This window comes from Mus caroli, unplaced genomic scaffold (assembly GCF_978045245.1).
Source record: "Mus caroli unplaced genomic scaffold, Mus_caroli_1 scaffold_2, whole genome shotgun sequence".
NCBI classification, from domain to species: domain Eukaryota; kingdom Metazoa; phylum Chordata; class Mammalia; order Rodentia; family Muridae; genus Mus; species Mus caroli.
The window spans coordinates 57639563-57761458 of NW_028227257.1; the positions used below are offsets into that span (position 1 = coordinate 57639563).

General features: G+C 42.6%; 2 protein-coding genes and 2 pseudogenes across 3 annotated transcripts; 2 read left to right on the forward strand and 2 right to left on the reverse strand.

Annotated features, from left to right (window-relative positions):
- Positions 1-39387: 39387 nt before the first annotated feature.
- On the reverse strand, positions 39388-56453 carry LOC110306992 (sodium/nucleoside cotransporter 2). The gene is made up of 14 exons (XM_085829320.1): positions 56308-56453; positions 55653-55749; positions 55458-55549; positions 51949-52043; positions 50980-51163; positions 49032-49173; positions 45400-45525; positions 45188-45318; positions 44607-44775; positions 44251-44448; positions 43603-43681; positions 42251-42349; positions 41954-42065; positions 39388-39507 (listed from the first exon to the last, which is right to left on the reverse strand). The coding sequence occupies exons 2-14, from the start codon at positions 55731-55733 to the stop codon at positions 39390-39392; spliced, it is 1626 nt and encodes a 541-aa protein (XP_085685446.1). The 5' UTR covers positions 55734-55749; positions 56308-56453; the 3' UTR covers positions 39388-39389.
- A 16461-nt stretch (positions 56454-72914) lies between these two features.
- On the forward strand, positions 72915-73677 carry LOC147005825 (BMP and activin membrane-bound inhibitor homolog pseudogene; annotated as a pseudogene).
- Positions 73678-85885: 12208 nt separating this feature from the next.
- On the reverse strand, positions 85886-104514 carry LOC147005826 (sodium/nucleoside cotransporter 2). 2 transcript variants are annotated; one of them, XM_085829322.1, is made up of 18 exons: positions 104228-104514; positions 103573-103666; positions 103378-103469; positions 99540-99634; positions 98571-98754; positions 96623-96764; positions 95545-95658; positions 95068-95145; positions 94610-94690; positions 94110-94190; positions 92001-92126; positions 91790-91920; positions 91208-91376; positions 90852-91049; positions 90210-90291; positions 88856-88954; positions 88559-88670; positions 85886-86437 (listed from the first exon to the last, which is right to left on the reverse strand). In XM_085829322.1, exons 2-18 carry the CDS (start codon positions 103651-103653, stop codon positions 86320-86322), a joined length of 1983 nt encoding a protein of 660 aa, XP_085685448.1. In that variant the 5' UTR covers positions 103654-103666; positions 104228-104514; the 3' UTR covers positions 85886-86319. The 2 variants fall into 2 exon arrangements, with proteins under 2 accessions (XP_085685448.1, XP_085685450.1); XM_085829324.1 differs by having other exon boundaries at positions 103573-103669.
- A 6989-nt stretch (positions 104515-111503) lies between these two features.
- Positions 111504-115105, forward strand: LOC147005827 (BMP and activin membrane-bound inhibitor homolog pseudogene; annotated as a pseudogene).
- Positions 115106-121896: the final 6791 nt, after the last annotated feature.

Sequence of the window (121896 nt, forward strand, 5' to 3'; positions counted from 1 at the left end):
TGGAAGGAGCCTAAACAAAAGAAGAATGGATTTCATATAGCAGAAGGTTGAGAGATAGGAAACTCAACTGCACTCTTTTTGGGGGGTGGGGCGTGGGTTTTGGGTTTTTTCGAGACAGGGTTTCTCTGTATAGCCCTGGCTGTCCTGGAACTCACTTTGTAGACCAGGCTGGCCTCGAACTCAGAAATCCACCTGCCTCTGCCTCCCAAGTGCTGGGATTAAAGGCGTGTACCATCACGCCCGGCTCAGGAAACTCAACTGCACTCTTTAAAGACTCAGGGTTTGTTGCTCTTTAATGCTAGCTTTTCACCTCTCCACTCAGTTTCGATCAGTGATGCCAGTTCTTGAATCTAAGTGCCATTTTTCTGTATAACTAATTGATAGAAACAGACGCTTCCCCCAGACTCTCACAATCACAATGCTCTTGGCAACTCTGCTGTCTATTCCTAGTGAGACAATGGAATTAGGTCGGTCTCAACTACCTTTGGCTCAGGGACCTGTAATTAGTTTCACTGGGCTACAGAGTGAAAGATGGATGAAAACATGCAGATTGGCTTAGAAGAAAGGAGAGGCAGGGTTTAAATTGTGCCACAATCCCCAGTAAGTACATCTGCAAAGTCTCTCTTCCCTATTCTTTTATTTGGATCCCCTCACCCTGACGTGATCCCTTCCTCTTATGTTTAAGTCTAACATCTTAATGTGTACTAGAATCACTTGGAGTATTTGCTTGAGGGCAGGGCTTTAAGCTTTGCAGCCAGAGGTTCTGTGTTCTTTTGTTTGAGGGCTCAGAGGATGTTTAAAGGCAGTATTTCGAGCATTAAGCACTGAGTATAACACATTGCACTCATGTGAGTTTCCTGGAAGAGTTTAAGAGGCTGACGGGAACATATGACATCAGTCGTATGGCCTGTATACAGGATGATAGCCCTACCAACACTTTCTACCATGGTAACATGAAGATATTCCACTGTAACTCCTTCTAGATGCATTCTGGGAATATCTTCTTCCTTTTTCCCTTGTAATCCAGTGATGAAATTTATGGCTATCCTCTTACTGTTTCTCTGTGTGTCTGTGTTCTGGACACGCTGAATCAACAAATACTCCAAAATTGAAGAGAAACATTGTCTAGACAATGAATCAAGGGGATGTCCGCTGTTTATATTTCGGCCTGTTTTCCTGAGAAGGACAGAATGGCAGTTTCCTGATGAGCCAGTAAGACAAGTAGAAGACTCCCTTCATCATTTACAGTGCTGTAGCTGGGCAAGTAGCTAAGGGGTAGAATGTGTTGAGCTCAGCAGCACAGGCCCTGGGTTGAACCACCACCACCATCATCATACAAATTAAAGACATTGAACATTTGTTTTTATTTATGTGCACGTGTTTGGATATATGTATGTTCTCTCTCTCTCTCTATCTCTCTCTCTCTCTCTCTCTCTCTCTCTGTGAGCATGTGTGAGCATGTGTGAGCATGTGTGAGCACATGTGCGCATGCACGTGCACACTCATGTATACACGAGGTCTTCAGATCTCCTGGAGCTAGAGTTATAGGTAGTTTTAAGTCACTCGTTGGAATCTGGGAACCAACTCACGTCCTCTGGAAGAGAAGGAGGCTCTCTTAACCCCAGAGCCATCTCTTCTGCCCCAAAGAAAATATATGGCATTACTAAAGCATAGACTGTAAAATTCATGTGTGTTTTAATATTTAAAAAAGAAGACCTCAAAGAATTTTTACTACCATCCTTGGCTTATCTGACTGAATTCTTATTCTCTCGGGAGTTCTCTCTGCTCTTAAGGGTTAATTTGGTGACTTAAAAATATCGGGAAATCCTAAGAAAAATAATCTTATTTTCTTAGAGTGTTCCAACATCAATCATTAAAAACTTCTGTAGCTCATACCAGATTGAAGAAATTTTTTTTCTTGGTTATTTAAAATTTAAGGCCAGCAAAATTACTCAGCAAGTAAAAGTGTTTGCCACGCAGTCTGGTGACTTGAGTTCTATTCCCAGATATGGTGGTAAGAGAGAATCTCTGAGAGTTGTCCTCTGACCTTCACACATGTGCTGTTTGTGGATACACACACACACACACACACACACACACACACACACACGGACACGGACACAGACACACACACGGACACAGACACACATATACACTGAAGAATGAGCCTTCACTTGTTTTTCTTTTGGGATGAGGTGTCTCTATGTAGCCCAGGCTGGCCTTATCTGACACCTCCTGCCTCAGTTTCTCAAGTGCTAGAATCATAATCGTGTGTCACTATACATATGGCATGCATGCACTATGTATACCTACAACCTTTTAACATGCTAAGTAAATTTTCTTACATAATTTTGTGAGCAGGCCTAACTTTCTACGATTTTTCCCCTCTTCCAGTGACCACAAATGCTAAAATCTCTTTCTGCCCATGTTACAAATAAAAGCTGTGTGGTTGGGTTTTGTGTGGGGGCCCAGGAGAAGGAAAAAATTGTGTCCCTGAGTCAAATCTGAGACACTGAGTCTGACATGTCATCCACACATCCTACCTTCAGGGACACAGAGACTGAGCTTCCTTAAGGACCTCAAACGCCCTTTCCCGTACCATCACCTCCACAACCAGAACCTTGTGCTTTTACCTCGCCTGGAATGGACCACATTAGACACAAAGTTACAACCGCTTTACAAGACATTCTAAAACCAGCTTCCCTCAGCAATTCCTTCTCTGTTTTTTCCTATTAGTCATGTCCATTCTAAATATACAGATATGTTATCACTTTCCCACTTAACAGGGAAAACAAAGGAAAGCTCTCTTGGCCTCACTTCCTCCTCTGGCAACTGTTTCCACTGTCTCTACAGAAAGGCGCCATCCCTCCTCCCTGCCTGCAGCTCTCACGTGCTCGCTCTTCCAAGCCACTTGGTCTCTAACCTCACCTCTCCACCTAACTGTTCTTGTTACTCTTTTGCCTTCCCAAGGCACATAACCTTTCATCTCAAATGACCATCAGCAGCAGTGCTATCTAAAGGGCTTGAAAGTGTGTTCTTTATATCCTGCCTTGTCTTGTCTACATGCATATATTCAACTGCCAAGATTTCCACTTGACTATCTGATGGGCCTGCTCCAAACTGGATTTCTGGTCTTTCCTGCCAACCCTGCTCCTCCCTGGCTCCTCCTGTTGAGCTGAGGCAATCCTATCCTCACAGAGAACAAGCAGCCATTAGCAGATTCATTACTGATTCTGCTCATTTCCTTGTCTCACCAAGTCCCCCGGGAATGTGCCTACTTAAACTATATCCAGAATCCAACTGCTTTCTAGCACTCAGAGACAGGTGGGTTTCTGTGAGCTTGATACCAGCCAGGGCTACACAATGAGACTCTATATCAGGAAACATAGCAACAACAAGCCAGAAATCACAAAATTTTAGTTCCTTCATAATTTCAATGGGGATGTGGGGGTCTGTTTTCTTCTAGTTGCTTGCTTTTCTGGTGTGTGTGTGTGTGTGTGTGTGAGAGAGAGAGAGAGAGAGAGAGAGAGACAGACAGACAGACAGAGAGGCAGACAGACAGACACACACACACACACACACACACACACACACACACACACACACACACAGACACAGAGAGAAACAGAGACATACAGAGAGTCAGAGACAGACAGATACAGACAGACACAAAGACACAAAGACACAGAGAGAGCAATGCTAGCTTCTTCAGTTGCTCTCTTCTCTGTTTTTTGGGACAAGGTCTCTAGCTGAGCACAGAGTTCACCAATTTAATGTAACTAATCTGCAATCCCTCCGGACTCTGCCTTCCCAGAGCGAGGACTATAGGCGAGAAGTGTCTTCTATTTTGCATAGGTCCTGGGGATCCCAACTTAGGTCCTCATGCTTTAGCGACTGAGCCATCTCTCCAGCCCTCCTCCCATTCCAAGAAGCTCGACTAAGGTCTTTTACATGTGGTTGGCATGAAAACAAAAGTTGCTGATTCTTGCAAACTTCTGTTCCACGCACCGAGGAGCCAAACGGATACTTTTCATTCCTCGTGGACTGAATCATCTCTGTGTGTTTGCATCACCAAGACTCAAAGAGGCATCTACTTGCCGCTTGACAAATGTTGGACTCACACGAGACTCCTGTGGGAAAGGACTTCATGGCAGTCTTAGAAAGGTCATAGGAAAGGCGACCAGCTGCTCTCCATGCTACCAGCCCGTTACAAGAAAAGCTACAGAAACTCCTAGCTTATCACTATTCCCATCCAGCATGCATTTTACCCTCACCACTGCTGTTAGTCATATATTTTTGTGGGATTTTTAATCTTAAACTCACCTAAATACTCCTCCTTCTTCTTGGTCCATGCTTCCACAGACACAGTAAACTGTATCCTAAAAGGAGGAAATGAACATTACTAAATAGGTAATTCTCAAGGCTTACCGTACTTCTGAGAGTGCCAACTGCAAACAATAAGACTTAGCACTTATAATTTTGGTATGTAAATGCTCATTATTTGGGGCCCCCTATTTGTATTCTAGCATTACTTTTTTTTCCTACAAAAGGTAAAGGAATGATAGGCTTCAGAAAATAAGAAGCAATAAACAATAGACACCTGATAGAGCTGGGGAAACCTATAATGCCTCAGAGAACATTTTACAAATAGATGCAAGTATAGGATTCATAGAAACCTGCTGTCAAAGAAACCAGGATAAACGTAAGGGTAGAATGGCAACGCTCTTCTTAGGATGATTGTATTAGTCATGGTTCTCCAGAGAAGCAGGCCTGAGATTCTTAAGGAATTGGCTCAGGAAGTTGCTGGATCTGGCAAGTCTAACATTTGTAGGGCAGCTTGGTGGGCTGAAAATTCAGGTTAGAAACTGTGGTTGCCAGCCTTGAATCCAAAACTGCCAGGGTGGGGCCACAGGCTGCCCAGGCTGGGTTTCCATGTTGCAGTCTGAGAATTCTTTCTCCTTCAGATATTGTCAGTCTTGACATGCTGGTCCTCAGCTGATTGGATAAAGTCTGTACACCAAATCCACTGATTTAAATGCTAGCCACACTTTAAAATGCCCTCTTGTTGGCTGTAACATCTGCACTGGTATTTGACCTATTGTGAGTGACAAACCTATCCAACTTTATGCATAAAATCACCCATCAAAAGGTAGCCAAGCGGTTCCTCAGAAAATTGGACATAGTACTACCAGAAGACCCAGCAATTCCTCTCCTGGGCATATACCCAGAAGATGTTCCAACTTGTAATAAGGACACATGCTCCACTATGTTCATAGCAGCCCTATTTATAATAGCAAGAAGCTGGAAAGAAGCCAGATGTCCCTCAACAGAGAAATGGATACAGAAAATGTGGTACATTTACACAATGGAGTACTACTCAGCTATTAAAAACAATGAATTCATGAAATTCTTAGGCAAATGCATGGATCTGGAGGATATCATCCTGAGTGAGGTAACCCAATCACAAAAGAACATACATGATATGCACTCACTGATAAGCAGATATTAGCCCAGAAACTTAGAATATCCAAGATACAATTTGCAAAACTCATGAAACTCAAGAAGAGTTCGCTCCTTCTTAGAATGGGGAACAAAATACCCATGGAAGGAATTACAGAGGCAAAGTTCGGAGCTGAGATGGAAGGAAGGACCATCCAGAGACTGCTCCACCCGGGGATCCATACCATATACAACCACCAAACCCAGACACTATTGCATATGCCAGAAAGATTTTGCTGATAGGACCCTGATATAGCTCTGTCTTTGAGAGTATGCCAGTGCCTGGCAAATACAGAAGTGGATGCTCACAGTCATCTATTGGATGGAACACAGGGCCCCTAATGAAGGAGCTAGAGAAAGTACCCAAGGAGCTAAAGGGGTGGAACAACAATATGAACTAACCAGTACCCCCCCAGAGCTGTGTCTCTAGTTGCATATGTAGCAGAGGATGGCCTAGTTGGCCATCAATGGGAGGAGAGGCCCTTGGTATTGTGAAGATCATATGCCCCAATATAGGGGAATGCCAGGGCCATGAAGCAGGAGTGGGTGGGTTGGGGAGCAGGGGCAGGAGAGGGGCGGGGAGGGTATAGGGGGCTTTGGGGATAGCATTTGAAATGTAAATGAAGAAAATATCTAAAAAATAAAATAAAATGTTATTGATACTATCACACACACACACACACACACACACACACACACACACGTAGCCAAGGGATATTCTTCCTCTGTTATTCTCCCATTGAGGATGAAAGGCAACTCTGAGACTGCAGGACATATGCAGGGGCTCTGGAAAAGAGAAGCTAAAGTAAGTTATTTGAAAATAACAGACAGTAATCAAGTGGCTTTGATATCCAACACTGCTTCCTAAGATTCCACAACTATGAGTCCAGCCCTTAGAGTTCAAGAAAAAAAAGTAGTGACATAGATAGCAATATTTGATCTTTTTTATCTAATCAAATTGTCAATTACCATTGAAACCCATTTGTTACTTAGACCCATAAAGTAAAAGATAAAATTTGCAACAACAGCAAATTAAATAATAAGATTAAATTGCAAATCTTAGGTTAAAAAAAAGAATCACATAGGCTGAATTTGGAAAATTCATTTCTGAACTGAATATGTTGGCTCACATATCTGTAGTCCTAGTACTTGGAAGTCTGAGGCAGGAGGACTTCCATGAGTTCAAGGACAGCTTGGGTTATATAACAATATCCGAACTCAAATAATAATTATTTTTATTATTATAATTATTATACAATTATTACAGTTGTTTCATTCTAACTATGGTATAGATAAATATTAAGTATACAGAATAGTATTAGAACAGTCAGTGAGGAGTAATAACAAAATACTATGAAATATAATTTATTATAGCTAAGTGTATATTTTTAAAATATCTAGCTGAGTTCTTTGAGCTTAGGGAAAATTCTGGAAATTATGTATGCTTAGCTCCTTTAACAATGCTACATTTTTTAAAAAATACAAAGCATAGCAATCTTTGACCCAGTTAATCTGTCTTTGAGAATGGCATCTGGCAGCAGCTTAATTAATACCTAAGTGAATGCAAACTTTGCAAACCTAGGCTAAAAACCTCTAGTGGGATAGCAAAAGTCCAAACCAATTTTTCTACAACATTCCTTCGAAACATCTACCTGTCTCTCCATCCTCCCTGGCTCTCTTCTCACTGTCAGCCCCTGCAACTCCTAACACTGCCAATCAAGAGCCAAGTTGAGATCTTAAGAAGTATCCTGTGCTTCTACCTTCAGGAACAAAGTATTCTTAACTTGTCAGATGTATAGGGAATGACTTAATTCCTTTCTTTCTTTCTTTCTTTCTTTCTTTCTTTCTTTCTTTCTTTCTTTCTTTCTTTCTTTCTCTCTCTCTCTCTTTCTTTCTTCCTCTTTCTTTCTCTCTCTCTTTCTTCCTCTTTCTTTCTTTCTTTCTTTCTTTCTTTCTTTCTTTCTTTCTTTCTTTCTTTCTTTTTTTCACTTTGTTAAACCATGAAAGAACAAAATTATTGGCTTTCATTGAAATTTAACTTACTGGCTACCCATTTTCCCCATGAACTTTATGAGAGTGAAGGTGTTTACCTAGCTGTGATGCTGGGGATTGAACTCACAGCTTTGTGAATAGCAGCCAAGTGCTCTACCACTGAACCACATCCTCAGCAAATCTGTGTCCTTGACTTGCATGGATCCTCTGTGATCACTCGCAGAGTTTAAAGAATTAGTTTGTGTAGAGTAGCCATCTGGATTTTATTAGCATGTCTGCACCCATCTATGCTAAAACAGTTTCAGACTTGTGGACAAAGCTCATTAATGAGTGACGACAGTCTTAGGAATAAGGACCCAAGAAAGCTAGTTTCAACAATGCAGCCTCAGGTTCAAGGACATGGATTTGCTGAGAATGTAGTTCAGTGATAGAGCACTTGCCTGGTAGAAAGTGTTGCCTTCAGCTGTCACTGTGTCTTCCTGTCTGGGGTTTGGCTGCATCCGTGGGGAGGGCCTTTTACAGTCCTTTTCTTTCTTTACTCATCGTAGATTAACAAGGGTGCAACTCTGCCCCTCTGGACAGTGCAGATGGTATACAGCAGCACACTGATAGTCATTTCCTGGCCAACCTCCTATTTCGGAGAGAGATGTTTATTTTTACATTTGCACAGCTGCTGACACTTCACAAAAGTCAGAGATGTTTAATCCCCAGGACCTCGGCTGCTATAGGGACAGAGTTGAAGCCACACAGCGGCAGCTTTCTCAGGCTATAGGCCCCACTGTCATTAGCAATAAAAAATAATTAGCAATAAAAAATTGTTATTAGCAATAATAATAATAAGCAAAAAATAGGGCGCATTTCCTGAAAACTTAGGAATCTAACATGCTTTCTTAAAAATGTACAGTATATTAAAGGAAGAAGAGGAGGAGGAGGAGGAGGCAGAGGAGAAGGAGGGGGAGGAGGAGGAGGGGGAGGAGGAGGAGGAGGAGGAGGAGGAGGAGAAGAAGAAGAAGAAGAAGAAGAAGAAGAAGAAGAAGAAGAAGAAGAAGAAGAAGAAGAAGAAGAAGAAGAAGAAGAAGAAGAATAATTCTGGCATATTTTTCCATAGTTTCTGACAAGAAAGATTTTCCTAGGGAAATGAGAAAGGCTCATTTATCATAAAGATGAACATGGTAACATGCTGGGGCTAGGGAGCTGTGACAAGAAAGAGCATTTTTGCTATAAGGTGAGATATGAGTATAAAGTGGGATGTGGTGGCTTCCTGACTCTGACCCGGTTGCCTGATTTGGAGTTGAATTCACACTCCTGCTTCTGGGTAAAGCTATTTTGATAAGCTAAGATCTCAGAGTACTGCCATTCATTTAAAGGCAGCAGCCAACGATGGGGAGACATGCTGCCAAGGTCAGTGTGTCGCTGGCAGCAGAAAATGCAACTCAGCAGTGTCCACTGCCAACGCTGCAGCCTGAAGAGTCCCTTGGAGCCTCCCGGGGCCTCTGCTCAGGCCCTTGACTTCCACCACAGGAGAAGATTCTGGATGAGTCAGCGGATAGAAGTTAGTGAGCTTGTCCACTAAGCAGAAAGATCTGGCTCACTTCATGAGAGTCAAGCGTGGGGGTTAGGAGAGGAGGAGCGAGCATTGCCTGAGCAGTAACTACATAAGCGATTTGGGGGATCTTAATTAATCTGCAACTAAATTTCCATATTGGGGAAGTCACATTCTGCCATTCCACTTTTCCATATATTTGGAACTATATCCATGACGATGAGGCTTTAAATTGATTTTAGCTGGAGAAGGACAAGCTGTAGAGACAAAACATTGCCCAAAACTTTTAGTGACTTATTCATAGGTCACTAAGGGATTGTCTTTCAGGCATGGATCACTAACCACTTTTAACAATCTCATTTGTGACATGTTACCTAGAAAAGGCAGTATAATTCTTTTACAAGTGACCTGGTTAATTATGCTGATATTTTGGACAGGAGAAAGTAATCAAAACTGGAAGGGCAGGCTGGAGAGATGGCTCAGCAGATAAGAGCACTAGCTGCTCTTCCAGAAGTCCTGAGTTCAATTCCCAGCAACAACATAACGGCTGGCAACCATCTAAAATGGGATTTGATGTCCATTTCTGTCATGCAGGCATACATGCAAATAGAGCATTCATATACATAAATAAATAATCTTAAAAAGAAGGGAGGGACACTTCTTGTGATGCCTTTGTTTTCTAACACTCACTGTCTCAAATGTGACAGTTGGGTTTATTGTGTTAAAAGACCAGATCAGTACTACTGCTGTGCTACTCACAAATATATCTGGGGCGACTTCTGAAAACAAATGGTGAAGAAAATGATAAGGCTTGTTTTGTTTAAAAATTGTGTAAGGATGTGACTTCACTAGGTTTCTTGAAGCTCCCAGGATATCCCTATATCTAAGAGTGGGCATATTGTCCCTAATCTGATTGCTTCAAGCAAGCGTGAACTCTGACTTCAGATGGTGCGGAATATTGTCCTGAGTGACAACCATGCACAGAGATTCCTGTTCATTCTCGTCCTCCGAGTAGACCATGCATTAGCTGGTGAGATGAAGGAAGGGCTGTTTGTATCAGATAATAACTACTGCAAAAGAATCGGCATCTTTTGCCATGCCCTTCAGAATACACATTTGGATCTCAGGGAAACCTCAGGAGACTGGACAATGAGCAGGGTACAGATAAGGGAAACTGTTCTAGCCTGCAGCCACCCAAGAAAGGTCACTTTTGCTTCAATTAGGTTCTAAATACTCTAATTCAAATGGAACAATCTGGAATGTTTCAATGGATTTTAAAAAAATGTCAAATGATTTGGAGCAATCCTGACCCACTGAAAATTCTCTCAAAGAGAACCCTTTGCCCTCAAAAGCTAATATTCTCCATCTGCAATGAAGTTTTTAGAACCTTAACCTACCCGAAGTGTATGGACAGACAGGCAGTCCTGACACATCCCAGGATTTACCAGTGAAGGGAGCAGGGAGAATGGGGGTGTATGTTTGTAACTCAGCACTTAGGAAGCAGAAACAGGGGGATTGATGGAGATCTAGTCCAGCTTGACCCAAAACAAAACCCCGTTTCACTAAAAGGCACCCAGACATAGAGCATCCTTACCAAGCAGGAAATTTAGTATATGTGTCCACTACCCACGGACACTAGTTTCTTTTGAGAATAAACACTGACACTCAGTGTTCCAAAGATAATTAGACTGAAAGCGAAGAGTGAGGTGATCAGGAGACTTGAATTCTAGAATATGATGGAAATTCCCCTGGGGATCTCATGCTCACAAGGGACCAAAGTAAAGATGTAAGGCCAGAAGAGAAACTCTTGTACAAGCTCCGGTAGGTGGTACCCGGGAGGGGCAGGTTAGAGTTGGGGCAGAGCCATGTTAGACATCCCTGGAGGGGCAGGTTAGAGTTGGGGCAGAGCCATGTTAGACATCCCTGGAGGGGCAGGTTAGAGTTGGGGCAGAGCCATGTTAGACATCCACCTTGCTGCACGGGTATAAGAGGCTGTGGTTGGGCTATTGAATCAGTATCTGGTGTCCTTGCCTTTGCCCACATTTAACAAGAGATTCTCCCAGTGCACACAGCACCCCTCAAAGTCACCAGCCATCAAAACATGGATTCCGGACAGTGTAGGTCCAGACTGTGCGGGTGCTTGGTAGGAGGGTCAGCACTACTTTCTACAAGATAACTATCTTCACCATCAAATTTCTCAGTCCTCCGAACTCTGCTGGAGTAGACATACACACACACACGCACACACACACGCACAAACACACACGCACACGCACACACACACACACACATTTAAGAAGTTTCCTCCATGAGAAAAACTCATTCCTGCCACTAGTCAGTTCACTTCAAGCTTTTCTGATGATTGATCACCTGGATCGCCAAATTACAAACTCAGGCACCCTCCCCCACCAACTAAAGTACGTTAGTGCTCCTGCTTCTTGGGCTGTTTTATAAGCTTGGTAAGCAGGGTTCTTTAATTTGTGGGGACTGGAATCCTGATCCTAGCTATTCCTCCAAACTTGAAGTATGGAGCAATGTTCACTTATAAACTTTCAAAGTTGTGCTTGTCTTGTTGATTGCTGAATATTTCATATTAAAAATGTATTATATATCAACAACAGCTAGGTTTTTAACTTCTCAGAAAGTGAAACTCATAGGGTCTGAATTCATCTGTTTTGACTTTAGGAGGTTTTAGAGACCTCTTCCTCAAAGCACGAGAAAACTAAGGCTACAGAGACTTGTCAGCGAAACATTGCCAGGGCTGAGGTTAGCAGGCTCCCCGTGCTGGTGGGTGCTGCACAGAGGGCAGGTAAAACAGGGCAGGCAGGGTTAGCTTCGGGCGATAGATAGTTCACTGCCCTCTGCATCAGGATGTGGAGGTGACACTTGTGACCTCTGAGACCAGATCATATTGACTGTGCGACTTCTGCCTGAATGACACGCAACACTGACTCTCAGGAAGATCCACTGTGGGACTTGGACTTAGACATGTTTCTCTAAGAAAGGCCACACAGAGACTATCATTAGGTCTCTAGCTGTTCCAGAGCCTCATCTTCAAAATCATCTCAGTCAGGGCAGTGAGTGAAGAGGTAGAGGGAACCCAGGAGGCTTCAACCTACACAAAGAACAACAGGGAACTGAAGAATGCTGGAAGCAGGAGCGATAGTCTGCCCCAGGTACCAGCACTCTAACTGGTGATCCAATACCAAATGGCCAGCCTCGAAAACATACATGGAAGTAACATTATACAACTGAGCAAGTATAAGTGAGAGTTTTTAGAGGGAGGATAGGAAAGAGGAAAATTATGTAAGAATCTCAAAATATAAAATAAATAATTTAAAAGCACAGAGTATGAAGTTTTCAAATAATTAACAAAAACATTATTAAAATAGAAACAAATAAATCGAGACAGAAGAAATGCCACCAGGGCTACGGAGATGGCTCAGCAGTTAGGAGCACTTGCTGCTCCTGCAGAGGACTGAGGTTCAGTTCCCAGCACCCATATGGTGGCTCACAGCTATCTATAACTCCAGTTCCAGGGGATCCATTGATCCCTTCTTGCCTCTGAGGACACCAGACACTCACTTGGAGCACATACATACGTGTAGGCAAAACACTCCTACACATATATGAATATTTTTTTAAAAATTAAGGATGAATGTTTGTAGAATGCCTGCATGGGAGAAACTTTGTGTCCACCACAAGAACTACACTTTAAAATTCGATCTTTAAAACCCCACCCACCTACCTCTTCCTCATAGCTTCTAGAACCTTGACAACCTCTCTATTGTCTTAGAGAAACCCTGTGTTTTAATTGACCCCCTTTGAGGCACCCCTGCCACCTGGTGGCCAACGGTCTCACTACAGAAAACCAATGTTTCCTTCTGCCTGTCAGGTCTCAGTTTTCTGAAAATTTCTGCTTGTATTCTTCCTTGATCAATCAGGTGGTAAGTACTAAGAAATCTGGAATTCCTTGGTATTTTTCTCCCATCATTTTGTTCTTGCTGGATTTTTTTTTTTAATCAGAGATCCTGAGTTGATCTTTTTTTCCTTAATTGTTCTTCTTCCTACTCTCTCAAGTCTCTATTTTTTGAATGGCAGTGATTTTTGGCGCCATTAAAAAATTTACCAAAATAGTCTTCTGAATAACAAAGCCACATTTTCTAAACTTCCATGTCTTGGTAGTCTCTTGTCTTGGTAGTCTTTCAGAGGCAGGGGGAAGATGAGGTGTTTTGAAATCTAGTTTAAGAGAGATCTTGCCGGGCGTGGTGGTGCACGTCTTTAATCCCAGCACTCGGGAGGCAGAGGCAGGCGGGTTTCTGAGTTCGAGGCCAGCCTGGTCTACAAAGTGAGTGCCAGGACAGCCAGGGCTACACAGAGAAACCCTGTCTCGAAAAAGAGAGAGAGAGAGAGAGAGAGAGAGAGAGAGAGAGAGAGAGAGAGAGAGAGAGAGAGAGAGATCTTAATCAGGATTGGGGAGGGGTGATGGTTTAAGGGGGTGGTCACAGAGAGCAAGGGTCTGGAGACCAGCTGCTCCATCTTGTCGGTAAGTGAACGACCTGACTAACTGAACAGGTTGATGTTCAATCTAATGGAGTTGTTTTAGATTGAAATATTTAATTCCAGAATAAAGAATTGTTTCCACTGTCCCTCGGGAAAGTTCTCTGTTCTGGTATCTTAGTGGTGAAATGGGAAAAGAAAGCATTGCAACTATAAACTGTAACCTGTGGGTACAGGCGGTTCCAAAGCTGAGAGGTCTCCTTGCCTCTCTTCCTTCTGCTTTTGAAGGCATGGGGAGGATGTTGCAGTTAGTTGGTTGGTCTTGTTCATTTCTTTGGTTTCTTTTAGGGGGTGGCTATAGACTGAACCCAGAATACTGAACACAAAGCACACATTCTGCCTTTGACCTATGCCCAGAACTTGCTTTCTTTTTAATTTTTATTTTAATTTTATTTATTTTTAATTTCTGTTATGGACTCTTTGCATTTTTTACAGCGTCCTTTTAAATGTGTTCTCTCTCTCTCTCTCTCTCTCTCTCTCTCTCTCTCAAAGCTTCCTTTCTAGGGAGGGGAGGAGCCTGCTATGTCTTCTTTTACTATCAATGAGTGATCTTAAGGTCTTTAAGTGATATTTTCTTGCCATTTTTTATGCATTTCTTTTTTCTAGAGGTATTCTTTGAGTGTATGAGGCGATCTTTAACCATATGTTTAAGAGCAAAGACTATCATACCATATCAACTAAGGAAGACAAATAAGCTCTTATGGTCTGCTGTATAACACAGCACAATAAAAATGTATTGGCTCCTGGTAAATAAAAGCGATCGACGGTCTTATCCTCTGAGAATCATGTAAACCACAATAGTGAGCAACCTTCAGGCAAGATGTGGCATGGCTGTTATGGTAGTAACCAATCACTTTCTGATTGGGTTTGAGACCTGCTCCGCAGATAAGAACTCTGATTAGATAAATTGGTGAAGATACCGTGGCTGATGAAGGAGGTCATAGACCCTAAGGGGAACCTATGACCATTGTTTTGCTCAGTGCTCAGTTATGCTGTCAAAGAGCCTTCTAAATACTCACATGTATACATATATATTAGTGTCTCACCCAGTCTTCATCAGCGACTTTTTACAGCAGGTGGCAGTTAATGCAGAAATAGCTGGCTAAAGTGCCTACAATAAGTGACGATGGTGTTCTTAGCTCTAAATGAAAAAACATGACAGAGCCATTACACGCCTGACTCATTGTGGCTGTGGTTATCTGCGAAAGATCAGAGCCCTCAACATTTCATCAAGGATGGAGGAGGGGCCACAAAGCCTGTCCCATCCCCTATATGCTGATTAGTGGTTCACAGTTCTGGGGGGAGAGGTGTCAACATTCTGTGGTGTCACCATTGTTAAGTTGCCTTGTTAAGTTCTAGTAAGTAACCTCCTGCCCATACTCAGGCAATAATAAACTAACCGAACTTACTGGGTCACACACAGAAAGACACAAAAGCAAGATGGAGACTTTCTCAGAAGAAAGGGTCCAGTGAAAAAGAGAGGCTGGCAAACAGACAGACAGACAGACAGATAGACAGACAGATGAGAGAAAGGATAGCGGGTGGTAATAACTAAAATTCATCATGTTTACATATGAAACTGTCTCACCATAAAAGGTTTTGAACTTTGTGTGGACATTTCACCTTGAGTGGTCTTAACACAATAAAATAAAACTGTGGGAAAAACTCTGAGACCCACAGCAGGGATGGTGCGGGATAGAAGGGAGGTTGAGGCAGCCTGGGTCTGATGAGATCCTTAAACTTGGAAGCTTCTCCAGTTCGGGCTAATGAGTTTTCCAGTGGGGAATGTCTGAAGAGGTGAGTCTGGCTGCCTGCGGGGCAGTGGGTGTAGGGGAAAGAGGAAGTGGGAGATAACCCGAGTGCTGCCATGTGGGAAACTATGGACTCAGCCCTCGGGGGTGGACAAGGGGGCAGCCCTAGGTACCAGGTTCTCAGTCTCCAGCATCCCATGCTGGATATTGCGGAAGAGCCAAGAACAAATTGGGTACCTGGGGGCGGCTCGGTCAGCTCCTGGGCGGAAAGGAGGAGAGGACATGGGGAGAGGGCATCACTGGATGGTTCTCACACTGGCAAGAGTCCTTGGTCCAGTTCCTGGCTGGAGCACAGGAAGGCCTTCCAGGGGAAGGTTAGATGGGGCTCCTTAGGGAAAAGCCTATCCCATCATTCAAGCATGGCGGGCCTTGATGAGCAGAGAGTCTATGGTTTTAGAGCTTTATTGTAGAAAGGCAGGGGGAAGGAGAAAAGGTAGAAAAAGAGAGGCTGGCCATGGCTAAACACTGGTCCTGGCTGCCTTGAGGATGAGGAGATTCTCATGCAGACCAAGTGATGCTATGTAACCTTGCCCTTCCCCCAAGTTATCACTTATTGGTGAATAAAGATGCCTACAGTCTATAACTGGACAGAAGACAGGCAGGGTTTGGTTCCTGGGCTTGGAGTCCAATGCAGGAGACCACAAGAGAGCGGAGAGAAGATGGAGTAGGTGAGTCATGAAAACATGGCCATGAGGGCTACCCAATTGAAGTTAATAATTGGAACATGGCAAGTTAAATAACTTGGGGTTATTGATAGGAGAGTAGATACTAATAGCTTAGAGGGTAGATATCTGCCCTCTAGTGTTAGCTCTAGTGCTTTAAAGGCTTATCATAAATAAAAAAGGTTTTGTGTCTTTTATCTGGGAACTAATGGGTAGAAACTCTCAATTAATATTAAATATTTACCACAACAAGTTGGAGAAAGGAGAGAAGACATCTATGTTTCATATTGACTTTCACAGAATTCTCACTGTGAATACAGCAACCCTGCCCACCACTGTGACTTGTATTTTTGTCTCAGACACTTTTATCCATTCAGAGGTTTCTAGTGCCCCATCACTTGAGCTTCCCTCACTGATGGTTTACTGGTTACCACTCTGTTGGGAACTAAAAAGGGGGCCCTGGGGAAGTGGGGGAAGGGAGAAAGACCCACGCCCCTCCAGAGTTCCACCTATTCTCTGGTCAGTCAGGCATGGGAGGACTGCCATACGCCTTCCACTCATCCCTGGGTGGGCATCCTCTATCCCACTTTTTTTTGGGGGGTGGCAAGGGGCAGCCCTACCTGGGATTCCTGGAGCTACCTTGCTAAAGTCCCAGAGTTATAGGAAAGAGGTATGAGGGAAGAGGTTCCCAACACCTGCGAGAGTGAGCACAGTGGATCTTGATGAGCAGAGACTCTCTATGGTTTTAGAGCTTTATTATTGAAATGCAGGGGGAAAAGGAGAAGGGAGAGGGGGGGCTAGAGAGGAAGAGAGAGAGGAGGGGAGAGAGGAGAGGAGAAGACAAAGAGAGAGAAAAGAGGAGAGAGGAGTGAGAGAAGTGAGAGGTAAGAAAACAAAGGGGTGAGAGACAAGTAAGAGAGCAATATGGGGCTAAGCAGCCCTTTTTATGTTCTTCACTGTTGCTAGGTAACTGGGGAGGAGTTTAGCCTGAAGGTCAGAAGCTTGGGTCATTGCCTACATGACTTCTAGCCATACTTCTCTTGTGTGGGGGGTGGGGGGGTGGGGGGAGGCGGTAACTTGGGCAGGGGCCAGAGTTCCAGGAGCATAAGGGAACGCCTACCATGTCATATAGGTGAATTATCACTATTTCCGGGGTTCAGACCTCAGCTCAACTGGAGACCAGCCTGTCTGTGCAGAGCCCAATGCCCCACACCACTCCACTAAGTCAGATTCCGCTCTTGCATCTGCTCCATGGCTTTCAGAAGGTGGTCGCTGTTTTCATTTTGCCCAGTGTCTTTGTCCTTGTGTGTTTGTACAGTTTGACATAATTGTCATTTTAGAGGGTGTGGGACAGGCAGCAGAAACAAATAGATGTTCATTCAATCACATCTAACTAGGATACTTGCAACGTCTAGTTCTGTTATTTAAAATGCACTTTAAGCAAGGAAAGAGGATGAATAACTGACTATGATATTGAGGTGTTACATCCTGGGAAGTTTATGGGAAGAAAAGGAAGAGTCCGTCTATGAGACGCTTCACTGAAGAGATAAACTCTTAACAAGTAAGCTTGACGCTTCTGTCCCTCCCTCCCTCTCCTCCCTTCAGTACTGGCACACTAGGTGGTGCTGCCTACCAAGAAGTCTCAGCTGCATTCCACTGAGCCTCTCCTGTGAGTTCTTTCACAACCCAGTGAGCTGCTTCCCAGAACTCCAGCCTGCAATTTCCCACTTGATAGCCCTGCAGGCAGGGCAACTGGACAGACTTCATCAGTCAATGGTGTAGGCCAGTCCTCTATTCTGCTAGAAAACCTAGCTATCAGTAAGAGAGATGGATGCACGTCCAAATTGGTTACTTCTTTCGAAATCCTTTCTCAGCCCAAGGGACAGTAGCTGCCCTGTTCCTCTGCTGTTCCTATATTTTGTTACCCCTAATGGTTCTCTTCATTTTACCATAGTATAATTCTTTTTCAAACCATTTAAGAATTTTTTATTATAAAACCTTCCAAGCAAATGCAAAAGGGGGGAGTCCAGGTGCCCCGCTCCCAGTTTCCCTCTGTGCATTAGGTTTACCCTGTCTCCTGTCTTTCATGTCATATGGCTAGAGAATTTTAAATCAAACTCAGATATCACATCACACCTGTCATCTCTAAATAATTCAGTGTGCATCTCAAAAAGAAATATGTGAATAAGCAGAGTGTGATGGCACTCACCTGTACTCCAAGCACTTGGGAAGCCAATGCCGAAGGATCACTAGATCAACGTCAACTTTCACAATGGGACCTCATCTCAAAACAAGAAAAAGAGAACTATGCAAATAGGTTTTTTGCATAATCACAATGCCATATCTTGTCCTTAATGTTATTCAATATCCAAAATGCTAATTTCTTCTATTACCTAAGAAAAAAACTGTAATTGTCCTGTAGAGTCAAAATTAATAACAAAAAGTTACTCATTTAACTTAGTTACATCTCTTGAGATTCTTTTAAGTCTTGGAAGTTTTGTGCATCTCTCAGTCTAGTGCAGTATTCCCCCCCCCCATTTTACTTTTGTTTGAATTGATTTATTGAGAGAGTGAGAGTCCAGCACCAAGACCCTCTTCTGGTACTAGAGATGTTACTTATTCATCTGTTTTATCTTATACATGCAATATTTGCACTAGAGGTAAAAATAATTTTTAAAAAGTATTTTATGTGTATGAATGTTTTGCCTGCATGTATGTCTGTGCACCACAGCATGTCTGTGCTTACCGATCCCCTAGGACTGGAGGTACAGAGAAGATTGTCTCCCCTCAGCCCTCCTTCATGCAATATGTGGGTGCTGGGAGTCATACCTGAGTCCTCTGGAAAGGTAACAAGTGTTCTTAACATTAAACCAACTCTCCAGACCGTTCTGATTATGATTCTCAAAGATCTCCCTGGGTAGGGAGATGTCTCAGTGGATAGTGTTTGGTGCTCAAACATGAGGACCTAAGTTCAGATCCCTAGGACCCATGTAAAAGATGGGTATGACTATGAGCATAAACAATCTAGTTTTTTCACTAGCCAGCCAGAATCCAGGGGAAAATGGAAACACTAGGTTCAGTGAGAGGTCCTTTCTAGAGGAAATGAGGCAGAGAGATCGAGCGGGACACCTGAGCTCCTTTTGCCTCTGCACATATCTAGGCATGCACAATTGTACATCCATGCACACACATATGCATAAACACACACACAAATTCCTTCTAGGTAGTGCTGTACTTTCTATGCACCAATAATGGCACACATAATGTTAATTGTTTTAGTTCTTGTGGCTCTAAGATTGATCTTTGAAGCGAGATATGGTGGTACATACATATAAAGGAAGATCTTGTGCTTCAGGCCAGCATGAGCTACACAGGAAACCTTGTTTCAAACAATCCAAAGCCAATTTATTTTTAACTAATTTCAGGCTTAAGGAAATGTTAAAGAAACAACTTATCATTCCCTCATAGCTTTGTCTAATGCTAGCATCTTATATAAGTATCACCATCAAGAACAAGAGGTCAACTGCAGTATAATGCTATTATCTAGAGCACAAAACTTATTTGAATATTAGAATATTTCCACTTCTTTTTGTTTTCTGTTCTAGGAGTCTATACATTAAATTTAGTTTCATTTCTGCTTCATCAAGAATATTTTTTTTAGTGGTAGGACAAAAAACCAGACAGAAGCAACTTAAGGGAAGAGCCATTCATTTTTTACTATGCTTAATTCCCAAAGAATATTTTGTATGTTTTGAAACAATTTAGTATTCAACATTAGATATAGGATCCTCAGTTATGGATAGTATTCAATATTCATTAATGATATTTTTAGGGTATGAAAGGATATGAATATAAAAGTTGAACAAATTTTTATGCATTATTTGGTTCTCAAAATTATATTATTAATATGTTTGATATATAAAATGCATTTAAATAATAAAAATTTATGAAAGGGAAAAAAAGAATATATTTTTAATGGTAGGACAAAATTACCAGACAGAAGCGACTTAGGGGTAGGGCCACTCGTTTTAACCAGTCTCAGGATGAGAAAAGTACAGCAGCAATCACAGCAGTGAGGACAGCCCTGTCCACTGCAGCAGGAGAAAAGGCAACTTGCTCATAGCATAGTGATTGGCCAGCGAGCTCAGGCTGAAACTGGAGCCAGATCTGACCCTCTCCTGGGCCATCTAGACCCCATGTCCAGAAGGTTCCACAACCTTCTGAAATAGCACTACCAGCTAGAAACAAGTGTTTATTTAAAATAAGCCCACAGGAGACCATAGGATCCTAACCCTGGCCTCCACAAGCTCATTGCCATCTCATGGTGCAAATGCATTCAAATCCAATTCCAAAGTCTTTAAGGTCTTAAAGCTCTAACACTGTCTAGAAGCCCAAAGTCTCTTCTGAGATGCAAAGCAATCTCTTAACATTGGGTACCTGTAAAGTCGGAAACCAAATTACATAATTCCAACATAAAATGGCACAGAATAAACATTCCCATTCCCAAAGGAAGGAGTAGAGAAATAACAGATAACCCCCGATCAGAGCCTGAAACCTAATGTGGGAAACTCCAAACCCTGCATTGTCCACCATCCAGGACTCTGGTGACCTCATCTGGAGTCCAGTGGGTGTGGGTAGCCTTTGAACCTTGGTAAAGGCCTCCATAAAGTCTGTACCAACTCTTGTATCTCGCATGCCTAAAAACCCAGTACCACATGAACAGTAACATCAAGTTTTGCAGCTAGCACAGATCTACCCTGGCCTCTCTCACCACAACCATAGTGACCTGTGTAGTTGGTAGCCAAACCTAGGGACAAACTTTCCTCAGAAGCTGTTTTGAATTAGGAAACCCTTGCACGAATACTCTTTGTTTAAGCATTCTTTTTCACGTGAATCTCCATTTTCATACCCTAAAGGCCTCAGCAGGCCTTTCCTAGTGTCTCAATGCAGAGAGCAAGGCTTCTCCTTAACCCTGCTTATTCCTTTTACTACTGTGGCTCCTTTGTCGTGAGAACTTTGCTCACAACTTTAACTGGGCTCGAATATCTTTCTTGGCTAAATTTCTCTTTTTACATCTTTCTGTTCTTTCTCACCATAAACTTGGCTAAAAGACAAGAGTGAAAAAGCCATCAGACTCAGACAGGAGTGTAGATAAATCAGTGAAAACTGTTCAGGGAGTTAAAGTCAGGAAATGCCAGCCAATGGGGTCTCCAGGGAGAGAGTGAGGATTGAAAAGAAAAAGACAATTAGACAACATTATAACAGCCAGTTCTGAGGCTGAAGAGGGTTTATCCTTTTCCAGTCTGCTTTTATATCATTCTAGATACATACAAAGAATATGGCCAGTCCTAAGGTATAAACAAAGTAGTCAAGAAACAAAGCATAAACTGAGTAGTTAAGGAACAAAGCATAAACAAAGGTCCCATAATTACTGTATTCAGGGTCTTAACAAGACCCATCAAGATACAAAGAACACCACATTTATCTGTATCCATTCCTCTGTTGAGGGACACCTGGGTTGTTTCCAGCTTCTAGATATTATAAATAAGGCTCCTATGAACATAGTGGAACATGTATCCTTATTACATGCTGGAGCATCTTCTAGGTATATGCCCAATAGTGGTATAGCTGGGTCCTCCAGTAGTACTATGTCCAATTTAGTGAGGAACTGCTAGACTGATTTCCAGAGGGGTGGTACCAGCTTGCAATCCCACCAGGAATGGAGGAGTGTTCCTCTTTCTCTACATCCTTGCCAACATCTGCTGGCACCTGAGTTTTTGATCTTAGCCATTCTGATTGGTGTGAGGTGGAATCTCAGGGTTGTTTTGATTTGCATTTCCCTGATGACTAAGGATATTGAGCATTTCTTTAGGTGCTTCTCAATCATTTGAGTTTCCTCTGTTTTCTTTTGTGTTTCCATGATCTGTTCATTGAGGAGAGTGGTGTGTTGAAAACTCCCACTATTATTGTGTGGGGTTCAATGTTTTCAACTTTAGTAAAGTTTCTTTTATCAATGTGGGTGCCCTTGAACTTGGAGCATAGATGTGAAAAATTGAGAGTTCTTCTTGGTAGATTTTTCCTTTGATGAGTATGAAGTGTCCTTCCTTATCCTTTTCGATAACTTTGATTGAATGTCAATATTAGAATAGCTACTCCAGCCGGGCGTGGTGGCTCATGCCTTTAATCCCAGCACTCGGGAGGCAGAGGCAGGCAGATTTCTGAGTTCAAGGCCAGCCTGGTCTACAGAGTGAGTTCCAGGACAGCCAGGGCTACACAGAGAAACCCTGTCTCGAAAAACCAAAAAAAAAAAAAAAAAAAAGAATAGCTACTCCAGCTTGTTTCTTGGGACCATTTGCTTAGAACATTGTTTTCCAGCCCTTTACTCTGAGGTAGTATCTGTCTTTGACACTCAGGTGCGTTTCCTGTATGCAGCAAAATGCTGGGTCCTGTTTACATATCCAGTCTCTTAGTCTATGTCTTTTTATTGGGGAATTGAGTCCACTGATGTTAATAGATATTAAGGAATAGTGGTTGTTGCTTCGTTATTTTTTATGTTATTTTTATGTTTGTGTGGTTATCTTCTTTTGGGTTTGTTGAAAGAAGATTACTTTCTTGCGTTTTCTAGGGTATAGTTTCCCTCCTTGGGTTGGGGTTTTCCATTTATTATCCTTTGTAGGACTGGGATTATCAAAGATAATGTGTAAATTTGGTTTTGTTATGTAATATCTTGGATTCTCCATCTATGGTAATTGAGAGTTTTGTTGGGTATTGTAGTCTGGGCTGGCATTTGTGTTCTCTTAGGGTCTGTATGAGATTTGCCCAGGATCTTCTAGTTTTCATAATCTCTTGTGAGAAGTCTGGTATAATTCTCATAGGTCTGCCTTTATATGTTATTTGACCTTTTCCCCTTACTACTTTTAATATTCTTTGTTTAGTGTGTTTGGTGTTTTTACTATTATGTGATGGGAGGAATTTTTTTTCTGGTCCAATCTATTTGGAGTTCTGTAGGCTTTTTGTATGTTCATCAGCATCTCTTTTTTTTGTTTGTTTGTTTTGTTTTTTTGTTTTGTTTTGTTTTGTTTTTTCGAAACAGGGTTTCTCTGTATAGCCCTGGCTGTCCTGGAACTCACTTTGTAGACCAGGCTGGCTTTGAACTCAGAAATCCACCTGCCTCTGCCTCCCAAGTGCTGGGATTAAAGGCGTGCGCCACCACCGCCCAGCGGCATCTCTTTCTTTAGGTTAGGGACGTTTTCTTCTATAATTTTGTTGAAGATATTTGCTGGCCCTGTAAGTTGGAAATCTTCACTCTCTTCTATACCTATTATCCTTAGGTTTGGTCTTCTCATTTTGTCCTGCATTTCCTGGATGTTTGGGGTTAGGAGCCTTTTGCATTTTGCATTTTCTTTGACTGTTGTGTCAGTGTTTTCTGTGGTATCTTCTGCACCTGAGATTCTCTTGAAAGACCCACAACGTGAGGACTCCCACACATTCTAACCCAGGAGAGGCAACACCCCAAATCACTCATGAGAAAGGGTCTTGATGCAAACAGCAAGAGGATTTTTATTTCAAGAGCTCTCGGGCCCACAGTCATGCAGCCTGTGCACCCCACAGGGATAGAGGACCATGGCGCCCCGAGTAGCTGGGAGAGGGGGTATTTAAGGGAAGAAACCACAAAGAAAGGGGAAGCTGATTAAGTACCATAAGAATGGGGATGATGAGTTTCAGCTCACCTTTGATGTAAGGGTTACAGGCTATCTTTGGCAAACATTCCACAAGGGATGGGGAAGCTGAGTAAACATAAGAATGGGGTAATGAGTTATAGCTCATCTCTGGCGGAGGGGTTACAGGCTATCTTTGGCAAACATTCCTGGTCCCTTACACAATAAGTCAGGTGCCTGGGTGGGTCACCCAGTGGTTATCGGTTTCTCAGGCTGCCAGGTAAGAGAACAAAATGCTTTATGCTAACTTTGTTTCTAGGGGTCTGGGAGACATATTGAGTTGGGGTCTTACACTCTTCTATCTCCTGTATTCCATTGGTGATGTTTACATCTATGACACCTGATCTCCTTCCTAGATTTTCTATCTCCAGGGTTGTCTCCCTTTCTGATTTATTTATTGTTTCTATTTCCATTTTTAGATCCTGGATGATTTTGTTTAATTTGGGTTTTTGGTGGTTAGCTTCTTGAGTTCTTTATATATTTTGGATATTATCCCTCTATCGAATGTGGAGTTAGTAAAGATTTTTTTCCCAATCTGTAGGTTGCTCATTTGTCTTATTGACTATGTCCTTTGCCTTACAGAAGCTTTCCAGTTTCATGAGGTCCCATTTATCAATTCTTGATCTTAGAACATGAGCCATTGAAATTCTGTTTAGGAAATCTCCCTCTGTGCCAATGAGTTCAAGGCTCTTTCCCACTTTCTCTTCTATTAGATCCAGTTATCTAGTTTTATGTTGAGGTCCTGATCTACTTAGACTTGAGCTTTGTGCAAAGTGACAAATATGAATCTATTTTCATTTTTCTACATACAGATAGCCAGTTAGTCCAGCACCATTTATTATTTCTTATTTTTTAATTAGGTATTTTCTTCATTTACATTTCAAATGCTATATCAAAAGTCCCCCAGACCCCCCCAATCCCCTACCCACCCACTCCCACTTCTTGGCCCTGGCGTTCCCCTGTACTGAGGCATATAAAGTTTGCAAGACCAAGGGGCCTCTCTTCCCAATGATGGTCGACTAGGCCATCTTTTGATACATATGCAGCTAGAGACACGAGCTCCATGGGGTACTGGGTAGTTCATATTGTTGGTCCACCTATCAGGTTGCAGACCCCTTTATCTCCTTGGGTACTTTCTCTAGCTCCTCCATTGGGGGCCCTGTGTTCCATCCAACAGCTGACTGTGAGCATCCACTTCTGTGTTTGCCAGGCCTCAGCATAGCCTCACAAGAGAAGCTATATCAGGGTCCTTTCAGCAAAATCTTGCTGGTGTATGCAATGGTGTCAGCGTTTGGAGGCTGATTATGGGATGGATCCCCGGATATGGCAGTCTCTAGATGGTCCATCCTTTCATCTCAGCTCCAAACTTTGTCTCTTTAACTCCTTCCATGGGTGTTTTGTTCCCAATTCTAAGAAGGGGCAAAGTGTCCACACTTTGGTCTTTGTTCTTCTTGAGTTTCATGTGTTTTGCAAATTGTATCTTGTATCCTGGGTATTCTAAGTTTCTGGGCTAATATCCACTTATCAGTGAGCACATATCATGTGAGTTCTTTTGCCAGCACCATTTATTGAAGATGCTTTCCTTTTTCCATTGTATATTTTTGGCTTCTTTGTCAAAGATCAAGTGTCCGTAAGTATGTGGTTTTATTTCTGGATCTTCAATTCTATTCCACTGATCAATGTGTCTGTCTCTGTACCAATACCATGCAGTTTTTATCACTATTGCTCTGTAGTAAAGCTTTAGGTCAGGGATAGTGATTCTTCCAGCCATTCTTTTATTGTTAAGAATTGGGGGTTTTTGTTGTTGTTGTTTTGTTTTGTTTTTTGGTTGGTTGGTTGGTTGGTTTGGTTTTTTTGTTGTTGTTGGTTTTTTGGTTTTTGGTTGGTTTTTTGGTTTTTGGTTTTTGGTTTTTGTTTTTGTTTTTGTTTTTGTTTGCTTTTCCAGATGAATTTTATGAATTTGAGAATTGCTCTTTACATGTCTTTGAAGAATTGTGTTGGGGGTTTTGATGGAGATTGCACTGAATCTATAGATTGCCTTTGGTAGGGCGACCATTTTTACTATGTTAATTCTGCCGATCCATGAGCATGGGAGATCTCTCCATTTTCTGAGATCTTCGATTTCTTTCTTGAGAGACTTGAAGTTATTGTTATACAGGTCTTTCCTTGTTTGTTTAGAGTTACCCCAAGATATTTTATATTATTTGTGACTATTGTGCAGAGAGTTGTTTCCCTAATTTCTTTCTCAGCCTGTTTATCACTTGTATAAAGGAAGCTACTGACTTATTTGAGTTAATTTTATATCCAGCCAGTTTGCTGAAGTGTTTGTCAGCTGGAGAAATTTCTGGTAGAATTTTTGGGGTCACTTATGTAAACTATCATATCATCTGCAAATAGTGATACCTTTATTTCTTCTTTGCCAATTTGTATCTCCTTGATTTCTTTTGGTTGTCTTATTTTTCTAGCCAACACTTTGAGTAATATATTGAATAGATATGGGGAGAGTAGGCATCCTTGATTTGTTCCTCATTTCAGTGGGATTACTCAAGTATGTCTCCATTTAATTTGATATGGGCTGTTGGTTTGCAGTAAATTGCTTTTATTATGTTTAGGCTTTATTATTATGAATTCCTGATATTGCCAATACTTTTAACATGAAGGGGTGTTGTATTTTGTCAAATGCTTTTTCAGCATCTAAGGAGATTATCATGTGATTTTTTTCTTTGAGTTTGTTTATATGGTGGATTACGTTAATGGATTTTCGTATATTAAACCAACCTTGCATTCCTGGGATGAAGCCTACTTGATCGTAGTGAATGATGGTTTGTGTTCTTGGATTCGGTTTGCAAGAACTTTACTGAGTATATTCATAAGCAGGATTGGTCTGGTTCTTTTTTTATTTTTTGGCTGGGTCCTTGTGTGCTTTAGGTATCAGAGTAATTGTGGCTTCATAGAACGAGTTAGGTGGTGTTCCTCTCTATCTATTTTAAGAAATAGTTTGAAGAAAATTGGAATAAGATTTTTTTTGAAGGTCTAATAGAATTCTACACTAAATCCATCTGGCCCTGGGCTTTTTTGGGTTGGGAGGTTTTTAATGATTTTATTTTATTTATTCTATTTCCTTGTGCAATATGGGCCTGTTTAGAGAATTTACCTGCTCTTGATTTAACTTTGGTATGTAGTATCTCTCTGGGAAACCATCCATTTCATCTAGATTTTCCAGTTTTGATGAGTGTAGGCTTTTATAGTAGGATCTGATGATATTTTGAATTTCCTCCGTTTCTGTTGTTATGTCTCCCTTTTCAATTTCTAATTTTGTTAATTATGGATACTGCCTCTTGGCCCTTTAGTTAGTTTGGCTAGGGCTTTATTTATCTTCTTGATTCTCACAAAGAACAAGCTTCTGGTTTTGTTGATTCTTTGTATTGTTTTCTTTGTTTCTATTTGGTTGATTTCGGCCCTGAGTTTGACAATTTCCTGCCTTCTGATCCTCTTGGGTGAGTTTGCTTCTTTTTGTTCTAGAGCTCTCTAGTATGCTGTTGTTAGTGTAAGATCTCTCTAGTTTCTTCACCAGGACACTAAGTTCTATGAACTTTGCTCTTAGAACTACTTTCATTGTGTCCCATAAGTTTGAGTATGATGTGTCAATATTTTCATTAAATTCCTTGAAGTCTTTAATTTCTTTCTTCTCTGACCAAGTTATCACTGAGTAAAGAGTTGTTCAGTTTCCACATGTATGTGGGCTTTCTGTAGTTTTTGCTGTTCTTGAAGACCAGTCTTAGGCCATAGTGATCTGATAGGATGCATGGTATTATTTCAATCTACTTGTATCACTTGAGGGTTGTTTGCGATCAATTATATGGTTGATTTTGGAGAAGGTAGCATGGGGTGCTGAGAAGAAAGTGCATTCTTTCGTTTTAGAGTGAAATGTCCTGTAGATATATGGTAAATCCATTTGGTTCATAACCTCTCTTAGTTTCAGTGTATCTCTGTTTAGTTTCTGTTTCAATGACCTGTCCATTGGTGAGAGTGGGGTGTTGAAATCTCCCAATATTATTGTATGGGGTTCAATGTGAGTTTTGAGTTTTAGTAAAGTTTCTTTTTTGAATGTGGGTGCTCTTGCATATGGGGCAGAGATGTTCAGAATTGAGACTTTCTCTTGGTGGATTTTCCCCTTGATGAATATGAACTGTCCTTCTTCATCACCCTTGATAATTTTTGGTTGAAAGTATATTTTATTGGATATTAGGATGGCAACTCCTGCTTGTTTTCTGGAACCATTTGTTTGGAAGACCCTTTTCCATCCTTTTACTCTGAGATAGTGTCTGTCTTTGTTATTTAAATGTGTTTCTTGTATACAGCAAAATGCTGGATCTTCTTTGCATATCCAGTCTGTTAGCTTATGTCTTTTTATAGTTGAGTTGAGTCCATCAATATTGAGAGATATTAAAGAGAGATTGCTGTTGGCTCCTGATATGTTTGTTTTTATAGGTGGCTTTATGTGCTTGTGGTTCTCTCCTTTTGGCTTTGTTGTAAGATTCTTAATATCTTGTCCTTTCTTTGGTGCAGGTACTTTCCTTGGATTGTTTTCCTTCTAGGATCCTCTGTAGGGCTGAATTGGTATATACATACTGTTTGAATTTAGTTTTATCCTGGAATATTTTGGTTTCTCCATCTATGTTGACTGAGAGTTTTTCTGGGTATAGTAGCCTAGGCTGGCATTTGTGTTCTCTTAGAGTCTGCATGATCTCTGACCACTCTCTTCTGGCTTTCATCGTCTCTCTTGAAAATCTGGTATAATTCTGATAGGTCTACCTTTGTATGTCACTTGATCCTTTTCCTTTGCAGCTTTTAATATTCTTCTCTTTCTGTGTGTTTAGTGTTTTGATTATTAAGTGACAAATTTATTTGGGGTCCCATTTATTTGGGTTTCTATAATCTTCTTGTATCTTTATGGCCATCTCTTTCTTTAGGTTGGGAAAGTTTTCTTCTATGATTTTGTTGAAGAGATGTTCAGGTCCTTTGAGCTAGGAATATTTGTTCTCCTCTATTCTGATTATTCTTAGATTTGGTCTTTTCATTGTGTCCTTAATTTCTTGGATGCTTTGAGTTAGGAGTTTTTATGTTTTGAATTTTCTTTGACAGTTGTGTCAATCTCTTCTACTATATCTTCTACACCTGAGACTCACTCTTCTATCTCTTGTATTCTGTTGGTGATACTTACATCTGTAATTCTTAACCTCTTTGCCAGGTTTTCCAGTTCCAGGTTTGTCTCCATTTGTGTTTTCTTTATTGTTTCTACTTCTACTTGTAGGTCTTGGATCACTTTATTCAATTCCTTCACCCATTTACCTGTGTTTCCTGTATTTCTTTCTGTGAGTTATTGATATCCTCCTTAAAGGACTCTATTATTTTCATGAGATAGGATTTTAGGTCAGCTTCCTGATTTTCATGTGTGTTGTACTCAGGGCTTGCTGCGGAGGGAGAACTGAATTCTGATGATGCCCATGTATATTGGCTTCTGTTGTGTTGCTTATGTTCTTGCACTTGCTTTTTACCATCTGGATATCCCTGGTGTTTGTTTATCTAGATGACTCTCTGGAGTCTGCCTCTTTTTTTTTTTTTTTTTTTTCAGGTTTCCTGGTAGGCCTGCAGCCTTGGCTGTAGCAGATGACCTGTGGGGCCTTCCAACTGGGGGCTCTTCACGGGAGCAAAGAAGGTGCTGATCTGTTTCGCTGGCTGCAGTAGATATCCTGGGATGCCTTCAGACTGTTGGATCTTCAGTGGAGCATTCAAGCTGTTGTCCAACTGCTCTGAGTGCAGCTGATCCTCAACTACTCTTAGTGCTGTGGGTCCTCAAGTGCTCTGAGTGTGTTGCGTCCTCTAGGATAGGTCAGGATATGGTGTCTTCACTGGAGTAGACCAGCTAAGTGTCTGCCCCAGCAGAAAGGACCGGGCTGAAGGGGTAGAAGGAACAGAAGGGGAGTGGTATTCGGGAGGGTAGGGTTTTGGTGGGTAATGGGTCCCGAGTCCACAGGGCTGCCAAGGCTACATAGTGAGACCCTGTCTAAAGAAAAAATAGATGATAGATAGATAGATAGATAGATAGATAGATAGATAGATAGATAGATAGATAATGTTAATTTCCTGGGTCCAGCCATCTTGGGAGCAAGTTCCACTATGCTGATAGCACCAAAACAGAGTTTATGTTCCCAGGCCCCAGAACCAGCTCCTATCCTGCTTCTTCAGATATTTCATATTTATCTGTTAATCAGTAAAGGATATAAAGAAGAAGATGCTGTTATCCTGTTATCTAAACTAAGGGACCCAGGTCATAACTGTCTTGCTTGTCTTGACTTAATTGATTACGTGCAGCTTGCCCACTTCTTTGTTCCATTATCATTCTAAATTCAAGACTAGAGTCCAGAAGGGGACTTGACTGCAAAAGCTGAATCCAGGACCCTGAAACCAGGTGACCCAGATAAGCCCAGAGACCATGTTAACTTCCATGCTTAACCCCTGATGTCAAAATATGATTGGTCAATACAACAGCCCACACTGCTCCTCCTCACTTTGTGATCCCATCCTATAAAAATGTTGTACAATATCCCTAGAGGGATGCAGCCTAGCTCTCCCACTGGCTGCCTCCCGGCACAAGCAAACAATAAAGCTTTCATTTTTAGGCTTCTGTCTCTGAAGTGAGTTTTCTCAGCTTCTACCCTGACTGAACCAAATAGAAATATAGATAGATAAATAGATAGATAGATAGATAGATAGATAGATAGATAGATAGATAGATAGATAGATAGATAGACAGACAGACGGACAAAGTCTCGGGGCCAAGTTGGCTACTCAGCTTCAATTCTGTACCCATCCCCATCTGCCATGCCTGACCCTGGAGAATTTCAACTATTTCTCTTAGAGACTGCCTCCTTCTCTATTTTAGAGAACCCTTATCTTCTCTGAGATCCAGTGTTTTTTAATTTGAGGTTTGGGCAGAAATGGCTGCCAAACCAAGGCCCCACAGGAAGAAGCAGAGCTGCTTATCGAGACACTGGGTTTCTGTTAATGAAATGCCTGAAACCACATCTGCCGTATCAGCTCTCATGGAGGGCTTTGCTCTCAGGTATTCAGAAAATACATGCTCTTTTGAAACACAATGGGCCTCCTAAAAGAACCCAGCCTTTTGAAATCTGTCAACCATTTGGAGTGCTTAATTGTTTAAACAATGACATAAAATTCACACTTCCTTACACAAGATGTTTGCACACATACTACATTTAAAGGGCGAGCTCCTCCCAGACACTATGTATCCTCAGAAGGAAAATTTTCTTGGTGTTCCTAACTTTGCAAAAGTAAATACTCAAGTTTTTTTTTTTTTTTTTTTTTTATGTTGACCAGTGATTATCTTTATTTGTTAAAGACTTTTAACATTTTATTTACATGTATGTGTGATTGCGTGTGTACATGTTTTGAGGTACCCAGGGAGGCCAGAAGATGGCATCCAGCCTTTTGAAGCTATAGCTGCAGCAGATATGAGCCCATCAGTGTGTGCTGAAGACTGAGCGCAGGTTCTCTGTACAAGCAAATGCTCTTAGCCACTGAACCACCATTCCAGTGCCCTGTAGAATTTATCTTTATATACTTCCTGTCCTCTAACTTTTAAATAATTTTATATAATCTTTTATGAAAGATAATTATATCTTTATGTGACTACCTAATTACCAGTCCTGTAGTATAGTCAGATTATTATTTGTTTTATAACAAGATATTGAGACTGGCAGAGTTTGGGGTTGAGATATGTCTGTCTGTCTGTTTTTCTGTTACTCAAGATAAATTAGTTTTATGGGTCATGATTTCTGAAACCAATGATCATGATTGATTTATTTATGTCCATATCCCACATCCCTTAAGCAATGTTACACAGCACTCACTGTTGAATCAAACACTTAATAAAGCTCTCTCTTCCTGTTTTTCAAGACAAAGACTATAGTTTCTCTTTTAAAAATATATAAATCTAGACTTTACTGATTCTGTGGGATATAGCTTACTAGGCATGCCATCTGTATATCTGTTACACCTTAGGCCTTCACAGGTGCCCTGGGCCATGTGAGTACATGCACAAACACACACACACACACACACACACACACACACACACACACACACACAAATGTATAAAGAAACTTTTAAAGAAGTATCGCAATCTACTGATCTTTGTAAAGCTTCCTTACAGGTCGAGACTGTTAGCCACTGCTCAGGCTCTGTTGTGCATTGCAGTGACAGTGTGTGCTCTCTTGGGTAGTTAAGTGTACAGAGAATATCTTGTGTATTGTATGGATACATCACCTATCAACTAAAAAACTATGGCCTATAGGAAAGTGTACAGAGAATATCTTGTGTATTGTATGGATACATCACCTATCAACTAAAAAACTATGGCCTATAGGAAAGGGCAGAATAGAAGGCAGGACATTTGGGAGGCAGAAAAATGTCTGGGATAGAGCCAGACATGGGAGATTTGCCTGGGAAGGTGTGAAGAGACAGATGCATGGTACCTGAGCACAGGTAACCAGCTACATGGCAGAAAGTAGATTAAAATAAATAGTATAATTTAAGTTATGCTCTAATCAGAGAAAAGCTTAGCTATATAAATATATTTGTAAATATATTTTGAATCAGAGTCTTATTTCCGGGAGCATGGTGCTGGGAGGAAGAACCAGGATTTAATTTCTGTAGTTAAATGTTATTCTGGGGCCTCTGTTATTCTAGAATTCTATCACCACCTTTGATATTAAGGATTCTGGTTTTATAGCAGCATTCTCCACTACTGGCACCAACTTACAAAAGCCCCGACATTAGGCCCTGACTCGGGGTGGTCTTTATTCTTTACTAAGAGGGAGTGTCTTAAGTCCTACTAAAGTGTACAATCACATGGCAGCTTTCCAAGTCTTACATGGAAAAGTTGTCTCAATATCATTTTTCTATCTAAAATTCTCACTTTTGAGTTCCTTTTAGTACAATATTTCTACTATTTCTACCTCCAGTTTCAAGGAACCATCACAGCAAACTCATGAAGCTTTGGCTTGATGTTCCCGGGTGTGTCCGTGTGAACATATTTACCAGAACACTGAATACAAGTTTATGTGTAGATGCCTGTCAAAGAATCCTATTCTACAAAATCTTGGTTAATACACCGTCCTTCTCCCTAGCCTTCACACTTTTGAGATCTATCCTTACCTGATCTCCATCCCTACACATTGCCCAGGTCCCTCAAGTCCCACAAAGTGTAGGCTAGTTCTTCCTACAGCAGAAACTACTTCCTTCTTGGCTGTGCTGAGCCCTGACATTGATAATCACACCCAAGGCAAAGATACTGCAGGCAAATCCTGCTGCGAGCAAGTTGTTTCACCATTAATCTACTTCATTCAGTCCCTGGGTGTTCTCCAGGCAAGGAAATCTCACTTTCTTTTCAACTGAGACTTTTAAAAACTGCTCCTGCTGGCCAAGAAGATTCTAGGACAATTTCTCAATCTTCAGATTCTGAGGCTGATGAATCTGAATATTTCTTGTCCAGGTTTTAAAGTCACACACATTTTTATCTCTGGAAGAGACTGAGAAGAGAGAAGTAGAACTTTAATTTTTTCAAACACCTATTTTTTTTAATGGCCCTTAAACACTTTAATCTCCCTTGTAGCCCATCACCCTACAGAGGTAGTGGAAAAGAAAGGATATGGGGGAAATGGACCTGATTAGAAATGGTTCTTTGGTGCAACTCCCATCTGTGTTAACTGGAAATTGGCAGTTCAGTTCACAGGTTAGCAGTGGCAGCTTGACCCAGTAAATACGGATACATCAGCAGTCCAGTTCAGTAGTGTTGGGATAGCAAACAGGAATCAGCAGTGGTGGCACGACAGAGCAGAAACAGCCAGGCCTCAGTCTCAGCACTAGTCAGTAGGAGGGACCTGAAGGGATGCCAGAAAAAGTTCCTGGCTGTGCCTCTCTCAGCAAAACAAAGGCATGAGACCCACGGGTGTTGCACAGCTAGCTGTGCCAGCAAACCTAGCTCAGCCTCCATCACTGTCTGTCCTCCAAATATCACCTGTCCTCCACCAGTCTTGCCTCAGCATGTATGTCTGTCTCAGCTGACATCACTCTGCCAATCAGCCCAAATCGAAGGAAATGGCAAGAAACCTTAGCACACCACTAGAAGTTTTTCCGGTGCATTTCTCTCTATGGAGTTCCGACAAATGGAGCTCAACACACAATGTAAGGCAGACCAACACATTTGTTTCATTAGCTAAGACTTCATCTGCTTGCTTTAGCATAACATCCTTTCTCCTGGGTCTATTTCAGCTAAATGTTCCTTCATGAATCTGCCTTAGTCTTTCACCTGTGTCCACTTCAGGAAAACCCTCCTTCACATGTTTGCCCCAGCAAAACACCATCCAACACAACTGACTCTCCAAAGAACCCTTCAAGTTTCCACTTTAGAGAAGCAATGAAGTCTTGCATTTGCTGTCTCATGCAGCTGACTGTTTCAGGTCTGAAACCCAAAATTTTCAACTGTCTAATGTGCTGTTGCAAGAGGGAAGTACCTCACTTATGAAAGCTCTCAGGCTTTGATAGAATTTTATTTTTGCAAGTGTTAATATGTTGTTCAAAAGCTTCCTGTCTCTCCTCTAGTCCTTATCATCATTATCACCATCATCCCTGGGCCAAGCAAGCCCGGCATTCCCTGTGGCCCCAAGCCTCATCTTCCCAATCTTCTACCTTCTATCTACTCTTCATCTCCAGGCTGCAACGATCTCCGTGTGCCCTATACCTTTACTACCGCTCCACCACAGAAACAGCTCCTTCAGATGCCTTCAGATAGCTGTGGGTTAGCTATTCAATGCCAAAATCCTACACTGAGGGTCTGTTCTTAAAGACCACTTCTGGCATCCACATGCTTTTAGACTAGGACCCCTCTCCCCACCCCACTCCTGGGTGGGGAGAAAGAGAGAGACAGAGAGACAGAGACAGAGACACTAATGCACAAAAGAATTCACTTTTTTTGTAAGAGTGCTTTTTGGATGGTATTGTGACTGGTGTGTACATCACATTACTGGCTGAAGCACCTCCCACCCTGCTTAAGCCTTAATTAAGCACCATGATGCCAAAATGCCAGTCAGACACACAGCCAGTGAGATCTGGCTGTAGGCCATGGTCAGCGTAGGCCAGCCACACAGCTAGTGGTCCAGGAAACCCACATGATGGTGATCCCTCTTGGTGATATAACTAGGCATCAGTGAGTGGCTCCTGATGACACCTTACATTGTTTATCTGTCCTTAAACCTTTTAAATATTTGACTTGTCTCTGAAAGCCACCAAATAACTTTATATTAGTTTTGTTTTATAAATGACAGCCCTGTAGCTAAAAGATAGTTTGCCCAATCATATATTTCATAAATTTGCTTCTGAAACCACTCTGAAAGAAACTCTCAAATATAAATTATAAGAATACTGATATTTTCTTTGGGGAATTTGCTACATTATCTTTTGAGTTTGCCTAGCCATGAGGAAATATCCTTCATGTGATGAATAATTCAAATCCAAGTCATGTTGCCATGGAAAGGGGATCAGTTATCTTTGCCTTGTTTTTATGAGGTACTCGGTTCCACGAACAGAATGTTTACCTCTCTTGAGGGAGTCACAGCTCTTGACAAGAGGAAATATGATTTCAGCAAAAATCCCAGGTCTCTATGCTCATTAAAAAATGCTTCCGTATTCTGTTTTGTTTTATTCTCCAATACGTGGGAAAGATTCGTAAAGTCATGGCTAATCTGACAATGACTGCCACAGATGCCAACCTTGAGACACGGACAAAAATTTTCTCTGAAAGAAATGTAACTTTTGTTTTTCTTGAAATTGATCAAAGACGTTTGTTCCAGTGAACATATAAGCTGTGGGGGAAAATGGTTCCCAGCAAATCTCCTGATGCTCCCTTTCCCGTTGCTAAATCACCGGCATGAGCATCTGCTTGTAGAGATTCAGAGTGACTGGAGCCATCTTGGCTAGAACTGCCATTCTCCCTGCCAGGCAACCCTCGCATACCCTCTATGATGCAAAGTTACAATGGGTGAGCATGTAATGCTAGCCATGATGCCAAGATATTTTTCTAATGTTATATTTATTATTTTGCATATGGTGTGTGTAAGAGAGAGTACACACGTGCCCGGGGTGAGTGCAGAGACCAGACAACAACTCTGTGGAGTCATTTCTCTCCTTCCAGATTTGCATAGGTAACAGAAATTGAACTCTGGCAATCAGGACTTTAAGGCAAGCACTGTTACACACTGAGCCATGTTGCTGGCCCCTAGACTGTTACTTGACTGACACATGAATCCTCTCTGAGAAAGGACAGGCACATTCTTGTTTGCTGTTGTCTACCTTTGTCTCACTTGAACCCTTGCTCCTGTCCCACTTTCAGTCGGTATGAATATCTTTTAATAGGTATCTCTGGGATAAATTGCACTGTGTGCAATCCTGGACATTGCTATTTCTTCTTGAAATGCTTCCTCAACTTCACCCTTGGTGGCCAACCTCTCATCCCCAGGACAGGTCATTCCAAGGAACTAGTATTCCCATTGGAGCCATTTGATGACCTGGTTACCCCTGTTCCTGGCTTACCATCATTATTTAAGAGAGTATATGGCTCTATCAATTCTGAACTTTAGACTTGTATCTTAACCAGAGCAAGGACTTCTAGTCTGTAACCCCCAGCAAACTCCAGCCCAAATGGACCCATCCTCTAATCCTGCCCTTCTGAGACTAGGTAGGAGAGGAGTTAGGCATATGTGGGGCAGGGTGCCAGGTACCCCTGGAGAAAATAAAATATGTCTATGGTAGAAGAAGTCAAAAAGTATTCACCTTCATTTGCCTCATCTATTAGAAACAAAATACCTTAAATCAAATGGCATTTAAACAATAGAAATGTATTCCTCACATTTCTGAAGGCTGAGAAATCCCAGATCAGAGCAGCAGAGGTTGGTGTTCCATATACAGGCCCATCACTCACCAACAGGCAGAAGGACAAGTGTTTTCTGATTCTTCCATCAGGGCATGGATCGACTTATGAGAGCTCCACCCTCATGACCTAACCACACTCTAAGTTCACACCTCTAATACTAACACCTCCTGGACAGGGTCTCAATACATGAATGGAGTGCATCTCTGTGCCACAGTAATGATGTGAGAGGAGATACCACATCTTCCACAGCAAGCCTTCTATAAAGCTGTAGTTATTTTCACTTGAGAGGTAGGGACGTTGGAGGGTCATTTACCAGGAAGGTATAGATTTTTTAAAGAAACTCAGTAGTTGTGTATAGTGACTGGATGATCATACTCATGAGTAGGTAGCACAAGACAGTGTACAGTGATGAGAAAGACAATCTTGAGTTGACAACATGGACTAATTGGTATAGGTGCTAGCACACATGTTTAAGACCTGAGGCCAATCTCCAGATTCCACAAGGTGGCAGGACAGACCTGATTTCTGACACAGCAAGCCTCTGATTGCAGATTCATGCCTGCATACTTGGACAAAAAGACAGAAAGACAGACAGACAACACACACACACACACGCAGTAAAATAAACTAATTAATTTTAAAGCTACTCTTCAGCTAGAGAAATGACTCAGTCGGTAAAGTACTTGCTGAACCCCGGGATTCCATCTCCAAAACCCACACAGAGAGTACAAAGGATTGGCTGTCCTGGTGTCCTCCATGCTCTCTAGCCAATTGATGATGACCCAATCATGCCAAGCAGTGTTGGAACACCCAGCCTCTGTGTGGTCCCTGGCTGCTCTGGGTAACTCCGTGGAAGCATTGCTGTCTATGCCACTGTCTATGCCACTGTCTCTGCCACCCCCTCCACTGGACAGCTCCTGGGTTCCTTAGCATGGCACCAGCACCAGACCATAAATCCAGCAGAGTCTCTTGCATTTTTATTTTGTTTTTCCTTCTGGTTTGTTGAGACAAGGTCTCTCTCTGTAGCCCAGGCTGTCCTGAAGCTCACCCTGTGGACCAATCTGACTTCAAGCTCACAGAGATTCAAGGCATATGTCACCCACACTTGGCCCCTTACTGAGGAGCTGAAGCCCAGAGCAGTGAAGTGCTGGAGTGACAGTTAAGTAGCCCTGGTGTGAGTGCTGTAGTGAGGGTGCTGGAATGACAGAGTTAAGTAGCCCTGGTGTGAGTGCCCCTTACCCATTTCTGTTGAGAGAAATCCTCCTGGGGTCTAACTCAGGCTATCTGGCCAGCTTTTTAGAGGGTAATTCTTATAGATGGTCCAAAACTATTCTAAAAGATTCTAGATAAACCTGAAGTGCAGGTAACTGGCACTGAATGAGAATACCAAATCAAAATCAAAGCCTGGTAAATTATGGATATTCCTTAGGATTTTATGTATTGGGGCTTACAAGAAGGTTCAGTGGTTAAGGGTGTGCTGTTCCCGCAGCAGACAGGAGTGCAGTCTCCAACATGCATGTTGGGTGTCTCAGGACCACCTATACTTCCAGGTCCAGGTGACCCCCACATCAAGGTTCCTCTGGCACCTGTACTCACACACATACACCCACAAACACACACACATACATGCAATTTTAAAATGCTTAATTTTTTAAAAATGCTTTATTGACGGGCAGTGGTGGTGCAGGCCTTTAATCCCAGCACTCAGGAGTCAGAGGCAGGCAGATTTCTGAGTTCAAGACCAGCCTGGTCTACAGAGTGAGTTCCAGGACAGCTAGGGCTACATAGAGAAACCTTGTCTCGAAAAAACAACAACAACAACAACAAAAAACAAAATAAAAACACTTTATTCCAGGAATCATTTTTATTTGTTTATGAAAGTAAAAGAAGCTCTTGTGTTTATAAGTCTTTGGCAATACAAAAAGAATGTTTGTCTTGCCGGGCGTGGTGGCGCACGCCTTTAATCCCAGCACTCGGGAGGCAGAGGCAGGCGGTTTTTCTGAGTTTGAGGCCAGCCTAGTCTACAAAGTAAGTTCCAGGTCAGCCAGGGCTATACAGAGAAACCCTGTCTCGAAAAACCAAAAAAAAAAAAAAAAAAAAAAAAAAAGAATGTTTGTCTTTAAATTCATACATGCCCCTCACCTCCACCCCTGCACGAGGACATGCCATGTTTGGGCCAGGCTTGCCTTGAATCTGGGGTAATCCCCTTAGCTGTGAGCCTACAGGTAAGAGACCACCATTCCCAAGTTAAAACTAAGCATCTACTTTGATTTCCCCACTCTCCCCACTCTGAGCCTGGCCCAGGGTTGAACCTGGATCTTAGCCCTCACCACACACATATTTTCCCCCTCAGCTACATTCCCACCATACTTTGGCTCAAGAGGGTCTATAATGAATTTCATGTCTGGTAACCGGAATGTCATGTCATGCCGCTGGAGAGGTAAGGGCTGATTTTTATACAGAGCTATAGTGAGCTCAGAAATTTCACTTTGTGGAGTTTAGTTGGGTTCTCGGAGAATAGGAAGTACATGAAAATGTATTTGGTAATATGAATCTGTTCTATGAGAACTGTCTTGCAGCGGCCCACCAGCCTCATGCACACACAGTGCTGGTATAGAAGTCACAGCAGTTAGCAAGATTCCTGAGGCTGGACACGTTGTCTTGCCAGGGGCCTGAGAAAGAAGGCATGTTGGTGCCGTTCAGCGAAGTACTGAAATGATAAAACCAGATACACACGGATCAGACACAAACAAAGCAGCATAATCGACAAGTTTTCCAAGTAACTGAGAACAAACCTACTGTGCGTAGATCTGTTGTCATAACCAGGACATGACATCCAACTGAACGAGCTTGGCTCCTCACGCTTTAAGAAATGCTAGAACAAAACTCTGACCATTGTCTGCCAAGTGCCCAGCTCCTAACCTCAGGTCAGTTACAAATGTTTGGCATTTCCAAACAGTTGAGAAAAAATTAGGCCTTATACATGATCCAGAATTTGATTTAATAAAAAAAAAAAAAGCTAATAACTAGGGTCACTTTCCTCTTGAGAAAGAAATACTGTTTATACTTCATTGCTACATATTAATTAGACAAAGTTATTTCTCTTTTTCTCAATTTTTTGATTTTCATTTTATTCAAACTGAAACAGAATTATGTCTCTTCTCTCCATCATTTTCCTCCCTCCAGCCCCTCCCATTTATCCTCCCTCAAATCCCTCCCATATTATCCTCTACTCTCAAGTTAATATCCAATTTTTTATAGACACATAGATAGACAGACAGAAAGAAAGAAAGACAGATCCAGGTGTTATTTTTCTCAGATTCTATGTCCATGTGCAGGTGTGGGTGTGTGCATGTGAGGGCAGGTGCCTGCAGAGGACTTAAGCATGGGACCTTCTGGAACTGGAGATGCAGGTGGTTGGAAGCCCCCAGTGTGCATGGGGAAATAGAACTCAGGCCATCCATGACAGCAGCCTGTTAGTCCCCTGCAAGAGCTGCATCTGAACAGCTACTTGAGCCAGACTCCAGCTGGCTTGTGGGTGGATTTATATGATATTTTCGGCCCCTGAAAACATTTCTTTGGGTTTCTAGATGCCAATGATTCTTAGAATATGTCTTTAGAAAATCCACTGAGAATATACACATTAGAACTCCACCAGACAACCAATCGCCACTTTATAAATTCTGCTTTAACAATAAATGAAATTTGCCATTCACTTACTTTTACTTTGTTTCTTAACCTGTTCTACAACTAACATCTGATTAAGAACAGGGACGCATCAAGGACATACACTTCACCTCCTAATCAGGCTCTAGCTCTGACCTCTCTCCAGAGCCTCAGACTCCAGTTGACTTGTGACTCACTTTATATGCTAGTCTCTCAGGTACCTCAAAATTAACATATCCAGAACTGGAAGAGGCCATGCCTTTAGCCTTCAGTCCTATTTCTTGTTCCTCCTTGTGATGGACACACAGACCCAAGTCAGAAAAGACCATTATTTCTCCTCTTCACCCTGGGCCTTTCTCCTATGCAGTTGAGGGTCAGTCCTATCAACTCTCCCTTGTGTGGTGCCTGTATCTGGTCAGAATCTCACTCTCTTGCTAAGACTGTTACAGCAATGTGTTTGCTCTCCTTGTTACCAAACACCCTTCTGGAAAGCACAGCTAACCATGCTACTGTCCAGAATCCTGCAGGTCAAATTGAATTCCTCGAGGTTTGACACAAGGCCTTTTTATAATGGTTCAGTCTTGCTTCCTAGAGCTCTCCCCACTCACCTGCAGGCCATTACCACCATGCACCTTTGATGTTGACATCAAATATTCTATTTCCTCATTCCTTTCTTCTATGTGTCCCAAAACTGATTCCTTGGGCTCAGTTATAGGTTCCTTTCATATTCTAGAATATAGTAAACAAAGTAACCTTCACACTATCTGAACTCAGGGTTATCTTTTCAATTTAAAATCTGTCTTCTCCTGGTCTGCTTTATTTCTATCTAGAAAAAAATCTGAGTTTTAGACAACTGTAAAATCATCACATGTCGACCACATACATTTCAGTCACAATAAACACAGGACCTTCTTAACCAAGAGACCAAACTTCTTTCCCTTCTGCTACACAACACCAATAAATGGAACCTGCCACACACAGTAGGACTAATAATGAAGATAAAACCTACTAAGAGAAAAGAGTCCAGACTGTCAACCACAAGCATCCATGTCTCATACACTCCACACAGCTTCCATGACCCTATACTCAAAAACTCCATCTCCCAACATCCAGAAGTTCCCTCTCTGTAAGAGGATATGCTAATCCTATAGGTTGAACAACAATATGAATTAACCAGTACCCCCCCCACCCCCAGCTCCTGTCTCTAGCTGCATATGAATCAGAACATGGCCTAGTCGGCCATCAGTGGAAAGAGAGGCCCATTGGTCATGCAAACTTTATATGCCTCAGTACAGGGGAACGCCAGGGCCAAGAAGTGGGAGTGGGTGGGTGTGGGAGTGGGTGGGTGTGGGAGTGGGTGGGTGTGGGAGTGGGTGGGGGACTTTTGGGATAGCATTGGAAATGTAAATGAAATAAATACCCAATTAAAAAAAGAGAGGAAAAAAAAGAGGATATGCTAGGAGGGAGCAGGAATCCTGGTGATTGCCTACCTCTGGAAAATCTCTCTGCAGCACACATATGTCTCATATGTTCTATTGGTGAAATTTGTGTTTAGGAATGAGACACAGTCAGTTTCAGCGCCTCTGGGAACATAGAGGATACCTGCATGGAGAAAATAATAGTTATTTAAAGAGACAGATTTGACACATGCACTCCAAAGTTCTGTATTGCTTGGATGGGAGTTGGTAACGCCATAGATTAGGTGTCTGTGGGGTGGGTAGTTAGTTAAATAGACATTCTGAGAGAGATCCTGTGGTCTCTGCCAGAGACGATGCTTAGGCAGCTACCTGCCATGCAGGCACTGATAAAGGAAACACAGGCACCTGTGAAGAGGGCCCTGACCACAATCTTGCACAAGTCACTCTTCCTCTGGGGTATCATGGATGCTGTAGACAACAAAGAAAGCAATTGATGTCTTCCTCACACAGCAAGGAGGTGTAGCCCATCAGTCCCCATTAGAAGAATTAAAAAAAAAAAAAAACCAGGTCAGAAGACTAGTGTTCTTTGACCAACCACCTAAACCTGCTAAAGCTTCCTTAAGAGGTACATACATACATACATTAGTCTTGACACATAACTCAGACTACTCCTGGATCAAGGATTGTATATCTGACCCTCACCTCAGTGGTTCTGGAACCCATTCAAGATGAATCTGAATCAAGCAGGGCTCTGAGCTGCTCAAGCAGGCACAGATGCCTATGTCAGCCAGCTGAGGTCTACACTGGTAAGTCCAAAGTGGAATTACATGTAGAATTTGAGCCACAGGACTGAAGAGGACAGTATCCATCTCACCTCAGCCCAGAGTCACAACTATCACGTGACAGACATACAGCAGTGTGCATGAGTGCTTTGCAGAGAGGAAAAAGATAAACGAAAAGGAAACTGTTTCACCTGCTTCATTAGCTATCAGGGACATAAATTTAGTGAATCTACCCCAGAGTATGATTGTTATTGGCATTTTAACACACTCTTTTCATATTATATTTCTTTTTAGATACATTTGTAACGTGGTTCTTCCAAGTGCTCAGCTCAGGATACTGAAGCACACATACACACAGAGAGACACAGAAACACACCCACAAATACCCAACACAAACACAGCCCACCAAGACCACCACCCCTCTCCTGGTATTCGTGCATCCATCACCCACAGTCAGCACCCTGAATACCTCTGCTTCATGTACTAACTACTCCTCTGTACTCCAGGACTCTCAGCTTTTGCCCAACAAGGTGTGATGCTCACTGACTCCACTTATCTGCTTTGTCTCCTGTTTTCCTTTGGCTTTTTTAAATTCCTGTGCAAATATCACTCTTATAAAAGAAAAAACTGTTGGGAAGATTAATTTCAGAAAGAACTTTTGGCAGTTGAACAGCAAGATAGAAATATAATGTTCATAACTTCTTCCTTATAATGAAACTAAAAATAAAACCTGTTTGTGCCTTGGCAGAAAGGAGAGCAGGCAGATGAAGCATTGCTTGTAAAGGATATACCATAGTGAGCTGACTGCATTAGCTCTGAGCTACATGTGGCCTGCGAGGTCCACTTCATTCCAGAATCTATATCTAGCCTCAGCTGTGCAGTGAGCAAAGGCTGGATCTGCCTGGCATGTTGAGGACCTGGGGGAATTGAACAACTCACTCAAGCCTCCCAGTGTGATTCCTATGAAACTAAGATTGGCAAATCCATAGATGGAAAATGTAATGATTTCAGCTTTCACCTAGAGGGGAGAAAACAAGTAGATAAATTTAGTCCTTGTGTGTCTCAGAACTGTGTTAGAAGTTCCAAGGCATGCCACATCTTTCTTAGTGTTCTAAGGAATGCACAAAAGATACTCAGAAAACAACCAGCCCCTGTCTTACAACCATTGTCATGATATGGTAATACCACCAGACTCCTTGTCCAGCTGGGTTCTTATTAAAGATACAGAGAAAATGACCTAGAGATGCTAAGAGAGCAGCAAGAAAGATTGTTTCATAGATGTTTGAATGTGTAGATAAAGGGTCATCAGGACATCCAGGAGAAGGTATGTTCTTTGGACTGTCCTAGTGTAAGGAAGCAACAATTATCTCATAGATCAAAGTTGGGTCAGAATTCAGGAGAGAACTAACACAGAGACCTGGAACAGAAGCTTGGGTCCTGACAAATGTGCTTCTACTTGTCTCATGGTTAGTCTGGGACACTGAGAAACATTTGCAGGCCCACAATGATTGTGTGGCATGTTGTACCGTCCCTTAGATATGCCTGGCCCAAACCTCTCACTCTGTAATTCGCTGGATTGTCACTTACAGAAATCCACTGTTTCTCGCCATTGATCCACTCTTCTACTCCAGAGAGACGTTTATTCTTGTACTGAGACAGTTGTTGGTAGGTCACAAATTCATTTATAAAGAATTTGACTCCCACTATCTCAGTCACCAGAAGGCAGTCTGTCCACTGTACACCCATCATGAAAACCATGGTCCTTAGGACATAGGAGCAGATGACCTGAGAAAGAAGGGAAAGGAAGAGTAGACAACAGAAGTCAGGCACCAGGAGCCACTCCAGACGCTTAGCCGCCTCTCCTTCCTCTACCCTCTTCTCCTCCTCGGGCTTTCAGCTTACTGAGGGTCAGGAAAATATGCCCAACACAGATAAGCCTTTACCTGGAAACTGAGTCCATGGATATCCACCATTTCCCCCAGCCAGGAGAGGGTAGCATTGATGAAGGCCAATACAGCCAGAGAGGCAATCAGCTTGGCTGCAACATTAGCAACAAGGCTTATGGCTTCTGTGGCTCCATTGCTTGCAGCTTCCAGGATATTCCTCTCTTCCCTGTGGTTATTGGGCACAGAGAAAGAATATGCTACCAACAGTAGTCTCAGCTCCTCAGAGAGGAGCAGCTCTATAGACCCTAAAATGGAAGAAATGGGTAGCCAGCCATTGTGAGGGGTGGTGGGAATCCTCAGTAATTATAATAGAGGAGATTAATCTGAAGTGATTCAGATGTTATTGCATGAAAGTTTGATGCCAAGGACATAGAATATTTGTATATTATCTCACTAATGCTAGGTGGGAAGCTTTGGTCCAAACAAACAAAAACTGAAAATGATTAGCTGGAAGCAGGGATAGCAAAAGGGGACATGGAGTGACAGACCTTCTTCCTTTGGGGAAGCTGGAAGTCTCTAGCACCCTGAGCTTCTTCTTGTAGCCCAGCTTACCATCTCCTGAACTGTCCCCAGCTCACCCTTGAGGAAGCTTCAGTCCCTCCTTGCTCTTGAACTTAGACTCTTCGACTTCTGGATATACCAGTTTGGACAAGGCAAGTGCACAAGGGTCAGCCATCACTGAGGCAGAAATCAAGGATGATGTGTCAATCTGTAAAGCCAGATGGGGATTAGCACCACTGTGGGGCTCAACATGAGTGCACCATGAGCAATTATGTTGACTGTGCCTCACCCCAAAGGATATGAAGGCTCCCAACACTGTGCCTGCTATGGTAGCAAAGCCTCCAGTCATGAGTGCATGGATTTCAGAGATGGTCATGTCTGCAAGGTAGGGACGGATGAGCAGAGGTGCTTCTGTCTAAAAACAAAGAAAAATAGTCACACACCAAGAGGGTTTTACTCACCATGTCAAAGTGCTTATCCCAGACAGAGAATGGACCCATCCGATACATGCCCTTCCAGCCAGTGGACAAAAGCCTCCCCAACTGTCTCCGTGTGGCCTGTTTTTCCAGGTTTCTATATCATGTTATATATTACTATAGACAACTGGTGTTCATTTATTTTGTTTGCCCTGCCTATCTCCATGCACTTAGTGAGTAAACTGTAGAGAAAAATCCACTTGCTGACCACACACTAGATGTGTACAAAGTATGTATTAAATGAACCAGAAATGGCTTATCTAAGCTAATTCTTCATGAAATAATAAAGAAAATAATGTCAAGCCAGCAAGAAAGTTCAGGCTGAAGACCTGAGATCAGTATACAATACCCACATTGGTAAACAGAAGGAAAGAAAAAACAGACAGCCACAAGTTGTCCTCTGACCTATGAGAGCCATAATATGTGAGTACTTATACCACACATTCACATGAACACACATGCAGAGAGAGAGAGAGAGAGAGAGAGAGAGAGAGAATAAAATACAATTTTAATGAAATGTCTGTAAATTTTTATTAGGAAGATTCAATATTTCTAAATTACCTACATTTAATCTATGTAGATTACCTACATTTAATTACCTACATTTAATCCATTTATCCTTTAATGAGTGTCAGCAAAAGAATGCATTAGCTTCTGAGGCTATGCTAGTACCTGGCAAATACAGAAGTGGATGCTCACAGTCATTTATCAGATGGAACACAGGGTCCCTAAAGAAGGAGCTAGAGAAAGTACCCAAGGAGCTAAAGGGGTCTGCAACTCTATAGGAGGAACAACAATATGAACTGACCAGTACCCCCCCCCCCAAAGCTGTGTCTCTACCTGCATATGTAGCAGAGGATGGCCTATTCAGCCATCAATGGGAGGAGAGGTCCCTGGTCTTGCAAAAATCATATGCCCCTATAGAGGGCAATGCCAGGACCAGGAAGTGGGAGTGGGTGGATTGGGGAGCAGGGTGTGGGGAGTGTATAGGGGGCTTTGGGGATAGCATTTGAAATTTAAATGAAGAAAATATCTAATAAAAAAGAATGCATTAGCTACTAAGAACATAAATGAAAAGCTCCGGCTCTTAGATAACTTAGAGTCTAGCTGTCAAAATTCAACTGGTTATAGATAATTTTAGCAAAATGTAAGGTTATGATAAAAGAATCCAAAAGTACTCTGAAAACAGATCAAAAGCAGATAGACAGATAGGCTTTGGGAGTAAAAGACCCCAATGTAAACTTCTTACTCGTTTGAAAAACTATTATCCCTAGTGTTGATTTGACCAGTCAATAGCATAGATGTAACACTGAAATGGTTAATGCTGATTATCAATAATTGATAGAATCTCCTAAAAATGACTCTAGGAATGCCTGTGAGGGGTTATCTTGATAGGTCAGCCTGTGAGAGATTACTTTAATTAGGTAGAATAAAGTAGAAAGGCCCATTCTAAAAGTGGGTAGGACCATTCCCTAGGCTTGGGATGCTGGTCACAAACATCATTATTCAGCTGACTTAAGCTCCTATCATCAAGTTATTCCCAACAGGATGGCTATACTCTCAAACTGTGAGTTAAAATTGTTGGAAGCATCCCTGTTTGAATGTTAACTGCCTTGTCAGCCACAAGTGATTACTTACAAAGTCTTGGCCTTAGTGGAAAAGTACTAGCTTAGTTGAGATTTCTGTGGGGAAAGTTGAGGCCTCTGTAGGAAAGTACTACCCCCAGTTAAGAACAAATCGCTATAGATCTTGTGGACAGGTACCTAGCAACCCACACTGTTCTGTTCCTCCTGCTGAGCTTTTTACCTAGCCAATATCCTGCTTTTTAGAACAGGTGCAATCCCCCAGAAACAAAGCGATTCTGCATCATTCCACTCCCCATATCCTGCTTCTATGTGTATAAAACCTGCCTGGGAAAAATAAAATTTGTCAGCTTGATCAAACAGACTTGCTGTCCATGCTTTGTGTTTCTTGCCCCCCATTCTCCCACAGGTGGCTTCCCAGACCCTGTTTGACTGTCCCGAGGGCTGGGAAAAAAATAAATCCTTTTTCCTCTTAATATGACTTTTTTCCAATGTATTTGATCACAGCAAAAGGGAAAGATACCTATTATACACAAATGCTTGCTGTTGCACACAGATGGATGCACTGAGAAAGATGCCGTATGAAAATGAGTCCTGATAGTGCTGAGCAAGACAAGCCATTGTCTCCTCAGAGACCTCGGAAAAATCATGGTGAATCACAGCAAAAAACCAGAGGTAGCTCAACCATCCTTCCTAGCTCCTGAGGGGGATAAGGCTTAGACTAGGACATTCACCTATATACCTGAGTAAGAAGCTGGATCATTGGCTAAGGACAACCTTCTAGTTAGTATGTCTGGATTGTGCATCAGGAATCAAGAATCAAAGAAACAAACTAAGTTCCCTTGACCCTCTGAGGACTCTTTCATAAGGACTGAATGCCCCACAGTCTCCATTTCTCTGCACTTCCTTAGAAAAATATTCCAGCATGAGTTACAAACCTTGCTCAGCCATTGCCTAATTCAACCATGTGCTGGGAGTGGGGCTAAGTGAGGGTGGTAACAGTCTCAGACAACATAGCTGTGCTGGCTAGTTTTATGTCAACTTGACACAAACTAAAGTCATCTAAGGAGAAGTAATCTCAATTGAGAAATGCCTCCATAAGATTGGTTAGGAAACAAGACTGTATGGCATTCTTAATTAGATGGAAAAGGGCCCAGTCTATTGTGAGTGATGCCACCCCTGGGCTGGTGGTCCTGGGTTCTATGAGAAAGCACGTGATCAAGCCGTGTTGAGCAAGACAGTCAGCAGCACCCCTCCATTGCATCTGCCCTGTTTGAGTTCCTGTTCTGACTTCCTCCGATGATGAACAGTGATGGGAAAACATAAGACAAATAAAACCCTTTCCTCTCCAAGTCGCTCTCAGCCATGGAGTTCCACCACAAAAATAGCATAGAAAAAGTATGCTGATATTGTGCATAGGCAAATATGTCCATACTGATTTTTAAAATAAGTTACATTACAGTAAAGACACATACATGCAAATAGAGTCTGCAAACATCATTCCTGCACAATGCTATATGATTCTCTGCAATGATATGTTTTCTTCCTTCCTCCCTCCCTTCCTCCCTTCCTTCCTTTCTTTCTTTCTTTTTCTTTCTTCCTTTCTTCCTTCCTTTCTTTCTATTTGATTTTATTTTTCTTTAATGCTGACTAGATTCATATATACCACAGTAACAATTAACAGACCAAATGTCTCTAAAAGCTTTCAAACTTGCATAGAAATAAACCTGTCAGAGGAAGATTCCAGAAAATATTGGTTATCTCTGTTTTTATCATGAGTACCTGGCATGGGCACTTTACAATCTCTACATAGCCCTTGCTGTGTGTTTCTATGCCCAACCTAAACCCTCCCCCAAACTCACCGCGCTGTGGTGTTTGGAGCAGGCAAAGAGGATGAGGATGAACATACAGATTCCTGCAAAGGAGATCAGCTGCTCTGGCCTTTGAGCTGTGTCAAGAGCCAGCCAGAGGATGAGACCAACAACAGAGAGTCCTATGAACACCCTGGAGGAGGAATAACAACACTCTGTCACCAACTCAGGTGATGAACAGCAGAGAAGCCCCTAGTTGGAGAATCCCTGAGATAACACAAGAGCTTATTCCTCATTAGTCAGAGATGGACCTTGACAATCATCTGGTAGCTCCCTAGCTTCTGCTGCCCCCTCCCAATTTACATAAATAAGTGTCTGATCTGAGGATACAAACCACATAACTTCTCCTTTCTCATACAGACATATCAATAAAATGTGGTGTACAGACTCATCCATGAAGGATGAAGGTGCTTCCAGTGACTAATCCAAATACTGAAAACAGAAGAAAATGATGAGCTGGTCCCCTGTGGATTGCTACTCCTTTTTTAACCACTCCAAAGGCTGGGATCAAATACACCATCCACGGACATACAGCCTTTACTACATAGACTAGAGGCTGCAGATATAGCTTAGCAGAGCATCGCCTAGAAGGTACAAGACCCTGGGTCCAATCCCTAGCCTACCAAGATAAATAAGGAGTCAGTCATGTGTTGCAAACCTTAGGAAGAGGAGGCAGAAGGAATGTGATTTTAAGATTGGGATTTGGGATTGGAGAACTGGCTGAGCACCTGAGAATACTTATGCTTGTGGTGGACTCAGGATCAATTCCCAGCACCCACACGGTGGTTCACCAGCCATCTGTAACTCGAGCCCAAAGATATCTGATGCGCTCTTCTGAACACAGTGGTTACCAGTCATGCATTTGGCATGCATGCATACATGCAGACAAAACACTCATATACATAGAATTGAAAAAACAGTTCATTTATGTTTATGAGCAAGTTTGCGCCTAGACTCTAAGGGTGTTTCTCAACCTGTGGGACAAGACCCCTTCGGGCAGTCATATATCAGATAACATACATATCAGATATTTATGTTACAATAACCATCATGTAATTATGATACATAACAGTGACAAAATTGCAATTAGGTTAGCAATGAAACCATTTTCTGGTTGGGGGTTACCACAGCATGAAGAACTTAATTTAGAGGTCACAGCATTAGGAAGGTTGACAGCCACTGCCCTAAGGGGCTATAAAGACAAAAGCCGGTAGAGGGGCTCTGGAGAACTAGAGGGGAAAGGGCTAAATCTCAGGGCAGGGAGAGGCAACCTGGCCTTTGCATAGGTAAGAGCCTGGAGGCCACTCAGGAACTGTCAAAAGAAGATATTCAAGAGATGGTTTTGATGCTCAGCCATCTCTTGTCTAGGATGCACAAGGCCTTGGCTTAAATCCCCACCATTCCATGAACTGAGTGTGGCAGTGCATGTATAATCCTGGCACTCAAGAGGTGGAGGCAGGAGGATCAGAAGTCCAGAGTCATCCTTTGTTACATCCTTGGCTACATAAAGAGTTCTGAGACCACCCTGGACAAGAGACCTTGTCTCATGATAAAGAAAAATAAAAGACAAGAAAGAGAAAGGGAGGGGAAAGGAAATCCCTCATTGGTGAGTTACTCCATTGATGCGTTCACAATTTAAAGGACTGTTAGGAGGCGGAGGAAGCTATAGAAGCTGAGACCCAAGTGGTGGAGGTCAATTACTGGGAAACCTTGTGCCAGGTCCCTTGCTCTACTGACGTCCTTGCCTCCTGGCCTCCATGATGTGAACAGTTTATTTCACCTGTTCACTTCCCACCATGATATTTCTACCCTATCAGCAGCCAACACTTATGGGGCTAAGTGACCATACGCTAAGCCTCTGAAACTGGGAGCCAGGACAGCTTTTGCATTGTTCTTAGGTATTTTGTGAGCAGCAACAAAAGCTGATCGACACACTTACCGCTTTGCCCAAAGTTTCAGGTGGGTGTTTTTCAAGGGCTTCAAGCATCTTAGTGATTTTTTAGCAAAGAATTTTTTCAGAAAATGGCAAGCCAGGATGAAGATCACAAGACAGGTGATGACAAACAAGGCTAGTGCCCTCTGGAAGTTCAGGATGCAAGCTGCCAGGAAGTAGGCGGCATAAGCTGTGAAGAGAAGGGGAAGAGTGGGTATCAGGAAGGCTGAGCCCCCATGCAGAACGAAGCCATTCCTCTCTCCCCTTGTGAGAGTCTCACCCCCTTCTGTTTAGCTGTGGTCCCCAATATCTGCATTAGATGTGGTTCACATCCACTGTCAGACTCTGGAATCAGGCATCTCTTTGTGAACTTGATTTTTACCTCAGCTATGATGAGATGTCAAGTGATTAAACTTTTTCTACAGTAAAGCCATGTAAGGAGGCTGGCACTAGGAGGAAAAGCCACATGATGCTTCCCTTGGGACCTCAGATTCACCCCAAAGGAAAATTTGTGATCTCATCATCCCAGCTACTCCTAATCAATGCTCCATATGCCCCTGACAGCATAAATAAACAAGGTTTTCTGTCTTTCAAAAATAGTGTATCACACTGATTTTAAGTATAAAGCAGTAAATGAGTTATGTATAGGGCATCGTTCATAAATACGACAGACATGAGGCCTGAATCAAATCCAAGCACTACAAAGGAGGTGAACTAAAAGATTTTTTTTTATTCTTAAAAATTAGACCTGTCAAATAGTGTGGTTTTGAACTGTAGCTTATCTTTGGATTTCATTTATCCTTCTGGGTCTGAGGCAATAAATTATTTTTAGCTTCAGGCAGTTAGATCTGTACCTCATAGAGCCTTTAGGTTAACTTATGAGTACGATTAGTTTTCACCCAGCCATAGCCTTGACATAGTTGACAGTTGTGAAAATGCTCCTGCTTTCCCCTCCATGAATTCTCATGATCTCACCTAAACACAAGAGACCAAGCAGGATCTTTCTGAATAAACCAGCATGTCTTTCAAAGAAACTTCTCGCCTTGGTGAAAGGCTGAAGAATCCTCCTGCTGAGAAGCCAAAATTAAAATGCAAGCATTACTTCATCCAGTTTGTGCAATTCTTTGAACTCGATGGGCCAGGCAAAGTTTGTTCTTAGTTAACAGAGAAACTTAATCAGATGCAGATGTTTGTAGTGCTCCAACGAGGCCCCCAAAGGCCAGCTCTGACGTTTCACCTGTGCATCAGGTCAGGAAGGCTGACTCCGCATGGAGTAGCTATGTCATTGGTGATTTTCTACCACAGAAACCGATGATGTTCTGTGTTTATCCTAAGGACAGACATTGCTTGCCTTCCATATTCTGCCTGTCCTTCATAGAGGCTATTCCATCATAGCACCCTAAGACCACACAGAGCTAGCACTTTGAGCAGTTCTTCATATTTGGCAGATAGGAGAGAAAACAGCACTAACCTCAAGGGTCACTAGGTTGACAGGCCTGAGAGAAAATGCCAAGCAAGAACTACTCAAGACTACTTTATATAGTGTTTTCCATGTGTTTGGGCTCAAAGGAGTTACAAATGCTAACACTGATCCTCTAATAACCATGGAGGTGCTGCTATTGCAATCTGAAAGCCAGGAAGCTGAGTAACTTTCCCAAAGTCACAGAGGTTGTCAAGAGGAGAGCTTGTCACTGAGTAGCCTGGCTCCTGAACCTAAACTCTCCATCATTGCCCCAGGCTGTGCCTTACCTGACCCCATTATCTGCCTTTGCCATCCTAAGTGTCTTTAGCACACTGAAGCAATGTGTGCAAAAATATCCCACTCCCACACTCCTGGAAGCTCCAAAGAAAGTGAACCCAGCTAGAAGTGACCTGTCTGACTATGGTGGTAAGGTATGATGCTTAGCCACGGGCGGGACCAACTGCTAAATGGTCTGGGGTCTTGGTCCACACAGTATTGGGCTCCTTCTTTATTGATGCCTATCCCACTTAACTTACAGTTGAACGTGTTATAACCATAGCCCCTATATCCTTCCTTCTTCAGTCTCACCTCTCTCCCCTTATTTCTGCAGGAAGTCTAACCATGATGATACAGTTTGAGCAGTTGTATCAGTGCTATAAGTAGAAATTGAATTGAGATGTTTAACTGCTAGGTGAGTGAACCCTGGCACTGTGCCTCTACCTCCAAGTGTTTGTATGGGAGGACAGCACTCTCATAGCTGACAGCTATTCTATGCTAGCTCAAATGAATTATTCTTTTTATACAACTGGTTTTGAACTTAAGAGCTGGATGATCTTGTTGCATAGAGAATAGAGAAATTTACACATACATACAAGGAGAATGGCAACTGGGTCTAACACACAAACAGAGACTAATAACCAGTGTGTAAAGCCAAGAAGGGAGTAAGCCAGGGTAAAGTCTATCAGAGAAGGCCAGCATGTTTAAATCAGAGGTGATAGCTATGAGGAGCTGGAAATAGCTAGTTCTAAAGCATCTCACTCCAAATACAATGAGAAAGGATCTAAACCAGAACATAGCCACTACCGAGTCTCAGTAGATGTGTTGTCTGGGAGAGGACTTTCCTCCACAAAACACCCACATCCTTGCTTGATACAGCCCTCACAGAAGATAGCCAGTATTTGATCTTTACTGTGATGTGTAGAAGCAATACCAAAAGTCTAAAGAAACAAAGTACCAAGCTAGGTGTGGTGAGTCACAGCTGTATGCCCAGCTGAGCCCAGAAGAGTTTTGAGGCCAGCCTAAGTGACAGAATAATAATGTCCCAATAGATAGATAGATAGATAGATAGATAGATAGATGGTAGATGAATAGATAGATACATAGATAGATACATACATACATATAAAAATAGATGATAGATACATATATATATATATATCAATAGATATATACATAAATATATAGGTACATAAATAATAGATACATATATACATAGACACTAGATACATAGATAGATACATAGATAAACACATAGATACATTGATATATAGATAATAAATAAGTACATGGACAGGCAGACATGAAGAAGCTATACAGTGGGTTTTCTAACCGGCCCTCAGCTTCTTCCTCCAGAACTCATCTCTCCTCAAGTTGGAGGTAGCATTTGTTCTGACAGGCAGTGGAGATTTCCAATAAAAGCGATTCTATCTCATGACAATGCCCCATGCCCATTTCAGGCTGAGCCCTTGGGTTTATTTCTTCTGCAAGGAAAATTATAGGTGCTATTTGAATAACTGAGGGACAGGAGAATGAGGGCATAACTCCCACACCTTTCGCAGTGGATGACAGGCGAGGCATGTTCAGAAGGAGAGGAGAATAAGCCTGAGTAGGAAGTGGGAAGCTCTACTAGAATTTAAAGAGTTCAAGCATGGGCTGGAGAGATGGCTCAGTGGTTAAGAGCACTGATTACTCTTCCAAAGGTCCTGAGTTCAATTCTAGCAACCACGAGGTGACTCACACTCATCTATAATGAGATCTGATGTCATCTTGTTGTGTCTGAAGAGAGTGACAGTGCACTCACGTACATTAAATACAGAATTCAAGCACTTGAGAATCATCAGTCCTGCTGTGTGGTGGTGGATGTCTCAGATCAGCATACTAGTGTGCTAATTGGCAATCATCCTTGGCAGGTAAGCAAAAAATATCAATAACATTCATGTCTAAATTATGCTTAAAGAGGAAAAAGTAACTTTGATGTGGGGGGGAGGGGTGAAAGAGCATCTTACTGTACTTCCCAGGCTATTCTCACACTCATTAAGACCAGAACTCATCTTCCTGTATTAGCCTTCAAGGTACAGAGTTAACATGTGTGTAACACTAGACCAGCATGAAATTCCACTCATGTACTTAACAACAAGAATTTAATCCCAGCCCTCAGGAGTTTGAGGCAAGAGCATATCAGTAAGTCCAAGGGGGCACCCTAGCTTATAAATGAGTACCAAGCCAGCTATAACTATGTAGTAACATTTTATCAAAAAGCAAAAGAGAAGAAAAAGAAGAGAACAGCAAAGATCCAAACAAGAAAAGCAAAACAAACGAACCAGGACATTCCTGGGCCAAGTTCAGCGATGGCTCTAAGCAGACTGACCATAGAATTTACATTATTGACGGTTAAACTGCTAATAAAAGGATGAAATTTTGTGTCTACAAAAATGTACAAGGTCCATTGTTCACCATAGTAGTGCTCAATCAATGTTAGCCATTTACTGTTATTGCTGTTGCTATTCTTTTCTTAATGTTGTCCTGGCAGGCATGGATGAGCTTGTCTAAGTCATGGGCTGACATTCAGTTAATTCTATAAAATACACATGCTTATGTAGTAACATGCAGTGATCCTGGTCCTGTTTGTGAGTTAAGCAATCTAAGAATGAGTAGCTTGGATCTCTTCTCAGCCACTTTTCTTCCCTGCCCCCACATCCAGGTTCTTGGTTGATAACTTAGCTGGAATCCAGAGCACCCTTACCTCCAGAGAGAGGAATGCCCCAAGCCATCCTCCAGGCTGAGCCCCTGTGTCACTTCCTCCAGTGTGATTCTTTGCTCAAGATTTCCGCCTTCCTAAAAGCACAGGTAAATATGAGATCAGCCATGCAGTCCTGTCAGGGGATCTAGAGACTGAGAAAGCAGCCAGAGCCACACAGCAGCCACCATACTGAATTACCATGAGCTCAAGTCCTGGGTTCTCCATGCCATTCTCCACTGTGGCCTGGGAAACAGACTTTCTTCCCTCTGACTTCTCCATCTCCTGTTATCACCTGCTGAAAAACAAACTCAAGGCTAACGCTGGCCGATTTGCCATTCAGTCATGTGGGGCAAAGGAGAAGTTTTATGGCCGTCTCCTCTCAGAAAACACCAAACTGACCTCTCTAAGAAGTCTGACGCTTGCATTGAGAATAAGAAGTAGAAAGATTGTGAACAGATAAATATGATGAATAACGAAAGGCAGAATTTGATTTCTTGTTGTAAATGATTATGGGAAAGAGGCAATATGACAGACAAGAAGTGAAGGTCAGAGAGGAACTGGAATGAATCGTTGGGCCTCCCAGAGCCCCAGGACCTGGGTTGAAATATAACCCACTTACTCTCTCAAACCAAGGGTCAGATAGCATTTCTCTTTATCTTTATAGAGGAGGCCCCACTGAGCTATTCAGAAAGGAACGAGAGAGAGAAAATGATAGCTGAGGAAATCCTGGGTGCCCAGCATTGCTGGGGGCTTGGGGGGAACAACAAATCAACAGATTGCTTTAGGTAGGAGTCTCTAAGGAAAAGAACACATAGAGTGTGTAGCTAAGAGAGGGCTTCCAAGAATGACTTACAGTGTGCTGGATGGGTCCACACAGCCCAGTCCAACAATGGCTGGAACCTGGAAGCTGTTCAGGTTACAAAGCCAGATGCCTCAGCACTTCCAAACCTGGTGCCTTGAAGACTCCTGGAGAGCTACCGATCTTCAGTGTCTACTGGATCTCAGAGACACTGGAGTCTGATGTCATGAGGATGCACAGCTGCAGCAAGGATTAACACTGTCAACAGCAGGAAGTGAAGGCAGGCCAGCAAACTGCAGAGTTTCCCCCAGAAGACTTCCTTTTATGTAGGTGGTTACCACTGACAAGGGCCACCCACTCTAGGGGAGGGGCTTCTTCGAAATGAGTTTCTTACTTGAGACCAATGTTATATAGTTACCTCACTACCAGTGAAAATGCACTGTATTTTCCTCAGAAAATTGGCAAGGTCCCTGGAGGAATGTAGTCTTTTATTGCCCTATGCCTTAACTATGACAAGATAAATTTAAGAACATTTAATGACTGATAGCAACTCAGTCATTACATTACTGGATAAAGGAACACAAAAGGAATGAAAACACAGATATTTGCTTAATAAATGCATCTATCTACTCAAACATAGTCTGAACACAATAGGTACAGAAACATTCTTGGCACTAACAATCCCCATTTCTATAACAGATTTCATCGCCTTAGCTGGAGTTATAACTATCTTCTACACCCGTTCCCTAGTCCCTCCACCCTCAGCAAGCACATCAGGCATTCTTGGTCCTTTACCTATTGGATAAGTGACCAATGTCTTCACTCTTGAAGGGTCTGGGTTATGTATCATCCTACCTGGCTTGAGTTGTTGTAGTTTCCCATTGGCTTTAATCACAGTGCAGATCTCTTGCGTTTGATATGATCTTCCTTACCTCCATTGTGGGGAAAGAGTCCAATTTCATTTGGTCTGGGTCAACCACCCCTTCTAACTCTATGGTTGCTTCCAATGTGGCTAGAGAGTAGTCTTAGCTTCCAGTTCAGTGGGATGTCTCCTGACCAAAGCACCCCCACTATCGGGGGTCAAAACTTCTAGGCCAAGAGAGCATAAGCTTTTGGGTCATAAAGCAAAAGTTTGGCTGGTGGCTCAATGGGGATGCTGATGAGGTACCATTTCCATTTCCACATCTCCATCCAGGAACTGTGAAGCCTGAGTAATGGGAGAAACCATATATTGGGCACTGATTTGAGCACAATGCACCTTCTGGAGAACCTCAGCATTCCAGCCTGCTGCTATCTATATAACTGCATTTTTTTTCAAGGTAGAACTAGAGATATGTTCTTATTAACATAAGTCAATTACAGAGGATGGAAATCATTATATTTTCATGCATGTGCATAATGAACTTTGATCATATTCAGCCCTACTATCCTCTTCTGTCTCCTTCTACTCCCAACAATGCTCCTTCTCTTCCAAACTAGCCACTCCTCCACTTCCAGGTCTCAAGTTTGTTTTCTTTTAACAACCCAGAGAAATTTCATTAATTTTTCGTTACAGGGTCATGAGCACCTTGCCAACATCTATACCTGAAGAAGAGTTGTCTCCTTTCCCTATCAACCACCAACTTCCATAAATAAACCCTCAGGAAGGGGTGGGATCAACAAGTTTCTCTTGTTCCCTAAATAGAAAATTGACCGTACAGGACTAATGTTATACACGTCTTGCATAAGTAATCATAGCTACGGTTAGTCCAAGAGTGCAGCAGTCATATCATGCCCAGAAGTCATCACCCAACCAGCATCACTAACTCCCTTCCTCCACCCTCTTTCTGTGATACTCACTGAGTCTTGTATGTGACTTAATAGATGTCTCATTTATTGCTGGACAATAAATAAATGGTCACTTGTTTTTGAGTACATTGAACAGTTGTATTTCTTCAATCACCAATGACCACTGTGGAAAAAAATGTCACTGACCTAAGCAGATAACTCCTATCCTCTATATATAAACAGTTATTAGGACGCAACTTAATGGGAACATCATGTCCATCTAGCACAGCAACAGCAGTACTTCCCTATTGGGAAACATAACCTCCCTAACCACAGGCCTTTTAACTGTGAATTCCTTCCTGGTGGTTGACACAAAACCTAACCCCAACCACTATTGTACTGGTGGGTTTATCTTACCTAGTCTGTCAGTATTGTTGTGCACAGGGTCCACAGCTAAGTAAGAGTGCCGATAACAATTCTCCCCCAACAGCCTGCTTAGCACCTTCTGGCTTTGCGAGAGATAGCCAGCAAGGAAGAAATTTCAAGCCAAGTTCTAACTTGGTTTTCTATGCCTTGTGATCAAAAGATGGGGCATCTTTAGCAATCTGGTTTTGCTACCTAGTCCTGGTGAGCAAACAGTAGCAGAGGCAGGTCTTGCCCCCTCCTGTGAGACTCCCTGACCAACAACCCATAGGGAAGAATCTCATGCCTGACACAGGATTTTATTAAACAACCCAGGACTCAGGGTTACTTAACAGCTTTTTGTACCTACTGGAGGTTCGTCTATTTAAACTGTTTGTTTTATGTTTGTTCCCCTATCACGACTCATCCTTCCGTGTGGTGTTTTCAAGCATCCTTTGTTTGGGTTGACTCCTCTCTTCTGTGTCCTGGCCACACCTCCACACACCTCTCCACTCCCAGCATTCCCCATTACAGTTTCATATCACAGACATTCTACTTCCACTAAAGATTCTGTTTTCCCCTCTATCATGCAATCCTTCTACTTTCCTGGGGCCTACACAGTTACTTTCACATAAATGTATATAGAGAGAGGTTGGAAGACAGGATCCACATTGAGGGAGAGCTGAGGTTCAGTTACCTCAATATAGTTTCTGTTCCTATTCATTTTCCTGCACTGTATCTATGCCTTGATAAAAGCCATCCTACCATTTATTCAAGTCAGTTGCTTCAAGCTGATGGAGAACATGGTGGTTTGAGTCAGAAATGTTCCTCCAGGTTTGTGCATTTGACAACGACCAACAGCTGGTGGTGCAGTTTGGGGAGATCATGGAATGCCTAGGTACAGCCTTACTGAAGGAAGTACATCTCAAGGCTGGTATTTGAGGTCTTACAGCCTTACCCAACTTCCTGTTTCTCTCTGCTCCCTGTGTTTGATTGAGATGTGAACTCGCAGCTCTCTGTTCCTCCTGCCATGCCTGTCTGATACCATGCCAACCCTGCCATTATGGATGTAGCTCTCTGCAACCGTAAGTAAAAATAAACTTTCACTCTTTTAAGTTACTTTTGCCCATGGTATTTTATCACAGCAACAGACGTGTAACTAATGCCCTCATCATCATACTTCTAGATATAGATATAGATGATATAGATATATAGATATATACATGAAGTGAGTTCTTTGTTCAGAAACACTTTGTGGAATACTATAGAAGCACTTATTAATCCAAAAAATTGTACTTTGTCTGAATCATTGACCTTCAGGAAAGGCAAATCCATCATCAGGAGAAGTATCTCTTCTGATGGGAACAAATCACTGCCATTCTTTACTATAGAAGTGAACTGATGCAGTCCACCTATCACCTAGCTTCTGGCAGGTCATACTGCAGCATGTCATGATATCAGGAACACAGAGTTACAGTCTTGGTAAAAAGGAGTCCATGCTGTTGAACCCATGTGCACTTCCCATCTGTGCCACCATGGCAAGTATGTTCATGTGCCCCATCAGCCAATAATAGAGAAGGAGTAGGAGATGAATTAGCACTCACAGAACAATCTATATATTTGGCTATTAAAATCCTCTGCTGATGTTAGGTTTGGTGAGCAACTATACAAGACACAAATATCTTCATATTTTGGTGGTCTCACCAAATCCTCCTTTGCCATGCACTCCAGTCAAGTCTGCTTGACAGGCTGAAAAGTCTAGAAGCACTCATGGGGAAGAGTTTCATGGAAACTCACCTCCTGGTGCTTTGGCGTTCTCATTTACCCATACTCATACCCTATTCCTGCGTTAGTCTGGTGTATGGAACTATGAGCTCTCTTTTAATATTTTATTATAATTGCTTTTAAAGATTAAATTCTGATATAGTTAAGTCTCCCCAGTGTTCCAAGATCCCAGAAGTTGAGGAGCTTGGAATCCAGCAGAAATGCAGTAAGGAAGTTACCTATTCAGTAACTAAGTAAGCATTACAAAAGACAGAGCCAGTAGATCAGAGCTGGCCTGCAAAATATTTACTAAGGACAGTAGCAAATCTCACCCAAACAAGGGAATACCATAATAGAGCTAGGGAATCCCACTGAGACAGAGATCTTCTCTACAGCTAGGAAGAGCAAGCTTCATGTTAGAAGCAAGTTGGTATATTCTTCTGTAGAATAGGTGGGTTGGGGTATTGCAGTATTCATGAAAAGGTCTGCTAGTGCGGAACCCCTGGTGGTGGGTTTAACAATAGACTAGTTTACACCTGGCTCCCTTCTTTGTGGCAGCAGCCTGGTCCCTGCCTTCTTTTGATGTATACATTCCTTTTGTATTGCAGCACTGTAACTTGGTGGATTGTATTTTGCCTAGTTTCTTGTTATTTCTTCGGTATAAAAAGTTTGATGCTCGACCTGACAAAAGACATTCAGATTCTACACAATCTCACATGTTGGTCTCTCTGTCACCCACCTTGCCCACCTGCCCCAGAGACTGGTTCCACGAAGACAAAGGAACCCAGAGGGTCTGCAGCACTCCTTCCCTAAATGTTGTTCACTCCAATTTTACAATCATATGTCCAAGTCTCTGACTATCCAGACAAATCATTGCCTGTAACTGTATATAAACATCAGTATATAATACCACATCTGATCATTTTTAGTTCAAGCAAATTGCATGATCATGGCCAGATATCCTTCCCAAAGTGCTGCCCACTGTGAAAATTTCCCTTCCCCACTGTCCTTCATATCTGCTCCAGAATGAGATAGTGATGCTACAGATATCCACTTCTGGGTAGACCCTGCACAGCATACAGAATGATCTCTAAAGCAGATCTTAGTCTTCTGTTTCTTGGTCAACCAATCATAGAGCATATCCAACAAGGCCTAAGGTACACCCTTTGGAGACAGAGGCATTAACAGTAGTCCACACGCTGTGGTCAACTTCTTCATGTAACTTCATTGTTTCCCAAGAACCTGCTGAGATCCAATCATATATATAATATATATTGCTGCCTTGAATATGCAAAGATAGAGTTTGTTGGGTCAAGTAGCACCCAGCTAATGGTTTATAGTTCATATCACATGATAATTTGTAGATCATTGTCAAGTGCTCAGTTTCCACTAACAAAGTCACAATAGCAGGTCAAGACCTATTCCTCAAAGGGAGAACAACAGATTACAGAAGGATCTTTTTCCTACCGCCAAAATTCCAAAAGCCTTCATTGGGATTCACTTTCAGGGACCTGCCAAAAGCTTCAGAAAGCATCCCTATGTGCCACTGATACCTCAAGTACCATCAGGTGTGCTAGTCATGCAGCACAATTGGCCTAGCAGCCTGCACAGCAACCACGACCTGTGAAAAAGCCTTCTCTTATTCCAAGAAACTGTCCAAAACAAGTAGTCTTTTGAGACACTTGAAGTATATGCAGGAGTAACACAACCAACTTGAGAACAGACTGGCTCCAAATCCAAATAGAGCCAGTAGGCAGCATGCTTTTATTTCTAGGTGGTGGGAAATGCCAAATGTAACAACTTATCATTCATCTTCTAAGAAATACTTCTCTCTGCCCCACACCACTGTGCTCCAAGAAATTTCACTGATGTAAAAAATTCTTGCATTTTTTTTCCAGGTTCTTTCCCATCATCTGGTAGACACATACTTTATCAAGAAGTCCAAAGTGAGGTCTACTCCCTGCTCTCTTGGTCCAATAGTTCTAATATCTTCAATAAAATGGACCACTGCAAGCACCGGGGAAGATACTAGTGATCGAGATGTTTGCACACTAAGGACATTAGTAGCCTAGAGATTTAGTGAACCCTGTCTTAGGGTTGCTATGCCTGCACAAACAAGTTGACCAGGAAGCAAGTTGGGGAAGAAAGGATTTATTCAGCTTACTCTTCCACACTGCTGTTCATCACCAAAGGAAGTCAGGACTGGAACTCAAGCAGGTCAGGAATCAGGAGCTAATGCAGAGGCCATGCATGAGGGATGTTACTTACTGGCTTGCTTTTCCTGGCTTTCTCAGCTTGCTTTCTTATAGAACCCAAGACTACCAGCCCAGAAATGGTACCACCCACAAGGCCTCTCACCTTGATCACTAATTGAGAAAATGCCCCACAGCTGGATCTCGGGGAGGCACTTCCCCAACTGAAGCTCCTTTCTCTGTGATAACTCCAGCCTGTGTCAAGTTGACATTCAAACCCAGCCACTACAAACCCTTAAAGTAAAAAAGTACCAAGAAAAAAAAAAAGCACTTGCTAGATCAATGTTTTCATACCCAGTGCCAGGATTATGCTTTTCTACTGAGAGAAAGAAGCCACATCTGGTACAGCAGTGGCAATTAAAGGCCATGCTTAATTAAGTTTGTGGTAAACAGCGGTCTTCCTCTATGTTGTCTGTGTCTTTTGCACAGGCCTGTAGGAGGTGTGGTGGGAACCATTACCTTGCATCTTCTGAGTACTCAAATGGTGGCACAAACTTCTGTAATCCTCTGGGCTTTGCACACTGCTTTTGACTTAGTATTTTCCCTGACAGGGACAGCTCTATTCACTGGCATTTGGCCTTTCCAACCATAGATCAGGCTGCCAATGAGGGGATTCTGCCAACATCTAAATGTATCTATCCCAACTATGCATTCTGGGGCTGGGAAAATAACCATAGGATATCTATAGAGAGCCACTGGACCCAGTGTGAGTCAGACTGTGGCTAAAACTCTATCAATGGCCTGACTCTCATAAGCCTCTTCTTTGACTCTGGGCACAGTCCTACCTGCAACCATCTGAAATCAATGTCAATTCAGAGGCAGTGTCTCCTGGGTGAGAGGAAGTCTGATCGCCTACTTTTCTCCAATGTGATGTTGCCCTCATAAAAACTATAAACTTTATGGTATTGTAGGAGGTTCTGCCTCAAGGGGGCCTGGCCTTCCTCTCATCTGAGGGGATCTATGTCTGTAACTGACTCAAGATTGAAAATTAATTGAGGGGACCTTGATTCTCTATTGAATTAATTCAGTGTAACTTTACTGTAATTCAATGTAACTTTTCTTTCCCTTCTCTGGAGTTCCTTTGCTTATAGAGATCAAGCAAAAACATAGTTGAAACCTAATCTATTTTGCTTCTGGGAATGCCATGATTAATTGGGTGGTGCTACTGTTTACATGAATCAAGCCTTTACTGTGCTGTCTGTTTGGGGAAGTACTTTCAACCTTGGTTAATTGCCATGTAGACCTTTCTTCTCCCTGATCAGTTGAGATGGGAAGTTGGGTCAGATGCATATGACTATGAATCATAAAATTAACTTTGGGGCTATGAACCAAGGACTGCCCATTGGACTTAGATTATACAAACCTTCTCCCCATCAAACTGGAAAACATAGTAACCACAACTTGGAACTAAAACTCACTAAAGGATGTGTATGTGTCTGGTTCCCACAAAAGCCACTGGTGTCAGATCCCTCTGGAACTGGAATTATAAATGGTTGTGAGCAGTGATGTGGGATGTGGGAACAGAACTTAGATCATATGGAAGACAGGCAATACTCCTGACCACTGAACGGTCTTCCCACTGCCCTTCTTTCTGCTTCCTTATATCTGGGATGCCACTAGAAGGGGCTGTCAACATTAACAATGTGTCTTCCCTCTTCAAATAATCCAGTCAAGAAAATTCCTCACAGGTATGCCTAGCTTCTTGCCTTTAAAAAAATATTGATTCCATATCCAATCAAGTTGACACCCAATATTAACTGTTAGAAACCTGCCCCTTGTCAAATTGATACCCACTCACCCGACTTTATGTCATGCTTAATTCCCAAATGAGAACAATAGCAAAGTCATAATTCTGCCTAGCATGATATAACTGTCTCACATAAAACCATAAGCACATTATTTCTTTTCTTCCATAATATGTGGCAAAGTTGCTTAGGGAACATTTAGTGTCTTGGTGTCACATACCCTGAATATGATACTATACATTTACAACACTTAACGTCTGATATTTTCTCAATGTTATACTAAATGTAAAACAGGGGTCTAGAGAGATGGCTCAGTGACTAAGAGTACTTTCTGCTCTTGAAGAAGACCAGAATTCAGTCCTTAGCATCCACATCAATGTGCTTACACTCACCTGTAACCCCAGCTCCAGTGGATCTGAAATCCTCCCCCTCACCACACATGGGCATACTCACACAGTCATACCCACATAGGGAGTGGAAACTTTGGGGGTCTTGTAAAGTCAGTTATGTCCAAGGATGTTTTTCTGAAGTAGACACAGGTGAAAGGATGTTTTGCTAAGGCAGACACAGGTGAAAGGATGTTTTGCTAAAGCAAATACGTGAAAAGACAAGTGATAAAAGATTTTTCACTAAGGACACACTTGTATTCGTTCGCCTTACATTGTGTCGCTGAGTTCCATTTGTGGTAATTCATAGGAAAAAACTTGCCAAAGAACTTCTCGTGAGGTTCTGGAGGCTTCTTGCCTCTTCTGAGGACTTGGGCTGATTGACAGAGTGATGTCAGCTGATACAGACTCACTTAGGGTTTTACTAAGACAGACTCGTGTGGTGAAGCACGACCCATGGGAAGACATTTGATATTTTGAGAGAGTATATACAGGACTCAATAGACAGTGACGGTGGGCTCGCATAGCTAGCTTTGCAACACTTCTTGGTCTTGGGTCTTTGTCTTTGCTGATCTTCACTTTGTTGAGTGCTAAGAACTTTTCCTGTTGTCCCTGCTGGTCCTAATTGCTTCTCCTGACTTGTGCCTATTCAGTGGAGTCCTGTTTATAGTAGGCTGTGTCACTGCTGCCAATTTGTGTTTACTAACCCAGCACCACTGACCTAGAATACCGGTATATTTGTAAAGTATTTTGCAAGTGGATCAAGCTGCCACTTCTGATTCCTGCAAACTAAACTGCTGATTTCCTGACAAAGCAGATTAGATTTGCTCCAAAGAACAATTTCTAAACAGGTCCACTTCCCCTATATCCTAATAACATTTCTTCTCTACTACCTATGATGGAGGTGGGCTACAGAGGAGGTTAAAACATTTAAAAAACATTATTAAATTAGGCTTTTAAAAATTTAAGCCAACATATACATATAAATTTTAAAATAAAGAAATTTCTTTACGTGATAAATATAGGTGGGCGGGAAAATGTTTCAGTGGAAAAGGCATTTGCCAGCATACAGATGACCTGAGTTCAAACAGTAGGAAGCACATGGAAGTCTTTCAGGTAGTTCTCTGTCCTTAAAATGTGCTCTGTGCTGCATGTACACACACACACACACTGGTCACAAGGCGGCCAGCTAAGGATGGATGAGCCCTAGGGAGCCAGCAGAGAGCCAGCAGCCCCTTCTTGACTATGTGCACCCTACTTCTCGTCGGCCACGCGCGCGGGCAGACCCCAAGCCCATTGGTCCGTGGTGGTGAAAGACTCCAAAACTCCCAAAGGGAGGCACTTACTCAAGCCTCGGGTCAGCCGCGCACCCAAGAAGACACTGAGACCGGTACTTAAGATGTATAGAGAGTAAGATTTAATACAGCAACGACAAGAAAGCAAACAAAAAGCACATATACCAGATATCTGGGGTCGGATCTCATGCAGCCTGCAAGGTGCAGAGGAGATTCGGCAATTAGCCCAAACTTTTCACAAGCTTTTATAGGAAATAACCAGGGAAAAAGTACAAGTTTTACGTCACCAAGGTGTTCTGCCAAGGGGCTTTACATAACCAAGGGGTCGTGTCCTATATTTTGGCAATGTACTCGATCTATTGGAACATTCTGGGACAGTACCAGGAGGCCCCTATCTCAAAAATGTTCTTGGCATAGTCTTCAGTTGGGAGGGGTAGGACTAGGTTTTTTCCAGGAGACCCCTTATCTAAAAAATGTTCCTGGAGCAGTTTCCAATTGGGAGGGGGTACCTTGGGGTAAAAAGTTCAGGAGTGCTCCGGGAACTATCTCTGGATGGGAGGGGTAAGAGAACTCTGAGCTGAAGAGTTCATGGAGAGTTCAGGTGTCCAGTAATTAACTCTTTCATCCCCCCCTTCTTTTAGGGACAAGCTCTAATCTTAGAGCTGGGTACCGGCTTCCTGAAAGACCCGATATTTTTGCCTTAATACCATAACCTGCACTGCATTTATTCTTTCTCTGATAAAAGCCACTAACTTATTAAGAATGCAGGGGCCAAAAATAAGCAAAAGCATAAGTATAATTAAGGGTCCTGCTATGGAGGAGAGGAGAGTGGTAAGCCAAGGGGACTTATTAAACCAGCTTTCGAACCATCCTTGTTGGCTTTCTCTCTCTCTTTTACGCATATCTAGGCGTTCTCTAAGTCTGGCCATAGAGTCTTTGATTACTCCTGAATGATCAACATAAAAACAACATTCTTCTTTTAGGGCAGCACAAAGTCCTCCTTCTTTAAGGAACAATAAGTCTAATCCCCTCCTATTTTGCAGCACTACTTCAGACAGGGAAGTTAAAGATTCTTCTAATTTAGTTATAGACTGTTCTATAGTTCTAATATCAATGTCCATAGCTGTACGTAATTCTTCATAGTATTGGGGGGTCTGAATTAAGGCAGCGGTCCCTGTACCTACTCCTGCTGCTACTCCCAATCCCAAAAGTACTGCCAGGGTTAAGGTAATGGGCTCTCTTCTCCAACGGACCCGATGATCAAACTTATCTAAAAAGGAGCTATCATCATGATACAGGAGTCTAGGAATAAGCTGAACTAAAATGCAGAAGTCTTTGGAACTATTAAAAACAGATATAGATACACAAGGAGTGAGACCGGTATTGCAAGCCCATACAATGTTTCCCTCCCCATTAAGCACTTCCCATGACTGTTGAATCGGGGCAAGAGGGTTGTCGTTCCCTAGGCTTAGGGTGGCCCCCACGACACAAACGAAGTTTAAGAGGATTGTCAGTAGTTGCCACCGTCCAGTTGTCTTCATGGTTGCCTCTACCCTGGCTAGGAGTCTTCTTGACGTGGGAGGCGTGGAGTTGTTAACAGTATCAGATATGGTCCTTTCCACCGAGGCTCAAGAGTGCCGGTGCGATGTCATCTGACAAGGACCGAACTGCTGTAGTCTCAGGTGCATGAGCTTCTTTGATCTGGTCCCAGATCTGTGTTCTGACAACCTCCAAGGCCTTTAAATGGGTAAACAGAGCAGAGGGTGAGAAAGAGTCAACACAGGGATCCAATATCCTGCTAGACTCAGTCAAAGAAGTAAAACGTCCAGGTGTGTTTCGGACTCTGAGAAGCACAAAGGGAAGGAGGGTCACCCAGTCTTTACCGCCAGTCTCAATAACTAATTTAGTTAGGGTCTGGGCATGACGCAGGTGCACGTAGATCAGATCTCTGGCTGGAACTGGTGAGATGTCCTTGGGGTATCCAGCTCGTTCACTGTAACCAGTTGTGACCAGACTTTTTTCTGTATCACCTGCAAGCCCTTTTAACTTAGCATACAGAGCATTATTAACAACATAGGTTTAAACACATCATTTGAGACTATGATGGGCATAGGAGTTTCATAAAGGATCTTAAACAGAGTAAAACTGAATCAAGAGATAGGACATAGGGAAGGAACACCAAGTCCATGCCAGTCTCCACGATTAATTTTGTCAAGGTCTGTCTTAGAGTTTTAAACTAATTTTTATCTATCCTGAGCTCTGAGGTCTATACACACAATGTAATTTTTATTTGACCTCTAAATGCTTGGCCACACCCTGACTTACCTGGGCAACCATTGCTTTTGGCACTCTGAACCTTGGAAAAAAATTTTCTTTAATAGTCTTCTTGATGACTATGTGAGCAGTATCATTTATCCATATTGAGAACGTCTTTTTCTGCAGATGTCAACAGCTTTCTTTGTCTGCATATTGTTCCATACAGTGGCAAAAGCATACCCGCTGTCAGTGTCATTTATAAAGCTTGTATCAAAACCACAAGTTCAGCTTTTTGGGCTGAAGTCTCTTTAGGGAGGCTGCTGGCCTAGATCACCTGCTTTTTGTCCACTGCTGCACTGCTGTCCCCGCCTTCCGCTTACCTTAAACATGAGGCTACTGCCATCCGTGTAGGGTAAAAGGCTTAGTCAGATCTGGCAAAGCCAGAGCGGGGGCTGCAAGCAAGGCTGCCTTTATGCTGTCAAAGGCTTTTTGGTGTTCCTCAGTCCAGGTGAATGGGACTTTTTCTTTAGTCCAGAGTCTGTAAAAGCCCACCGTTCCCAGAAACTCACGTACTTGGCGCGGGGTGGTGGGGGTTGGGATCAGCATCACAGTCTTTTTTCTTGGCTTCGGTGAGCCACCGCTTTGAGACATAGCTGAGCTTTCTTAGCCGATACCCGGTACCCCAACTCACCCAATTCATTCAGGAGCTTCTAGGAGGGCCAGAATTTCTTCTTTGTCTTTGACGTCTCTGCCTTCAGCCAACCGCAGGGCTTGGGTTAGCGCCAGGAGTTCAACCTTCTGAGCCAAAGTTCCTTCTGCCAGAATGTCAGAGTGATGAGTAGGTCTTATTCTGTCAACAAAAAGCTCTAATAATGTGTCCATCAGCCAGGGAAACAATTGAATCATGTGTCTCTGACCAGAAGCCACTATGTGCAGACAAGCAGGCCATCCCTCAGTCACCAGGTCTAATTTTTCAAGTGCCACTGGTCTTTTAGGGTCCCAATTTCTGAGTAAGAACCTCTTTAGCAATACTTTTGTTCTCAGTCACATTTAGGAGTCCCAAAGTTGGGGACAACATTAGGGCAGTCTCAATAGCATCTAAGGCCATCCAAGGTTGTTCTTTATTTCTTATACGAGGGGCTGTTTATCTTTTTAATGCAGCAAAACCTGGGATCCACAGTTTGCAAAGACCTGTAGTGTCCAGGAACCTTTTAAACTTGCTTTGCATTGGTTAGTGGAGGAATATGAAAACACAGTCTCTTTTTTTAAGGACTCAGCTTCTGTGTTAGCACCCCTTCTGCTATCTCTTTATTTTTAGCCACGAATAGGTAAAGGGTTTTGTCTTGAGGGGGGGTTCCTCTTCTTTTTGTTAGGACAGTCTCTCACCCAGTGCTCTTCTTTTTTTTTTTTAACAGCAAACACTCTGATCTTTAGCCAAAAGCTTTCTTTTTTTGTTGCCAGGTACTAAGTTTTCTTGCTTCCCTAACTCTTGTGACCAGCATTTTATTTCTCTTATCTTCTTTTAAAAATTTTCTGACTCCTTATTTCTTACAGATCATCTCTAAGTGCTAGTATTATTAGCAAGTGTCACTTTGCTGGGTTCTAGTCTTTGTCGTTTATCTCTCTTTGCTCCTGTTTCTTAACTGCAATGGATCTAATTATTACATCTATATTCTGTCACATAGTTTACCTCTTTTTACTGTTAACCTATTTCTTTTGAGTCTGCTGAAGCTTTGCTCTCAATTCTTCTTTGCAGACCTCTATCTTTCTCTTAACTTTTGTAACTTTTCATAACCTAGGTCAGATTGATGGGACATTTTCTAGTCCCACAGACATGAGACCCTCAACAGAGCCTGGCAGTCAGGTGCTCCTTACCTTGTATGTCTCCCTCACCGGAGCTTAGAACAAACTCACACAGCTCAGGGCAGTGCCTGAGAAGAGAAAACACATGGGGCAGAGAAGGGAGTGCAGTTTTCACATCAGACCACTGATATTTCAAAATGAACACAATTTTTTTTTCTCTGTTAACAAGAGACAGGATACAGGGGGCAGGAGAATGAGCCTTTCTCCCACCCAAGAGGCAGGCAAAGGCTGAAAACAAACCCTTTGATGCGAAGAGCCCAGAGCGGAGTCTCCGCTACGCGCCGGAATGCGGTGTAAACTCCTGGGAGTGGCAAACAAACGCTGGCAGGCAGGCAGAGGCAGCAATTTAACTATTTAACTACCTGATAGACGCCCTGTGCTCTCTGCACTGTCTTTGGGGAGGGAGCACGCAGTCAGGCAGGCACAAGGGAGTGCGGGTAGACTCTGGGGGGGCCAAAGGAGGGACGGCGGCTGTAGTCGGCCCCTCCCCAGCTGTGGCAGGCTTCACGGCCACTCCGGGACCGGCAGGCGGGGTCACTCACCACCAGCATCTCACAACTCGGGGCACAGACAGCCTCTGCTTCTGCCGTGCCTGCAGAAGCCAGAACCTCAGCGCCACTGCTGCTATCAAAGCCCCAACTGCGCCGCCAAAGCCAGAAATTCTTAGCCCAGCTCTGCAATCTCAGAGCTCTTTTGAGCAGCCTGGGGCTCCCCAGCCGAGTGCGGACCGTGCGCCGCGTTTGTCGGCCGGTGGCAGCCGGTCTCGCCCCACGATGGCCCCGCAGCAAGGCCGGCCGGCGCTGCCCGCCCGCTGCGAGCCGCTGGCACTGCCTCGCCGAGAGCGCGGTGGGCAAGACCGGCCTGATGGTTCTTTTTCTCTTTTTTTTTTCCTTTTTAAAACCATTGCTGACTAATTCTGTCCTGACGTCAGTCCAAGTCTACAGTCGACAAAGGGTTAACACACATACACACACAGTCTTGTCATGTGGCCACAAACAAGCACACTCGTCCACGCCTGGACTTACACAACCAGCCAAACACTTTTTTCTGACGGGGTCGGATTTCACATTGACTCTTTTTCCTGATAGGGGTGGGATTCTACATCCACTCCCGCTCTGGCAGAGAGAACATTCTCTCTCTTTTTCACTCTGCCAGGCAACAGCCAGGTCTTTTTGACTGTTCTGTACCCTGGGCACTCCTTCCAGGGTCTCCCTTGGAACATCTCTTTTGGGGTGCCGACCGTGAGGCCATAGACAGTCGTCCTCTCACAGCCACTGCCAGAATAAACCCACAATCTCAGAATACACAAATGCAGCAGTTCCACACCTACACACCCAGCAGATTGTCCCACTTCTAGATTAATAGCAGACACAACAAGAGTGGACACGACAAAAGCAGACACGAGACTGAGACAAAAAGAAAAAACCAAAGCACGAGGTGGGACTCGAACCCACGATCTCGCGACCTGAAGCACGAGGTGGGACTCGAACCCACGATCTCGCACAGAGGCACGAGGTGGGACTCGAACCCACGATCTCGCAACCTGAAGCACGAGGTGGGACTCGAACCCACGATCTCGCACCCTGAAGCACGAGGTGGGACTCGAACCCACGATCTCGCACAGAGGGGTCCACTAAGCGTCCTTAGTCCTCCCCTATCTCACCTGGGACGTCTCCCAGGGGCAGATCGGACGGTGGGCACCTGGGCACGTCTGCTCCTTACCCACTTCGCATTCCCTCCCGGAGTGCGATCTCTGGTGCTCCTACTGAGCACAGAGCGTCACGCAAAACCAGAACAGCGATCGCTCATACAGAATGGCCTTCCTGGCCTCTCAGAAATTAACAGAACACAGACACCAGACCAAAGCAGAACAGTAAATCTTACTTCTGAGCGGGTCCAGGACTTCTGGGTAAACGCGCTGATTCCCGGCCAATGCACCAAATGAAAGACTCCAAAACTCCCAAAGGGAGGCACTTACTCAAGCCTCGGGTCAGCCGCGCACCCAAGAAGACACTGAGACCGGTACTTAAGATGTATAGAGAGTAAGATTTAATACAGCAACGACAAGAAAGCAAACAAAAAGCACATATACCAGATATCTGGGGTCGGATCTCATGCAGCCTGCAAGGTGCAGAGGAGATTCGGCAATTAGCCCAAACTTTTCACAAGCTTTTATAGGAAATAACCAGGGAAAAAGTACAAGTTTTACGTCACCAAGGTGTTCTGCCAAGGGGCTTTACATAACCAAGGGGTCGTGTCCTATATTTTGGCAATGTACTCGATCTATTGGAACATTCTGGGACAGTACCAGGAGGCTCCTATCTCAAAAATGTTCTTGGCATAGTCTTCAGTTGGGAGGGGTAGGACTAGGTTTTTTCCAGGAGACCCCTTATCTAAAAAATGTTCCTGGAGCAGTTTCCAATTGGGAGGGGGTACCTTGGGGTAAAAAGTTCAGGAGTGCTCCGGGAACTATCTCTGGATGGGAGGGGTAAGAGAACTCTGAGCTGAAGAGTTCATGGAGAGTTCAGGTGTCCAGTAATTAACTCTTTCAGTGGTGGTGGTGGGGTTTCAGGTGGGACAAAAGCGAAGCCACGTGCTGGAGGCCTCTGACCAGAGACTGAGCAGTGAGGGTCTCACAACTTGGAACCTACCTAGAAGCTTGGCTCTGCAGCACACCTCTGCTGCTCGCGCAGGCGTCCGTTAGGGGGAGTGGACAGTGCCCCGCTCAGGCCTTAGCCCGCCTCTGGCCCCGCCCCCTGCTTCTGGGCCCCAGGGCTAGAGGCGTCGGCCAATCGGAGAGTGGAGGTGGGGCATAGAGCCTCCCTGGCTCTATTTACCCCCGCCCGGCTCCAATTCCCCTCTCCTGTTCCTGTCTTTTGCACTGGCTGGCAGAGCAAGAGGACTACCGCCTGAGAGCGCGAAGGACCCGGAATGGGTCCTCGGTAGTCTTAGTTCCGCTCAATGCTCAGGCTCTCGCTCAGACACTGACAGCGCCCGGGCTCAAGTGCGGCGCGCCCGGGGGATCTTAGTGCAGCCGCGCCTGGCTCCGGGTTCGAAGGGAGCGCGAAACGTCAATGGATGCCACTCCAGATACTTCTTCATCTGGCTGCAGCTGGAGCTCTGTGCCATAGCTGTGCTGCTCACCAAAGGAGAGATCAGATGCTACTGTGATGATGCTCGCTGTGTGGCAACGGGTTACATGTGTAAGTCTGAGCTTAGTGCTTGCTTCTCCAGACATCTTGATCCTCAGGACACCAATTCCCACTCATCCACGGCTGTCTGGACTTACATGCAAGCACAGCACAGACATCTGCCGAGACAAACAGGCCCCAAACCACTCTGGCCCTGCCATGCCCACTTTAGAATGTTGTCACGAAGACATGTGCAAGTACCGGGGACTGCATGAAGTCCTCTCTCCTCCCAAGAGCAAAGCCTCAGGACAAGGAAACCAGTATCAGCATGACAGCAGCAGAAAACCCATCCCTAAGATGCAGGAGTGGACTTCCTTCAAAGAACTGTGGTTCGACCGACCTGGGATCGCTGCTGGACTGATCTTGTGCTGCCTTACTGTTTCGTTGGCCTTGCGAGTGCTTCAAAGAACAAGAGACTGCAGGATCAGTGACAGCAGATGCTGTCCTGTTTGCACTACAGCTTTCACCGTGGTGGCTTTCCTAGATCTGAGATACAAAGCTAAAATTTGAAGAGATCACCAGTGTAATCAACTAGAGTAAGTACCCAAGGAGGAACAACAATATGAACTAACCAGTACCCCCCCAGAACTGTGTCTCTAGCTGCATATGTAGCAGAGGATGGCCTAGTTGGCCATCAATGGGAGGAGAGGCCCTTGGTCCTGCGAAGATCATATGCCCCAATACAGGGGAATGCCAGGGCCAAGAAGTGTTAGTGGGTGGGTTGGGGAGCAGGACAGGGGGGATGGTAGAGGGGACTTTCGGGATAGCATTTGAAATGTAAATGAAGAAAATATCTAATAAAAAAAGAAATGAAACTTGGCAATTGGGTGTGTTTCCTTTTATAGAGTTCGGTAAACTGTAATATGTTTATCATACTATAGACACATATTCAGTATTTTAAACTGTAATATGTTTGTCATACTATAGACACATATTCAGTATTTTAAACTGTAATATGTTTGTCATACTAAAGACACATATTCAGTATTTTAAACTGTAATGTGTTTGTCATACTATAGACACATATTCAGTATTTTAAACTGTAATGTGTTTGTCATACTATAGACACATATTCAGTATTTTAAACTGTAATGTGTTTGTCATACTATAGACACATATTCAGTATTTTAAACTGTAATGTGTTTGTCATACTATAGACACATATTCAGTATTTTAAACTGTAATGTGTTTGTCATACTATAGACACATATTCAGTATTTTAAACTGTAATGTGTTTGTCATACTATAGACACATATTCAGTATTTTAAACTGTAATGTGTTTGTCATACTATAGACACATATTCAGTATTTTAATTTTAAACTGTAATGTGTTTGTCATACTATAGACACATATTCAGTATTTTAAACTGTAATATGCTTATCATACTATAGACACATATTCAGTATTTTAATGAGCAACTGCTTTGTGTTCTGAAAAGGCTGATTCTGCCAATATAATTAATTAGCATCTCTAGCAATTATGGAGATATCTATACAAATCATGACTGACAATGCTATAGCATATGTCTCTGGAAAACGGAACAACTTTTGCATATTATAATATAAAGCTAACTATGGGTGTGCCTCAGTTTTCTGCAGGACAAGCAGTTATAGAGAGATCCAATTGTACTTTAAAAGAGATGCTTAACAAACAGAAATGGGAAACAAAGATTCCCAGAGATAGATTACACAGTGCATTATTGGCTTTAAATGTCTTGATGCTAATGAACAAAAAACAACAGCTGCTAAGAAACATTGGACTATGGAAAAGCCTGCTGAGATTAATCGGCTTATATATATAAAGAATGTCGTTATATCTGAATAGAGGGAAGGAAATTATTAGCTAGGGGAAAGGCTTTATATATGTTTCTACAGGAGAAGAAAAACTATGGAATTCATCCAAATTGATAAAAATCTGATATGGGGGGTGGCTGGGGCCCGGGGTCGACTGACACCCGCCAGCTACCCACGACACCCCCCACAGGATCTTGAGACTTCTGGTGAGGGGAACACAGATTCTGCTCCAGTCCAATCGCGCGGGACCTGAGACTGCTTTGGTTGGGGAGGCAGAAAACCAGCCTGAGTAGGGCCACAAGCCTCTTCCGGTCTGACCAGCACCAGGGTAGCTGGGGCAGGGTCGGCTGACACCCGCCAGCTACCCACGACACCCGCCACAGGATCTTAAGACTTCTGGTGAGTGGAACACAGCGTCTGCTCCAATCTTTAAACAGTGACAACGATAACAACTAACCCCAGAGATTACCAGATGGCGAAAGGTAAACATAATAATCTTACTAACAGAAACCAAGACCAATCACCATCATCAGAACCCAGCACTCCCACTTTGCCCAGTCCAGGGCACCCCAAAACACCGGAGAAGCTAGACCCAGATCTAAAAGCATATCTCATGATGATGGTAGAGGACATCAAGAAGGACTTTAATAACACACTTAAAGAAATACAGGAGAACACTGCTAAACAGGTAGAAGACATTAAAGAGGAAGCACAAAAATCCCTTAAAGAATTGCAGGAGAACACTGCTAAACAGGTAGAAGACATTAAAGAGGAAGCACAAAAATCCCTAAGAGAATTGCAAGAAAACCAGACCAAACAGGTGATGGAATTGAATAAAACCATCCAAGATCTAAAAAGGGAAGTAGAGACAATGAAGAAAACCCAAATTGAGGCAACGCAGGAGATAGAAACCCTAGGAAAGAAATCTGGAACCATAGATGCGAGCATCAGCAACAGAATACAAGAGATGGAAGAGAGAATCTCAGGTACAGAAGACTCCATAGAGAACATCCGCACGACAATCAAAGAAAATACAAAATCCAAAAAGATCCTAACTCAAAACATCCAGGAAATCCAGGACAAAATGAGAAGACCAAACCTACGGATAATAGGAGTAGATGAGAATGAAGATTTTCAACTCAAAGGACCAGCAAACATCTTCAACAAAATTATAGAAGAAAACTTCCCAAACCTAAAGAAAGAGATGCCCATGAACATACAAGAAGCTTACAGAACTCCAAATAGACTGGACCAGAAAAGAAATTCCTTCCCACACATAATAATCAGAACAACAAATGCACTAAATAAAGATAGAATACTAAAAGCAGTAAGGGAAAAAGGTCAAGTAACATATAAAGGCAAGCCTATCAGAATTACACCAGATTTTTCACCAGAGACTATGAAAGCCAGAAGGGCCTGGACAGATGTTATACAGAAATTGAGAGAACACAATTTCCAGCCCAGGCTACTATACCCAGCCAAACTCTCAATTACCATAGATGGAGAAGCCAAAGTATTCCACGACAAAACCAAATCCACACATTATCTTTCCACGAATCCAGCCCTTCAAAGGATAATAACAGAAAAAAACCAATACAAGGACGGAAACCATGTCCTAAAAAAAGCAAGAAGGTAATCCCTCAACAAACCTAAAAGAAGACAGCCACAAGAACAGAACACCAACTCTAACAACAAAAATAAAAGGAAGCAACAATTACTTCTCCCTAATATCTCTTAATATCAATGGACTCAACTCCCCAATAAAAAGACATAGACTAACAGACTGGCTACACAAACAGGACTCAACATTTTGCTGCTTACATGAAACTCATCTCAGAGAAAAAGATAGACACTACCTCAGAATGAAAGGCTGGAAAACAATTTTCCAAGCAAATGGTAGGAAGAAACGAGCTGGAGTAGCCATTCTAATATCTGATAAGATTGACTTCCAACCCAAAGTCATCAAAAAAGGCAAGGAAGGGCACTTCATTCTCATCAAAGGTAAAATCCTCCAAGAGGAACTATCAATTCTGAATATCTATGCTCCAAATACAAGGGCAGCTACATTCATTAAAGATACTTTAGTAAAGCTCAAACCACACATTGCACCTCACACAATAATAGTGAGAGACTTCAACACACCACTTTCACCAATGGACAGATCATTGAAGCAGAAACTAAACAGAGACACAGTGAAACTAACAGAAGTTATGAAACAAATGGATCTGACAGATATCTACAGAACATTTTATCCTAAAACAAAAGGATATACCTTCTTCTCAGCACCTCATGGTACCTTCTCCAAAATTGACCACATAATTGGTCACAAAACAAGCCTCAACATATACAAAAATATTGAAATTGTCCCATGCATCCTATCAGATCACCATGGACTAAGACTGATCTTCAATAACAAAATAAATAATAGAAAGCCAACACACACGTGGAAACTAAACAACACTCTTCTCAATGATACCTTGGTCAAGGAAGGAATAAAGAAAGAAATTAATAACTTTCTGGAGTTTAATGAAAATGAAGCCACAACATACCCAAACTTATGGGACACATTGAAAGCATTTCTAAGAGGAAAACTCATAGCTCTGAGTGCCTCCAAAAGGAAACTAGAGAGAGCACACATTAGCAGCTTGACAACACACCTAAAAGCTCTAGAACGAAAAGAAGCAAATTCACCCAAGAGGAGTAGACGGCAGGAAATAATCAAACTCGGGGGTGAAATCAACCAAGTGGAAACAAGAAGAACTATTCAAAGAATCAACCAATCGAGGAGCTGGTTCTTTGAGAAAATCAACAAGATAGATAAACCCTTAGCCAGACTCACTAGAGGGCATAGGGAAAGTATTCTAATTAACAAAATTAGAAATGAAAAGGGAGACATAACAACAGTTCCTGAAGAAATCCAAAACACCATCAGATCCTTCTACAAAAGGCTATACTCAACAAAACTGGAGAACCTGGATGAAATGGACACTTTTCTAGACATATACCAGGTACCAAAGTTAAATCAAGATCAGGTTAATGATCTAAACAGTCCCATATCCCCTAAAGAAATAGAAGCAGTCATTAATAGTCTCCCAACCAAAAAAAGCCCAGGACCAGATGGGTTTAGTGCAGAGTTCTATCAAACCTTCAAAGAAGATCTAATCCCAGTTCTTCACAAACTATTCCACAAAATAGAATCAGAAGGTACTCTACCCAACTCATTCTATGAAGCCACAATTACTCTGATACCTAAACCACATAAAGACCCAACAAAGATAGAGAACTTCAGACCAATTTCCCTTATGAATATTGATGCAAAAATCCTCAATAAAATTCTCGCTAACTGAATTCAAGAACACATCAAAACAATCATCCATCCTGACCAAGTAGGTTTCATCCCAGGAATGCAAGGATGGTTCAATATACGAAAATCCATCAATGTAATCCATTATATAAACAAACTCAAAGACAAAAACCACATGATCATCTCATTAGATGCTGAAAAAGCATTTGACAAAATCCAACACCCCTTCATGATAAAAGTCTTGGAAAGATCAGGAATTCAAGGCCCATACCTGACCATGATAAAAGCAATATACAGCAAACCAGTAGCCAACATCAAAGTAAATGGTGAGAAGCTGGAAGAAATCCCACTAAAATCAGGGACTAGACAAGGCTGTCCACTTTCTCCATACCTATTCAACATTGTACTTGAAGTCCTAGCCAGAGCAATTCGACAACAAAAGGAGATCAAAGGGATACAAATTGGAAAAGATGAAGTCAAAATATCACTTTTTGCAGATGATATGATAGTATATATAAGTGACCCTAAAAATTCCACCAGAGAACTCCTAAGCCTGATAAACAGCTTCGGTGAAGTAGCTGGATATAAAATTAACTCAAGCAAGTCAATGGCCTTTCTGTACACAAAGGATAAACAGGCAGAGAAGGAAATTAGGGAAACAACACCCTTCTCAATAGTCACAAACAATATAAAATACCTTTGCGTGACTCTAACTAAGGAAGTGAAAGATCTGTATGACAAGAACTTCAAGTCCCTGAAGAAAGAAATTATAGAAGATCTCAGAAGATGGAAAAACCTCCCATGCTCATGGATTGGCAGGATCAACATTGTAAAAATGGCTATCTTACCAAAAGCAATCTACAGATTCAATGCAATCCCCATCAAAATTCCAACTCAATTCTTCAAGGAATTAGAAAGGGCAATCTGCAAATTCATCTGGAACAACAAAAAACCTAGGATAGCAAAAACTCTTCTCAAGGATAAAAGAACCTCTGGTGGAATCACCATGCCTGACCTAAAGCTTTACTACAGAGCAATTGTGATAAAAACTGCATGGTACTGGTATAACGACAGACAAGTAGACCAATGGAACAGAATTGAAGACCCTGAGATCAACCCACATACCTATGGTCACTTGATCTTTGACAAGGGAGCAAAAACCATCCAGTGGAAAAAAGACAGCATTTTCAACAAATGGTGCTGGCACAACTGGCGGTTATCATGTAGAAGAATGCGAATTGATCCATTCCTATGTCCTTGTACCAAGGTCAAATCTAAGTGGATTAAGGAACTCCACATAAAACCAGAGACACTGAAACTTATAGAGGAGAAAGTAGGGAAAAGCCTCGAAGATATGGGTACAGGGGAAAAATTCCTGAATAGAACAGCAAAGGTTTGTGCTGTAAGATCGAGAATAGATAAATGGGACCTCATAAAGTTGCAAAGCTTCTGCAAGGCAAAAGACACCGTCAATAAGACAAAAAGACCACCAACAGATTGGGAAAGGATCTTTACCTACCCTAAATCAGATAGGGAACTAATATCCAATATATATAAAGAACTCAAGAAGGTGGACTCCAGAAAATCAAATAACCCCGTTAAAAAATGGGGCTCAGAACTGAACATAGAATTCTCACCTGAGGAATACCGAATGGCAGAGAAGCACCTGAAAAAATGTTCAACATCCTTAATCATCAGGGAAATGCAACTCAAAACAACCCTGAGATTCCACCTCACACCAGTCAGAATGGCTAAGATCAAAAATTCAGGTGACAGCAGATGCTGGCGAGGATGTGGAGAAAGAGGAACATTCCTTCATTGTTGGTGGGATTGCAAGCTGGTACAACCACTCTGGAAATCAGTTTGGCGGTTCCTCAGAAAATTGGACATAATACTACCAGAGGATCCAGCAATACCTCTCCTGGGCATATATCCAGAAGATGTTCCAACCGGTAAGAAGGACACATGTTCCACTATGTTCATAGCAGCCTTATTTATAATAGCCAGAAGCTGGAAAGAACCCAGATGCCCCTCAACAGAGGAATGGATACAGAAAATGTGGTACATTTACACAATGGAGTACTACTCAGCTATTAAAAGGAATGAATTTATGAAATTCCTAGGCAAATGGATGGATCTGGAGGGCATCATCCTGAGTGAGGTAACATATTCACAAAGGAACTCACACAATATGTACTCACTGATAAGTGGATATTAGCCCAAAAACTTAGGATACCCAAGATATAAGATACAATTTGTTAAACGCATGAAACTCAAGAACGAAGACCAAAGTGTGGACACTGTGCCCCTTCTTGGAATTGGGAACAAAACACCCATGGAAAGAGTTACAGAGATAAAGTTTGGAGCTGTGTAGAAAGGATGGACCATCTAAAGACTGCCATATCCAGGGATCCATCCCATAATCAGCTTCCAAACGCTGACACCATTGCATACACTAGCAAGATTTTGCTGAAAGGACCCAGATATAGCTGTCTCTTGTGAGACAATGCCGGGGCCTAGCAAACACAGAAGTGGATGCTCACACTCAGCTATTGGATGGATCACAGGGCCCCCAATGGAGAAGCTAGAGAAAGTACCCAAGGAGCTAAAGTGAACTGCAACCCCATAGGTGGAACATTATTATGAACTAACCAGTACCCCAGAGCTCTTGACTCTAGCTGCATTTGTATCAAAAGATGGCCTAGTCGGCCATCACTGGAAAGAGAGGCCCATTGGACTTGCCAGCTTTACATGCCCCAGTACAGGGGAATGCCAGGGCCAAGGGGTGGGGGTGGGTGGGTGGGGGACTGGTGGGGGAGTGTATTGGGGACTTTTTGGATAACATTGGAAATGTAATTGAGGAAAATACCTAATTAAAAAAAAAAGGAAAAAAAATCTGATATGACAGGGAGAGACTCCTGAAGATCTTGACTATAGACAGGAAGAAAGAAATTAGCAAGATCAACAAGGCAGATAATATGTACCTTGTTGCTTCTACATGGAACATCTCCGAGACTGGCTGAGACTTAAAAATCTATATGTAGCTGTAGTGGTTTGAATGTGCTTGGCCCAGGGAGTGTCACTATTTGGAGGTGTGGCCTTGCTGGAGAAGGTGTGGCCTTGTTGGAGAAAGTGTGTCACTGTGGGCATAGGATTTAAAACCCTCCTCCTAGCTGCCTAGAAGCCAGTCTTCTAGCAACCTTCAGGTGAAGAAGTAGAACTCTCAGCTCCTCCTGTCCCATGCCTGCCTGGATGCTGCCATGCTCCCTCCTTGATGATAATGGACTGAACCTCTGAACTTGTAAGCCAGCCACAATTAAATATTGTGTTTATAAGAGTTGCTTTGCTCATGATGTATGTTCACAGCAGTAAAAACCCTAAGACAAGAGCTAATAAATATTGTTGGCTACAAAGTCCTCCTAACATATTATTACATGCCATCCTTTCACATGGTTTGGATGGAGATTTATATTATAGTTCAGTTATACAATCCAAACTAACTTTATGAAGTCAGATGTCTTTTACTTGCTCAAACAAAGAACAAAGAATCACCTTTAACTGCTCTATGCACACTAGACATTCAATACATATGTTAATGGAAAAACATATATTACTTGTGAGAGTTTATGTGTTTCAGAGCAAAAGAACCAATTTTTTCTGGGGCCCCAAGAAGGAAAAACTATATCCAAAATCAGTAGGAAGAGGTTTAAAAGAATGACAGCCCATTTCACAAAAGGTGGGGTAGATGGTTTTATGTTCATTCAGTGGGTTATGGATGGTTATTGTTATTTACAGGGGTTGACTGCAAGTTATTCAATGGTCTTGATTAAGGAGAAAACAATGTATAGAAAATTAGACTCAGGGACTTCTCTGTTTCCTTTTCTTTTCTCTATCACTTCTTTCTTATGGAGGGAGAAAAGGGTTGAAAAGAAAGAAAGGAAGAGATAGGAATAATATAGAAATAATTGGGGAAAGAGGTAGATTATTGAATCTACTCTTTTTCTTTTTGTTTTTTTTTTGTTTTTATTTTTTTGTTTTGTTTTGTTTTGTTTTTTACTTTTTCGAGACAGGGTCTCTCTGTGTAGCCCTGGCTGTCCTGGATCTCACTTTGTAGACCAAGCTGGCCTCGAACTCAGAAATCTGCCTGCCTCTGCCTCCCAAGTGCTGGGATTAAAGGCGTGCCCCACCATGTCGGGCTGAATCATTTTTTTAATGAGCATAGAGACCTGGGATTTTGGCTGAAATCATATTTCTTCTTGTCAGGAGCTGCTGTTCCCTCAAGAGAGGTAAACATGTCTGTGGAACTGAGTACTTCATAAACACAAGTCAAAGATTAGCTTTCCATGGCAACATGACTCAGATTTGAATTCCTCATCGAATGAAGGATATTTCCTTCATTTTGTCCATTTTCTTTGTCCATGTTTGTCCATGGTGGACAGCATTTTGTCAGTGGTTGAATCAAGGAACGATTTTGCCTCCTTGCCGCCTGCCCGATTTGAAGCAAACATAAGGAGGCTCTGATGCTCATCATCTTCTCTGAGGTAGAAGTGGAGGTGATGTCCGGAGGTGACATACCCAAAATCCTTCAAATAATAAAACATCCTTTAATGACATCTTCTGTAGGTCTCTGAGGGTTTTGAACACCACCTATTCATCCATAGAATATCTGACATGAATAGGCAAACTTAACTTGTTTTACATTTTACTGTATCTGTTTTGTTTTGTTCTCCAAACACGTGGGGAAAATTCTTATAGTCATGGCTAATCTGGCAATGACTGCCACAGAGGCCAACCTTGAGATAGAGACAAAAATTTACTCTTAAAAAAAAAAATGTAACAAGCACTGATACACACTGAGCCGTGTTGCTGGCCCCTACCCTGTTTCTTGACTGACACATGAATCCTCTCTGAGAATGGACGGGCACATTCTTGTTTGCTGTTGTCTACCTTTGTCTCACTTAAACCCCTGCTTCTGATTGAGATGCACTAACACTCCTGTCCCGCTATCAGTCAGTATGTGTGTCTATCCATAGGTATCTCTCGGATAAATTGCACTGCGTACAATTCTGGACATTGCTACTGCTTCTTGAAATGCTTCCTCAACTTCACCCTTGGTGGCCAACCTCTCATCCCCAGGACAGGTCATTCCAAGGAACTAGTATTCCCACTGGAGCCATTTGATGACCTGGTTTCCCTTGCTTCTGGCTTACCATCATTATTTAAGAGAGTATATGGCTCTATCAATTCTGAACTTTAGACTTGTATCTTAACCAGAGCAAGGACTTCTAGCCTGTGACCCTCAGCAAACTCCAGCCCAAATGGACCCATCCTCTAATCCTGCCCTTCTGAGACTAGGTAGGAGAGGAGTTGAGCATATGCAGAGCAGGGTGCCAGGTACCCCCAGGAAAAAATAAAATATGTCTATGGTAGAAGAATTCAAAAAGTATTCGCCTTCATTTGCCTGATCTATTAGAAACAAAATACCTTAAATCAAATGGCACTTAAACAATAGAAATGTATTCCTCACATTTCTGAAGGCTGAGAAATCCCAGAACAGAGTAGCAGGGGTTGGTGTTTGAGGACCGGATTCCATATACAGGCCCATCACTCACCAACAGGCAGAAGGACAAACTGTTTTCTGATTCTTCCATCAGTGCATGGATCGACTCATGAGAGCTCCACCCACATGACCTAAACACACTCTAAGTTCTCACCTCTAATACTAACACCTCCTGGACAGGGTCTCAATACATGAATGGAGTGGGGTACAAACATCCACATTCTAGCAGTGCTAAAATTAGGTCAGGAAATATGGAATAAAATGAAGGCAGGAGAAAAGAGAGCAAATACTCGCTATGCATCTCTGTGTCACAGTGATGATGCTAGAGAGGAGATACCGCATTTTCCACAGCAAGCCTTCTATGAAGCTATAGTTCTTTTCACTTGAGAGGGTAGGGACATTGGAGGGTCACTTACCAGGAAGGTATAGATTTTTACCAGGAAGGACACTCAGTAGTTGTGTATGGTGACTGAATGATCACGCTCATGAGTAGGTAGCACAAGACAGTGTACAGTGATGAGAAAGACAATCGTGGGTTGACAACATGGACTAATAGGTGTAGGTGCTAGCACACAGGTTTAAGACCTGAGACCAATCTCCAGAATCCAAAAGGTGGCAGTACAGACCTGATTTCTGAAACAGCAAGCCTCTGATTGCTGATTCATGCCTGCATACTTGGACAGAAAGACAGACATACAGACACAGGCACATACACACAACACAGAGAGAGGGGGGGGGAGGGAGAGGGAGAGAGAGAGAGTAAAATAAATTAATTAATTTTAAAGATACTCTTGGGCTAAAGAGATGGCTTAATCAGTAAAGTGCTTGCTGAACCCCTGGATTCGATCCCCAAAATCCACACAGAGAGTATAACAAAGGATTAGCTGTCTTAGTGTCCTCCATGCTCTCTAGCCTATTGATGATGACCCAATCATGCCAAGGTATATTGGACACCCAGCCTCTCTGTGATCCCTGGCTGCTCTGGGTAACTCCGTGGAAGCACTGCTGTCTATGGCACTACCTCTGCCACCCCCTCCACTGGACAGCTCCTGGGTTCCTTAGCATGGCACCCGCACCAGACCATAAATCCAGCAGAGTCTCTTGCATTTTTATTTTCTTTTTCCTTCTGGTTTGTTGAACAAGACAAGGTCTCTCTCTGTAGCCCAGGCTGTCCCGAAGCTCACCCTGTGGACCAATCTGACCTCAAACTCACAGAGATTCAAGGCATACGTCACCCACACTTGGCCCCTTACTGAGGAGCTGAAGCCAAGAATAGTGAGGTGCTGGAGAGACAGTTAAGTAGCCCTGGTGTGAGTGCTGTAGTGAGGGTGCGGGAGTGACAGAGTTAAGTAGCCCTGGTGTGAGTGCCCCTTACCCATTTCTGTTGAGAGAAATCCTCCTGAGGTCTAACTCAGGCTATCTGGCCAGCTTTTTATAGGGTAATTTTATGGATGGTACAAAACTATTTAAAGGATTCTAGATAAACCTGAAGTGCAGGTAACTGGCACTGAATGAGAATACCAAATCAAAATCAGAGCCTGGTAACTTATGGATATCCCTTAGGATTGTATGTACTGGGGCTTACAAGATGGTTCAGTGGTTACGTGTGTACTGTTCCCGCAGCAGACAGGAGTGCAGTCTCCAACATGCATGTTGGTTGTCTCAGGACCACCTGTACTTCCAGGTCCAGGTGACCCCCACATCAGGGCTCCTCTGGCACCTGTACTCACACGCACACCCCCACAGACACACAGACACACACACAATTTTTAAAAATGCTTACTTTAAAAAAAAAAAAAAAGCTTTATTGCCCAGCAGTGGTGGCGCATGCCTTTAATCCCAGCACTTGGGAGGCAGAGGCAGGCAGATTTCTGAGTTCGAGACCAGCCTGGTCTACAGAGTGAGTTCCAGGACAGCCAGGGCTACACAGAGAAACTTTGTCTTGAAGAAAACAACAACAAAAACAAAACAAAACAAAAAACACTTTATTACAAGAATCATTTTTATTTCTTTATGAAAATAAAAGAAGCTCTTGTTTTTATAAGTCTTTGGCAATACAAAAAGAATGTGTGTCTTTAAATTCACACGTTTCCAATATAACTTTAAAAATATTACCCCTCACCTCCACCCCTGCATGAGGACATGTCATGTTTGGGCCAGGCTTGACTTGAATCTAGGGTAATCCCCTTAGCTGTGAACCTACAGGTAAGAGACCACCATTCCCAAGTTAAAACTAAGCATCTACTTTGATTTCCCCACTCTCCCCACTCTAGGCCTGGCCCGGGGTTGAACCTGGATCTTAGCCCTCAGCATACATATTTTCCCCTCAGCTACATTCCCACCATACTTTGGCACAAGAGGGTCTATAATGAATTTCATGTCTTTGTGGAGTTTAGTGGGGTTCTCAGAGAATAGGAAGTACATGAAAATGTATTTGGTAATATGAATCTGTTCTATGAGAACTGTCTTGCAGCGGCCCACCAGCCTCATGCACACACAGTGCTGGTATAGAGGTCACAGCAGCTAGCAAGATTCCTGAGACTGGACACGTTGTCTTGCCAGGGGCCTGAGAAAGAAGGCATGTTGGTGCTGTTCAGCGAAGTACTGAAATGATAAAACCAGATACACACGGGTCAGACACAAACAAAGCAGCATAATCGACAAGTTTTCCAAGTAACTGAGAACAAACCTACTGTGCGTAGATCTGTTGTCATAACCAGGACATGACATCCAACTGAACGAGCTTGGCTCCTCACGCTTTAGTCGATGCTAGAACGGAACCCTGACCATTGTCTGCCCAGTGCCCAGCTCCTAACCTCAGATCAGTTACAAATGTCTGGCATTTCCAAACAGTTGAGAAAAAATTAGACCTTATACATGATCCAGAATTTAATTTAATAAAAAAAAAAAGCTGATAACTAGGGTCACTTTCTTCTTGAGAAAGAAATACTGTTTGTACTTCATTGCTACAAATTAATTAGACAAAGTTATTTCTATTTTTCTCGATTTTTTGATTTTCATTTTATTCAAACTGAAACAGAATTATGTCACTTCTCTCCATCATTTTCCTCCCTCCAGCCCCTCCCATTTATCCTCCCTCAAATCCCTCCCATAATATCCTCTACTCTCAAGTTAATATCCAATTTTTTATAGACATATGAACAGACAGACAGAAAGAAAGACAGATCCAGCTATTATTTTTCTCAGATTCTATGTCCATGTGCAGGTGTGGGTGTGTGCATGTGAGGGCAGGTGCCTGCAGAGGACTTAAGCATGGGAACTAGAGATGGAGGTGGTTGGAAGTCCCGTGTGCTTGGGGAAATAGAACTCAGGCCGTCCCAGACAGCAGCCTGTTAGTCCCCCTGCAAGAGCTGCATCTGAACAACTACTTGAGCCAAACTCTAGCTGACTTGTGAGTGGATTTATATGATATTTTCAGCCCCTGAAAACATTTCTTTGGGTTTCTAAATGCCAATGATTCTTTGAGTATGTCTTTAGAAAATCCACTGAGAATATACACATTAGAACTCTACCAGACAAACAATCTAGCCACTTTATAAATTCTGCTTTAACAATAAATGAAATTTGCAATTCGCTTACTTTTACTTTGTTTCTTAACCTGTTCTACAACTAACATCTGATTAAGAACAGGGACGCATCAAGGACATACACTTCACCTCCTAATCGGGCTCCAGCTCTGACCTCTCTCCAGAGCCTCAGACTCCAGTTGACTTGTGACTCACTTTATATGCTAGTCACTCAGGTACCTCCAAATTAACATATCCAGAACCGGAAGAGGCCATGCCTTTAGCCTTCACTCCTATTTCTTGTTCCTCCTTGTGATGGACACACAGACCCAAGTCAGAAAAGACCATTATTTCTCCTCTTCACCCTGGGCCTTTCTCCTATGCAGTTGAGGGTCAGTCCTATCGACTCTCCCTTGTGTGGTGCCTGTATCTGGTCAGTGTCTCACTCTCTTGCTAAGACTGTTACACTGATGCTTTTGCTCTCCTTGTTATCACCCTTCTGTAAAGCACAGCTGACCATGCTGAGGTCCAGAATCCTGCAGGTCAAAATTGGACTCCTCGAGGTGCTCATGCAAGGCCTTTCTATAACAGTTCAGTCCAGCTTCCTAGAGCTCTCCCCACTCACCTGCAGGCCACTACCAGCATGCACCTTTTTGGCTTTTACAACAGCAAATATTCTACTTCCTCATTTCTTCTATGTGTCCCAAAACTGATTCCTTGGGCTCAGTGATAGGTTCCTTTCATATTCTAGAACATAGTAAACAAGGTAACCTTCACACTATCTGAACTCAAGGTTATCTTTTCAATTTAAAATCTGTCTTCTCCTGGTCTGCTTTATTTCTATCTGGAAAAAAAAATCTGAGTTTTATACAACTGTAAAATCATCACATGTCGACCACATACATTTCAGTCACAATAAACACAGGAACTTCTTAACCAAGAGACCAAACTTCTTTCCCTTCTGCTACACAACACTAATAAATGGAACCTGCCATACACAGTAGGACTAATAATGAAGATAAAAACTACTAAGAGAAAAGAGTCCAGATTATCAATCACAAGCATCCATGTTGTGTCTCATACACTCCACACAGCTTTCACGACCCTGTACTCAAGACCTCCATCTCCCAACATCCAGAAGTTCCCTTATTATAAGAGGATATGCTAGGGGGGAGCAGGAACCCTGGTGGTTGCCTACCTCTGGAAAAGCTCTCTGCAGCACACATATGTCTCATATGTTCTATTGGTGAAATTTGTGTTTAGGAATGAGACACAGTCAGTTTCAGCGCCTCTGGGAACATAGAGGATTCCTGCATGGAGAAGATAATAGTTATTTAAAGAGACAGATTTGACACATGCAGTCCAAAGTTCTGTATTGCTTGGATGGGAGTTGGTAACGCCATAGACTAGGTGTCTGTGGGGTGGATGGTTAGTTAAATAAACATTCTGAGAGAGATCCTGTAGTCTCTGCCAGAGATGATGCTTAGGCACCTACCTGCCATGCAGGCACTGATAAAGGAAACACAGGCACCTGTGAAGAGGGCCCTGACCACTATCTTGCACAAGTCACTCTTCCTCTGGGGTATCATGGATGCTGTAGACAACAAAGAAAGCAATTGATGTCTTCCTCACACAGCAAGGAGGTGTAGCCCATCAGTCCCCATTAGAAGAATTAAAAAAAAGAAAAACCAGGTCAGAAGACTAGTGTTCTTTGACCAACCACCTAAACCTGCTAAAGCTTCCTTAAGAGGTACATACATACATACATTAGTCTTGACACATAACTCAGACTACTCCTGGATCAAGGATTGTATATCTGACCCTCACCTCAGTGGTTCTGGAACCCATTCAAGATGAATCTGAATCAAGCAGGGCTCTGAGCTGCTCAAGCAGGCACAGATGCCTATGTCAGCCAGCTGAGATCTACACCATTAAGTCCAGAGTGGAATTACATGTAGAATTTGAGCCACAGGACTGAAGAGGACAGCATCCATCTCACCTCAGCCCAGAGTCACAACTATCACGTGACAGACATACAGCAGTGTGCATGAGTGCTTTGCAGAGAGGAAAAAGATAAACGAAAAGGAAACTGTTTCACCTGCTTCATTAGCTATCAGTGACATAAATTTAGTGAATCTACCCCAGAGTATGATTGTTATACACGGCATTTTAACACACTCTTTTCATATTATATTTCTTTTTAGATACATTTGTAACGTGGTTCTTCCAAGTGCTCAGCTCAGGATACTGAAGCACACATACACACAGAGAGACACACAAACACATCCACAGATACCCAACACAAACACAGCCCACCAAGACCACCACCCCTCTCCTGGTATTCGTGCAACCATCACCCACAGTCAGCACCCTGAATACCTCTGCTTCATGTACTAACTACTCCTCTGTACTCCAGGACTCTCAGCTTTTGCCCAACAAGGTGTGATGCTCACTGACTCCACTTATCTGCTTTGTCTCCTGTTTTCATTTATCTTTTTAAAATTCCTGTGCAAATATCACTCTTATAAAAGAAAAAACTGTTGGGAAGATTAATTTCAGAAAGAACTTTTGGCAGTTGAACAGCAAGATAGAAATATAATGTTCATAACTTCTTCCTTATAATGAAACTAAAAATAAAACCTGTTTGTGCCTTGGCAGAAAGGAGAGCAGGCAGATGAAGCATTGCTTGTAAAGGATATACCATAGTGAGCTGACTGCATTAGCTCTGAGCTACATGTGGCCTGCGAGGTCCACTTCGTTCCAGATTCTCTATCTAGCCTCAGCTGTGCAGTGAGCAAAGGCTGGATCTGCCTGGCACGTTGAGAACCTGGGGAAATTGAACAACTCACTCAAGCCTCCCAGTGTGATTCCTATGGAACTAAGATTGGCAAATCCACAGAGGGAAAATGTTGTAATGATTTCAGCTTTCACCTAGAGGGGAGAAAACAAGTAGATAAATTTAGTCCTTGTGTGTCTCAGAACCATATTAGAAGTTCCAAGGCACACCAAATCTTTCTTACAGTATTCTAAAGAATGCACAAAAGATACTCAGAAAACAACCAGCCCCTGACTTACAACCACTGTGATGATATGGTAATACCACCAGACTCCTTGTCCAGCTGGGTTCTTATTAAAGATACAGAGAAAATGACCTAGAGATGCTAAGAGAGCAGCAAGAAAGATTGTTTCATAGAGGTTTGAATGTGTAGATAAAGGGTCATCAGGACATCTAGGAGAAGATATGTTCTTTGGACTGTCCTAGTGTCAGGAAGCAACAATTATCTCATAGATCAAAGTTGGGTCAGAATTCAGGAGAGAACTAACACAGAGACCTGGAACAGAAGCTTGGGTCCTGACAAACGTGCTTCTGCTTGTCTCATGCTTAGGCTGGGACACTGAGAAACATTTGCAAGCCCACAATGTTTGTGTGGCACCCTTAGATATGCCTGGCCCAAACCTCTCGCTCTGTAATTCGCTGGATTGTCACTTACAGAAATCCACTGTTTCTCGCCATTGATCCACTCTTCTACTCCAGAGAGACGTTTGTTCTTGTACTGAGACAGTTGTTGGTAGGCCACAAATTCATTTATGAAGAATTTGACTCCCACTATCTCAGCCACCAGTGGGCAGTCTGCCCACTGTACACCCATCATGAAAACCATGGGCCTTAGGACATAGGAGCAGATGACCTAAGAAAGAAGGGAAAGGAAGAGTAGACAACAGAAGTCAGGCACCAGGAGCCACTCCAGACGCTTAGCCGCCTCTCCTTCCTCTACCCTCTTCTCCTCCTCGGGCTTTCAGCTTACTGAGGGTCAGGAAAATATGCCCAACACAGATAAGCCTTTACCTGGAAACTGAGTCCATGGATATCCACCATTTCCCCCAGCCAGGAGAGGGTAGCATTGATGAAGGCCAATACAGCCAGAAAGGCAATCAGGTTGGCTGCCACATTAGCAACAAGGCTTATGGCATCTGTGGCTCCATTGCTTGCAGCTTCCAGGATGTTCCTCTCTTCCCTGTGGTTATTGGGCACAGAGAAAGAATATGCTATCTACAGTAATCTCAGCTCCTCAGAGAGGAGAAGCTCTATAGACCCTAAAATGGAAGAAATGGGTAGCCAGCCATTGTGAGGGGTGCTGGGAACCATTAGTAATTATAACAGTGGAGATTACTCTGAAGTGATTCAGATATTATTGCATGAAAGTTTGATGCCAAGGACATAGAATATTTGTATAATATCCCACTAATGCCAGGTGGGAAGCTTTAGTCCAAACAAAACAAAAACTGAAAATGATTAGCTGGAAGCAGGGATAGCAAAAGGGGACATGGAGTGACAGACCTTCTTCCTTTGGGGAAGCTGGAAGTCTCTAGCACCCTGAGCTTCTTCCTGTAGCCCAGCTTACCATCTCCTGAACTGTCCCCAGCTCACCCTCGAGGCAGCTTCAGTCCCTCCTTGCTCTTGAACTTGGACTCTTCGACTTCTGGATATACCAGTTTGGATAAGGCAAGTGCACAAGGGGCAGCCATCACTGAGGCAGAAATCAAGGATGATGCGTCAATCTGTAAAGCCAGATGGGATTAGCACCACTGTGGGGCTCAACATGAGTGCACCATGAGCAATTATGTTGACTGTGCCTCACCCCAAAGGATATGAAGGCTCCCAACACTGTGCCTGCTATGGTAGCAAAGCCTCCAGTCATGACTGCATGGATTTCAGAGATGGTCATGTCTGCAAGGTAGGGACGGATGAGCAGAGGCGCCTCTGTCTAAAAACAAAGAAAAATAGTCACACACCAAGAAGGTATCACTCCCCAAGTCAAAGTGCTTATCCCAGACAGAGAATGGACCTATCAGATACATGCCCTTCCAGTCAGTGGACAAAAACCTGCCCAACCATCTCCATGAGGGCCTGTTTTCACATCTTCCTCTAGCATATTATAGAATACTGTAGACAACTGGTGTCATTTACTTTGTTTGTGGTGTCTAAGTCCATGAGCTTAGTGAGTAAATTATAGAGTACAGTTCCATTGCTGACCACACACTAGATGTCTACAGAACATGTATTAAAGGAACTGAAAATAGCTTATCTAAGCTAATGCTGTATGAAATAATAAGAAAATAATGTCAAGCCAGCAACAAAGTTCAGCCTGGAGACCTGATATCAATATCTAGAACTCACACCGGTAGATAGAAGCAAAGAAAAACCCAGCATCCACAAGTTATCCTCTGACCTCCATATGAGAGCCATGATACATGACTACTTATACACATACAGAAAGAGAGAGAGAGAGAGAGAGAGAGAGAGAGAGAGAGAGAGAGAGAGAGAGAGAGAGAGAGAGGAAGAGAAGAGAAGAGAAGAGAAGAGAAGAGAAGAGAAGAGAAGAGAAGAGAAGAGAAGAGAAGAGAAGAGAAGAGAGATGAGAGAGGAAGAGAGAGTCATTAAACAAAATATAATTTGAAATGTCTGTAATTTTTTATTAATTAGGAAGATTCAAGGAGGAAATGACCTAGCCTTAATCTATGAGGTCATGTATCCTTTAATGAGTGTCAGCAAAACGATGGATTAGCTTAGTAGAGTATTAAGGCAAGGCTCCTGCTCTTAGATGATTAGGTCTAGCTGGAAAAGTTCAACTGATTATAGATAATTTTAGCAAAATGTAAGGTCATGATAAAAGAATACAAAAGTACTCTGAAAACAGATCAAAAGCAGATAAACAGCCCAAGGCTTTGAGAGAAAAAGACCCCAATTGTTAATGTCTTACTCATTTGAACAACTACTAATGTTGATTTGACCAGTCAATGGCATAGATTTAACACTGAAATGGTTAATGTTGATTATCAGTAATTGATAGAATCTCCTAAAAATGACTCTAGGGATGCCTGTGAGCGGTTATCTTGATAGGTCAGCCTGTGAGAGATTATTTTAATTAGATTAAAGCAGAAAGACCCATTCTAAAAGTGGTTAGGACATTTCCTAGGCTTGGGTCCTAGGTGCTGGGCACAAGCATCAGTGGCCTTAAGCTCCTGTCACTAAGCTCTTCCCAACAGGATGGCTGTACTCTCAAGCTGTGAGTCAAAATGAATCCTTTTTCTCTTAATACACCTTTTATTCAAGGTATTTGATCAGAGCAAAAGAGAAAGACATCTATTCCACACAAACACATGCTCTTCCACGCAGATGGATGCACTGAGAAAGATGCTGTGTGAAGAACAGTCCTGATAGTCGTGAGCAAGACAAGCCATTGCCTCCTCAGAGACCTCAGAAAAATCACGGTGAATCACAGCAAGAAACCAGAGGTAGCCAACTATCCTTCCCAACTCCTGAGGGGGATAAGGCTTAGACTAGGACATTCCCCTATATAAGAAGCTGGATAGTGTGTCTGGACTGTGCATTAGGCATCGAGTTCTCCTTGACGCTCTGAGGATTCTTTCCTAAAGACTGACTGCCCCGTGGTCTCCATTTATCTGCTTTCCATAAGAAAAATGAGCTTTTCAAGCCATGTGATGACACATACGTATATGTTCAGCACTTGAGATGGGGGAAGCAGGAAAATAAAGAATTCAAGTTCAACCTCAACTACATAGTGAGTATGAGGTCAGCCTGGACTACATGAGACCCTGTCTTAGAAAAACAGGAAGGAAGGAGGTTGGGAGGGACAGGAGAGAGAAAATCCTCTTTCCAAATTTGTTCTCTGCCAAACTCTCAGTTCTTGAGAGATTAGAAAAACAGAAGGCTCCAGGGTACTTACCATCCCCACAAAGATGTTTCCTGCCACGGCCAGGGTCTCTGCAGCAGTGGTACCCATGGTAATTTGCAGGAACCAAGCAACCTACAAGAAACCAGACACATAAATCTTCAACATTAGCAGGAGTCTTGGATAGTGTCCAACAAAATCCCTCCCTGCTATTCCACTTAGTGTTAAAGAAACTGAAGCCTGGAGAAATAGTGTGGCCCAAAGTAACAGAACAAATTGCAAACATATTAGCCAGAGCTCAGGCCTTGGGGCTTCTAGCACAAGCAAATTCAACCCAGTATGAAAGAGCTTCTTACCATGTTCTGCCTCCAGCCTATCTCAGGCCTGGGTGATCCTTTGATACCAGGATGCTTCAGAGAGATTGCCTTTTCAAATTGGTTCTGATTCTCCATATCCTATGTATTTACTTTCTTCCCCAACATGTAAGTAAAAACTCATTCATCCCCCTGAAAATTTCAAGCTGAAGGTCCTTTTGTGGAAACCAAATGCCTCACCTTCTGAATCACCCACTGCACAAGGCCCAGGTAGTAAAGAATAGACATCACGCATCCAAAGAAAATGATGATTGGCAGAGACTGCAACAAGAACGGAGGCAGCGTGTGAGAGATTGTACTGTGTGTGCTCAGTGTGTCATGAGCTAGGTCTTGCAGGCTTCTAAACAGAGCTCTGGGAATGCCCAGGGAATTGGATGCAGTGTAGTTTAGGGATAAACTCAGAATGCACTGCAGCCTATCAACCTATTAGCATTAAACACAGAATATTTCCCAAGTCTTTCCCCACACCCGACTTTAAACCAATTTCATAATGGTAAGGATCATGGGGAAAGAGCAGACTCCTCTCCGGGATCAAGTTGGTAAATGCTTTCTGGTCTCGTGAACACACACATGGTCCCCATCTCTATTCCCCTGTCCTTGACTGACATTGTCATCCCTGCCCACAAAACAGGTAGTACCTGAAAAGCAAAAACATTTTGGACCAGTGTATCACCAAAAACAAAACTGGATCCTTCCACAGTATAAGCCAGGAAAATCTGAAGTGGGAAGAAAAGCGAGGAGAGTTAGGACAGGTGGGCCACAGAGGAAGATGGGATCTGACTCAGGTGTGACCACCTGTGTGCCGTGTCCCAAAAGTTGGCCATGAAATGAGAGACTCAGCAAATCACTTCTCTACACTTACATTCTCACCTGAACCCCATTACTCCCACTCTTTCTTTATCCGACCACATTCTGTATACTACCTGAACCCCACTATTCTCTCTACCCAAATGGATTCCGTATTCTCACCTGAACCCCATTACTCTCTCTCTCTTTACCTGACCAGATTCTCCCATACCATCATTAAGGTGTAGTTCCAAAGCCCCCTGCTTCCCTCAAATCAACCATCTCTGGGTTCCTGGTAAAGAAAAACTCTGACATTCAACTCCCTGTACCTGGATCTGATCTCCCAGCCATTGAAATGCATTAAATCCAGGTTCAGTTCTGATGACTAAAATCCCAAAGATGAACTGAAGGCCCAGGCCCCAAAACACTGTCCTCCAGCACACCTGGAACCAAAAAGAAAATATTCCAGCATGAGTTACAAACCTTGCTCAGCCATTGCCTAATTCAACCATGTGCTGGGAGTGGGGCTAAGTGAGGGTGGTAACAGTCTCAGACAACATAGCTGTGCTGGCTAGTTTTATGTCAACTTGACACAAACTAAAGTCATCTAAGGAGAAGTAATCTCAATTGAGAAATGCCTCCATAAGATTGGTTTGGAAACAAGACTGTATGGCATTCTTAATTAGATGGAAAAGGGCCCAGTCTATTGTGAGTGATGCCACCCCTGGGCTGGTGGTCCTGGGTTCTATGAGAAAGCACGTGATCAAGCCGTGTTGAGCAAGACAGTCAGCAGCACCCCTCCATTGCATCTGCCCTGTTTGAGTTCCTGTTCTGACTTCCTCCGATGATGAACAGTGATGGGAAAACATAAGACAAATAAAACCCTTTCCTCTCCAAGTCGCTCTCAGCCATGGAATTCCACCACAAAAATAGCATAGAAAAAGTATGCTGATATTGTGCATAGGCAAATATGTCCATACTGATTTTTAAAATAAGTTACATTACAGTAAAGACACATACATGCAAATAGAGTCTGCAAACATCATTCCTGCACAATGCTATATGATTCTCTGCAATGATATGTTTTCTTCCTTCCTCCCTCCCTTCCTCCCTTCCTTCCTTTCTTTCTTTCTTTTTCTTTCTTCCTTTCTTCCTTCCTTTCTTTCTATTTGATTTTATTTTTCTTTAATGCTGACTAGATTCATATATACCACAGTAACAATTAACAGACCAAATGTCTCTAAAAGCTTTCAAACTTGCATAGAAATAAACCTGTCAGAGGAAGATTCCAGAAAATATTGGTTATCTCTGTTTTTATCATGAGTACCTGGCATGGGCACTTTACAATCTCTACATAGCCCTTGCTGTGTGTTTCTATGCCCAACCTAAACCCTCCCCCAAACTCACCGCGCTGTGGTGTTTGGAGCAGGCAAAGAGGATGAGGATGAACATACAGATTCCTGCAAAGGAGATCAGCTGCTCTGGCCTTTGAGCTGTGTCAAGAGCCAGCCAGAGGATGAGACCAACAACAGAGAGTCCTATGAACACCCTGGAGGAGGAATAACAACACTCTGTCACCAACTCAGGTGATGAACAGCAGAGAAGCCCCTAGTTGGAGAATCCCTGAGATAACACAAGAGCTTATTCCTCATTAGTCAGAGATGGACCTTGACAATCATCTGGTAGCTCCCTAGCTTCTGCTGCCCCCTCCCAATTTACATAAATAAGTGTCTGATCTGAGGATACAAACCACATAACTTCTCCTTTCTCATACAGACATATCAATAAAATGTGGTGTACAGACTCATCCATGAAGGATGAAGGTGCTTCCAGTGACTAATCCAAATACTGAAAACAGAAGAAAATGATGAGCTGGTCCCCTGTGGATTGCTACTCCTTTTTTAACCACTCCAAAGGCTGGGATCAAATACACCATCCACGGACATACAGCCTTTACTACATAGACTAGAGGCTGCAGATATAGCTTAGCAGAGCATCGCCTAGAAGGTACAAGACCCTGGGTTCAATCCCTAGCCTACCAAGATAAATAAGGAGTCAGTCATGTGTTGCAAACCTTAGGAAGAGGAGGCAGAAGGAATGTGATTTTAAGATTGGGATTTGGGATTGGAGAACTGGCTGAGCACCTGAGAATACTTATGCTTGTGGTTAACTCAGGATCAATTCCCAGCACCCACACGGTGGTTCACCAGCCATCTGTAACTCGAGCCCAAAGAGATCTGATGCGCTCTTTTGAACACAGTGGTTACCAGTCATGCATTTGGCATGCATGCATACATGCAAACAAAACACTCATACACATAGAATTGAAAAAACAGTTCATTTATGTTTATGAGCAAGTTTGCGCCTAGACTCTAAGAGTGTTTCTCAACCTGTGGGACAAGACCCCTTCGGGCAGTCATATATCAGATAACATACATATCAGATATTTATGTTACAATAACCGTCATGTAATTATGATACATAACAGTGACAAAATTGCAATTAGGTTAGCAATGAAACCATTTTCTGGTTGGGGGTTACCACAGCATGAAGAACTTAATTTAGAGGTCACAGCATTAGGAAGGTTGACAGCCACTGCCCTAAGGGGCTATAAAGACAAAAGCCGGTAGAGGGGCTCCGGAGAACTAGAGGGGAAGGGGCTAAATCTCAGGGCAGGGAGAGGCAACCTGGCCTTTGCATAGGTAAGAGCCTGGAGGCCACTCAGGAACTGTCAAAAGAAGATATTCAAGAGATGGTTTTGATGCTCAGCCATCTCTTGTCTAGGATGCACAAGGCCTTGGCTTAAATCCCCACCATTCCATGAACTGAGTGTGGCAGTGCATGTATAATCCTGGCACTCAAGAGGTGGAGGCAGGAGGATCAGAAGTCCAGAGTCATCCTTTGTTACATCCTTGGCTACATAAAGAGTTCTGAGACCACCCTGGACAAGAGACCTTGTCTCATGATAAAGAAAAATAAAAGACAAGAAAGAGAAAGGGAGGGGAAAGGAAATCCCTCATTGGTGAGTTACTCCATTGATGCGTTCACAATTTAAAGGACTGTTAGGAGGCGGAGGAAGCTATAGAAGCTGAGACCCAAGTGGTGGAGGTCAATTACTGGGAAACCTTGTGCCAGGTCCCTTGCTCTACTGACGTCCTTGCCTCCTGGCCTCCATGATGTGAACAGTTTATTTCACCTGTTCACTTCCCACCATGATATTTCTACCCTATCAGCAGCCAACACTTATGGGGCTAAGTGACCATACGCTAAGCCTCTGAAACTGGGAGCCAGGACAGCTTTTGCATTGTTCTTAGGTATTTTGTGAACAGCAACAAAAGCTGATCGACACACTTACCGCTTTGCCCAAAGTTTCAGGTGGGTGTTTTTCAAGGGCTTCAAGCATCTTAGTGATTTTTTAGCAAAGAATTTTTTCAGAAAATGGCAAGCCAGGATGAAGATCACAAGACAGGTGATGACAAACAAGGCCAGTGCCCTCTGGAAGTTCAGGATGCAAGCTGCCAGGAAGTAGGCGGCATAAGCTGTGAAGAGAAGGGGAAGAGTGGGTATCAGGAAGGCTGAGCCCCCATGCAGAACGAAGCCATTCCTCTCTCCCCCTGTGAGAGTCTCACCCCCTTCTGTTTAGCTGTGGTCCCCAATATCTGCATTAGATGTGGTTCACATCCACTGTCAGACTCTGGAATCAGGCATCTCTTTGTGAACTTGATTTTTACCTCAGCTATGATGAGATGTCAAGTGATTAAACGTTTTCTACAGTAAAGCCATGTAAGGAGGCTGGCACTAGGAGGAAAAGCCACATGATGCTTCCCTTGGGACCTCAGATTCACCCCAAAGGAAAATTTGTGATCTCATCATCCCAGCTACTCCTAATCAATGCTCCATATGCCCCTGACAGCATAAATAAACAAGGTTTTCTGTCTTTCAAAAATAGTGTATCACACTGATTTTAAGTATAAAGCAGTAAATGAGTTATGTATAGGGCATCGTTCATAAATACGACAGACATGAGGCCTGAATCAAATCCAAGCACTACAAAGGAGGTGAACTAAAAGATTTTTTTTTATTCTTAAAAATTAGACCTGTCAAATAGTGTGGTTTTGAACTGTAGCTTATCTTTGGATTTCATTTATCCTTCTGGGTCTGAGGCAATAAATTATTTTTACCTTCAGGCAGTTAGATCTGTACCTCATAGAGCCTTTAGGTTAACTTATGAGTACAATTAGTTTTCACCCAGCCATAGCCTTGACATAGTTGACAGTTGTGAAAATGCTCCTGCTTTCCCCTCCATGATTTCTCATGATCTCACCTAAACACAAGAGACCAAGCAGGATCTTTCTGAATAAACCAGCATGTCTTTCAAAGAAACTTCTTGCCTTGGTGAAAGGCTGAAGAATCCTCCTGCTGAGAAGCCAAAATTAAAATGCAAGCATTACTTCATCCAGTTTGTGCAATTCTTTGAACTCGATGGGCCAGGCAAAGTTTGTTCTTAGTTAACAGAGAAACTTAATCAGATGCAGATGTTTGTAGTGCTCCAACGAGGCCCCCAAAGGCCAGCTCTGACGTTTCACCTGTGCATCAGGTCAGGAAGGCTGACTCCGCATGGAGTAGCTATGTCATTGGTGATTTTCTACCACAGAAACCGATGATGTTCTGTGTTTATCCTAAGGACAGACATTGCTTGCCTTCCATATTCTGTCCTTCATAGAGGCTATTCTATCATAGCACCCTAAGACCACACAGAGCTAGCACTTTGAGCAGTTCTTCATATTTGGCAGATAGGAGAGAAAACAGCACTAACCTCAAGGGTCACTAGGTTGACAGGCCTGAGAGAAAATGCCAAGCAAGAACTACTCAAGACTACTTTATATAGTGTTTTCCATGTGTTTGGGCTCAAAGGAGTTACAAATGCTAACACTGATCCTCTAATAACCATGGAGGTGCTGCTATTGCAATCTGAAAGCCAGGAAGCTGACTAACTTTCCCAAAGTCACAGAGGTTGTCAAGAGGAGAGCTTGTCACTGAGTAGCCTGGCTCCTGAACCTAAACTCTCCATCATTGCCCCAGGCTGTGCCTCACCTGACCCCATTATCTGCCTTTGCCATCCTAAGTGTCTTTAGCACACTGAAGCAATGTGTGCAAAAATATCCCACTCCCACACTCCTGGAAGCTCCAAAGAAAGTGAACCCAGCTAGAAGTGACCTGTCTGACTATGGTGGTAAGGTATGATGCTTAGCCACGGGCGGGACCAACTGCTAAATGGTCTGGGGTCTTGGTCCACACAGTATTGGGCTCCTTCTTTATTGGTGCCTATCCCACTTAACTTACAGTTGAATGTGTTATAACCATAGCCCCTATATCCTTCCTTCTACAGTCTCACCTCTCTCCCCTTATCTTCTGCAGGAAGTCTAACCCTGACTTGCCTCAACAGGGTGTACATGCTCAGATACAGGGAAGTAAAAGAGAGCAAAACGGTTCTTATCACCCTTGGATTGTCTAAAACCATCACTTCAGTAGGAAATTTGGGATCTCAAGGCTTCTGACACCATCTGTGCTCAGGGGAAAAGTAATGAGTCAGAAAGTTGACAGTGTCAGTACCTGACAGCAGTGATCCTCTAATAACCCTGGAGGTGGCTGCTCTTGCAGTCTGAACATCACTCACAAAGTACACAAAGCAATGCTCTCACTTTTGACTCTAGACTTCCCATGAGTTCCAGGTCTTTTATTTGCTCCTCCAGGTCCTCACTCCACCCTGCTTAGATCCTGGGAGTTCAATCTGTGAGGATATACCACTGAGCTCCAAACCCCTTGGCTTGTCTAGTGAGTTTCTGCCAATGGGACCTCACAAGAGCTCACAACACATAAAGTTTACGTCTAAGCAGGGAGTGATTCTGATCTGACTATACTACCAGGTTCTGTTGCACTATACCCTTCTGGTCTAGGAATAGATTGTGTTCACTGTTTCAAACCTTAGATCAAGTACCATCCTTCCCGTGACTCAGCTCTACTTCATAACATTTTCAAATGTCCATCTTTGTTTGTTATTGTTACGTGTATATTTGTGGAGGTGAGGATTGTGCATGCAGAGGCCAGAGGAAGCCTCAGAGCTTATGGAGTTAAGATCACAGATAGTTGTAAGCCACTGGATGTGGCCTCTAGGTACTGATCCTGAGTCCTCTGAAAGAGCACTGATGTACTTAACCACTGAGCCACCTCTCCAGCCATTCTTTTTGTTTTTTCTTAATTCTATTTTTAGGTCAGTATTGGGTTTTATTATGGTATTTTCACACACCTGTCATTATACTTTATTTGCACACAAGGCCTCTTTATGAGTAAACTCTCTTCTGGTTATTCTAGTTTAAATATGCTACCTGGGGCTGGAGAGATGACTCAGAGGTTCAGAGCACTGACGGCTCTTCCAAAGGTCCTGAGTTCAAATCCCAGCAACCACATGGTGGCTCACAACCATACTTAATGAGAGCTGATGCCCTCTTCTGGTATGTCTGAATACAGCTACAATGTACTGATATATAATAAATAAATAAATCTTTTTAAAAAATAAATATGCCACCTGTGTCCTTATTCACATGGTCAAGCTGGCTTAAAACTATGCCCAATGGCAAAGCCACTCCAAAAAAGAGGGGACATGCATGAGTCTAAGAGACAATAGATAGCACAGGCTTAGGGTTTTACCTTCTCACCACAAACCACCATTTCCTGGGAAGTTCAATAAGTACTTCAGAAATCACCTAAATGTTTGCAAAACCCATGAACAATGGAATCCTAGAAAAACAGTTTGGAACTGAGTATGAAAAGGGAAAAAACAATGATGGACTATACTTCCAAAAAAAAAAGAGAAAAAAATGCAACCTTTTAAACTAAACAAGCACTCACAGAAGCACACACAAGGGTCCGTGAACTCTGTATCTTGCCTGGTCCAGCATCTTACTAACAGAACCAAGCTCTTACCTATATGATGGTACGGTTTGAGCTGTTGTATCAGTGCTGTAAGTAGAAATTGAATTGAGATGTTTAACTGCTAAGTGAGTGAACACTGGCACTGTGCCTCTACCTCCAAGTGTTTGTATGGGAGGACAGCCCTCTCACAGCTGACAGCTATTCTATGCTAGCTCAAATGAATTATTCTTTTTACACAACTGGTTTTGACTTAAGAGCTGGATGATTTTGTTGCATAGAGAATAAAGAAATTTACAAAGCATCCAAAGGAGAATGGCAACTGTGTCTCACACACAAACAGAGGCTAATAACCAGTGTTTGAAGTCAATAAAGGAGTAAGCCAGGGTAAAGTCTATCAGAGAAGGCCAGCACATTTAAATCAGAGGTGATAGCTATGAGGAGCTGGAAATAGCTAGTTCTAAAGCATCTCACTCCAAATACAATGAGAAAGGATCTAAACCAGAACATAGCCACTACCGAGTCTCAGTAGATGTGTTGTCTGGGAGAGGACTTTCCTCCACAAAACACCCACATCCTTGCTTGATACAGCCCTCACAGAAGATAGCCAGTATTTGATCTTTACTGTGATGTGTAGAAGCAATACCAAAAGTCTAAAGAAACAAAGTACCAAGCTAGGTGTGGTGAGTCACAGCTGTATGCCCAGCTGAGCCCAGAAGAGTTTTGAGGCCAGCCTAAGTGACAGAATAATAATGTCCCAATAGATAGATAGATAGATAGATAGATAGATAGATAGATAGATGATAGATAGATGATAGATGAATAGATAGATACATAGAATACATATCTATCTGACCATAGAATTTACATTATTGATGGTTAAACTGCTAACAAAAGGATGAAATTTTGTGTCTACAAAAATGTACAAGGTCCATTGTTCACCATAGTAGTGCTCAATCAATGTTAGCCATTTACTGTTATTGCTGTTGCTATTCTTTTCTTAGTTTTTCCCCAGCAGACACTGATGGTCTTGTCTAAGTCATGGGCTGACATTCAGTTAATTCTATAAAATACACATGCTTATGTAGTAACATGCAGTGATCCTGGTCCTGTTTGTGAGTTAAGCAATCTAAGAATGAGTAGCTTGGATCTGTTCTCAGTCACTTTTCTTCCCTGCCCCCCACATCCAGGTTCTTGGTTGATAACTTAGCTGGAATCCGGAGCACCCTTACCTCCAGAGAGAGGAATGCCCCAAGCCATCCTCCAGGCTGAGCCCCTGTGTCACTTCCTCCAGTGTGATTCTTTGCTCAAGATTTCCGCCTTCCTACAAGCACAGGTAAATATGAGATCAGCCATGCAGTCCTGTCAGGGGATCTAGAGACTGAGAAAGCAGCCAGAGCCACACAGCCGCCACCATACTGAATTACCATGAGCTCAAGTCCTGGGTTCTCCATGCCATTCTCCACTGTGGCCTGGGAAACAGACTTTCTTCCCTCTGACTTCTCCATCTCCTGTTATCACCTGCTGAAAAACAAACTCAAGGCTAACGCTGGCCGATTTGCCATTCAGTCATGTGGGGCAAAGGAGAAGTTTTATGGCCATAACCTCTCAGAAAACACCAAACTGACCTCTCTAAGAAGTCTGATGCTTCCATTAAGAATAAGAAGTAGAAAGATTGTGAACAGATAAATATGATGAATAACGAAAGGCAGAATTTGATTTCTTGTTGTAAATGATTATGGGAAAGAGGCAATATGACAGACAAGAAGTGAAGGTCAGAGAGGAACTGGAATGAATCGTTGGGCCTCCCAGAGCCCCAGGACCTGGGTTGAAATATAACCCACTTACTCTCTCAAACCAAGGGTCAGATAGCATTTCTCTTTATCTTTATAGAGGAGGCCCCACTGAGCTATTCAGAAAGGAACGAGAGAGAGAAAATGATAGCTGAGGAAATCCTGGGTGCCCAGCATTGCTGGGGGGTTGGGGGGAACAACAAATCAACAGATTGCTTTAGGTAGGAGTCTCTAAGGAAAAGAACACATAGAGTGTGTAGCTAAGAGAGGGCTTCCAAGAATGACTTACAGTGTGCTGGATGGGTCCACACAGCCCAGTCCAACAATGGCTGGAACCTGGAAGCTGTTCAGGTTACAAAGCCAGATGCCTCAGGACTTCCAAACCTGGTGCCTTGAAGACTCCTGGAGAGCTACCGATCTTCAGTGTCTACTGGATCTCAGAGACACTGGAGTCTGATGTCAGTGAGGATGCACAGCTCAGCAAGGATTAACACTGTCAACAGCAGCAGGAAGTGAAGGCAGGCCAGCAAACAGCAGAGTTTCCCCCAGAAGACTTCCTTTATGTAGGTGGTTACCACTGAAAAGGGCCACCCACTCTAGGGGAGGGGCTTCTTCGAAATGAGTTTCTTACTTGAGACCAATGTTATATAGTTACCTCACTACCAGTGAAAATGCACTGTATTTTCCTCAGAAAATTGGCAAGGTCCCTGGAGGAATGTAGTCTTTTATTGCCCTATGCCTTAACTATGACAAGATAAATTTAAGAACATTTAATGACTGATAGCAACTCAGTCATTACATTACTGGATAAAGGAACACAAAAGGAATGAAAACACAGATATTTGCTTAATAAATGCATCTATCTACTCAAACATAGTCTGAACACAATAGGTACAGAAACATTCTTGGCACTAACAATCCCCATTTCTATAACAGATTTCATCGCCTTAGCTGGAATTATAACTATCTTCTACACCCGTTCCCTAGTCCCTCCACCCTCAGCAAGCACATCAGGCATTCTTGGTCCTTTACCTATTGGATAAGTGACCAATGTCTTCACTCTTGAAGGGTCTGGGTTATGTATCATCCTACCTGGCTTGAGTTGTTGTAGTTTCCCATTGGCTTTAATCACAGTGCAGATCTCTTGCGTTTGATATGATCTTCCTTACCTCCATTGTGGGGAAAGAGTCCAATTTCATTTGGTCTGGGTCAACCACCCCTTCTAACTCTATGGTTGCTTCCAATGTGGCTAGAGAGTAGTCTTAGCTTCCAGTTCAGTGGGATGTCTCCTGACCAAAGCACCCCCACTATCGGGGGTCAAAACTTCTAGGCCAACAGAGCATAAGCTTTTGGGTCATAAAGCAAAAGTTTGGCTGGTGGCTCAATGGGGATGCTGATGAGGTACCATTTCCATTTCCACATCTCCATCCAGGAACTGTGAAGCCTGAGTAATGGGAGAAACCATATATTGGGCACTGATTTGAGCACAATGCACCTTCTGGAGAACCTCAGCATTCCAGCCTGCTGCTATCTATATAACTGCATTTTTTTTCAAGGTAGAACTAGAGATATGTTCTTATTAACATAAGTCAATTACAGAGGATGGAAATCATTATATTTTCATGCATGTGCATAATGAACTTTGATCATATTCAGCCCTACTATCCTCTTCTGTCTCCTTCTACTCCCAACAATGCTCCTTCTCTTCCAAACTAGCCACTCCTCCACTTCCAGGTCTCAAGTTTGTTTTCTTTTAACAACCCAGAGAAATTTCATTAATTTTTCGTTACAGGGTCATGAGCACCTTGCCAACATCTATACCTGAAGAAGAGTTGTCTCCTTTCCCTATCAACCACCAACTTCCATAAATAAACCCTCAGGAAGGGGTGGGATCAACAAGTATCTCTTGTTCCCTAAATAGAAAATTGACCGTACAGGACTAATGTTATACACGTCTTGCATAAGTAATCATAGCTACGGTTAGTCCAAGAGTGCAGCAGTCATATCATGCCCAGAAGTCATCACCCAACCAGCATCACTAACTCCCTTCCTCCACCCTCTTTCTGTGATACTCACTGAGTCTTGTATGTGACTTAATAGATGTCTCATTTATTGCTGGACAATAAATTAATGGTCACTTGTTTTTGAGTACATTGAACAGTTGTATTTCTTCAATCACCAATGACCACTGTGGAAAAAAATGTCACTGACCTAAGCAAATAACTCCTATCCTCTATATATAAACAGTTATTAGGACGCAACTTAATGGGAACATCATGTCCATCTAGCACAGCAACAGCAGTACTTCCCTATTGGGAAACATAACCTCCCAACCACAGGCCTTTTAACTGTGAATTCCTTCCTGGTGGTTGACACAAAACCTAACCCCAACCACTATTGTACTGGTGGGTTTATCTTATCTAGTCTGTCAGTATTGTTGTGCACAGGGTCCACAGCTAAGTAAGAGTGCCGATAACAATTCTCCCCCAACAGCCTGCTTAGCACCTTCTGGCTTTGCGAGAGATAGCCAGCAAGGAAGAAATTTCAAGCCAAGTTCTAACTTGGTTTTCTATGCCTTGTGATCAAAAGATGGGGCATCTTTAGCAATCTGGTTTTGCTACCTAGTCCTGGTGAGCAAACAGTAGCAGAGGCAGGTCTTGCCCCCTCCTGTGAGACTCCCTGACCAACAACCCATAGGGAAGAATCTCATGCCTGACACAGGATTTTATTAAACAACCCAGGACTCAGGGTTACTTAACAGCTTTTTGTACCTACTGGAGGTTCGTCTATTTAAACTGTTTGTTTTATGTTTGTTCCCCTATCACGACTCATCCTTCCGTGTGGTGTTTTCAAGCATCCTTTGTTTGGGTTGACTCCTCTCTTCTGTGTCCTGGCCACACCTCCACACACCTCTCCACTCCCAGCATTCCCCATTACAGTTTCATATCACAGACATTCTACTTCCACTAAAGATTCTGTTTTCCCCTCTATCATGCAATCCTTTCTACTTTCCTGGGGCCTACACAGTTACTTTCACATAAATGTATATAGAGAGAGGTTGGAAGACAGGATCCACATTGAGGGAGAGCTGAGGTTCAGTTACCTCAATATAGTTTCTGTTCCTATTCATTTTCCTGCACTGTATCTATGCCTTGATAAAAGCCATCCTACCATTTATTCAAGTCAGTTGCTTCAAGCTGATGGAGAACATGGTGGTTTGAGTCAGAAATGTTCCTCCAGGTTTGTGCATTTGACAACGACCAACAGCTGGTGGTGCAGTTTGGGGAGATCATGGAATGCCTAGGTACAGCCTTACTGAAGGAAGTACATCTCAAGGCTGGTATTTGAGGTCTTACAGCCTTACCCAACTTCCTGTTTCTCTCTGCTCCCTGTGTTTGATTGAGATGTGAACTCGCAGCTCTCTGTTCCTCCTGCCATGCCTGTCTGATACCATGCCAACCCTGCCATTATGGATGTAGCTCTCTGCAACCGTAAGTAAAAATAAACTTTCACTCTTTTAAGTTACTTTTGCCCATGGTATTTTATCACAGCAACAGACGTGTAACTAATGCCCTCATCATCATACTTCTAGACATAGATATAGATGATATAGATATATAGATATATACATGAAGTGAGTTCTTTGTTCAGAAACACTTTGTGGAATACTATAGAAGCACTTATTAATCCAAAAAATTGTACTTTGTCTGAATCATTGACCTTCAGGAAAGGCAAATCCATCATCAGGAGAAGTATCTCTTCTGATGGGAACAAATCACTGCCATTCTTTACTATAGAAGTGAACTGATGCAGTCCACCTATCACCTAGCTTCTGGCAGGTCATACTGCAGCATGTCATGATATCAGGAACACAGAGTTACAGTCTTGGTAAAAAGGAGTCCATGCTGTTGAACCCATGTGCACTTCCCATCTGTGCCACCATGGCAAGTATGTTCATGTGCCCCATCAGCCAATAATAGAGAAGGAGTAGGAGATGAATTAGCACTCACAGAACAATCTATATATTTGGCTATTAAAATTCTCTGCTGATGTTAGGTTTGGTGAGCAACTATACAAGACACAAATATCTTCATATTTTGGTGGTCTCACCAAATCCTCCTTTGCCATGCACTCCAGTCAAGTCTGCTTGACAGGCTGAAAAGTCTAGAAGCACTCATGGGGAAGAGTTTCATGAAAACTCACCTCCTGGTGCTTTGGCGTTCTCATTTACCCATACTCATACCCTATTCCTGCGTTAGTCTGGTGTATGGAACTATGAGCTCTCTTTTAATATTTTATTATAATTGCTTTTAAAGATTAAATTCTGATATAGTTAAGTCTCCCCAGTGTTCCAAGATCCCAGAAGTTGAGGAGCTTGGAATCCAGCAGAAATGCAGTAAGGAAGTTACCTATTCAGTAACTAAGTAAGCATTACAAAAGACAGAGCCAGTAGATCAGAGCTGGCCTGCAAAATATTTACTAAGGACAGTAGCAAATCTCACCCAAACAAGGGAATACCATAATAGAGCTAGGGAATCCCACTGAGACAGAGATCTTCTCTACAGCTAGGAAGAGCAAGCTTCATGTTAGAAGCAAGTTGGTATATTCTTCTGTAGAATAGGTGGGTTGGGGTATTGCAGTATTCATGAAAAGGTCTGCTAGTGCGGAACCCCTGGTGGTGGGTTTAACAATAGACTAGTTTACACCTGGCTCCCTTCTTTGTGGCAGCAGCCTGGTCCCTGCCTTCTTTTGATGTATACATTCCTTTTGTATTGCAGCACTGTAACTTGGTGTATTGTATTTTGCCTAGTTTCTTGTTATTTCTTCGGTATAAAAAGTTTGATGCTCGACCTGACAAAAGACATTCAGATTCTACACAATCTCACATGTTGGTCTCTCTGTCACCCACCTTGCCCACCTGCCCCAGAGACTGGTTCCACGAAGACAAAGGAACCCAGAGGGTCTGCAGCACTCCTTCCCTAAATGTTGTTCACTCCAATTTTACAATCATATGTCCAAGTCTCTGACTATCCAGACAAATCATTGCCTGTAACTGTATATAAACATCAGTATATAATACCACATCTGATCATTTTTAGTTCAAGCAAATTGCATGATCATGGCCAGATATCCTTCCCAAAGTGCTGCCCACTGTGAAAATTTCCCTTCCCCACTGTCCTTCATATCTGCTCCAGAATGAGATAGTGATGCTACAGATATCCACTTCTGGGTAGACCCTGCACAGCATACAGAATGATCTCTAAAGCAGATCTTAGTCTTCTGTTTCTTGGTCAACCAATCATAGAGCATATCCAACAAGGCCTAAGGTACACCCTTTGGAGACAGAGGCATTAACAGTAGTCCACACGCTGTGGTCAACTTCTTCATGTAACTTCATTGTTTCCCAAGAACCTGCTGAGATCCAATCATATATATAATATATATTGCTGCCTTGAATATGCAAAGATAGAGTTTGTTGGGTCAAGTAGCACCCAGCTAATGGTTTATAGTTCATATCACATGATAATTTGTAGATCATTGTCAAGTGCTCAGTTTCCACTAACAAAGTCACAATAGCAGGTCAAGACCTATTCCTCAAAGGGAGAACAACAGATTACAGAAGGATCTTTTTCCTACCGCCAAAATTCCAAAAGCCTTCATTGGGATTCACTTTCAGGGACCTGCCAAAAGCTTCAGAAAGCATCCCTATGTGCCACTGATACCTCAAGTACCATCAGGTGTGCTAGTCATGCAGCACAATTGGCCTAGCAGCCTGCACAGCAACCACGACCTGTGAAAAAGCCTTCTCTTATTCCAAGAAACTGTCCAAAACAAGTAGTCTTTTGAGACACTTGAAGTATATGCAGGAGTAACACAACCAACTTGAGAACAGACTGGCTCCAAATCCAAATAGAGCCAGTAGGCAGCATGCTTTTATTTCTAGGTGGTGGGAAATGCCAAATGTAACAACTTATCATTCATCTTCTAAGAAATACTTCTCTCTGCCCACACCACTGTGCTCCAAGAAATTTCACTGATGTAAAAAATTCTTGCATTTTTTTTCCAGGTTCTTTCCCATCATCTGGTAGACACATACTTTATCAAGAAGTCCAAAGTGAGGTCTACTCCCTGCTCTCTTGGTCCAATAGTTCTAATATCTTCAATAAAATGGACCACTGCAAGCACCGGGGAAGATACTAGTGATCGAGATGTTTGCACACTAAGGACATTAGTAGCCTAGAGATTTAGTGAACCCTGTCTTAGGGTTGCTATGCCTGCACAAACAAGTTGACCAGGAAGCAAGTTGGGGAAGAAAGGATTTATTCAGCTTACTCTTCCACACTGCTGTTCATCACCAAAGGAAGTCAGGACTGGAACTCAAGCAGGTCAGGAATCAGGAGCTGATGCAGAGGCCATGCATGAGGGATGTTACTTACTGGCTTGCTTTTCCTGGCTTTCTCAGCTTGCTTTCTTATAGAACCCAAGACTACCAGCCCAGAAATGGTACCACCCACAAGGCCTCTCACCTTGATCACTAATTGAGAAAATGCCCCACAGCTGGATCTCGGGGAGGCACTTCCCCAACTGAAGCTCCTTTCTCTGTGATAACTCCAGCCTGTGTCAAGTTGACATTCAAACCCAGCCACTACAAACCCTTAAAGTAAAAAAGTACCAAGAAAAAAAAAAAGCACTTGCTAGATCAATGTTTTCATACCCAGTGCCAGGATTATGCTTTTCTACTGAGAGAAAGAAGCCACATCTGGTACAGCAGTGGCAATTAAAGGCCATGCTTAATTAAGTTTGTGGTAAACAGCGGTCTTCCTCTATGTTGTCTGTGTCTTTTGCACAGGCCTGTAGGAGGTGTGGTGGGAACCATTACCTTGCATCTTCTGAGTACTCAAATGGTGGCACAAACTTCTGTAATCCTCTGGGCTTTGCACACTGCTTTTGACTTAGTATTTTCCCTGACAGGGACAGCTCTATTCACTGGCATTTGGCCTTTCCAACCATAGATCAGGCTGCCAATGAGGGGATTCTGCCAACATCTAAATGTATCTATCCCAACTATGCATTCTGGGGCTGGGAAAATAACCATAGGATATCTATAGAGAGCCACTGGACCCAGTGTGAGTCAGACTGTGGCTAAAACTCTATCAATGGCCTGACTCTCATAAGCCTCTTCTTTGACTCTGGGCACAGTCCTACCTGCAACCATCTGAAATCAATGTCAATTCAGAGGCAGTGTCTCCTGGGTGAGAGGAAGTCTGATCGCCTACTTTTCTCCAATGTGATGTTGCCCTCATAAAAACTATAAACTTTCTGGTATTGTAGGAGGTTCTGCCTCAAGGGGGCCTGGCCTTCCTCTCATCTGAGGGGATCTATGTCTGTAACTGACTCAAGATTGAAAATTCATTGAGAGGACCTTGATTCTCTATTGAATTAATTCAGTGTAACTTTACTGTAATTCAATGTAATTTTTTTTTCCCTTCTCTGAAGTTCCTCTGCTTATAGAGATCAAGCAAAAACATAGTTGAAACCCAATCTAATTTGCTTCTGGGAACGCCATGATTAATTGGGCGGTGCTAGATTTTAAGTGAGTCAAGCCTTTACTGTGCTGTGTGTTTTGGGAAGTACTTTCAACCTTGGTTAATTGCCATGTAGACCTTTCTTCTCCCTGATCAGTTGAGATGGGAAGTTGGGTCAGATGCATATGACTATGAATCATAACATTAACTTTGGGGCTATGAACCAAGGACTGCCCATTGGACTTAGATTATACAAACCTTCTCCCCATCAAACTGGAAAACATAGTAACCACAACTTGGAATTAAAACTCACTAAAGGATGTGTATGTGTCTGGTTCCCACAAAAGCCACTGGTGTCAGATCCCTCTGGAACTGGAATTATAAATGGTTGTGAGCAGTGATGTGGGATGTGGGAACAGAACTTAGATCATTTGGAAGACAGGCAGTACTCTTGACCACTGAACGGTCTTCCCACTGTCCTTCTTTCTGCTTCCTTATATCTGGGATGCCACTAGAAGGGGCTGTCAACATTAACAATGTGTCTTCCCTCTTCAAATAATCCAGTCAAGAAAATTCCTCACAGGTATGCCTAGCTTCTTGCCTTTAAAAAAATGTTGATTCCATATCCAATCAAGTTGACACCCAATATTAACTGTTAGAAACCTGCCCCTTGTCAAATTGATACCCACTCACCCGACTTTATGTCATGCTTAATTCCCAAATGAGAACAATAGCAAAGTCATAATTCTGCCTAGCATGATATAACTGTCTCACATAAAACCATAAGCACATTATTTCTTTTCTTCCATAATATGTGGCAAAGTTGCTTAGGGAACATTTAGTGTCTTGGTGTCACATACCCTGAATATGATACTATACATTTACAACACTTAACGTCTGATATTTTCTCAATGTTATACTAAATGTAAAACAGGGGTCTAGAGAGATGGCTCAGTGACTAAGAGTACTTTCTGCTCTTGAAGAAGACCAGAATTCAGTCCTTAGCATCCACATCAATGTGCTTACACTCACCTGTAACCCCAGCTCCAGTGGATCTGAAATCCTCCCCCTCACCACACATGGGCATACTCACACAGTCATACCCACATAGGGAGTGGAAACTTTGGGGGTCTTGTAAAGTCAGTTATGTCCAAGGATGTTTTTCTGAAGTAGACACAGGTGAAAGGATATTTTGCTAAGGCAGACACAGGTGAAAGGATGTTTTGCTAAAGCAAATACGTGAAAAGACAAGTGATAAAAGATTTTTCACTAAGGACACACTTGTATTCGTTCGCCTTACATTGTGTCGCTGAGTTCCATTTGTGGTAATTCATAGGAAAAAACTTGCCAAAGAACTTCTCGTGAGGTTCTGGAGGCTTCTTGCCTCTTCTGAGGACTTGGGCTGATTGACAGAGTGATGTCAGCTGATACAGACTCACTTAGGGTTTTACTAAGACAGACTCGTGTGGTGAAGCACGACCCATGGGAAGACATTTGATATTTTGAGAGAGTATATACAGGACTCAATAGACAGTGACGGTGGGCTCGCATAGCTAGCTTTGCAACACTTCTTCGTCTTGGGTCTTTGTCTTTGCTGATCTTCACTTTGTTGAGTGCTAAGAACTTTTCCTGTTGTCCCTGCTGGTCCTAATTGCTTCTCCTGACTTGTGCCTATTCAGTGGAGTCCTGTTTATAGTAGGCTGTGTCACTGCTGCCAATTTGTGTTTACTAACCCAGCACCACTGATCTAGAATACCGGTATATTTGTAAAGTATTTTGCAAGTGGATCAAGCTGCCACTTCTGATTCCTGCAAACTAAACTGCTGATTTCCTGACAAAGCAGATTAGATTTGCTCCAAAGAACAATTTCTAAACAGGTCCACTTCCCCTATATCCTAATAACATTTCTTCTCTACTACCTATGATGGAGGTGGGCTACAGAGGAGGTTAAAACATTTAAAAAACATTATTAAATTAGGCTTTTAAAAATTTAAGCCAACATATACATATAAATTTTAAAATAAAGAAATTTCTTTACGTGATAAATATAGGTGGGCGGGAAAATGTTTCAGTGGAAAAGGCATTTGCCAGCATACAGATGACCTGAGTTCAAACAGTAGGAAGCACATGGAAGTCTTTCAGGTAGTTCTCTGTCCTTAAAATGTGCTCTGTGCTGCATGTACACACACACACTGGTCACAAGGCGGCCAGCTCAGGATGGATGAGCCCTAGGGAGCCAGCAGAGAGCCAGCAGAGAGCCAGCAGCCCCTTCTTGACTATGTGCACCCTACTTCTCGTCGGCCACGCGCGCGGGCAGACCCCAAGCCCATTGGTCCGTGGTGGTGGTGGTGGGGTTTCAGGTGGGACAAAAGCGAAGCCACGTGCTGGAGGCCTCTGACCAGAGACTGAGCAGTGAGGGTCTCACAACTTGGAACCTACCTAGAAGCTTGGCTCTGCAGCACACCTCTGCTGCTCGCGCAGGCGTCCGTTAGGGGGAGTGGACAGTGCCCCACCCAGGCCTTAGCCCGCCTCTGGCCCCGCCCCCTGCTTCTGGGCCCCAGGGCTAGAGGCGTCGGCCAATCGGAGAGTGGAGGTGGGGCATAGAGCCGTCCCTGGCTCTATTTACCCCCGCCCGGCTCCAATTCCCCTCTCCTGTTCCTGTCTTTTGCACTGGCTGGCAGAGCAAGAGGACTACCGCCTGAGAGCGCGAAGGACCCGGAATGGGTCCTCGGTAGTCTTAGTTCCGCTCAATGCTCAGGCTCTCGCTCAGACACTGACAGCGCCCGGGCTCAAGTGCGGCGCGCCCCGGGGATCGTAGTGCAGCCGCGCCTGGCTCCGGGTTCGAAGGGAGCGCGAAACGTCAATGGATGCCACTCCAGATACTTCTTCATCTGGCTGCAGCTGGAGCTCTGTGCCATAGCTGTGCTGCTCACCAAAGGAGAGATCAGATGCTACTGTGATGATGCTCGCTGTGTGGCAACAGGTTACATGTGTAAGTCTGAGCTTAGTGCTTGCTTCTCCAGACATCTTGATCCTCAGGACACCATTTCCCCACTCATCCACGGCTGTCTGGACTTACATGCAAGCACAGCACAGACATCTGCCGAGACAAACAGGCCCCAAACCACTCTGGCCCTGCCATGCCCACTTTAGAATGTTGTCACGAAGACATGTGCAAGTACCGGGGACTGCATGAAGTCCTCTCTCCTCCCAAGAGCAAAGCCTCAGGACAAGGAAACCAGTATCAGCATGACAGCAGCAGAAAACCCATCCCTAAGATGCAGGAGCGGACTTCCTTCAAAGAACTGTGGTTCGACCGACCTGGGATCGCTGGTGGACTGATCTTGTGCTGCCTTACTGTTTCGTTGGCCTTGCGAGTGCTTCAAAGAACAAGAGACTGCAGGATCAGTGACAGCAGATGCTGTCCTGTTTGCACTACAGCTTTCACCGTGGTGGCTTTCCTAGATCTGAGATACAAAGCTAAAATTTGAAGAGATCACCAGTGTAATCAACTAGAGTAAGTACCCAAGGAGGAACAACAATATGAACTAACCAGTACCCCCCAGAACTGTGTCTCTAGCTGCATATGTAGCAGAGGATGGCCTAGTTGGCCATCAATGGGAGGAGAGGCCCTTGGTCCTGCGAAGATCATATGCCCCAATACAGGGGAATGCCAGGGCCAAGAAGTGTTAGTGGGTGGGTTGGGGAGCAGGACAGGGGGGATGGTAGAGGGGACTTTCGGGATAGCATTTGAAATGTAAATGAAGAAAATATCTAATAAAAAAAGAAATGAAACTTGGCAATTGGGTGTGTTTCCTTTTATAGAGTTTGGTAAACTGTAATATGTTTATCATACTATAGACACATATTCAGTATTTTAAACTGTAATATGTTTGTCATACTATAGACACATATTCAGTATTTTAAACTGTAATGTGTTTGTCATACTAAAGACACATATTCAGTATTTTAAACTGTAATGTGTTTGTCATACTATAGACACATATTCAGTATTTTAAACTGTAATGTGTTTGTCATACTATAGACACATATTCAGTATTTTAAACTGTAATGTGTTTGTCATACTATAGACACATATTCAGTATTTTAAACTGTAATGTGTTTGTCATACTATAGACACATATTCAGTATTTTAAACTGTAATGTGTTTGTCATACTATAGACACATATTCAGTATTTTAAACTGTAATGTGTTTGTCATACTATAGACACATATTCAGTATTTTAAACTGTAATGTGTTTGTCATACTATAGACACATATTCAGTATTTTAAACTGTAATGTGTTTGTCATACTATAGACACATATTCAGTATTTTAAACTGTAATGTGTTTGTCATACTATAGACACATATTCAGTATTTTAATTTTAAACTGTAATGTGTTTGTCATACTATAGACACATATTCAGTATTTTAAACTGTAATATGCTTATCATACTATAGACACATATTCAGTATTTTAATGAGCAACTGCTTTGTGTTCTGAAAAGGCTGATTCTGCCAATATAATTAATTAGCATCTCTAGCAATTATGGAGATATCTATACAAATCATGACTGACAATGCTATAGCATATGTCTCTGGAAAATGGAACAACTTTTGCATATTATAATATAAAGCTAACTATGGGTGTGCCTCAGTTTTCTGCAGGACAAGCAGTTATAGAGAGATCCAATTGTACTTTAAAAGAGATGCTTAACAAACAGAAATGGGAAACAAAGATTCCCAGAGATAGATTACACAGTGCATTATTGGCTTTAAATGTCTTGATGCTAATGAACAAAAAACAACAGCTGCTAAGAAACATTGGACTATGGAAAAGCCTGCTGAGATTAATCGGCTTATATATATAAAGAATGTCGTTATATCTGAATAGAGGGAAGGAAATTATTAGCTAGGGGAAAGGCTTTATATATGTTTCTACAGGAGAAGAAAAACTATGGAATTCATCCAAATTGATAAAAATCTGATATGGGGGGTGGCTGGGGCCCGGGGTCGACTGACACCCGCCAGCTACCCACGACACCCCCCACAGGATCTTGAGACTTCTGGTGAGGGGAACACAGCTTCTGCTCCAGTCCAATCGCGCGGGACCTGAGACTGCTTTGGTTGGGGAGGCAGAAAACCGGCCTGAGTAGGGCCACAAGCCTCTTCCGGTCTGACCAGCACCAGGGTAGCTGGGGCAGGGTCAGCTGACACCCGCCAGCTACCCATGACACCCGCCACAGGATCTTAAGACTTCTGGTGAGTGGAACACAGCGTCTGCTCCAATCTTTAAACAGTGACAACGATAACAACTAACCCCAGAGATTACCAGATGGCGAAAGGTAAACATAATAATCTTACTAACAGAAACCAAGACCAATCACCGTCATCAGAACCCAGCACTCCCACTTCGCCCAGTCCAGGGCACCCCAAAACACCGGAGAAGCTAGACCCAGATCTAAAAGCATATCTCATGATGATGGTAGAGGACATCAAGAAGGACTTTAATAACACACTTAAAGAAATACAGGAGAACACTGCTAAACAGGTAGAAGACATTAAAGAGGAAGCACAAAAATCCCTTAAAGAATTGCAGGAGAACACTGCTAAACAGGTAGAAGACATTAAAGAGGAAGCACAAAAATCCCTAAGAGAATTGCAAGAAAACCAGACCAAACAGGTGATGGAATTGAATAAAACCATCCAAGATCTAAAAAGGGAAGTAGAGACAATGAAGAAAACCCAAATTGAGGCAACGCAGGAGATAGAAACCCTAGGAAAGAAATCTGGAACCATAGATGCGAGCATCAGCAACAGAATACAAGAGATGGAAGAGAGAATCTCAGGTACAGAAGACTCCATAGAGAACATCCGCACGACAATCAAAGAAAATACAAAATCCAAAAAGATCCTAACTCAAAACATCCAGGAAATCCAGGACAAAATGAGAAGACCAAACCTACGGATAATAGGAGTAGATGAGAATGAAGATTTTCAACTCAAAGGACCAGCAAACATCTTCAACAAAATTATAGAAGAAAACTTCCCAAACCTAAAGAAAGAGATGCCCATGAACATACAAGAAGCTTACAGAACTCCAAATAGACTGGACCAGAAAAGAAATTCCTTCCCACACATAATAATCAGAACAACAAATGCACTAAATAAAGATAGAATACTAAAAGCAGTAAGGGAAAAAGGTCAAGTAACATATAAAGGCAAGCCTATCAGAATTACACCAGATTTTTCACCAGAGACTATGAAAGCCAGAAGGGCCTGGACAGATGTTATACAGAAATTGAGAGAACACAATTTCCAGCCCAGGCTACTATACCCAGCCAAACTCTCAATTACCATAGATGGAGAAGCCAAAGTATTCCACGACAAAACCAAATCCACACATTATCTTTCCACGAATCCAGCCCTTCAAAGGATAATAACAGAAAAAAACCAATACAAGGACGGAAACCATGTCCTAAAAAAAGCAAGAAGGTAATCCCTCAACAAACCTAAAAGAAGACAGCCACAAGAACAGAACACCAACTCTAACAACAAAAATAAAAGGAAGCAACAATTACTTCTCCCTAATATCTCTTAATATCAATGGACTCAACTCCCCAATAAAAAGACATAGACTAACAGACTGGCTACACAAACAGGACTCAACATTTTGCTGCTTACATGAAACTCATCTCAGAGAAAAAGATAGACACTACCTCAGAATGAAAGGCTGGAAAACAATTTTCCAAGCAAATGGTAGGAAGAAACGAGCTGGAGTAGCCATTCTAATATCTGATAAGATTGACTTCCAACCCAAAGTCATCAAAAAAGGCAAGGAAGGGCACTTCATTCTCATCAAAGGTAAAATCCTCCAAGAGGAACTATCAATTCTGAATATCTATGCTCCAAATACAAGGGCAGCTACATTCATTAAAGATACTTTAGTAAAGCTCAAACCACACATTGCACCTCACACAATAATAGTGAGAGACTTCAACACACCACTTTCACCAATGGACAGATCATTGAAGCAGAAACTAAACAGAGACACAGTGAAACTAACAGAGGTTATGAAACAAATGGATCTGACAGATATCTACAGAACATTTTATCCTAAAACAAAAGGATATACCTTCTTCTCAGCACCTCATGGTACCTTCTCCAAAATTGACCACATAATTGGTCACAAAACAAGCCTCAACATATACAAAAATATTGAAATTGTCCCATGCATCCTATCAGATCACCATGGACTAAGACTGATCTTCAATAACAAAATAAATAATAGAAAGCCAACACACACGTGGAAACTAAACAACACTCTTCTCAATGATACCTTGGTCAAGGAAGGAATAAAGAAAGAAATTAATAACTTTCTGGAGTTTAATGAAAATGAAGCCACAACATACCCAAACTTATGGGACACATTGAAAGCATTTCTAAGAGGAAAACTCATAGCTCTGAGTGCCTCCAAAAGGAAACTAGAGAGAGCACACATTAGCAGCTTGACAACACACCTAAAAGCTCTAGAACGAAAAGAAGCAAATTCAGCCAAGAGGAGTAGACGGCAGGAAATAATCAAACTCGGGGGTGAAATCAACCAAGTGGAAACAAGAAGAACTATTCAAAGAATCAACCAATCAAGGAGCTGGTTCTTTGAGAAAATCAACAAGATAGATAAACCCTTAGCCAGACTCACTAGAGGGCATAGGGAAAGTATTCTAATTAACAAAATTAGAAATGAAAAGGGAGACATAACAACAGTTCCTGAAGAAATCCAAAACACCATCAGATCCTTCTACAAAAGGCTATACTCAACAAAACTGGAGAACCTGGATGAAATGGACACTTTTCTAGACATATACCAGGTACCAAAGTTAAATCAAGATCAGGTTAATGATCTAAACAGTCCCATATCCCCTAAAGAAATAGAAGCAGTCATTAATAGTCTCCCAACCAAAAAAAGCCCAGGACCAGATGGGTTTAGTGCAGAGTTCTATCAAACCTTCAAAGAAGATCTAATCCCAGTTCTTCACAAACTATTCCACAAAATAGAATCAGAAGGTACTCTACCCAACTCATTCTATGAAGCCACAATTACTCTGATACCTAAACCACATAAAGACCCAACAAAGATAGAGAACTTCAGACCAATTTCCCTTATGAATATTGATGCAAAAATCCTCAATAAAATTCTCGCTAACTGAATTCAAGAACACATCAAAACAATCATCCATCCTGACCAAGTAGGTTTCATCCCAGGAATGCAAGGATGGTTCAATATACGAAAATCCATCAATGTAATCCATTATATAAACAAACTCAAAGACAAAAACCACATGATCATCTCATTAGATGCTGAAAAAGCATTTGACAAAATCCAACACCCCTTCATGATAAAAGTCTTGGAAAGATCAGGAATTCAAGGCCCATACCTGACCATGATAAAAGCAATATACAGCAAACCAGTAGCCAACATCAAAGTAAATGGTGAGAAGCTGGAAGAAATCCCACTAAAATCAGGGACTAGACAAGGCTGTCCACTTTCTCCATACCTATTCAACATTGTACTTGAAGTCCTAGCCAGAGCAATTCGACAACAAAAGGAGATCAAAGGGATACAAATTGGAAAAGATGAAGTCAAAATATCACTTTTTGCAGATGATATGATAGTATATATAAGTGACCCTAAAAATTCCACCAGAGAACTCCTAAGCCTGATAAACAGCTTCGGTGAAGTAGCTGGATATAAAATTAACTCAAGCAAGTCAATGGCCTTTCTGTACACAAAGGATAAACAGGCAGAGAAGGAAATTAGGGAAACAACACCCTTCTCAATAGTCACAAACAATATAAAATACCTTTGCGTGACTCTAACTAAGGAAGTGAAAGATCTGTATGACAAGAACTTCAAGTCCCTGAAGAAAGAAATTAAAGAAGATCTCAGAAGATGGAAAAACCTCCCATGCTCATAGATTGGCAGGATCAACATTGTAAAAATGGCTATCTTACCAAAAGCAATCTACAGATTCAATGCAATCCCCATCAAAATTCCAACTCAATTCTTCAAGGAATTAGAAAGGGCAATCTGCAAATTCATCTGGAACAACAAAAAACCTAGGATAGCAAAAACTCTTCTCAAGGATAAAAGAACCTCTGGTGGAATCACCATGCCTGACCTAAAGCTTTACTACAGAGCAATTGTGATAAAAACTGCATGGTACTGGTATAACGACAGACAAGTAGACCAATGGAACAGAATTGAAGACCCTGAGATCAACCCACATACCTATGGTCACTTGATCTTTGACAAGGGAGCAAAAACCATCCAGTGGAAAAAAGACAGCATTTTCAACAAATGGTGCTGGCACAACTGGCGGTTATCATGTAGAAGAATGCGAATTGATCCATTCCTATGTCCTTGTACCAAGGTCAAATCTAAGTGGATTAAGGAACTCCACATAAAACCAGAGACACTGAAACTTATAGAGGAGAAAGTAGGGAAAAGCCTCGAAGATATGGGTACAGGGGAAAAATTCCTGAATAGAACAGCAAAGGTTTGTGCTGTAAGATCGAGAATAGATAAATGGGACCTCATAAAGTTGCAAAGCTTCTGCAAGGCAAAAGACACCGTCAATAAGACAAAAAGACCACCAACAGATTGGGAAAGGATCTTTACCTATCCTAAATCAGATAGGGAACTAATATCCAATATATATAAAGAACTCAAGAAGGTGGACTCCAGAAAATCAAATAACCCCGTTAAAAAATGGGGCTCAGAACTGAACATAGAATTCTCACCTGAGGAATACCGAATGGCAGAGAAGCACCTGAAAAAATGTTCAACATCCTTAATCATCAGGGAAATGCAACTCAAAACAACCCTGAGATTCCACCTCACACCAGTCAGAATGGCTAAGATCAAAAATTCAGGTGACAGCAGATGCTGGCGAGGATGTGGAGAAAGAGGAACATTCCTTCATTGTTGGTGGGATTGCAAGCTGGTACAACCACTCTGGAAATCAGTTTGGCGGTTCCTCAGAAAATTGGACATAATACTACCAGAGGATCCAGCAATACCTCTCCTGGGCATATATCCAGAAGATGTTCCAACCGGTAAGAAGGACACATGTTCCACTATGTTCATAGCAGCCTTATTTATAATAGCCAGAAGCTGGAAAGAACCCAGATGCCCCTCAACAGAGGAATGGATACAGAAAATGTGGTACATTTACACAATGGAGTACTACTCAGCTATTAAAAGGAATGAATTTATGAAATTCCTAGGCAAATGGATGGATCTGGAGGGCATCATCCTGAGTGAGGTAACATATTCACAAAGGAACTCACACAATATGTACTCACTGATAAGTGGATATTAGCCCAAAAACTTAGGATACCCAAGATATAAGATACAATTTGTTA

Bases quoted from the DNA above. Each gene is read 5' to 3' on its own strand.
- LOC147005826 (XM_085829322.1), bottom strand. From the start codon at position 103,653: ATGGAGAAGTCAGAGGGAAGAAAGTCTGTTTCCCAGGCCACAGTGGAG. The intron at 91,377-91,789 runs GTGAGCTGGGGA...CAATAACCACAG, and splicing joins GGACTGAAGCTGCCTCGAGG to GGAAGAGAGGAACATCCTGG. The intron at 88,955-90,209 runs GTGAGTTGTTCA...TGTTGTCTACAG, and splicing joins AATCACACTGGGAGGCTTGA to CATCCATGATACCCCAGAGG.
- LOC110306992 (XM_085829320.1), bottom strand. From the start codon at position 55,733: ATGGAGAAGTCAGAGGGAAGAAAGTCTGTTTCCCAGGCCACAGTGGAG. The intron at 55,550-55,652 runs GTAATTCAGTAT...CTGTGCTTTTAG, and splicing joins ACCCAGGACTTGAGCTCATG to GAAGGCGGAAATCTTGAGCA. The intron at 44,449-44,606 runs GTAAAGGCTTAT...CTTCTTTCTCAG, and splicing joins TCCATGGACTCAGTTTCCAG to GTCATCTGCTCCTATGTCCT.